This window comes from Rosa chinensis, chromosome 7, assembly GCF_002994745.2.
Source record: "Rosa chinensis cultivar Old Blush chromosome 7, RchiOBHm-V2, whole genome shotgun sequence".
Taxonomy (NCBI): Eukaryota; Viridiplantae; Streptophyta; class Magnoliopsida; order Rosales; family Rosaceae; genus Rosa; species Rosa chinensis.
The window spans coordinates 9,412,182-9,525,486 of record NC_037094.1 but is presented as its reverse complement, the minus strand read 5'-3'; the positions used below and the strand labels follow the sequence as shown (position 1 = coordinate 9,525,486).

The 113,305-nt window shown below is 38.6% G+C and overlaps 18 protein-coding genes across 24 annotated transcripts; 9 read left to right on the top strand and 9 right to left on the bottom strand.

The window, feature by feature from the left end:
* Positions 1–1,394: 1,394 nt before the first annotated feature.
* Positions 1,395–4,971, bottom strand: LOC112177356 (protein ROOT INITIATION DEFECTIVE 3). The gene is made up of 8 exons (XM_024315651.2): positions 4,744–4,971; positions 3,651–3,764; positions 3,310–3,443; positions 3,064–3,208; positions 2,776–2,981; positions 2,312–2,433; positions 1,765–1,985; positions 1,395–1,640 (listed from the first exon to the last, which is right to left on the bottom strand). Exons 1-8 carry the CDS (start codon positions 4,969–4,971, stop codon positions 1,395–1,397), a joined length of 1,416 nt encoding a protein of 471 aa, XP_024171419.1.
* A 2,261-nt stretch (positions 4,972–7,232) lies between these two features.
* On the top strand, positions 7,233–10,415 carry LOC112175496 (cycloeucalenol cycloisomerase). The gene is made up of 8 exons (XM_024313171.2): positions 7,233–7,384; positions 7,452–7,597; positions 7,768–7,851; positions 8,399–8,440; positions 8,927–9,037; positions 9,108–9,299; positions 9,800–9,897; positions 10,013–10,415. Exons 1-8 carry the CDS (start codon positions 7,378–7,380, stop codon positions 10,203–10,205), a joined length of 873 nt encoding a protein of 290 aa, XP_024168939.1. The 5' UTR covers positions 7,233–7,377; the 3' UTR covers positions 10,206–10,415.
* An 844-nt stretch (positions 10,416–11,259) lies between these two features.
* On the top strand, positions 11,260–14,358 carry LOC112175495 (protein DGS1, mitochondrial). Its single transcript, XM_024313170.2, has 2 exons — positions 11,260–11,699; positions 12,241–14,358. The coding sequence occupies exons 1-2, from the start codon at positions 11,358–11,360 to the stop codon at positions 13,687–13,689; spliced, it is 1,791 nt and encodes a 596-aa protein (XP_024168938.1). The 5' UTR covers positions 11,260–11,357; the 3' UTR covers positions 13,690–14,358.
* A 147-nt stretch (positions 14,359–14,505) lies between these two features.
* On the top strand, positions 14,506–22,066 carry LOC112175494 (ribonuclease J). Of its 3 annotated transcripts, none has more exons than XM_024313169.2 (17): positions 14,506–15,127; positions 15,499–15,721; positions 16,080–16,189; positions 16,398–16,454; positions 16,747–16,938; positions 17,035–17,112; positions 17,357–17,539; positions 17,636–17,716; positions 18,126–18,191; positions 18,296–18,388; positions 18,862–18,987; positions 19,187–19,300; positions 19,868–19,963; positions 20,045–20,142; positions 20,228–20,682; positions 21,060–21,481; positions 21,561–22,066. In XM_024313169.2, the coding sequence occupies exons 3-17, from the start codon at positions 16,169–16,171 to the stop codon at positions 21,654–21,656; spliced, it is 2,178 nt and encodes a 725-aa protein (XP_024168937.1). In that variant the 5' UTR covers positions 14,506–15,127; positions 15,499–15,721; positions 16,080–16,168; the 3' UTR covers positions 21,657–22,066. The 3 variants fall into 3 exon arrangements, with proteins under 3 accessions (XP_024168937.1, XP_024168935.1, XP_040368152.1); XM_024313167.2 differs by having other exon boundaries at positions 16,080–16,203; XM_040512218.1 differs by lacking the exon at positions 21,561–22,066 and having other exon boundaries at positions 16,080–16,203; positions 20,228–20,758; positions 21,060–21,200.
* Positions 22,067–25,801: 3,735 nt separating this feature from the next.
* Positions 25,802–26,514, top strand: LOC112178747 (putative calcium-binding protein CML19). Its single transcript, XM_024316956.2, has one exon. The coding sequence runs from the start codon at positions 25,914–25,916 to the stop codon at positions 26,334–26,336; it is 423 nt and encodes a 140-aa protein (XP_024172724.1). The 5' UTR covers positions 25,802–25,913; the 3' UTR covers positions 26,337–26,514.
* A 2,535-nt stretch (positions 26,515–29,049) lies between these two features.
* Positions 29,050–34,017, bottom strand: LOC112179345 (conserved oligomeric Golgi complex subunit 2). Its single transcript, XM_024317742.2, has 12 exons — positions 33,410–34,017; positions 32,915–33,109; positions 32,091–32,427; positions 31,529–31,690; positions 31,271–31,370; positions 30,971–31,186; positions 30,776–30,884; positions 30,306–30,506; positions 30,020–30,124; positions 29,737–29,862; positions 29,505–29,639; positions 29,050–29,316 (listed from the first exon to the last, which is right to left on the bottom strand). Exons 1-12 carry the CDS (start codon positions 33,866–33,868, stop codon positions 29,203–29,205), a joined length of 2,259 nt encoding a protein of 752 aa, XP_024173510.1. The 5' UTR covers positions 33,869–34,017; the 3' UTR covers positions 29,050–29,202.
* Positions 34,018–35,094: 1,077 nt separating this feature from the next.
* Positions 35,095–44,880, bottom strand: LOC112176625. Of its 2 annotated transcripts, XM_024314654.2 has the most exons (28): positions 44,641–44,880; positions 44,296–44,497; positions 44,035–44,171; positions 43,779–43,895; positions 43,474–43,620; positions 42,945–43,316; positions 42,685–42,842; positions 42,341–42,462; positions 42,151–42,242; positions 41,676–41,931; positions 41,446–41,506; positions 40,518–40,663; positions 40,357–40,427; positions 40,087–40,260; positions 39,228–39,299; positions 38,965–39,066; positions 38,778–38,867; positions 38,171–38,246; positions 37,986–38,079; positions 37,809–37,878; positions 37,473–37,652; positions 37,018–37,140; positions 36,848–36,931; positions 36,571–36,755; positions 36,291–36,429; positions 36,143–36,202; positions 35,867–35,971; positions 35,095–35,772 (listed from the first exon to the last, which is right to left on the bottom strand). In XM_024314654.2, exons 1-28 carry the CDS (start codon positions 44,737–44,739, stop codon positions 35,659–35,661), a joined length of 3,648 nt encoding a protein of 1,215 aa, XP_024170422.1. In that variant the 5' UTR covers positions 44,740–44,880; the 3' UTR covers positions 35,095–35,658. The 2 variants fall into 2 exon arrangements, with proteins under 2 accessions (XP_024170422.1, XP_024170419.1); XM_024314651.2 differs by having other exon boundaries at positions 42,685–43,316.
* A 3,465-nt stretch (positions 44,881–48,345) lies between these two features.
* LOC112177355 (elongation factor 1-delta 1) lies at positions 48,346–49,978 on the top strand (the record flags this gene model as incomplete). Its single annotated transcript, XM_024315650.2, is given in 7 exon segments — positions 48,346–48,371; positions 48,517–48,633; positions 48,782–48,851; positions 49,009–49,129; positions 49,242–49,355; positions 49,548–49,709; positions 49,861–49,978. Coding segments are annotated over 7 exon segments (612 nt in total), but the record flags the coding sequence as incomplete, so codon positions are not given.
* A 3,825-nt stretch (positions 49,979–53,803) lies between these two features.
* LOC112175139 (60S ribosomal protein L17-2) lies at positions 53,804–55,747 on the bottom strand. Its single transcript, XM_024312805.2, has 7 exons — positions 55,661–55,747; positions 55,447–55,483; positions 55,289–55,329; positions 54,537–54,767; positions 54,347–54,449; positions 54,193–54,260; positions 53,804–54,077 (listed from the first exon to the last, which is right to left on the bottom strand). The coding sequence occupies exons 1-7, from the start codon at positions 55,661–55,663 to the stop codon at positions 54,021–54,023; spliced, it is 540 nt and encodes a 179-aa protein (XP_024168573.1). The 5' UTR covers positions 55,664–55,747; the 3' UTR covers positions 53,804–54,020.
* Positions 55,748–55,908: 161 nt separating this feature from the next.
* Positions 55,909–58,922, top strand: LOC112177218 (SWI/SNF complex component SNF12 homolog). Its single transcript, XM_024315484.2, has 3 exons — positions 55,909–56,060; positions 56,320–58,113; positions 58,627–58,922. Exons 2-3 carry the CDS (start codon positions 56,561–56,563, stop codon positions 58,694–58,696), a joined length of 1,623 nt encoding a protein of 540 aa, XP_024171252.1. The 5' UTR covers positions 55,909–56,060; positions 56,320–56,560; the 3' UTR covers positions 58,697–58,922.
* Positions 58,923–60,848: 1,926 nt separating this feature from the next.
* Positions 60,849–63,066, bottom strand: LOC112178560 (cytochrome P450 94B3). Its single transcript, XM_024316712.2, has 2 exons — positions 62,116–63,066; positions 60,849–61,863 (listed from the first exon to the last, which is right to left on the bottom strand). The coding sequence occupies exons 1-2, from the start codon at positions 62,909–62,911 to the stop codon at positions 61,064–61,066; spliced, it is 1,596 nt and encodes a 531-aa protein (XP_024172480.1). The 5' UTR covers positions 62,912–63,066; the 3' UTR covers positions 60,849–61,063.
* A 6,630-nt stretch (positions 63,067–69,696) lies between these two features.
* LOC112175572 lies at positions 69,697–72,685 on the bottom strand. The gene is made up of 6 exons (XM_024313256.2): positions 72,461–72,685; positions 71,511–71,556; positions 71,155–71,287; positions 70,821–70,882; positions 70,254–70,357; positions 69,697–70,067 (listed from the first exon to the last, which is right to left on the bottom strand). Exons 1-6 carry the CDS (start codon positions 72,578–72,580, stop codon positions 70,029–70,031), a joined length of 504 nt encoding a protein of 167 aa, XP_024169024.1. The 5' UTR covers positions 72,581–72,685; the 3' UTR covers positions 69,697–70,028.
* A 1,221-nt stretch (positions 72,686–73,906) lies between these two features.
* Positions 73,907–76,334, top strand: LOC112178930 (SNF1-related protein kinase regulatory subunit gamma-1). The gene is made up of 6 exons (XM_024317208.2): positions 73,907–74,172; positions 74,483–74,655; positions 74,802–74,996; positions 75,076–75,351; positions 75,507–75,670; positions 75,760–76,334. The coding sequence occupies exons 1-6, from the start codon at positions 73,992–73,994 to the stop codon at positions 76,055–76,057; spliced, it is 1,287 nt and encodes a 428-aa protein (XP_024172976.1). The 5' UTR covers positions 73,907–73,991; the 3' UTR covers positions 76,058–76,334.
* Positions 76,335–78,978: 2,644 nt separating this feature from the next.
* LOC112178929 (exocyst complex component EXO70B1) lies at positions 78,979–89,634 on the bottom strand. Of its 4 annotated transcripts, none has more exons than XM_024317203.2 (2): positions 79,960–82,213; positions 78,979–79,295 (listed from the first exon to the last, which is right to left on the bottom strand). In XM_024317203.2, exon 1 carries the CDS (start codon positions 81,939–81,941, stop codon positions 79,983–79,985), a length of 1,959 nt encoding a protein of 652 aa, XP_024172971.1. In that variant the 5' UTR covers positions 81,942–82,213; the 3' UTR covers positions 78,979–79,295; positions 79,960–79,982. The 4 variants fall into 4 exon arrangements, with proteins under 4 accessions (XP_024172971.1, XP_024172972.1, XP_024172973.1 ...); XM_024317204.2 differs by having other exon boundaries at positions 78,979–79,231; XM_024317205.2 differs by having other exon boundaries at positions 78,979–79,226.
* LOC112178931 lies at positions 86,415–88,770 on the bottom strand. Its single transcript, XM_024317209.2, has 6 exons — positions 88,504–88,770; positions 88,217–88,387; positions 88,011–88,100; positions 87,784–87,903; positions 87,597–87,670; positions 86,415–86,636 (listed from the first exon to the last, which is right to left on the bottom strand). Exons 1-5 carry the CDS (start codon positions 88,675–88,677, stop codon positions 87,623–87,625), a joined length of 603 nt encoding a protein of 200 aa, XP_024172977.1. The 5' UTR covers positions 88,678–88,770; the 3' UTR covers positions 86,415–86,636; positions 87,597–87,622.
* A 7,234-nt stretch (positions 89,635–96,868) lies between the features above and the next one.
* Positions 96,869–99,180, top strand: LOC112180844 (snurportin-1). The gene is made up of 7 exons (XM_024319406.2): positions 96,869–97,237; positions 97,318–97,501; positions 97,608–97,858; positions 97,964–98,078; positions 98,203–98,295; positions 98,550–98,693; positions 98,803–99,180. Exons 1-7 carry the CDS (start codon positions 96,921–96,923, stop codon positions 98,914–98,916), a joined length of 1,218 nt encoding a protein of 405 aa, XP_024175174.1. The 5' UTR covers positions 96,869–96,920; the 3' UTR covers positions 98,917–99,180.
* Positions 99,181–99,302: 122 nt separating this feature from the next.
* Positions 99,303–103,571, bottom strand: LOC112180843 (probable inactive purple acid phosphatase 27). The gene is made up of 12 exons (XM_024319405.2): positions 103,095–103,571; positions 102,636–102,727; positions 102,432–102,501; positions 102,211–102,333; positions 101,981–102,073; positions 101,563–101,692; positions 101,333–101,414; positions 101,094–101,226; positions 100,656–100,861; positions 100,428–100,553; positions 99,924–100,233; positions 99,303–99,802 (listed from the first exon to the last, which is right to left on the bottom strand). Exons 1-12 carry the CDS (start codon positions 103,272–103,274, stop codon positions 99,497–99,499), a joined length of 1,851 nt encoding a protein of 616 aa, XP_024175173.1. The 5' UTR covers positions 103,275–103,571; the 3' UTR covers positions 99,303–99,496.
* A 1,128-nt stretch (positions 103,572–104,699) lies between these two features.
* Positions 104,700–106,134, top strand: LOC121050596. Its single transcript, XM_040511316.1, has 3 exons — positions 104,700–104,709; positions 104,976–105,455; positions 105,942–106,134. The coding sequence occupies exons 2-3, from the start codon at positions 104,977–104,979 to the stop codon at positions 106,132–106,134; spliced, it is 672 nt and encodes a 223-aa protein (XP_040367250.1). The 5' UTR covers positions 104,700–104,709; position 104,976.
* Positions 106,135–113,305: the final 7,171 nt, after the last annotated feature.

The window sequence follows — 113,305 nt, the reverse complement described above, 5'->3', positions numbered from 1 at the left end:
GATTCGAGTGTTTCTGGTAGGGTTGGCCATCTTGGGGTGAAAGATCAAGCCGAGGGGTAGATTGGGCTTGGGGTTTTAGGAGAAGAGGAGGAGGTGGGGTCAAATTGTGAAGAACAATTTGAAGACGCAAGTGAGTTCTCACTTCTCAGACCCAATCCAAGTCTTCTATTGGCAAAAGAGAGCAGGTTGGTTTAAGTGAGAAGAAGAAGAATGGGAGTTGCAGAGGGTTGTGAAGAAGAAGAAGAAGAAGAAGAGAGAGAGCCATCTCTCTGGTCATGCTTCCTTTTTTTTTTTTCTTTTTTTTTCAATTAGTTAGTAGTGAAAGACTATTTTATCCTTGAAAAAATGTGACACGTGTTTGCCATGTCATTAATTTGACGGAGCCGTTACGAAAATTGAACGGAGTTATCACGTCGATATCAAAATAAGACTTTAGGTATCACAGTAATCACATTGGTATGGTTGAGAGTTTGGGTATCAAATTGGCTTTGACACTAGAATTTGGGCACTGACACTGAATTTTTCTCAAAATCAAAAGATGGAGAAGGGATTGGTGGTTTCTTGTAAACCAATATGTACGTACTACGTAGAGCTTAGGATTTTGAAAACCAGAAGCTTAAGAGAGTGATGGAGCCATAGAGGAACCCAAAACCATAAGCTTTCTATCTTTCTAGGTTTTCTTCCTGCAAATTTTCAGTTTTTCAGGTTTCTCAGAGATTCAGAGAAGCAATAATAATACCATTCTATAAAAAAAGGGAAGCAATAATACTAAGACGGCTATCAAAGAGATATTGTGGTGCTAGACTACTACTGCTAAGGCCGAAGACTTGGCTTCTCTACTAGAATATAACATGCTATAATGTGCTTGGATTTTACTCACAGCCGTCAGATATAGTTTTAAGGGCAAGATGATGCCACATCAAGAAGCATCAAGAAGTCACTTTAAGTTCATTGCAGTTTTTTTTCCAGCAAATTATAATTCTAGAAGAGAAGCCAAATCCGAAACAAAGACAGCCCACAACTAATTATATGTAAAAAAAAGAAATAGAAAAGGTAAAATGACTATGATAACCCGATATCACACGGTGCAAGTTTCTGGGTTGCATTGCAGAATATTTTCACTAATACAACTAGTGCTTTGTGATGATATTAAAGCATATTGTGGAATCTGTAGTCTCATGAGTAACCACTTTGGTAAATCTATATCGTATTTTGCTATAGTAAAAGCAGATATATATATTGATACAGAATTAAAGAAATAATTTTATTACTGTGATTGCAAGGATAGGTAAGGTAGCCAAGCAATAACCCTGCTAAGCTAGTCCTCCCAAGCTCTATAGACGAAAAGAGAAGAAACATAGTAACATATATGCATGACTACATGAGGTATATTATTAGGGTTGCTTCTCCTCCTCCTGTAATGGAGGACTTTCGAGCATGAGGGTCTTTCTCTTTTTTGTTGAAGGTGAATCCATTTCAGTAGACCCGGACAATAAAAAGCTGCTCTGCATCAAATCTAACAACCGCGACTGCAGGTGCCTATTCATGTCCATGACATGGTTTGCCATTCTTGTTGCCCACGTCCGCTCCTCTAAACTTTGTTCCAATTTCATTTCCATTGACGCAGGAGTGTATTCTTTCTGCCCATATTGCACAACACTAAAATTAAAATGCATCTTGATTACTGATTTAGTGCTTATGCATATACCGCTAGATGCCTAGATTAGTGCATTACTACCGAAACATCTAGGATTTGAGAGAGACCTCCATGTCATATATATGTTGGTCAGTGGTTTGAAAATTGATCGAGGTCTGGTTCTCTTTCAGGAATTGGCATGGCGAAGCAAGAGCGATACTCATGTCTCCCCTGGATGAGTTGGCAGGCTGAGGATACTTCTCGAGTAAGGAAACACCAGACCCTCTCCGTTGGTTTGACCCAGGAAGCAGTGAGGACCGTGGGATCACTGCCAGATTAGTTACAGCCCCTGATAATAGATGAGAACAACAATCCTGATCATACAAAAACTTTGTGATTCTATAATAAACGATGTGAATTGACATAATAGGTTTACTAATTAGTAGCTTAGCCTCTCAATAGTAGTTTAAAATACACAAGCCACTTTTGGCTGATATTTTCACAGCTAATGCTGGATATTATGCAACATCCTGAATCTATCTTATATCATGTTTTGAAAGCTAAAAGTTTTTATAACGTAACTATGTCAGTAAAATGCCCAATATAAATACTCTAACCTTCTAAAAGAAACAGGATTCAAAACAAAAGACAGCAGAAGATATAGGGTAACTTTACCTTTCTGATGGTCGAATCTACGAATGATTGCCCAAGTGGTGACATCCCAGATGCAGATGGTGCAATCCTCAGATGCAGATATCAGACCCGATTGGCAGAAGGTCAATGCAGTAATAGATACACTGGATCAATTGTGAATTGTGGTCTTTTAATTAGCATATTATTTAATATATGAAAATGAGAAAAATGACAAGTCTTATTGAAGATTTAACACTGCACTATTGAAAGAAATATGCATATATATCTACACCATGCAATTACCAGAAGGTAATAGCTTTGTTAAGTAATATCTGAACAACATGATCAAATTTATGTAACTTTCAAAGTTGAGTTAGTATGAAACTGCTTGTTAATAAGATATTGTCACCAAAACCGAACGTGATATATATACGAACGGTTTATGTGGACAAAAGGATAATTTTCATGTCCAATGATTTAGAGAAACTATAAACACCATACATTACTTGTGTCCTTTTAGCACAACTGCTTGATCTTCAACAGCGAACAAAGGGTCCTCATCCACCAGTCCAATTTCGAGTTGGTTCACGAAAATTCTTCCATCTACACTACCAGAGAAAAAGAGCTGCTCTGTTGGGTTAAGAATAAGTGCAGTTATCGATATTGGATAAACTTGAGTTTGCAGAAGCTTTCCCAAGCCTAAATCCCAAACCTAGAATACCGAATAGTCAGTAACAAGATATATCAATGAGAGACACTATGATTCAAGCACAAGCTAAGATGAGTTTGGTAACCTTGCATGAGCCATCAAGTGAGCTTGATACTAGGACCAATCTTGAGCTCCCTGATGTCGTTGACAGGCCAGTTATAGAGGATTTGTGATCCATTGAATAACTTAGTAACGAGGGAAAGCTTTGGTAATCTTCCACATCTAGCAAACTTTGATCAAGCGTATCATAATTAGCAACGTTTTGCATTTTATCATCTAAAGAAAATATTGCTGCTAAAGTACTAGGCAAAGTACAAACTTTAGTTATTACCTAATCAAAGACCAAACACAGATCATGCCATCGTCTCCGCCAGAAATGAGAAGAGAACCATCATCAAAAAACAGCATGCAGTTCAAAGAATTACAATGTGCACGCCAAGTTTTGAGCAATTTTCCACTATTGACCTACATATCACATCAATTCATTAAGGGTCTAAAATTAAGAAATGTTTGAATCCTACATGCCATTAAGTCTTCTCATTTTCATGTATGTGTTTCCGAGTTCCATCTTACCTAGGCAGTTATACGGAGGAATTGAAGATTTTAAAGACTTTCTTGAGTTTATTAGAAAAAAGCAGGGGAGTTGGTAAGAATGATTAACACAGTACAAACCTCCCAAAGATAAGCATTTCCGGATGGAGCACCACCGGCAAGATATACACCATCCTTTGTGCATGCAAGTGATACAATGGCCTCCAACGGGTAGCTCCAAAGAGGCTGCTGAGGCTGGAAAATATCGAATATACAACAAACCATATATGTTAAGGAAAGAGAGACCTGAATCATAAGCATCACTGAACTGTAAGTCTGTAACATCAGAGGTCCATCAAATAGGAAGTTATAATTTATTTTGGCTGTATTGTGAAGATGAACTTAAAGTGAAGATGACTAGCCATGGGAAAATGACAAAGGATGACCGAATCTCCCGGTGTAAAGATGCATTTTATTTTTTTACGAAGACCATGACATGATTACCATTTTAAGAACCTAAAGTATGTAATGATCTCTCCCCAGAGGTGAAATCTAGGGCCAATCATCATTATGAAGCTCACGCATAACAGACATTTAATACAGATCGTAATGACTTCTTTAATTAGAACAGCCTGCTAGTAAGAAAATAAAAGTAGCCAGAAACAGTAATTGAAAACAAATTGGTTTCAATAGTGAACAGTTGTACACCAGAACTAAGCCATATAGTTCACAATTAGAAACTTGGAACTTTTGACCTCTATGTGATTCTGTATGGTATCAGGCACCAAGTACCTAAGGATCACAAGGGAATTCATGAAGAGAAGTCCATTTGCGACTATCAAAATGATAAAAAAAATGTAATGAAATTTATATTAACCGCATTCAATATAAGTTGAAGACACATATGTAGGCAATTTACCATATTTTGACTTGTGATTGATCTAAAGAAGATAAGTACGAACTCAAAACAAGTACATGCGAAAGTATCATTGGCTATGTCCTTATTAAATTCGATTCATTTCAACATGAATTGAAATCAATAGATGGCATTGATAATAGATTGAATAAAAGAACCCCTATCTCGAGTTTAATTTTGATTAATACTATTACTATATCAAGAGATTCATTACTACTGTCGCGCTACACAATTACGCCTATCAAGGTGACTAGCTAGAAGAATGATCAAAATGGATTCATATGGCCGGAAGAAAAGAAAGATCCGGTTGGTAGTAACCTTGTTTAAGGCCCACATGGAGATGGCCCCACCGCCAACAGAGCCAGGCCTGTGAATCTGAGATGCAACAATGAACTGGTTCCTCAGGCACAGAAGTGCACGAGGAGGAGAAGCACAGGAGGGTATGTGAAGGAGACGATCCCCTGTGCCTATGTCCCATACTGTTATCCCTGTTCCCATGCTCTTGTCACTGCACACAACCACTGCCTCGCCTCCATTACCGCCCATCTCTCTCTCTCTCTCTGTAAAGAGGTAAAGACTAGAGAGTGAACTGTGGAGAGTTATATACATTAGCACATTGCATGCTGGGGAGGCCAAAAATGGCTACTTTTTCTGGGCTGAGCGACACGTGGTGGGTGGAAACGTGAAAGGGACAAAGGTAGTTGGAGATTCTCGACGGTTATAGGTTATAGCATCTGGGGTTCCATTGTTAATCAATGCAGGTGGTCTACATGCAAATAAATGATCTGTTGACTCTGACCAATTGGGAGAAGACTCAATAGTCTACGTGGGTCCAAGAATCAAATTAGTTAAATTTTTTTTTAACTTTGTCAGGTCATAACCAAACGAAGCAATACACTGATCAGAATAATCAAATATTGAAAAACCGTCAGATATCATGAAAACCACTTATTTTGGCAACGAGGCATTATGAGATCACGACTTATAAGATTAGAAGGGCAACCAACCTTATCAGCTAGGCATTTACTACTTGATGTAGTCCTTTTGTTGCGAGACATGAATTTGTTTTTCTTATCAGCTACTCATATATGGTTTGATTGTTAATGAAATTTGACTGCATCTTTCAATTTACGTTCAAGAATTAAATAATAATTGTAGTTCGTTATTTAGATAAATATGGCATCGACCAAAACTGAAACGTTAATAATGATAATGTATTAGCGACATTAAATTTTAATTTGACTGACTATATATAAAACTTCTCACCTTATTTATAATCCTTTTTGAAAAAAGTAAAATTCACAAAACTCTTAGTATAAGAAACTAAGTTCTGGCAACAATATTATTACCAAGGCATTAACAATGCAACCAGAACATAGAGAGTTAATGCGTCAAAAAAAATTTATGGCACATTTATTTACTTGAAATTAAAATGAAAATTGAGGGAATGGTTTCAAGGTAAAAGTATTCATGCGTTTACTAACACACAAATAAATCAGAATGTGTGACATTCACACATCCTTGTTAGGAATTGATTCCTAAATACCCATAAATTTGATTACGAATGGGGTAGATGGATTTAGGAATCAAAGCCTCTGGAATCAAAATTGATTCCTTTCTTCTCCAATTTCAGTTGTTTTTGATTCATGATTTTTTTTTCCATTTCAAGTAAGTAAACGTGTTATTAAAGTTATAAAAATAAATGAACACTACTCTACAGGTGATTAAATTAACTTAAATAAATTCCACTAACCTGAATAATATGATTAATTAAAAGTATAGAAGGTCATTTAAAATACAGTCATAAAGTTATTATGAACTTATCTATAACTAAACACACAAACAATCAAGGATTATTTGGCATCAATTATCTTGCAACAAAATAATTCGCTCTGGTTAACTAGGAGCTGAGAATACTGAAAACCTAGAGGCTTCGTGTAGCAAGGCGGCGGCGACCTTCAGATCTCTGTTTGCTTTGGGTGACTCTGGTGTCGATCTTTAAGCTGCGAAGCTTGGATTGCAATCCAGTGGTGTGATCAGTTTCGACTTGTGATCAAAGTTGTCGGGTTTGGCACCAGAGCCGCATCTGTGGCAGTTTTGTTAGTCGTTGACATACGGTGTGTAGCGGTCAGCATGCGACGACATCGACTCGGGTTTCTGAAGCGCTTGTAGGTGCTTTGCTGGAGGTGAGGCAAGTTCAAGTTGGGGTCTCCCCTTCCCTCGTTTGCAAGTGCTTACCAGGTCAGATCCAAAGGCGGCTTTCTTTCCAGTTGTCTTGATGGGGGAACGTTGTGGACGGCCGCCGGAGCAGTGATGGGCGGAGGCTCCTCTCTGAAGGATCAGAATCGTTCGATCTGGGTATGGGAGATGAAAGGTTTAGGTAGTGGGCTTTTGGGCCTCTAAAGATCTGGGTTGCAAATGCAGTATGGTGAATTGGGCCTAGTTGGTTAAGTTCCCCTTTTCTTTATCACTTGGGTTGGGCTTGATTTTAGGCTTTTGGGAGGTGGCATGTCATGCTCTTTACCCTATACTTGTTCGGTTGATTGTTGAGTAATTTCATACGCAATACGATTACATTAACTTGGCAATTGGCATATACTTATGAAATAAGGCACTGAAATCATTTTCGTTTTTTTTTTTTATCAAGAAATTAATTTCCCAAAAATACAATTAAGCAACAAATAGAGTAATGGTTCAGAACTTCAGATCACCAAAAAAAATAAAAATAAATAATAATAATAATAATAATAATAATAATGGCAGGTACGGTAATTATTGAACAACAGAGAACCATTGGTGGAAGCGCAAAGCCGCCAGCTAATTTGCAGTTTTTCACCACTGTCAAGTCTGCTCAGAACAGAACCAGTTCAATCATAAAAGGAAGCTCAGTCAGTCAGAGTGTAAGGCTGTCAACCCATCCCTCTGACCTACCGATCCGATTCCAATTCCAAAATGGGTGGTAAGTTCACTTCTGTTTCAATTATCCGAATTCTAAATCGGGTTTCTGATGCACCCGTCTCTCCCAGGTAAAAAGGAATCTTCTTCTTCTTCTCCGAGTTTATGGCTGGCTTCCAATCCAAGCAAGCGATGGGGGGAGCTCTTCTTTCTCTTCTACACTCCTTTCTGGCTCACTCTCTGCCTCGGAATCGTCGTCCCCTACAAGCTCTACGAGGTTCCATTTTGAATTCCTCTAGTTTTTGTTTACTCTGGAAAATTTAAGCTGAGAGATTGAGAATAGAACTCATTTTATTATATAATTTATGATTATGCGGAAAATGCTTTACGATTATTATGTGTAGAGTGAAGTTTAGATGACCAAGTATTGTTTGTTGTGATTGGCAGAGGTTTACGGAATGGGAGTATTTGCTAATTGGATTGGTCTCGGCTGTTCCTTCGTTTTTGTTACCCATGTTATTCGTTGGAAAGGTAAATGCTTTTTACTGAGTTCAGTTCAAATTTCTCTGTATATTGGTGTGTGTTCCTACCCATTGTAATGGAAATTAATATTAACATCTCGATTCAAGCTAATAGTACTCAGTTGACACCCTTGCTGTGAAAGTTGGTCTGATTTCATTGATTCAGATAACAAGTTCAATCTAATTCAGCCTTTGATTCAAAACGGCATTCCCAAATGAAACCATTGTTAACTAACTCCAAATGAAAGCTCTCAGTCCCAAATTAAATAGGGGTAAATGGACGATTCCACTCCCCTATTAACTTTTAGAGGATTTTCTGGCCTCAAATTGTGTTGTCAAAATCTTTTCACCGGGGCTCACAACATTTCCTTGTCAATGTTTATAAAAGTTCATTTCTTTCTTGAAGATAAAGACATATTACAAGAGTAATCTTTACTCATAAAAGAACCGCTATATGGTAGCAGTTGGAAAGTCCAATAGCAGGGGAGAATTTTGGTTGCATTACCCAGAAGTTATTTATCTTCTCAACCATTTCTTTTATTTGTTTAATTATGCAGGCAGATAGAAGCTTGTGTTGGAAGGATCGGTATTGGGTCAAGGCAAGTGCTTTCCTGGGGTGAACTTCTTTATATGTCATAATTAGGAGAAGGCCATCAAACAGTGAAACTCTTGGTTTGTCTGTTTCTTGATAATTAGTGATCTGGTTTAACAATTGAAATTCTGTACCTTGTGTGGTCTGTAAAGTGGACCTGTAATTTACTTGGTTCTAAATTCTGCATTTTTCTGTTTCTTGGTACGTCATTTGTACTTTGCACTGCATTTACTCATCTACGATGCTCATATAGATATTAGATGGTAATCATCTTCACAGAAACAGCTTACGCTTATCAAGTTGCCAAACATGTTATAAAATGGACCTTTCTTTGGCTTAAACTGTTAGTAACCCGTGTTCTTGTTATTTGAATGTTCTTATCTCTTCACAATCTCACTCACTAGTCAATCCACTAGCACTTTATTTAATTTAATTTTCTTATTTTTACTGATGAGTTTTTGCTTGGACTGACAGAATTTAACTTTTGAAACAGGCCAGTGTGTGGACAATACTTTTTAGCTATGTTGGGAATTACTTTTGGACCCACTATTTCTTCACGGTTTTGGGAGCTTCGTATACTTTCCCGTCATGGAAAATGAACAATGTAAGAAAGAAAACATGAATCACTCTGTAATAGACTAGTTATCTTTTCTCACCTCTTTGTTTGAATGCAGGTACCACATACTACCTTCCTTCTTACACATGTTTGCTTCCTATTTTATCATGTCGGATCAAACATGACGCTTCGCAGACTACGCCATTCTATTGCTGACATGCCAAAACAAGTTCAATTGCTTTTTGAGGCTGCATGGATATTGGCTTTTGCTTATTTCATAGCATACCTGGAGACTGTAGCTATTTCCAACGTATGTGTAACATTCATCAACACTTTTTATCACTTGCCTAATTTTCAGTGGTGGTTTATCAGTTATCAATATATTAGGTTTAGGATATTCTTGTGGCTTCAGGGTTCTCTAGTCTTGCTTATGCCTCAGCATTCTATTTGATCTTGGGTTACCTATTACTGTCAAGAATCTTAATCAACTTGAAATGATACTCATGTCAGCTTCGTCAAGCTGAATTATACAGTAGTAAAGTCTCTTAGTTAACCTTAACCCTTACAATTATATCTGGAGTGAGCCGATTCTTGTTGTTTATCTAGAACTAAAGGAACAGCTCAGTAACTGTACTTATATTTTGATATATAACTTCCTAATTTCCTATAGTATAATGGAACTAGGAAATAGTTTGTACACACTGTTGCTTTGAAATGTCCAGTTTATAATAAGAATTCAACCATAAAAGCTTGTCCACAGCTATGTGAGCTGATGCTGTTACAATGACGTTTTGCTTTGAACATGTGCAGTTCCCTTATTATGAATTTGTCGACCGGGCGATTATGTACAAAGTTGGGTGCTTGTTTTATGCCATCTACTTCATTGTTAGCTTTCCCATGTTTCTTAGGTAAGAAATAGACAGCTTTTTAGACATATGCAAAGTAATACATAAGATAATTTCATGAAGACCAATTCAATGCTTTACCTCCAGTTTACTGATGTTGGTTTATCCATATACACAGGATTGACGAGAAACCTGGTGATGCATGGGACTTGCCAAGAGCCGCCATTGATGCTCTGGGTGCTGCAATGCTGGTGACGATAATACTAGATCTATGGCGCATATTTCTGGGACCTATTGTTTCGATTCCAGAAACTAAACAGTGCATTCAACCCGGACTACCATGGTTCCCTGGACATGACAACATGACTTGACAACAGCGCATCTAGGGACCTAGATCTAGTTAGTTCCCACTTCCCAGCCCAGCAGGATAATGAGCTTCCGAGTTTATACTAGTTGTTTGCCTGGCTTGGTCTGTATGATTATTGTAATTTTCACCTTCGGGACTTGAAAAGAATTGCATTAGCCTACAGTGTTAGATCCCGAGATTAATCTCTATTAAGCTCTGAAAGCTACTTTGCTTAGCTCTCTCTCAGTTTACTACAGAACCTAGTTTCCATTGTGAATGTGCAGGAAATAAAAAAGCAAGAACTTGTAATGCACCCAACAACATTATGCTCGGTCGCTCGGAAAAAAAAAAAAATCAACAATGAAATGCCAAAGCCTCAAAGAAAGGTCAGCACTGTGAAGAATGTCCCTAAAACTATACATTTTTGTTCATAACGTTACGTTAGAAGAATCGAAGTCCTGACCTAACCCCCCCCCCCTCTTACAATTAGAGCATCTCCAACAGTAGAAATTGTTTCTTAGTTAAATTTAGCTAAAATTGTGAAATATAGGTATTGATTTAGCAATGTTGCTTTAGCAATGATAGCTATTTGTAAATAATAACTATATTTTACCAAATCGTAAACTGACATGTGGACAAAAGAAGAGAGAGAAATATAAGTTTTGCTTTAGCTATGTAGGATACTCTAGCTAAATATAGCTAAACATTTTAGCTATAGTTAAATTTAACTTACCTATAGCTAGTCTGTTGGAGCTGAATTTTGCATTAGAAATAGTTATATATAGCTAAAAATTGAGTTTAGCTACTCTGTTGGAGATGCCCTTAGATAATACTTGGCTACCGACTAACATTACGTTGGAAGAGTGCTAATCATAGTCAATAACAAGAGAACACGTGTTCAATAACCAGCTACGAGTATTATTCTCGTTGCTTAAACACGTATTCTCTTGATACTGGTTATGATTAGCCAAGTATTATCCTTATGGGTCGGGCTTTCGTCCTGTTTGAATTTGCCCACCGAATCGAGGAGAGTGGCCCAATCCAAGAAGAACCCATTTTCTTGGGAAAGAAGTCCGGAATCTCGGTTTTATTGAAGAACAAGTTAACCATGGTCTCTTCTTCCTTCTTCCTTCTTCTCAATCAAATCTAGTCACTGAGAAACTAAGCTTTGCCTGCTATGGAGGTCAGTCCAGCTTCACCGACGGAGGTAAACGAAACCAAAGACCTCAAAACCCTAATCTCCTTCTACTCCCACTACCTCTGGAACCGACTCCTCGATCTCCTCCCCTCTTCCGATTACAATTTTCTCCGCAGAATCCGAGTCCGAGCCGCCGCATCACGGCGGCGACACCGCGCATGTCTTCCGCTCCCTTTTCCGGCTAATATACTCGACTCTTGCCAGCCGGCGACGACGGAGGCGTCTAGAGTTCTCGATGTTCTACATGAGATTCTGAAGCACACCTTCTCCAATTTGCACCATGTCCAGAAGAACCTGCAGTTTTGGGAGTCTAGGGCTGAGGTCAGCAATTTCTTGTTTTGGCTTCTGCTTAATAAGCATTCAATTTTGGAAAGTAGTTTCATATCTCATTGTTACAATCTCAGTGTTAAGATTGAAATCCATCACATTGCGTATTAAACACAAAAATAGTTAAAATTAAAACTGAAATTAATCTTCTCTTCGTAGATTTATGTATGTTTAGGTAGAAAACTATCAGATACTAGCGGAACTCTAGTGAAATTTTGTGAAGTTGAGAAGAAGATTAGAGATATACCTACATGTATTAGAAAGATATAAGATACTAGCTGGATATTCGGGATATATGAGGAAGAGGAAGCAAGTTGAGGGAGAGCCGAAACTAGTAAACAGGACGGCTTGTTTGGGAAGGCCATCAGAGGAAGAGGAAGTTAAGAGTCTCCATTTTTTTGATTTAACCAAAGTAACTTATCATAGTTTATGATATAGCTGGCATTATTCTCTGTGTACATAACTACATATTGATAATATGATACGCGCATACAGACACTGACAAAGACACATGTTTGACATTTGTGAATTTCAGGGATCAAAAGCTCAAAAAGTTAAGTTTATGGTGCTTCAGAGAGGTCCGCAGGCTTTTGTTGATGGTACAATCCAACTGATATGTGGATATGATGGTGAGGGTTCTTCCATACAGAATATGTGCCGCTCTGCATCGGCTTACATGTCTGAGAGGATAGCAGTATTAAGTAGCTTAAGATCTTCTCTTGCCACATTTTTGGCCCAGTTTTACATGGAAATTGAAAGATTCGGAGAAGAGTTGGTGAAAGATCCAGGGAGTTCATTGCCCTCCTTATTAGAGAGAATTAATGACTTGTTCTTCGAATTAGAGGCGTCTATCGGCCATCTCCATGCAATGCGCCCGAGTGATTCTTCTGTTGAAGGAAGCTATTCATTTCCCCTAGTATTTGAGAAATTGCCCGAGATAAATCAAGACAGATCCCAGTGGACAGACTGTGAAATTAGGGATTCAATCAATTTGATTTCTCAAAATTTGGAGAAACTGGAATCTCACTTAACTTTTATAGTTGACAAACATCGGAAACCAAGGAGGGTAACTCGATATTGGATCCCCTATACTTGTGGTGCGGTTGGCCTCTCAGTTTGTTCTGTGTGGCTCATAAGACATAGTCGTCTGTCAGGAAGTCATGACATAGATAATTGGGTTAGAGAAGCTAAGGATTCAACCGTCAGCTTCTTGCGTGATCATGTTGAGCAACCGCTGCTGTCTATTAGAGATGAACTTTTTAAGACATTCAGGCAAAGGCACAAAGGAATGATGGAGCTTGAAGAAGTGCAATTAACCTCCAATTCTCTGCACAGAATGTTGTTGGCTTTCAGTGAGCAGACAAAAGGGCAAAATTTCCCAGAGAATGCATCTGATCAGGAAATGCTTGAAATAGTTATGGCTAGGTATGAAAAGGAACTTGAACATCCTATTCATAACCTTGTAAATGGCGAGCTGGCTCGTGCCTTGCTGATCCAGGTTCAGAAGCTAAAACTCGATACTGAAACCGCCATGCTTGAATTGAACCAGATTCTGAGGGCAAATGAGATAAACTTTGCAATCCTAGCTGCTTTACCAGCATTCTTTCTCTCCCTCATTCTGCTAATGCTAGTGCGTGCATGGTTCAAACGGGATAAAAGAGCAGAAGGAAGGGGACGAGTTGCTCGGCTCCAGAGGAGGTTACTTGTTGTGGAAGTTGAGAAGAGGATTATGCAGTATCAAAGTTTTATCGATCAAGGGATGGAGAAAGAAGCACTAGACATGTTCGGATTGTTGTTGTATAGTCTGGATCGCCTATACCATGCTGTCAAGGGGCATGCAAAAGCAACTGGGGAATGGCAGTGGTTGTGTCAGGATATAGTTGACCTGGCAAAGCCCAGCCTTCAAACTGCATTTAAACTCAGAGTGACCTCGCGGTTGGAACGGGTTTATGACTGTTTACTTCCTGCATTGCAGCGCCAGTAGGAATGTCGCATGTTTTCCTTTGTTTCACTTTTTTCCATTCGCATCTTAAATCTTGATCAAAATAGGAGTAACAATCAATTTCCATCATTTCTCTTTTTTTAACTGCTGTGACGTTAAAGTTCTGTTTCACTGGTGGAAGTATTATGTCGCAACCAATGTAAAGATTATCCTGCGCTTGATCGGTAGGAAAGAATTAAACAGAAGTTACACATACCAGGAGACCCCGACATTCACTGCAGTTACTGATACTGTCCATGTATCAAAAACGGGTAGTTCTTCACTTGTATGGAGAACTACTATTTTTGTTAGCAGTGTGCCAATGTGGAGCCGTGCCACATGACTCTGAAATCCCAAGCAACATGCTTCTGATCAGATACCCAATGCCAGAGATGGAAGAGGCCGGAGTGTGAGCCATTAAACTCCTGAGGATCTATTATTCAGTTTTGAGGGTGTAGAAAGGGGGGATTGATCAACTGGTGCTTAGACTCTTGCCGTTGTTGCATTTGGCCAGTGGCTCGGGAAGAGTAAGTTGTGCCCCTTGTGCCGATACGCGATGACAACTATGGAAGAGGAGGATGGGGCGATGGCTGTGTTGGCCAAAGCTACTTCCAACCAGAAATATAGTCTCTCTGTTTGTCCAACTGAATATGCATGAAATATTCCCTCGTACGCTGCAGTTTCCATTAGTCATTCTGGGAGGTATTCTGGGACCAATATTCACTTAAATGTGGCGTACACAACTCTTTCCGGATATGAAAAAAGTGTACACCACAATCACAAATCTGCTTTTGGAAACTAATGAAAAGTCTTGAAACTAAGCCAAACTAATATTGGATTGCATGACAGAATACGTCTTTGCTGCAAGAAAAAGAAACTTTGCTGTCTTGATCATGATACATATATGTTTTTTTTTTACCAATACAATAGATGAGATTTGTATCTTCTTATTTTTACCACAGTGAGGTGAAAATAGTGTTAAAGCGTGGGAAGGAAATGTCCCTTTGAGCATAGGCTGGTCCGCACGTGCCAGGGTTTATCACTTCACTATGGCATTGTCTCGTTCCCAAAAATGATAAGAAAGATATTTCTCTCTTGTTAGTGAAGTGAAGTGAAAGCTTTACAAAAACAAAACAAAAAATCTCTCCCTCTTCTCCACAACTCCCTCCACTTCTCTTCTCAACTCTCTCTCTCTCCATTTTCCCAGTGTCTTTCAAGGGTTTCGTTTCGCCGTTTCGACTACCCGAAACCTCGAAACTGATGCATTTAGGGGTTTTGGGGGGTTTATCTTTCTACCACTCCATATACTCACCTCCCTTGCCCACTCAAATGGCCGCCGTCGGAGCTCTCTCGCCGTTCCCCTACAGCCTCCTCTGGCGGCCCAAGTCTTCAAACCGCACCGTTTCGTGCTCCGTCGGCTCTTCTACTGCTCCTCCTACAGGTAAAAAAAAGCTTCCTTCTTTACACTGTCAAAGTCTTGGTTTTGTGTAAATTGAAATGAAGAACGGGGAAGAATACGAAATTAAGTAAATAGTTTTTAGTGTATGAGTTCGAAAATTTTTATTCACTTTTTTGAAGTGGATAAATAGAGCTGCTTGGAATTGAGAATAAGCTTAGTTTGACATAAAGGTTTTCTCTTGAAAATGATATCTTACCTTTGAATTAAGGTGCTCGAAGCATATGAAAATGTTATATGTTGGAGACTGTTGCGCATATCCAGTAAGAAATCGAATGGAAGTTTGTGGTGGATAGATGTCTGTGTTTATTGAATATTGAAATATTTGAGATGGTATTGATGGTTGCTTCATTTAGGCACGCGCGGGTCTAATTATAAAAGATCAGGAAGAGTGGAGGGGCCTCGGAAAAGTATGGAAGACTCTGTTCAGAGAAAGATGGAGCAGTTTTATGAAGGGAGAGATGGTCCACCACTGCGTGTTTTGCCAATCGGTGGACTGGGAGAAATTGGGATGAATTGCATGCTGGTTGGGAATTATGATCGATATATACTGATTGATGCCGGTATCATGTTTCCAGAGTATGTTTCTTGGCCTAGTTTGTTATTCTTTGTACTTGTGAAAGATGTATCTTTGTGATAATTAGATCTACTCTTCCATTTGGAAGAGTTTCTTTTCTTAGGAAGTTTCTTTCGTATCACAGGTTTACTGGTATGGATCTAGTTTATTTTAGTAGATTTGTCAGATTTTGTAATCGTAGTCTGCAGGGGTGGATAAAAACCTCACCATACATTCAAAAACTGCTGAAAATGAACTTCTGAAATTAGAGTAGATTTCTAGTTGTATTTGGTTCTATTCTTCTGGAAGTGATCCTTATCTTGTTTTTTTTTCCTTCTGTTTATGCCCTGACCCTTGATTATATGTGATATGTGATTTCAGCTTTGATGAACTTGGAGTCCAAAAGATAATACCTGATACCACATTTATCAGAAAATGGAAACACAAAATTGAAGCAATTGTCATTACACATGGCCATGAAGATCACATTGGTGCGTTGCCTTGGGTAAAGTTTCCTTCTGATTCTTTGAAATTCCATTTAGCTCAGTAAAACCTGGAAGTCCAGAAAAAGCTAAACAAAGATCTTTGAAGCGTAAATTATGTCCTATTTATAGTTAAATGGAACTAAAACTTGTTTCGGATATTATTGTCCTGGGTTTCATCATCTTTGTAGTTGATACATCTTTTTGCTCTAAACAGGTGATCCCAGCTTTGGATCCCAGTACACCAATATTTGCATCATCCTTCACCATGGAGGTACTTGAGTAACTTTAATTTTTGTGGTTTTCAGGAGCTTCCTTTCGTATTCCACCCATTCTTTTTCAATATGTAATAATGAATAGCACTCAGTAATGTTGACCTCTCATAGAATGTCAATACTTGCCTAGCAGCTATCAATCTTTATTCTTCCACTCATTTTTCCGTACCTTGTACTGTCAATCTGTATGAGTCTTTTCTCATGAAGATGCCTATCCTCTTGAGTTCACAGATTCGAAAACACTTTGTGGTTACCATGGTGTTCAAAATTTTAACGTTGTTACTTTTACAGCTTATTAGGAAACGTCTGAAGGAAAATGGGATTTTTGTTCCATCCAGACTCAAGATGTTCAGAACAAAGAGGAAATTTATGGCCGGGCCATTTGAAATTGAGCCTATCCGAGTGACGCATTCTATTCCCGACTGTTGTGGATTAGTTCTTCGCTGTGCTGATGGTACAATTCTTCATACCGGGGACTGGAAGGTAACATTTCCTTATACAAGCTTCTTCTTCTTTTTTTTTTTTTTTTTTTTTTCCATATATAGATTCTCAAGCCGAATAACAAATTATGCTAAACAGATTGACGAGTCACCACTGGACGGTCAAGGTTTTGATCGTGAAGGTTTGGAAGAACTTTCAAAAGAAGGAGTAACATTGGTATGCCCCTGGGTCTAGAAATCAAAATTGGGTCTCCATCATATCTTCTTTAAAAATCAACTATATAAGAGTCTAAAATCCATATTGATAGTAAAGTTTGCTGAGGCATATTTTGTATATCCTGAGGATATTTTCTCACCATAATGGAAGTTACTGCATGAATTGTCCATGTATACTGGATAATTCAGTAAACTATTTCATGGAGGAAAGAATATAGTCGTCAATTGATCAACATTGTTTTCAGATGATGAGTGACTCTACAAATGTTCTCTCACCTGGAAGGACAACAAGTGAATCTTCTGTGGCAGATGCACTGATGAGGCATATTTCAGCAGCTCAAGGGAGGGTTATTACCACCCAGTTTGCATCAAACATACATCGACTTGGAAGTGTGAAAGCTGCTGCTGATGCTACTGGTAGAAAGTTGGTAGGTTCTTCTGAAAGTATCCAACATAATGTATTATACTTCTCTTCTTTTATATATGTTGATGTGTCTGAGTAATCGTTATACTGTATTTGTTAGGTATTTGTTGGTATGTCCTTAAGGACATATCTTGATGCAGCTTGGAGGGATGGGAAGGCACCAATTGATCCATCAACCCTGGTAATTATGCACCAAGGTTCTGTTTTTCGTGTTGTCTAGTTCTCTTGGCTGATCCCAAATCTTCTTTTCCTTTTTCCTTCATCTCTGTCTTATCTGTTTGGTATGCAATCTTCTATTTACTTAGTATCGTATGAAAATTCAATTAACAATTAAGAGCTTCAGCTTCTGTTGATTGAGAAAAACTGATTAGCTAAGCAATGTTGTGTTGTTAGACAATTTAGCTCAGCTCTTTACATCCAGCCTTACTCAATGTAAACAGGTTGGTATGTGGAAAATTAAAAATTCCCCTCACAAGTTAACTCTATTCCGGACCATAGCCTCTGTTACTCTTTTACTTTGTAAGCATGAAGTTTGCTTCTATCTACCTGAACCTGTAATTAATTTATTTATTTATTTTACTTCAAATTAGGTGAAAGTGGAAGATATTGATTCCTATGCTCCAAAGGATTTGCTAATCGTCACAACTGGCTCTCAAGTAAGTTTATCTACATTGCTACCACGGACTACTTCATTCCATAAAGTGAAAGCTGTTGCTTCATTTTTTATGCTTGCAAATGACTATATATGCTGTTGTGTCAGGCAGAACCACGTGCAGCTCTAAATCTTGCATCATTTGGAAGTAGTCATTCTGTCAAACTGACCAAGGAAGATATAATTTTATATTCTGCTAAGGTAATAAACTCTATATTATAAGCATTGGTTTCAAATTAAATTTTCGTACAATATTACAATGCACATATTTATGAGTTTTTTTTTTGTTTATTGGTTTATACGCTTTAAAATTCTGTACAGTTGTGGTTAATCACCCTGACATTAGTCTATTTAACAATTAAAAGATGAAAGATAGAAAGAAAGAACATGAATCTTCAAACTTACCTATCTTCAATGCCAACATGGGTCTATAGAAAAAGATGAAACTGCCAAAATTGGAAGTTGCACCAAGGACATGAGCTTCTTTCTTTTGTGCATCTTTCCAATTGTTTCTGTTGTGTATTCTTTACCAACTAGCTTGTGGTCTTATGTATCTCTGAACAGACTGTTTCTTCCAGTTTCCGAGTCTGAAATTATACTTCGACTAACTGTGTTTCTACAAGCTGGGATTTATATATCTGTTAAAGCTATTTTGACCTTGGTGTACCTTTTAGGTTATTCCTGGTAATGAATCTCGGGTAATGAAAATGTTAAACCGCATATCAGATATGGGATCAACGATAGTGATGGGTAAGAACGAGGGGCTGCACACTTCTGGTCATGGGTACCGTGGAGAACTGGTAAGTTTGAAGTTTGAACCATCTCAGAATTTTAAATTCTGAAGTTCTAATTTCTCACAAGTTTTGAATTAAGTTCCTATCTTCTTAAGTGAGTTTGATAATATTGACATTACTGTATCTTACTTATAAAATAACTATTGATATATATATATATATATATATATAGGTTGCCAACTTAACGTATAACTTTCTTTTATAGGAGGAAGTGCTTAGAATTGTGAAGCCACAGCACTTTCTGCCCATACATGGAGAACTCTTGTTTCTCAAAGAGCATGAATTGCTTGGGAGATCAACTGGCATCCATCACACCACTGTGAGTCGACGTGTTCCTTGTTATAATATATTGACATTCAGGATAATTAGATAATATTTCATTGTTTATATCTGATAGAACAGTTTTAGTTATGTTTGTTTGTTCACTCTTCTTTGTCCTTAAAATGAATAATCTGCATTTCCCAAGTAGCATTCAAATGGATGTATTGTTAATTCAAATTTCCATACTGTAGACTTTTGTTTTGAAGATTCTGGAACTTGAATTTTAAATTTTCTACTTTTACCAAATGACAATGAAATTTTTTTCTCCTCAGTCAGCCTTGTACAACTGTTAGAGGAACTTTTTGCATAAAAGAACAAAAGGCAACTTAAATGGACCTGCTCTGTATTGGACGTCATTAAGCAAACTTTCACTTAGTAATTGTTTTACAACTCTAGGAACGGTATTTTTTTTGTATGATGCCAATTCAGATTTTATCTTGTCATTGTTGCCTTGTGTGTAAGATAGTTCTATAATAGTATGCGTGATGGTGGGTAGGATTTATTTTGTCATGATATGAAACAATTCAAGCAAGTAAGATAATAATAACGAAACTTTATGCATCAGGTAATAAAGAATGGGGAAATGCTTGGGGTTTCTCATTTGAGAAACAGAAGGGTACTTTCAAATGGTTTCACCTTGCTTGGAAAGGAGAATTTGCAGGTTGGTAATGCTTAAATTTTGTTGTTTGTTTATTAAGAGGTTAGTCGAGCGAGTTTTGATAAACTCTTTCTTATCTTACAGTTGAAATATAGTGATGGTGATAAAGCATTTGGTACATCAAGCGACCTTTGTGTTGATGAGAGACTAAAAATTGCCTTAGATGGCATAATAGTGATCAGGTAGAGCTCATAGATTCTTCGTTGACACGTATATTTCCCATCCTATAATAGCGTCCTGATGCTCCCTTTTTCTTTTTCTCTAAAGCATGGAAATTTTACGGCCCCAAAATGTAAATGGTCTGGCTGAAAGTAGCATAAAAGGAAAGATAAGAATTACCACCCGATGTTTGTGGCTTGACAAAGGAAAGCTATATGATGCGCTCTATAAAGCTGCCCATGCTGCACTGTCAAGCTGCCCTATTAATTGTCCTTTACCTCACATGGAAAGAACAGTGTCTGAGGTATTGAGGAAATTGGTAAGAAAATACAGTGGTAAAAGGCCAGAAGTTATTGCTATTGCCATGGAGAATCCCACAGCAGTTCTTGCCGATGAGGTCAGTACAAGACTATCTGGAAAGTCCCATGTTGGTTACGAGAGGTCAGCTTTACGAAAAGTAATTGATGGAAATTCAAATAAGAGTCGACCAACTAGGACAGAAGCAAATGCAGCCAAGGACAATACACATCTGCAGAGCACCACTTCAGAGCAAGATTTTGAAGGTCCCCCCTCCTCTCTCTCTCTCTCTCTCTCTCGCACGCGCACACAGTGTGATATGCGTGCATTTAGTAATTATAGGTAGACACTGGTCATTAAATATTATTCTTAGTGAACTTTAGGATGTCAATATTTTAAATGATCTCTCTTTTGTATTAAAAAAAATTGGGTAAAAAAAAATGATTTTTGTTTTAAAGTGAATTTGATCTTTATTTTCCGTGGATTATGTTAGGCTTTCCATGTGATATATGCTGGGGTGCATAATATCACGCGACTGTTACCAACATGTCAATCTCATATATCTGAATTCTTTACTGAACTTGTAATTCTTAGCATTGATGTCCAGTATTTTTATTTTAATCTTTTATCTCATTACGTGCAGATGATGGTGGTGAAGTCAAAGCACCACTACCTGTGGAAGTTTCCACAGTCAATCCCGAAAAGCTTTCTTCTGATACAAAGGAGCCAGATGATTTCTGGAATGCAATGGTCAAGTTATCAGCTGGTGACAAATTAGCAGAAGATAAAGATGGTTTGGTTCTGCAAGAGGAACATGTAAAGAAAGATGACTCTGAAAGCACTGAGACACCAAATCCTTCAAAGCCGGTGAAACGGAACAAATGGAAGCCCGAGGAGGTTAAAAAGTTTATTGAAATGCGTGGGAAACAGCATAGCAGATTTCAAGTTGTGAAGGGGAGAATGGCGCTATGGGAAGAAATATCTAGAAACTTGTTGGCTGAGGGGATCAATCGAAGCCCCGGGCAATGCAAATCTTTGTGGTCATCTTTGGTTCAGAAATACGAGGTTTGTTTATCTCCACCCTCTGTACTAGTTTGTTCTGGTTTATCATTGGGCTAATCAATGAAGTCTGCTTTGAAAACAGGAAAGCAAGAGTGGAAAGAGAAGCCGAAAGAGTTGGCCATATTATGAGGAAATGGATGGAGCTTTGTCTGATTCAGAGGCAATGGCAACCAAGTGATTGGGGGAGACACCATGAGCAAGGGTCCTCGGAAACGATATTTTCTCTCGTAAGCCCTGGAGCTTTAACCAAATGGCAACTCATCCACAACTTTGAATGGTTCCTCAAATATCTATGAATGCGGGGACAGTTTCCAGATCAAAGTAGTGAGAAAGCTGGAAATGGGTTATTTAGTATTGTGCCCACACAGCCTTGATGTGTATCAGTTCAATGAGATAGATGAGCATGGAGAGTAGGGGACGGGATGGGGAGATCCTTGTTTCTACAATTTTTGTCCTACATTGTTCCATTTAACATTATTCTTTCTACTGTAGAAAATAGTCCGGTGACATTATTCTTACTGTGCGCTCACATTACACCTGGTCGGGCCTCATATTATATTTATTTTTTCACCTTGTGCCAACAAATCAGTCTGTGCCACATATTACTTTTTTTTTCCCCATCTTATAGTCTTATACCGCTAAATAATTTTTTGGTAAAGTTCATGCTTCATCGGTTCATCCTATTTTTGTTTTTCACTTATAGAGTATGATTTTTAATTGATAGAATACCGGAAACTAAAATGAATTTTATTAGTTTTATTTTTTTTTACTTTGAGAAATTATAAAAGAAATTGGCACCGTGATTTTTAAGTTTCGTAAGCATAAAAAGTGTTTAAAAATCATTATTTGATAGCGGAAAAATTTTGGTCAGTAAATATGAACAGGTCATTTTAAGTAAAATCATAAGTGCCATTAGTCCACAATTTAAGGTAAAAATCATGATATTTAGGTGGTTTTATTATATTTTGAGAATTTTGGAGCTAGTTTCCACAGAGTTGGGGCATAAAAAGTTAAATTTTAGTCAAAGTAGCTAAAAAGTCATTTTAGCTAACCACTCAGAAATACGTCTGTATCAGTGCTTTCTATTTTAGCTAGTTTTAAATTTATATTATTTTTAAAATGAAGATTAAATAGTTTAAATGTATTTATAAATTACATAAAATAATTTTAAAAAGAATGTTTTAAATTATAGAGAACCTCATCTCGCTTTCTATATTTATGAACGAGATAGCTAAAAGTTATAATGGTGTGGCTGCTAAGATAAATAAAAAGCTAAACATGCTTTTCAAAATTTGGCCCCTTAGCTAATAGGGAGTCTGCTAAAAATGCTCTTAGCTTATTATTTTTTAAGAATCTTATTTTTCTTTTTCACTTCTAGAATAAATTACCAATATTTGTATCTAATATTATACAAAACTAATTAGGGCCTAGGTTTTGGTCAATACCGCGACTTTTATTCCTTCTCTCTCTCTCGCTCTGCTAGGGTTAGGGTTTTGAGTATTTCCAAGTTATGCGGCGTCCTCCTTTCATGGCTACAGCGATCGCATATATGACTGCCAGACTTACGACCAAGTTGTCACTCAAGGAAGGTGAAGAACCCGTGGATTTGGGGAATCTTAGGGTTCCGGGAAAGGAGTTTTTGGCTCGCAATTTCTATTTGGTTGGGAGGCTTAACACTTGCAGGGCTGTGGTGTTGGATTAGTTCCGGAGTGCTGTGAGATCGATGTGGAGGTTGTCGGGGACCGTGGAAGTCCAGCCAAGGGGTGAACGATTTCTGTTTACTTTCACCCATGAAAAGGATGTGGCTCGTGTGAAGAAGGGAGGACCATGGGGTTTTCAACGAGCCATGATTCTCCTGAATGATTATGACGGTTTCTCAGAGATTTCTTCGGTGAAGTTGGACTATGTTTGGATCTGGATTACGTTGGAAGGAATACCTCCGGGCATATTGACTGAACCTACTGTCCGGTTGGTTGGTGGGACAATTGGTGAGGTTCTGGAGATGGATCGCATGGCGTTGCATAGGGGAGATGCACGAGTCCGGATTGTTCTTTCTATCTTTGATCTGGTGCGTCTTGACCGTAGGGTTCGGGTTTCCCTTGTTGATGTTTTAACCCTAAGATGCAGGTATGAAAGGTTCATAGGACGTTGTCACTCTTGTGCTATGTTGAATCATGGTGGCCAGCGTTACCCTAGGGTGGATGACGTGGAGGTTGATTCTGTGGTGGAGACGGGTTCGCAATGGGCATTAGGGTTGATCGTTCCAGCCCTTGTCTTTAGGGAAAACGCTCAACCTTCTATTTCTTCTCCATTGCTCTCTACCTTCAAGGTTCCCAACATGTTGAAGAAGAAATCTGTTCAGATCCGAGAACTTCCAGAGTTGGTGCCTTCCGGGACTGAGGGTACCTCTGCTCCAACACAGGTGGTAGGGATGCGTCGTTCTAGGGATGATGACGTTCCTGAGGACGGTAAGTGGGCCAAACATAGTTTGGCTCTAGTTCAGGTCAGCCTGTAGCCGGAACAACTTGGCCTCGAGCTCTCTGCTACAGGTTTGGTAGGTGCGAAGATGCCTCAAGTGGTTTACAAGAAGAAGGGTCGACCTCGTGGCTTGAGAAACAAGGTCAAAGCGGCACCGGCGGAGTCTACTTGTGTCGACTCTGAGTCCATGAAGGCGGGGTCCTTTGACGGCGGAGCAAATGGAGTGCATGGAATGAAGGTTGGGCCGGCCTCTTTGGAGCCCGTCTCCCAGTCCGGGTAGGAGATGATTCCCTATGTTATCTAGGGTGGGATATGTCTTTTTTGATGGCAGCGACGTATACCAGAAGGGTCTTAGGCGTCAAAGCAATCAAGGAAGTGTTTCAAGCTCGGCGACGTAGGGTTTCATAGTTTTTTTCTTCATAGGTTTTGCTTTGGCTGGCAGTTTTCTCTTTTGAACTTTAGTTTTTTGGGATTTCCTTTTGGTTTTAGTACTCTATTGAGCTTGCATTGTAATATGAGGGGTGTTTGTACCCTTCATGCTTGACCGAATGAGGTCGTCATGATTTCGATCAATGGATTAGTTTTCCGTTACCCTAAAATAATAATAATAATAATAATAATAAGGGCCTAAGTAAAAGTGAAAAAACCAAAGCCTTAAGATGACGCCAATAGCTAAATGATATTTGTAACATGGAACATCAATAAATTAGATGGACTATTGTTCTTTTAATTTGTTTTGCACAATATCTATTCTTAAATCTAGATCCAAGGACTGACTCAAGCCAGGTGGAACACTATTATTGCCATAAGAGGTGGCCTGGAGATTGCAAAATGTAACCTCCTAGAAGAACGTACACCGTTCTAGAAACCGTCGCAATTTTTTTTTTCTTTCTTTCTTTGAATGCCATAATGCAAATGTATAGATTAATCACATATACATCGCTGACCAGTTATGGTCAGCTTTGGCTGACCATATCCACTCACTGGATGCATGACATGTGTCCTTCTAAGCCAATGAAGTCTTCCTCACGCGCTCGATCTTGGTGCGGTGCCAGTCGCGATGTTGAGCCGCGAGACGTCGAACCCGTTGTGGCGCTGTGCTTCAAAATCCGTTCTCCCGGGTGAAACAGGGAATAGTACTCTGAAGGAGGATTTGCCTTTGCCGGAGACTGGCCGTTTCCTGAGACAAGTATGGAGGGATCTCGATCCGTGGCATAGGCTTTGATTGAGAGGGTGGGGAAGGCGGTGGTGGTGACTGGAAACCGACGATGGGGAGTGGAGAAGGGGTTGAGGAGGAGGAATGAGGTTGAGGATGGTCAAGTTGGTCGCCGATAGAGACTGGAGAAGAGGGAGACGGAGTACACGAAGAGAAAGGAGGAGAACAGAAAGAGAGGCAAAAGGGAAAAAAAGAAACGTGTTGGTGACACGCAGAGGTTGGTTAGGAAGGGGTGACGTAGCCGTGTGCTTAGGGTGTATTAACTATGAACAATATAAATCAAAATAAGGGATAGTTATATTACTGGCTCAGAACTTCAGAAGTCAGAATTAGGAATATATTGACTGTCAGACACTAAACACTTATTCTACGGACGTCTAGACAACTTGGCCTCTTCTTCGTTTTGGTGCCCTCTTTTAACTATTTTTCCTCGTGACGTTGACAGCAGGAAATGACCCAATTAAGAGCCACGCAATTCCTGACGACCTTTCTTTTTAAATTTTTCCTCCCTTTCTTGAATTCTTCTCTTTAATTTACGTGTGCTGGAAAACTCACAGCAGCTTCTACCTCTTGCCATGGAACATGCACAAAAGTCGGTTCCAATTGTGTATATAAGCTCTACATGTTTCATGGCTATTCCAATATCGTTTCATTGCAAATTCACTTGAATCGGGTTTTTGTTACTTGTTCATATCCAGTATATACTGCTACTCTTCGTGCAGTTGTATTTTCGTTGCGTAAATGCAGAGTAACAGAGGATTCGAGCGTGTGTTCAGCTACTTTGATGAAGATGGAGACGGGAAGATCTCACCCTCGGAGCTGAGAAACAGGCTAGGGTTGATGGGAGGAGAGATGCTGCAAAACGAAGCGGAGGTTGCGGTGGGGTTTTTGGACTCCGACGGGGATGGCTTGCTGGGTTTGGATGATCTTGTTGGGTTGATGGAAGGTGGAGAAGAGGAAGAGAAAATGAAGGGTTTAAGGGAGGCCTTTGAAGTGTATGATGAGGAGGGATGCGGGTTTATAACACCTAAGAGCTTGAAGAGAATGCTTAATAGATTGGGTGAGTCCAAGTCCATTGAGGAATGCAAGGTGATGATTAATCAATTTGATTTGAATGGGGATGGCCTCATCAGCTTTGAAGAGTTCACAGTAATGATGCGATGAAATAGAGATTCACAGTGGTTTGTCTGTAGTGTGTGTATATATTTAGTCCATTCATTCATTCTTATTCTTTCTGGGTTTTGATAGTAGAGATTCTAAATGAGCTGCGCTCGTGATATTGTAATAGTTCTGTTTCTTTATTATTCATATAAATCTCCACATATATACTGGAATTTATTTATTTATTTCTTTTTTAAGAGGAATTGATATTATTATATATCAAAGTCATAAATCAGATCAGAGTGTAACGTACACTTATATAAAAAATCAGACTAGAAAACCAAAAAACATATCTAAGTAATACTAAACTCATTAAAGTCTATAAGACGCTCTCATGAAGCAAGCCTAACTAAGCAATACAACCCCGTTTCCTAAGGAAAATCATTCATCTAGTCTAATTTGTCGGGACGCAAATGTGGTACAAATGATAATTAGAAACATCTTAAAAAAGCTCATAGAGATTACCCATGCCTAAAAAAATTTGCATCCAAATGTCTAATAGCAAAAAAACTAAAATATAGCAGCTAACAACCTTGGCAATAGGCTGGTCTTCTTGCTTTTCTTTGAAATCTGCTGGCTTGAATCAAGCCCAGACATAACAGTCCAAGCTAAATAAACTGAAGCCCAATCTTCCTGCTTAGCCATCGCCGCCGCGGGTAGCATGTCCTTTGGCGGCTAGCCTTTCCACCACACCATCTTTCCTCTAACAGCGAACCACCAAAACCAAATTAATCTGGTTGAGAGCAAACCAAACCCCGACGTGCTCGTTCTGCACTCGCTGTAGTCGATCTGCACTACCGCTGACGCTGTACTTGGATCTTTGAAACGCCTGCAAAGCAAGCCAGACATTGCAACTCTACACCTCCGATCAGTTGCCCAGCGCTCCAAGTTAGGGAGATTGAAGCCGTCCTCAACCCACTACCAAACACCACTTAATCTCTCCGAGATCCGACCACCTGGAACCCTAGAAAAAAAACACCACGATTTCGACACCCATGGTAAGAAGCCTCACCTGCTAGAACAGACAGAGATCAGAGGAAACCAAGGAAGGTTCCGCTGTCGTCGTCACTCTTCTGCTCTCCTCGAGCCTAGGGTTTTTCTAGCCAATACCTTGAGTCTTTTTATGTTTTTACTGAAATTTAATTTTTTGAAAATGTAGAATTACACAAATGATCACTGAATTCTAACCCATTCAAAAATTTAGTCACTCACTTTTCAAAAACATCACTTTATGATATTGTCTTTCACTTTAATTGTTTCGTTAAAAAAGTTGTAAATATTCACTATTTGACGGATATTTTGGACAAGATGGTAAAACAAATAAATTTTATTTTTCTCTGTATTTCTTTATCTCTCTTGACCAACACCCATATTCATTTTTTTTTAAGATGCTCACAATCTTGATTGAATTTCGAACTTGACCATGCTCGATAAAAAATAGAAATAAATAAATAAAAAAGGATAATAGTTGGCTAACTATACCTGGTTAGCCATAGATTACACGTGTCCTAAGTAAAGTGAAAATTGGGAACTGAGCAAAGGCAATGAAGAGCAGAAGAATTATCTTCTTTCTTGAATCATAACTCCACAACTCTGCAAAAAGGACTCTCTTCATAGTCTTCACCTTGAAGACTGGCACCCAATCCACCTCGAATAAATCTTGAACCAGCACCGTAAAACTGATTTCCAAACGAATTAGGTTAGAGATTTGCAGACGGTCTCGGCACACCAGGCTGGGCTCCCCCTTTATTGTATTTGTACGTTTGTTAATTTAGGAGACTAGAACTCCGGCGAAGAGATCTGAAATCCAGAAAGCAAGGCATCAGTTCATTTGCAGAGGTGAGGAGTTATAATTCAAGAGCAAGCACCACTATCTCATTTTCCTGCTCTTCATTGCTTTGGCTCAATTCCCAGTTTTTACTTAACTTAGGACACGTGTCGTCTCGTTAGTGGAGGTGGTCAACCTTACCTAGTTAGAGAACTCCAACAATTTTTCCATATTTTGATTTTTCTCTATTTTAGAAAAAAAATTAGCCTTTTACTTCAACAAATTCCTTATAACTATCCTTATTTTAGAGATAGTGAGGAAAAAGAAAACTAAATTCTTTAAAGTTAGAGCAATCTCTAAAATTTAAGGAAGAATTATGGAAATTATTATAAAATAGGGAATCTGTTGGAATTGGGGAAGAAAAATAGGCTAAAACTTTGACTTTTACTTTCCTATGATACATAAATTATAAGGAAACTGTTAGAGTAACTCTTAACCAAGTATTATTCTAAAAAAAATAATAAGTAGTTGAGTAATTTTAATTTATAAATAATTAGACTAAAATACCATCATGTTTAATAGTATTTGACAATAATGATTAAAGTGAATTAAAAAAAATTAAATTTGAGTGAATAAAATAATTTTTTATTTAGCAGTCAATGACTACAGTGTCAAATTTGAGTGAATAAATTATCCAATGACCATTCGTTTAACAAACATACATATACAACAAAGGGGGAGCCCAGCATTGTGTGCAAAAGACCTTATGCAAATCCCTAACCTAATCCGTTTGGAAACTAGTTTTATGATGCTGGTTCAAGACTTATTCGAGGCGGATTGGGTGCCAGTCTTCAAGCTGAAGATTATGAAGAGAGTCCAATGACCAAAGTGTCAAACGAATTATAATCCAATGACCATTCGTTTAACTCTCTCTTTTGGAAATGCCGATTCTAACAAGTATTAATGTATGATATTCGATTAATGTTTAATAACCAAACGTTACAATAAATCAATAATACATAAAGATGCATTTCTCAACTACTTTGAGACTAAAAAGTAAAGTACATCTACAAATGGCTCAAGGCCAAACACCCAAAAACTCTAAAAATTAATCACACTTCGCCTGTCTGCAGGAGCAACACATTCCCACAATGAGCGGTACGATTTGATATTGGCAGCATCTACACCGAGGACTGCCAGGTTACGGCCGTACTCCTGAAAATTAGTTGTAGAAGGCCATCATAATTAGTTAACTAATTACCGGAGATCGGCCAATTCAGCAGCCTATAAATATATGTAGTAATGTTGTCTTGCAAGACGCTTTTACGTGTTGCGTCACAAAAGAAAACAATACCACACACACACAACACATACCCGTAAGGCCAATGTGGATTGTGTCTTACCTGAATGTCTAGGAATAATTGCATGCAAATCTTGTCAGTGTCGGACACATTGTGATCCAAGACATCTGCGTTTGCTCCACCTCTTCTTTGTGCACCTTGCCTTATTCTCTGGAGTGAAGTCTCTGTTCTCCTAGCCTGCTCAAGATGGAGAGGAGTTAAGAGGTAAACAAACACAGATCAATCTTGATTAAATATCTTAAAAGTTCATCTCAGCATCATCAGGAGCACTAACCACACTGACGAGATCAGCAGCCAACTCATAATAACGACCAGTAATCTCAGTCGCAGCACTAAGCACAAGTTCATTCTTAGCATCTTCTTTCAGGTACCTTGAAGCTCGCTCCCCATCCAAAAAGACCTAGTAGTGGTCAGTGATTCAGCATTAGTTTTATAAGAGTTAAACCTCAGCATGCACAAGTAAAGCTACCAGTCGCAGATGGCAGGGGAGAAAAGAAAAAAATTGCTGTTTTGAGTACACAATGACAATTTAGCCATAGCCATTTCAGGCTGCATACCTTCAGGGGACGTAATACTCCCGACACATACGGTGAGTGTCTGACAGGAAGAGGTTTATTAGTCATCCTGTACGTTGCTGTTATTCCCTTTAGCTGCCTCAAGTCCTAATTTTTCATAAAGATAGCATGTGAATAAATGAGTTCACATGACAGAAAATAATTAGAAGAATTTAATAATGACCCAGAAATATATCTCATTTTTTTAAGGTATAATTATCCCAGGGGACCTATCTTACTGCATTAAATGATTACCCAGAATAAATCTTTAATCAATACAAAAGCTTACCTCAACCGACTTCTCAACCAGAGTCTCCACAATAGTGTTGATAATGGCAGGTACTAATGCATCCAATGCTTTTCCTCCGTGTAAAATGCTCTGTTTTACATGATCAAGTATATCGGCAGAACATGATGAAAGAAGCTCAAGTACATGTTCGAGAAAGTCACCACAAACCCTTGTGTGAAGACAATTGATGTCATGAATAATCTGCAAACCAAACAACTTATATCAGCCTGTGGGTTAAGAGTAATCAAGTCAGTTTTATCATTTTTTTTTTTCGTATGGCAAGATCCAGCTACATTCATAGCATCTGTAAAGTCTTTGTATGTTTATGCTAGGCAATGAAGACTCTTTTATTGCCATATTTGCTAGTCATGAATCGCTGCATTGAAAACATGATGAAACCAAGGATAAAATGATGGAAAATATTACAGGACAAGACAAGAAGTACACTAAAATAAAAATCTGAGGCGTACATAAATAAATTCATCTGGTACAGTTGAAATAGCCCATTCACAGCCAGGATTGGAGCCGGTATTACCCCTCTTCCGAGCAGCTAGTCCAGATGACAACCAACTTGAGTATCTATATTGCATTTATAACATGTAGTCAGTAGCAATAATAGATTGGAATGAACTAAAACACAGTATTGAGCTCCACTTGAGACTGACCTTGAAAGAAGCTGCAAGGATAAGCGAAGAAACTTGTCAGAATAAGAAAGAACAACAACGTCTTCTCTCCAACAGGATTCCAAGCACTCTAACAGAGTAGCACTTTGTTTTAATGTCAAGTCTGGAGAATCTCCTTGACCAGAAGGTATATTATGAACAGGGACAAGACTAGTCGCCGCAAGTACAGAATCTAGAGCACCCGCAATCTCCTGAAACCTGAGGTAATATAGTAAGTAACGTAAAATGCGCAATAAATCTTTAACTTATTCAATGAGAAAGGTGACCACTTCTGCTGAATACCTCAAAGAGAAATAAACCCCAAGGTTCCATTGCTTCATGAACTCAATATAAACGGCTTCTGCTCGAAATTTACTAACAGCTGCTCTGGACGGAAAGTAGCCTTGCATAACAGTACAATGTTATAACTACAGTGAACAACACTTGGACTTGTAGAAAAGTAACAATAGTTCTATACCATCACCAAGTAACATCAAGAGTGAATAACCAATTCCGAGCTTTCAAACTTAATGAAGATAAGTGAGGAATATTTAATCCTACCTTCTAGATGAGCCAAGAACTCGAGGCTTGATTTATAATTTTTCAAAAATTCCGTTGGTCGTCCAGGTGAAAAAGCACCAGGTTTCCCCTTTTGGATTGCTGAAAGAACCTCTTTGAGAATTGAGTTTGCCAAGAAGTCGAACACGTGCAAACCAGAATTTTCTGGAGGAAAAAAAATAAATATAAAAAAGCCAGTTCAATGACTTGGATAAGATAAGAGGTATGCCTCGCAAATGCAAGTGCATATCACATATCATACTACAGTACGACCTAGAGTGCATTCGAGAAGGAAGATATCGAGTAAAGATACAGAATGAAACAATGATGTTGAAGCAACTAGAATATAAAGGAATGAGTTCAGACAAATGACACTAAAATGCTCATAAAGTGAAGAAAATATGCTATGATTTAGTCAAATAATGACTGAAAAAGGGGATCAGCAGATCGGAATGATCAAAATAAAACCTAGGCATGACTGTTTCTTTAGAACTCAAAATACAACATATATAGCTCTATTCACTTGATGGGAGTGAGATAAAAGACATAAGGTGGATGAAAATACCTTCAAAAGAAATTTCCAACAAAAATTTGCAGTCTTTCTGAATGCATTGCTTAATTTGCTGATAGTCATTCTCAAGTTCATCTCCAGATGGCTTTCCATCCGCCCATGATGCCCCATGTGGAATAACTTTTTGTATTAATGGAGCCACAATGGTTGTTTGGAAAAGTTCTTCTGCACTCCTAGTATTATCAACGGCAGCATATGCCCTTAAGCAATTGTAAATTGCATTTGCATCTCGATGTTCCAGTCCATCTACAAAACAATGTCCCAGGCTGGCATCTAATAATAGGCTAGCACCCTGGATCCTCTTCTCCATGTTTTCAATGAAAGGCAGGTTCTGTACTGGCATAATATAGAAAAAGTAGATGAGCACAAAATATTCTCACATTCACTATATAAACATTGAGTTTTGTAACTAAACATGAACAGAATCCTTGCTAAGGACCAACCAAAGATCAATGGGGCTGAGAGGGAAGCAACTGAAAGAATATATAACATAATTGGCAATCATTTTGCACTCATTGCCTAATAAAACTATTTAGAAACTGTGGCCGCAATTTCCTTGCATTCTCTATTCCTTGCAGTTTTCCCCAAGCGCTCATTCATATGGGACAAGATCTCAATTTCACCATTTTAAACTTCTTAGAAAGCCACAAAAATCAGAAGTACTATCCTACATAACTTACTCATGACTAAAAAGGACCACTGAACCTATGAATGTGAATCAAATGTATGCTGATATATAATCGGAAGCCAAATTTAAAAATATCAAAACAAATGTTAAAAAACAGTTGCAAGAATGAGAAAGGGAAGGCAAAAGCAACCTGTGCATGAGCAATATAGAACTTGAGGCGATTCATCTCACTGGCAATTCTCTCCAAAAGCATGCTTTGAGTATCTCTGAGATTTGTCCCATTCTCGGTAGTCCCGTTGCTGATAAAATTCTTCTCTGCTAAATTTACATCTCCGTTTGACCAATCGGCAGGCACACTAGGCAACTCCTTTATTAGTTTTTCAACCTGAACCATCAAAAGTAAAATGAAATTCAGTACTACAATCACTTTAGATCAACACAATGTAGTATCCAATCTAGGCTATAACTCCATTTTCTTCTCTTCTCTTCTTCGAAACTAATTGGAATCCAGACAAGGTCATGGACGAAGATTTCATATCCAAAGAGGAAATCAGACAAATATGAGTGCCTCCACCTTAGTACTTCCTCTGTGATGGTGCCTGCACTTTTGCTCTCTCTAATTGCAAATTGTCATAGTAAATCTCACAAATCAGGCTCGGAATTCCGAAAAGCGGCGAGGCATTACCTTGGAGACGACGTGAAACGTATCGAGCAGAAGCTCCAAGATCTCCCTAGCCTCGGCGGCCTCGGATCTCTGCTTCAATCCATTGGTCAGCGCCACAAGCGAGCCCTGCACGGAGCCTCTGAACTGGTCGATCTTCTCCCTGAGCTCCAGGAGCGGGGCCCGCATGCGCACGACGGCGGAGTCGACGTCGACGAGCTTGGTGCTGAGGTTGACGAAGTCGGCGTAGTCGCGGTTGATGAGGTCGATGAGGTCGTGGTTGAGGGAGGCGAGATAGGACTGGAGCTCGGATCGGAGGGTGTCGAAGGGGACGAAGGTTCGGAGGTCGGAGATGTAGGCCTCGGAGTCGAAGTCCGGGGAGAGGAAGAGCGCGGGCTTGAACCAGAGGGGGTGGGAGTCGAGGGGGTCGGAGAAGAAGTCGGTGTTGGATCTGTGCGGTGCTGATGGAATTGGATCCGCCATTGGATCACTTTCCGTTTCGTTTTCAATGCGTTTCGTATGAGTTTCGGTTCTTCTTTCTTTGTTGTTCGGATAGAGAGAGAGAAAGAGTCTCTCTCTTTTACCGGAGCGGGTAGGAACGTACGGGATCTAGAGTTGCACCCAGTGTATCTGTTTTATTATTTATATGGAGCCATTATCATAATATAATAACGATTTCTGACTTCATCTACAGCTTTAGTGATACTCAACCTCTTTTTTTTTTTTTTTTTTTTGGAGATATATAATTTAGAGATTTCGGTATTTAGTCCAAGAGCATGATAAAGGTTCCCCAAAGTAATATCTTATTTAATGAATATATAGTTTTCTGCCTTTTTAAAAGCGGGATCAAAAAGACCCAAACAAAAGCGAAAGAACAACTAAGTGTGAGAGCACATGCCAGATCTTCTGACTCTAGTCACAGCAGCAATATCTTATTTAATGAATATATAGTTTTCTGTCTTTAAAAAGATGTAAAAATAATTTTGTCGTAGTTTTGAATTTTGACAGTTCGAGACATGTTTAAAAGTTATTATTATATGATGGAAAATTTTCGTAAGAAAATAAAAACATGCGATTTTAATAAATATCAAATAGTCCTTAGTCAATAGTAATCAATCTTGGGAACTTTTATTTTTTTTTAGTTGTGAAATCCGGTTAACCCAAGTTGAGATATGAAGTGTAATAATAATTTTTATATTTTTTTTACTATGAAAATAAATAAATAAGTTTATATCACTAAGTGGCATAAAAAGAAAAATAAAACTTAAAGTTACATTAAAAAATTAGAGCCTTACAATGAAACTAATGACTAAGATAATGTCATAATTTCCTAAAAAATAAAATGTCCTTAAAGACGCATCAATACATCAAGTGCAGTGTATAACTCCCGAGTTAAATAAGCATTTACCATATGTTAGGTTTCTAGAGGGGAGCGGATGGATATTCACTATAGTTATAACTTACAAGTAATGCGTGTAAGGTCTATGGTAATCTTCAAACTTTTAGAAGATGTATCTAGGAAGAATATAATTTCCACCAGCTCTAATTCTGTAATTATGTGAATCCAACAAACAAGATTATCTACTTAGTAGTCCTAAACCCTGCTAAAATTACAACTTCCGAACTCTAAGTCAGTTTGTGGACTCAACCAGCAAAAGTTGGATAAACTCAATATTGAGAAAACATTAATCCATCAACAGCATTCAAAGTAAATTTGAAAACAACACCAGATGTATTGGTGGAAACTTTATTGCAACATAGATTGCAAAACCAATGGCAACAGACCAGAGTCCACTAAGAAGATTAATGGCAACTAATATTTATACATATGCTAAGAAAAAATTAGGTCAGAGTAATCGTTACCAATTGCTTATTGTTCAATTTCGACAAACCCAATAAAAAAATGACTATATGCACAAGGCCGTTGTTCCAACTTCATCTTTGTTCCTCTATGATCTCTTACAGTAAACTTAGATTCAACAGACATGTTTTTATGCGGTCGGAGAGAGGATGGGGAACGAAACGCAAGCAGTGAAGCCATGCTACTTACTTGGAAGGCTTTACTTTCCTTGTACCCGCCACCATCAAACTAAGGGAAAAAGACAGCTTGACAAACTAACATTCATTTTACAGGCAAAATGGTTCCCCAGAAAGCCCTCAGATGGAGGGCAAATTTTCTCGCACATGGGGCTCTTCGCTCTGGGAGAACTGGAGAATTTAGGAAAGAAATATTCATAAAAGATTGAAAAAACCCTTTTGTACACCGGAAATCTTCACATGAAGTAACTAAGGGCCTTCTTTCTTCTAGAACCCCCTTCTCCATATAGTTCATTCCATTGTAAGAGCTCTGTCATGTTGACAGACTCCGATGATACACTGGCACATACCTAATTCCAAATAGCAGGTTCAAAAATCAAAACAAGGCAATGACAACGAGAGTGAGAGTGAGAGAGCAAACTAATGATGTTCATATGCATTTACCTGTTCATGAGCATATTTAAAATCATCCATGTTCACAGGCCGAACATCGCCACTGCTACTCAATGCTGGAATAGGTTTACCTTCTGCTATAGCTGCAGCACGATCCTGGCACCAGTGTACAATGTCAAATCAAAGCTTCTATTCAGAACTAAACTGATTAACAAACATGTGATATCTAAGTTTGGGTAGCCCATCCCAAACTTTGGAAACACATCAACAATTTAAGACAACAGTTCAGTTTGCTTTCAAATGTCTAATGAAAAAAGAAACACATACCTTCTTTTCCTTTTCCAAAATCTCTTTAATTGGACGGTGTGCAGCAGCCACGCATAGATTCTACAATATAATAGTAATTGTTAATATATACAGCCACTAAAACAATAGTTAATAAAGTAAAAAAGAAAAATGATGTCACATATATTACTTTAAGGTCACTTCCAGAATATCCATCTGACATGCTCGCAATTGCCTCGAAATCAACATCGGGAGATAAGTCCTCTTTTGCCAATATGACTCTTAATATCTTTGCCCTATTGGGAGCATCTGGCAAATTTACCATCAACCTGCAGAAGAAAACTAATCATAAACCAAGTGGTGTCTTGTAGTAAAAGGAACAAAAAGTGTGGGATGATGTGAAAAAAATATGGTGAGAAAAGTTATGTAGATACATGAAACTATTGGTCCCAACTTGACTTGATGTTTACCTTCGGGGCAGCCTTCGAATGACAGCTTCATCAAGGTCAAAAGGCCTATTTGTGGCTGCAAGTACCAGAACTCGTTCTGCTTCTTTTGTTCGTAGCCCATCCCAATTTACCATAAATTCATTTTTCATCTTGCGCATTGCCTCATGCTCCCCTGGATTTTCCCGCCGGCCCAACATGCTGTCAACCTATAAGAAGCTCCAATAATGAGAGGATACCATTTGAGTAATGTCCCAATATAAATTGTTGAAGGGAAATTAGGGGTGGGTTAAGTACTTACTTCATCAACAAATACGACACTAGGGGCAATTTTACTAGCTAGAGAGAAAACAGCTTTCACATACTTCTCACCCTCACCAAACCACTGCAGTGAAGAAGGTGACATGATTTAAAAGTTGTTACATGAAATCACTTCAAGAGATAGTCAACCAAAAATTTAAAATTCCCAACCTTAGATGTGATGCTCGACATGGATATGTTGATGAAGTTTGCACCAGCTTCTGTAGCCACAGCCTTTGCCAGCATTGTCTTGCCTGTCCCCGGGGGACCAAATAAAAGGATCCCTTTGCAAGGCTGGAGGCAGAGAACATATAAACAACTCTAATCAGATACACTCAACAGCAGCTGATTAAAATAATAACACTGAGCTTGGTAGTTAAAATTAGAACTCTCAAGTAAAATAGTAACTCCCTGCAAACTGTAACTCGGTGGCAATTGCAGCAATAAAAATTCGTCAACCTAGTGACAATTGCACCCATGTATCTAAAAACAAAGGTCTAAATCCTAAACCATACTAAACTCTACCCTAATGAACCCAGGATGCAAGAAAGGACAACAATAATACAGCTACAACACTCTAAACATATATAATGCTTATTTTTTGCAATATAAACAAAGCTTTAGACCTTGGTTAATTGCCCTTTGCAGAAAAGCTCCGGCCTTTGTAAAGGCAGCATCACCAATTCTTTCAATGTATCCTTCACATTTTCAAGAGCGCCAATATCATCAAATGTAACTCCAATGTCAGTAGGTGGGATAACATCAGCCAAAAGCCTTTTCTCAAATTCATTTTCCGTGACAACATCCTGATTTCATCCCAAAAGAAGAAAAGACAAATCACTATGAAGAACTAAAATAATGAAGACTTACTTAAAGTCTTGCAAAAAAAAAATTGAAAAAGAACGATATGTGTAAAAGTTGTTGGAAACGCAAAACCAGTTGCATGCAGGATAGCCAATCACCTTAAGTGACTTCTTCAAGCTCTTATTTTCATTCTGGATAGACTGTAAGATTCCAAGTCCGTACTTGATGCTGCCAGAATTGCAACACGGCATTACAACTGTGTAATATCCATCCAATAACTGATATTTCAGCTAGCAATTATTCAGGAAGATGGCAAGAAATGACCGGTCAATTACCTCTCAGCAGACAAAACAACTCTAGTTTCTGGATCAGCTTCAGGATTCTCCATTAAATGATGGCTTAATGCCCATCCTACTACCTTCTCTGAACCTGCAACACATGAGATAATACATAAACTATCAAAGATAGCAAAAACAAGACAAAACCAAATGATGCTTGATACATCAGAAGTGCAACATACTTTCATTTGTAAGTGTTTGGTCCTTGATGCTTAGCGTATCAAGTCCTTCACATTCCATCCCACACCGACCCAGAACCTAGAAATGAATAACACACCTTGATTATCATCTTTAAAGTTCGGCAGCTGTAACCATAAACTTCTATATAAATAAGAGAACTCAAGAGGCCTGAATTATGACTATTTAAATTGTATTTCTGAACTCAACTGTCAAAACCTTTTTTTTTTTGGGACAAAGGCTATCAGTTGTTCTATTCAAGTCAACTTTTATATAACCCTCATTAACACAAATATTAAAAAAAAAAATGAAGTGTTTGACAGTTGATTTGTATAGCCTGCAAGGAATATGTAAGGTAGTTCTGGGATGAAGTAAATCCAGGGGCCCATAGGGTTACCATTAGTTATTCTAGCCCAAACACCTTCCAGACCATACACAGCAGTAATGCCCCAGAATGCACACAAGACAAGGTTTCAAATATTAGCAGAAGAATTATTCGAGCCAACAAGAATTTGGCCAACTCCCCGAAAAACCGAACTACATTGTAATGTGCACAGCAATCCCCACATATATGATACAGGAAAAGGTGTTGTCAAACCGAAAGAAACTCACAGTGCGCAAGTGGTTCAAATTTCCCTTCATTTTGAGGGTTTCGGCATCACGATCCAATTGCTGTTTCCATGAGACAAGAAGTCCCTCATCCTGCAATGGTTAATGAACTTTCATAACATATTAAGAAAATAACCAGTGAATGGAAGGAAAAAGAAAATTCTGTCCATAGAGAATCCACTACACAAACCTGTGGCATATGAATGGTTACTTTATTAGGAAAAAGTTTCGTCAGAAGTTTTGTTGCCTTGGGGACTTCCTTCCCTCTTTCATGCAGTCTTCCAAAACTATCCTGCAATCAAGAACAATCCACACTCAACATAGCAAAACAGCACCATCCCATAATTTAAAGATAAACTGAGCTCAAGTGCTCAACTAAGCCCTTACAGAATTTTTTTTAAAAAAAACACATAAATAAAAGCACAACATTTGCAAGAAATGCATAAGCATTACCGGAAAAGCCAAATCAAGAAGAGCAGTTTGATTGCTACCGAACTTTGTGAAAAGTAGACCACCAGGATGCGACTGGAAAGAATGGGAGAGAACATTCAAGATTATCATAAACATTTGAACAAAATCTGCTTTGAAGATGAAATTAAAAGAAACACAAAAGTGCTTAAGCTGTAGCTCATCCTACTTGAATATAAACAGTCTACTATATACAGATCCATGCCCCTCCCTCTCTCTAGAAATTTAACTAGTACCAGTTTTTACCACCTATCCCATGTTTGGTTGCACCTAATGTAATATTACTATTTCCTTACAATGTTATAGGTTGCATTTCTATAAATCTAATATTGGCTCAAAATATTACGCATCACCAAGACAACAGTAATACAGCATCTCGAGCAGAAAGAAATGCTGGAAAGCATACTCTCAAACCACATATAATCAATGCACTAAAAAGAATTGGTATTGATGGCATCATACATAACAAAGTTTTGACAACGGTGCTAACGAGTATGTAGACTTCTAATACAAAGATGACAAACCATATTGCATAGTCCTGATCTGTAGAAACCAAACATACTGAATTGTGATCATCTAGTTGGGTATGCATGATTCCTTCTACAAAGATGATAAACCACATTGTTTCCACATGTATAACCTCATTGCGTATATTTACTACACTCACATAACATAATTGTCAATATCAAATTTCATTTTCAGGTTCTACTTCTTTTTTTATTTCAAGTTGAGTATGCTTAGAAGATGACATAGCAATTCAACATACATGCTGTCAACATATGAGATGAAAGAAGAAGCAGCTTCTTCAATAGGTCACCAAATGCGGAAACTAAACAAATATTACCTTCTCCTTGCGATTGTCAGTATGAGTATGAGAGCCAATTACAACCACGTTATCAGGCAGCTTATCAAGTCTGCCTCTGAATGTGGAATATGAATCTGAATTTCCTACAAGGGACTTCTCCGCATCTTTCATGAACAAAATGAAAGGAGAACCTCTGCTCTCACTATGTACAGCCTTTAATAGATCATATATAGTAAATTTATGAGAAGCTGATAAAATATTGTTATAAGAAAACAAAAAAGTGATGGTTATGATGGAAAATAATGCTACCTCAAACAAGGTATTGATCAGTAATTTATCCAGATCATCCGCACCTGTGTTTTCTGAACGAAGATCGGAGGCTACAGAGAGGAAAAATGGAAAATTATGAAAGGTGAAAGGATTAAATATATTATTACAAATTGAAGGCTACACAACCATGCGCATCATACCATTGCAGAAGAATCCATTTCCTTTACAAAGACCCCCAAGATCAACACCATCAAATACTTGTTTATCAAACCTCACACCAATTTTTGACAAAGGATTGTCCTCAAAAACCAACGCAACCTCTCCTCGGGCTCCAGGTACTGGGCCCCTGCAAAAGTAACATAACATTTCTAAGAGATTGCATAGATTAAGTAGGTGGTTGCCATTTGAACTATAGGAGCAACCAAAGTTTACAGTTTATTAACAAGATTATCCTCAATCCTAGTTGATTATGACATTCAATATCAAGGGATTTTATACTGAGGCAGAAACTATAAATCACTTGTACTTAACAAATAACCATATTATATTCTGATAATAACATTAATAAATAATAACATTAATTAATATCCCAAAACCGTTCCTAAATGATACAAGGAAAAACAAAAACACAAAGTTCATTTTACTAAATCATATTGGAAACTTATGAAATGTACATCCTACAGTCTGAAACAACAAAAAGATGCAACAATTAGGGCCTATTTGGCAGTGGTTTTTGTATCAAGTTATTTTGCTTGGGTACCGGTTTTGCTAGAAACGCTTTTCTTTCAAGCACTGTGTAAACCTTTTTAAACTAAAGGTGCTTAGGAAACAACACTACAATGCACTAAAAGTGCTTCTACAACCCAATAAATACTAAAACTAATTTCTGCCAAAAGCGCTCTTGAGTACCTGAAAGCTCTTTCAGCACTTCTAAAAGCACTGGCACAGAGGCCCTTAAACAACTGGCAGCATAAAAAATCTACCGAAATTTCATGAACAGTTCTAAATAACATATTAGTATATTACAGCAGCCAGTGCAGTAGAATTTCTAAAAAGATATATCAAGTTCAAAGCAGTCATTTTGAAAAAGGAGAAATATAGAACCGCAAGATTTTACAAGAACTGTACCGTGAAGATGTTGTAGGATATAAGTTGCCCGAAGATAAACCAATAAACTTTACTCTGTCACCTGTGTGTTGCATTTGTAAGAAAATCATGCTAAGAATATACTTCTAAACAAATTTTTATGAAAAAAGAAGAAGAAGAAGAAGAAGAAGAAGAAGAAGAAGAAATGCAGAAACTTGTAGATTGGCAAGGGGCAGAGAGCAGCAGGAAAAAAAAATCCCAAATTGGCAAACCTATTTTAAACACGTAATTCTTAGATGTCCCTGAGGATGTAGCGATGGAGTCAATCTCCGTCTTAGGTTGGGATTCCAGGCCATATGAAGGTCCATTTGAAGAGCTTGGCGCCAACCTTGGTGCCTCTAGCTCAGAAACTGATGGATCAATGCTCTTAGACAAGTCTGTGGAAACAGGACTTGGTTTGGCCAAGGTGCTTATTTTATCTCCATTAGATCCATCCTTGGGCAACTCGGCTTCCTTTGATGACAAACCCTATTAAAATTTTTTAAAATTCTCCCTAATTAGCTCTTGCAAAAACAATGAACAACAAAAGTAAAAAAGAACATAGATAACAATAAATAAAACCATTAAAAATTAACTACAATTACGACTCTGTGGACATAACCAAGAATAATTTCCCCAAAAAAAAAAAGCAGGAAGTAAAGTAGAAGGAAGAACTTAAGCCAGTGCAGGAACTTGTTATTTACTTACACCCAAAAGTGATTGGCTATCAAATATGAGCAACTTAGCCCCGAAATATTGAGCAAGTGCCTTTGCCAACATCTCCTGGTATATCTCAGACCCTAGAAAGGCATTCAGAAACCAACACTATAAATTTTGAAGCAAAAAGCCAAAACATTACATGTAATATTTATAATCACAAATAGCATTATATACACACCTGCAGGACCAGAGAGCAATATTCGAGGATTCACAGTGGTAAGCTCTGTAGTATACTTTGCATGTTCTTTATGTTTCAAGTGTATAAATGAAGCTGCAATCAGCACATTCTTCGTATTCTCACTGCAATTTAAAAATAAATAAGCCACTAGTGCATTTTTGAAATTAACAATATAAATCAACATTCAACAGTATGTGATAGGCATAATCACATTCATAATCACGAGGTTCTCTAACAAGATACATATAGACCTGAAGCATTTATAGCAAATGAGAAGATCTGTCAATTTACTTAGCCAGAACACATGCACCAACATGATGGTAAACAGATCATATAGTGAATACCTCAAATAGTACGGGAAATCATCAAATGAAACATCCATGCTATTGCCTTCAAGAATTGCTGCATGAATGCCTTCTTTAAAAACAGCACACCGCACAGACATGCCTGACGTTGATGCTGGCTGCGAATCCCTCGTCCACTCATTTTTTTCTTCCAATACCTGTTTACAGATACCTTTGCTCAATTTCAGTTTATAACTAGGTGTTCGTGCTAACATCCTCAATAAAGGCCCTAGCAAATCATTCATCCCAGAGAATTTTACATTGTCTGCCTCTACACCCGAATCTGGGTTGCAGTCCGGAGTAAGACTCTTGTTGATTCCTCCGATCTCTTCTGTTTTGTCAGTTGTTCTGTTTGGGGTCAAGCTGCCTTCGAGTTCTTCAAGCTCAACTTCTGTACCTTCTCGAATAACAGACTGAGCTGGTACTTCAGCCCCTGGATGGACTTTATTGGTGGTCTGAGCCGCAGACTTCCATCGTGATAGTTCTGGTCTCATGCTAAGAGAAGCCAGTATGGAAGCCCCATCCACATCTGAAGGATCTCCGGCTCTCCTGTCAAGGTGCAGATATTTTCCAACACCACTTTGAACCTCTGCACCCTTGACCGCACCCTCCGCCACAAGTAGTTGAAAAATCTATGTCAACCAAAGTTAAGGAAACTAACCATGTGGGTACAAACTCTTACAGGCCCATACAGTTCCATGGACAAGTGAAAGTCATCCAAAGAGTACTATCAAACAATTCAGATTATAATTCAAATCAATAGAGAAGGAAATAACCCATAAAGGATACATAAGCATGGTTCCCCAGAGAACCAAATACCACTTCATCACCTGAGTTGAGCACGCAGCTGTTGCCTTTCTTCACATGCGCCCCATTTACTTGCAGTGATCCCTTGTTTCCCATACTTTCTATAATGGTTACAGCACCGCTCTCCCGCTGATCACGTGCAGAAACAATGAGTACACACATTTTAGAGGAAAATAGAAAAGAAAGACACCAAAGTGGGTTTTCATTCAAAAGTAATAAGAGCAAACGTCTCATTAGTTTTGCAGATTACCAACAAAAAGTAAGAAATGGAACTCTCAAAACAATACCTGTTCGCGTTTGATCTTGCACAGACACGCACTAATGGTATTATCCTTCAGAGGGAAATTGCTGCTTCTACTCGAACCAATTGTAAAAATCGATGTGGTGATAGCAATGTTTAGATTCTGCAGTTGAACAAAGAGCTTAGATGCACCTCAAAAGCCCAAGCTAAAGCGTCTAATTCACTACTTCAGTCCACAAATCACACAGAAGTCTCCGATTCAACCTCTGATATATAATTCATAAACACAACCAAAAAATTACTTGTCCAGACTGTGACAGAAGCTTGCACCAAGGTGTTGTCAACTCGAAACTCCCCGAATTCAGGCTCTGCTTCTGATATGAACTCCATGCCAAAAAGGAACTCCTCGCCTTATCCAGCACAGCAGCCGGCGAAGACCCTGCAAAAAAAAAAAAAAACAACATTTCCGAAACTTTCAATCAATCAATCAAAACATCCCCGAATTCAAATACAATACCAACAAAAATACACATCATCATCAGTGTCTCCAACAATCTATCTACCTTCAGCACCTTCAGCCACAGGCGGCGGGGTCACCGCCACGGCTTGTGCAGAAGCTTCAGTCTTTACAGAAGTCGCGCCGTCTCCGGCCGTCTGAGCCTCGCCGGCGGCGCTGCATTCTCCGGGATCAGCCGCCGCCGTGGCCGGCGTACAAACCTCCTTCGAATTCTCCGTTTTCTCCGAACCAACGCCATTGTTATCCACCTGTAAACAACACAGAAACCCAAATCAAAACCCTAAATCTCACAATTCAGACCACCCCAAAAACCCAATCTTTGACCCTCCCCACAATCCAAACCCAACAAAAGAACCGATTTTTACTATTCAAACAAAAATAAAGACAGAACCTTCTGCCGCTTCGGCGACTGAGGCTTGTTGTCGTCGGAAGACGACGATCTTTTACTGTTATTGCCGGAGAGAGATCCACTTCTCCTCGTTGAAACCATGCTCTCTCTCTCTCTTCTGTTTTTCCCCCTTTGCTTTTTTTGTTTTTTGTTTTTATTTTTTTTGTTTGCTGAGAGCAACAACAAAAAAATGTGAGAAAGAGAAAGACAGACTCTCCCTGAGACTTAGTTATTTTTAATTTTTATGGGGGGGGGGGGTGGGCTTTGATTTTGTGTTTTATTTATAGTTTGTGTTGTTCCTAAACGAGATTAAAATAATGCTGTTTCCTTTTTCTTTCTGGTGTTCGGTTGGTGCATGGAAGATTGATGTCCCCAAATTGGCTTTTATAGAGGAGATCGATAACGGCGTAGGCTAACCTGGCGCAGGTTAGTGGGGCGACGACTGACGGAGACCAGGAGGTGTACGTTAGCGAGGTTTGATGGGATGTAACTAAACTGCACTGCGGGGTGGGGTTGGTGTTATGTACTTGGTGGAGTTTTGTTGTTCATAGTTGTGGACTGACAAGCCTCATGTAGCGGTAGGAACTAGGAAGCTCTTACCGGCTTGTTATGTTTGGTTTGGGTACTTTTATTTCCATAGGACATGCAATAATGCATTTCTCAAAACATGCGCAGATTTGTTTCGTGATAGAGAAGGCAAAGCTAGCCACGATTTCTAGGCGCGTTACTAGTAATTGCGTCAATCAATGGTTGAAAATTATAATGCGTTTTTGCACGAGTCTCGTATATAAAATATTTTTTTGGGTCCTTCACCAAAAGCCTCAAAATGAGCCAAAGTTATCCCACTTACCCCAACAACAAATTTTTATTCTCACTAACCCAATTTAAAGCAAAATGACCATTCTGACCTCAACTTAATAAATAAATTACATCATTAATCCACTCTCTCCACTCTCTCTCTCTCTAGCTAACACAGGCACGCAGCTCTCTGAGACTCTCTCTCTCTCTCCTCTTCGCCGGAGAAAGTTTCCCGGCCACATGGCCGGTAATTCTCGAATTCTAAGGCAGATCCTTCATTACTGCCACCTCGAGCCTCATGTCCTCCGCACGGAGGTGTTACGTCGGCGAAGGTGCAGATCCAATCGAGGCAGCGCCATCGATTGTGCAAGGTAGCCCGGCGGTAATTGTGAGGTTCACAATCGAGCTTAGTGAGAAGCCCAATCTCCGGCGCAACCTTTCCGGACAGAAGGAGATTGTAACCCCAGTAAAATGGTTGAAATGCTTACCTGAAGTTGAAGATGGCACCCACCATTGCCGATTCGCTGCTCCTTGAGTCCTTGGTATTATTTCCCTTCAAATTATACAATTTCGTATCAAAAACTCTAGTCCAAAAAGCAAAATGGGTCTGTATGTGTGATAAAGAGTCATTGAGAAATGGAGGAGGAGAGAATTAAGCACCTTTGACTGACTGGGTCAGTGGGTTTTTGGAAGCCATTTTTGATTTTGTTTTTGTTGCTTACGAAATAGGGAGGCTTTAGAAACTTGTTTTTTTGTGAAGCTTTTGCTATAGAGGGCCAGAGGCAGTCTTTGAGGTTTCTATTGCTATTAAAATGTCAAATTTAATGCATTTTGTTGCTTCTGTTCGTGACTTTTCATTTTTTTCTGGATTTGATCATCTTCATCATTAGGTGTGCAGCAGTGCATTATAATTAATACAAAAGAGGTCGCCATGGTAACCACATGAATCAAATACATGTCAAAAACTTGGTCACTTTGAGTCATCTAGTGACACAGACCTTGCCATAATATTATTTTCCTCCTTTCTTGTCCATCCAATAGCCCACGAACAGACATAATTTGATATGAGTTGCAGATATTACATGACTATCCTTTGGATTAAATATTGTAGATTTGATTAATATTCATATTTGTTACATAGGACAAAAAAGAAATCGAGTATTAATATCTATATTTGGGGGCAATAGACGTCTATTGGGGGGCAATAAACGTTTTGAGTTAATGTAATCTTTTCATTTTTTTTACTTAATTACAGTTTTATTTGTCTAATCTTAGGAATATTAGTTCTCATTTCGGCGACCCAAAGTTCTATTGGGGAGTAATAGACATCTATTGGTGGGCAATAGACGTCTATTAGGGGGCAATACATGGCTGATAGACTTCTATTGGGGGGCAATAGACGTCTATTGGGGGGCAATAAACGTCTATTGAGGGGCAATAGATGTCTATTACCTCTCTATTGGAGGGTAATAGATGTCTATTGGGGCAGTAAATCTTTCCGGTGGGCGGCGGCCGGTGACTGGAATCCGGCAACCGGTGACCGGATTCTGGCAAAAGTTGGCCGGAATCCGACGACCGGTGACCGGATTCCGGCGAAGTCTCCAATGGTTTCTCTCTCTTCCATTTTTTTTTCTCTCTCTCTAAGTAACAAGGGGTGAGGGTAAAATGGTATTAAAAAAAATTAAAAACAAAAAAAAAATCTTAATGGGGTATTAGGGAAGACCTCCTTAGAGTGTTTTGGGCAATAGAGAATTAAAAAAACTTAATGGGGTAAGTAGGAAAAGAATCTCTAGAAATGGGGTAAATGGACAAAAACCCTATTTTTTTTATACAAACTGACACGCCCGCATACATCCATTATTTAATTCAGAAAATCTGCTTAGAAAAACACGTCACTTTCATATTAGTAAATAATATAAAAGAGATTTTTTTTTCTCTTTTCTCTCTCTATTGAATAAGATATGCTTATTTTATGCAATTTGGTACGTTCAGATACACCAATTATATAATTCAAAAAATTTGTTTAAGAAAACACGTCACTTTTCATATTCGAATTTATAACACTCTCACATAGTAAATGGGAAATGTCACCACATTATCAACTTCATTTTTTAAGTTAAATGTTAAGCTGATATTGCCAACTCGCATTAAGTTTAGCAGACCGAATTCGAATCCCTCCTCTACTTGAATTAAAAGTAAAAAAAATGAAGTCACTAAGCCTTATCGAGATTGTAAGAGCATTATAAAAGAATTCAAATTTATTTTTTGCAACCTTCGTTCTCTTATATAAGCTCAAAACTAAAATAGAGTACACCAACAATCAGATTATGAGAACACTCAGGCCCAACCTAGGACTACGTCCATCTCCACCCACAGCCCCGGTCACTGGCACTGTCACTCCCTATAAACCCGGGAAAAGAGTGCCGCACTGCTTATCTCCAAACTTTCACTCTCCATCATCTTCTCTCGTCGGTAAGCTCAAATCCGGTGCTCGTAGACTTATTTCATTCCTGTCTCTATATTTTTAGCCAACGATTCATGGAACCTCTACTGCATTTTGTTTTTCATTGATACCGTGTCGATTTTTCACTCCAAAGTCGATGTTTTCAGAGCTAAAGTCAGTTGCTTTGGTTCGGAACCATAAAGGGGTTAAAGAATTATCTGAAATAGGCCTAATGTAGTTAATCTGCTTATAATAGAACCCTTGACAGTAATTGTTTTATAAGTACACGAGTCATGAATCTACAATGAGTTTTGGTTTTCATTGATGTCGTGTCGTTTTTATCTTCAACGTCGATGTTGTTGGATAAAGTTAGTTGCTTTGATTGTGGACCATAATGGATTAGAGAATTATTCTAAAGAAGGCAGACAATTTGCTGCTAATGGAATCCTTGACTGTTAATTTGTTCCTTACTTTCTCGGAGTTACATCACTGGGTAAACTTTTTTTGTCAGTTGGTCATAGTATTAGTCTTTTAGATGACCTCTTTGCACTTTCTTGTGGAGGGTTTTAGTTTGAGGAAACTAGAAGGATTTCAGGGGATGTTTATAGACTTGAATTTGCAACATTGTTGCTTTTCACGTATCAGGCTTCAAAGGATGATATCACTGTGCTTGCAGCTCTTGCAAAACCCCCATCCTCGGAATATGTGAATGTGCTGCGATGGTACAAACATATTGAGGCACTTCTGAGGATTTCGTAAGTTCTTAATTTGTTTTAGTGTTCGGTTTGTGGTACTTGTCTTTGTCAGTCTTCGAGGTGCACCATGGAATGGAGTGTATTTATGTATGTATTTCTTGTTAATACATTCTCATGTATGTGAGTTTCTTCTTAACTGGTGTTGTAGTGGTGTTTCCGGAGAAGGTTGTGGTGTCACCATCAAGGGAGATGCTCCTGTCATAGCAGCTGAAACAAAGGCAAAGTCTAGCCTCCCCCTTTTTTGACTGCTTATTTGGACGTCTGATTTTAGTCTTGCTTGCCACTACATTCTTTGATAAAATATCACATATTCAGTCTGGACATATTGTCACACGTAATTGTTATAACTGTGTTAAACTATGATACTATTTCTAGGCCTCAGCTGCTGAAGAAGATGATGATGATGTGGATCTTTTTGGTGAAGAAACCGAAGAGGAGAAGAAGGCTGCTCAAGAACGTGCAGCCTGCGTCAAGGCATCTGCAAAAAAGAAAGAGTGTGAGTTTCCGCTCTTGTTATTGCTTTTAACCTGTAATTTTGTATATCTGCTACCCCATTCACAAATCTTTTTGAATTTAAAAACTCTATTCTTGTGCGTGCCCATCTTCAGCCGGCAAGTCGTCAGTTCTGATGGATGTCAAACCATGGGATGATGAAACCGACATGCAAAAACTTTTGGAAGCAGTAAAAAATGTTCAGATGGAAGGTTTGCATTGGGGAGCATGTGAGTTTTTTGCTCGTTTTCCTAGAGCTATCTCATTCAGCTAAATAGCTCTCTCAACATATCCACATTCGCACAGCAATGTGCATCATAAGCATTATGTGGAAGGTTATTGTTCTATATTGCAAGTTTCAGCTTCTGCTTCACACTAAACTCATTCATATTGATTTAGTTATTCTCTTATTGATGGTGCAGCCAAACTTGTACCTGTTGGGTACGGGATATAGAAGTTGCAGATAATGCTAACAATTGTTGATGACCTGGTCTCTGTGGACACTCTCATTGAGGAACATCTCACAGTTGAACCAATTAATGAGTATGTCCAAAGCTGCGATATTGTAGCCTTCAACAAAATATGTACGTATAGTTTCCCTGTACTTTTGCAATGATCATTTGAATTCAAATCATCATTTTACACATCATTTTGCATCTCCTGTATTTGCTTCATTATTGTTGAAGGTAGATACCCTGAATTTTGATTTATGCTTTCCCTTGTCTCTCATTGCAGGATTTGAAGTTGAAGTAGCAACGGTTGCTAGGAAAATTCATCATATTAATTCCTATTATGTTTCTTGGAATTGGATAGATACTTCTGGCATCTTTTGAAGTTTATTTTGTTTACATTGCAATTTGATGGTTCCGCAAAATGATTTAACATGGTTTTAAGATGTAAATCTTGCGATTAGAGGGTGAGGGGAATGGTTATTGTTGACCTTTCTAGAGTATGAGTCAAAGTTTATTAGAACTTCTCAACTCAAAGAGAATAGGCATCTATATGTGTCACCAGTATGAACTATGAAGTATGGAAACCTAAATTTGGGTGGAAGAATGGAGAATCTCTCTTCCTTCATCAAAATTGTATTCTACTTTCAGATTACAATGCATCTAAACGAGTTTCACATTTTACTTTCAGACTAGAATGCATCAAAATTGTATTCTACAGCATCAAATGAAGGCAGTGCTCGGAAAACTCTAATGATTTACATCAGCAGACTGTTGTCATCCATAACAAGCTTTTGCTATTGTATAACTATAATCGTTCAAATCAACTTCTCATAATCTACACAGAACACAAACTCAAGAGAGCTAACCGAAGATTACAGACCAAAAAAATTGGGTGCTAAACAAATCATGATAAGTTCTATATCTACTTTTGAGTACAAGATATGCTGATAATTTCTTCTTCTTCTCTTTTTGGTTACAAAGGAGGCCAAGAAGGCCTAAACAGGAGAAAAAGAAAGAAAACTAGCCCAGAGGGCTATCCCTAACTCTCCTAGCTCTGGAAAAATTACAAAGATCGTCTAGAAAAGCATTAGAAGCATGATGAGGAGGACTAGAGAACAGAACAATGCCGGGATCATGGTTCAAGCTGCCCTTAGCAAGAGCATCTGCAGTGTAGTTGCATTCTCTGAAAATGTGTTTAACACTCACATCATCAAACATACTATGGAAATGTTGACAGCTTTTTATAAAAGCCCCCAAAGGATTAGAATCAGAGCAACCTTCAAGGATGAGTTTAATGAGAATGGCTGAATCAGATTCAACTTCAATTCTTCTGATGTTGAGATTATTGGCAAGTTTAAGCCCAAAAAGCATACCTCTAGCTTCAGCATTGATAATTTGACCAGTTCCAAGATTAATACTAAAACTAGAAATCCAAACACCATTATGATCTCTGATTAAACCACCAGCTCCAATAAGCCCAGATTGGTTAGACCTTGTTCCATCAACATTCAACTTCATAACACCATTAGGGGGCTTCAACCAAGATAACATATTAATACTAAAGTCACACCCAGAAGCATTTCCAAATAGCAGAAGCTTTTGGGCAATCCCTAAATAGATGCAGAAGAGTCTCACAAACTAGAGGGCAAGCATAACATTTAGCATTATTAGTAAATCTTCTTCTAGCTCTCTGGACATTAGTCAAGATTTTACCGTGAGAAATAGTCCATAAAAAGATTTTCAGCTTAGGAGGAATCTGCATACCCCAAATAAAACTCCACTGAAACTGATTTTGCTCCATGGGCTCAAGTAGGCTGCAATAAGCACTTATTGCTGATAATTTCACCCTAAACAAATCATGATAAGTTAATTCCGTCTATATCAACTTTGCTTCCACAATCTGCACACCAGCATAGCAGTTAAACTGGGACAGCTCTATTCTTCGCTGTTTTCCTACTAAGCATATGCTTAGTATGCAGATAAGAATTTATAGTAACAAAAGGCCAAATTAAGTAGAGCATACCTCTGCATTACTCTCAGGCCTCAGCAATCAGCATTCTCAAGCAAGTCCAGAATGAATTTGCCAGATTTAACAGGCCACCGTCCCTGTCCATTTCCACATACCTTTTGACCAAACACTTGATTAAGCTATAATTAGTTACGGTTGGTATGGTTGTCTCCCTCTCTCGAATACTTCACCTCCAAAACCCAGTACAAAATTTTGTAACAACTTGAAAACAGAACACAAATTGGAGAATCAATGGGCTAAGATATTGTTTTGTACTGAGAATGTCAGCTTCTCCATTCTAAACTTTGTCTTGCAAGGATCGTTGCTTGGGTTATATTGTATTCAAATCATCATCTCACGTCCTGCTTTTTCTCGTCTTTCATTGCAGAATTTGAAATGTGGTGTGAGAGGTTGCATTTCATACTTGCTTTTCACTTTCATTCCTCTATTATTTCTTTGGAATATGATTAGTGTTTGCTATGATGCAGTTACATTACACATTATAAAATCCTTTACAGGACAAGAAGAAGGGGACATAATATAATGACAATAAGTTTATCTCTGTACATCTATTTTTGATGAAATTGCTAACACGCTGATAATTTCACACTTGCCTTTGCTTCAATAATTTACATACCAGCATAGCGGTTAATATACCACCCGCAGATGCTGTGAGCAGCATAGGCCAATGCAGATGCCACCATGATGGTTTCGATGGCTTAGCTGCCTGTTCCACAACCGGCATCGCCTGTTCAAGAACCAGAATCGCATGTTCCACCACCGGCATCGCCTGTTCAACAACCCGCGTCGCCTGCTCCACAACTGGCATTGAGTGTCGACACAAGGGACACAACTGACTCTGCGCCAGCCATTGGAAAATGCAATCTTCGTGATAAAGATGTGAGCAGGACAAGCGAATAATCATCAGCTGACCACGATCAATCCCTTCTTCTACACCTTCAAAGTGATCAAGGCTCTCCTTACAAATGACACATTGTTGCTGTCTAACAATATCTTCCAAACAATCAATTCTCACTTTCTCGAAACTCTCTAACTGATAGGCCAGGTTGATCGTCTGATGAAATAAGGCGAGTAAAGCAAGCAATAGGCCACTCAGGGTTGTCAGCCAGTTCATCCTCCATAAATATTTTGTCAATGATAGTTGGTTGCTCAAATTCTGGGACCTTCAATTTGGTAAGAATTTCAGCCATCTTCTCTGTATAATATTGCCTTACGGATAAAAGCAGGAAGTCAGGGACTGAGACAATAACTTGATGGTCTGCTAGAGTACATATATCATGATAGGCAATGTCTGTAAGGGCATCACCAGAGCCGGTTCCAGTCAGCATGGCGTGCGATATTCTGATCACACGCTTGTTGCTTGGGACTACAAAGTCAAGGGATACATCTTTTCTTTGAAACACACTGCTAAGAAACAATTTCTCCTCGGTGGACATGCTTGAAAAACTGGTATTAATAGGAAGCATCAGTAACTTGTAGTAGTTGCAAGCATCAAAGGAGTTCATAAATAAAGGACAATGGCCAGTTCTATTTTAGATTTACCCAATATAATTCACATACTTATACATGATTGATGATTGTAGTCTTTGTTCTAAATCTATGATCAAGCGGCAGTACGTCTAATTTAAAGAATTCAACCACAAGGTTTCGATAATTACACCTTAAGATCCTAGCTAGAGAATAGTTGTTTTTCCTAATACTGGTAGTAGTTTTAATCGAACGGAAAGCAAAAGCAGGCTCAGGAGACATAACAAATACTTACAAAACAGAGGCACAAGATCGGAGAGAGCAGCCGGCGACGTCTGCGTCTGGGTTTATTAGAGTTTCTTGAACTTCCTCTGGGATCTATATTAACTCGGGCCTCCTCCGGACCCAGATTTGTAATTTGAGTCGTTGCTCTTAGACCCGGTTCAATTGTCCGTTTTTTATTTCAATCTTTTTTACCACTCTCTTTGCCGTACCGGCCTACCTTATAAAATGCTGTTTTGCTTGATATCTCTGTTCTTCTCTTTATTTCTAAAGGTCGTAAATCATAATAATTTGCAAAAATTTGGCGTTCTCTCATGAATTGTGTTAATCAGGGTCGGGAACAACCACAGAAATGTAGTGATAAATTGTTCCTTGATGGTCATGAAAATCTGATTACATCCAACAAAGATTATCAACGCAATGAAAGAAGTATGATAAGCAGTAAACGGAGGACATAACAGAAATTTTGGCAATTTGTTTCTGACCAATCCAATATCATAAGCAAATTGTAAACCACAAGTCTAATTCAAATCAATGCCTGAAGAAGTCTAAATGAGCTTCACATTTCAATCGAGCTCATGCGGGGTTACTCAATAAAACAAAACAGAGCACATTTTAGGAAAAAGGATACCAAATAACGACAAAAAGATGGGACTTGAAGCATCTTAAACTGCGACAGCTCTAGTCTTCGCTGTTTTCCTACTAGTCAGCTGAGTTTCGGCCTGCATAACCACATAGTATATCAGATGCAATGACCGTTGAATACGAATCACTTCCAAACCTAACTTGTTAGTTGTAACCAAGAAATTTTCCTTGCTAATTACGTTAAATTATCACCTCTTTCTTGACAGCCTCCTCCTTTTCTGACAAAATTAACTCAATATGGCATGGTGATGACATGTAAGCTGCCAAATGAATTCAAAAGTTAAGTCTGATTAAGTAGAAAAACTTTATTAGCTGTATGGCACTTGGGAAGTCAGAAAACACTTACCATTAATTCTTCCATGAGCACGGTATGTGCGACGCCTCTGCTTCCTGGCCTGGTTCACCTGGATATGAGATATGAAGAGCGAATCCACATCTAAACCTTTCACCTAGAGGATAAGTTGCAAAAGCACATATGTGAGCATATACATATGAGAATTTGAAGTAACTAAAGATAACATCGAAGTAGAGCATACCTCTGCATTGCTCTCGGCATTCTTAAGCAAGTCCAGAATGAATTTGGCAGATTTAACAGGCCACCGTCCCTGTCCATTTGAATGGCGATTCTTGGCCTGAGCAGTTCGTCCTACTCCACGACAAAAGCGAGTGAATGGAATGGCCTGCTTATGGACCAAAACATCCTCCAGATACCTTTTGGCCTTGACCAAAGGCATCTTGCGAATTGCATGGGCAGTCTCCCTTGTGTTCTGGAGGGGAAAAAACAAACATTAAAATGACAGTTTTTTTCCTCGTTTATTCTGGGGTCTAATACAACATTGGAGTGATATTTGATAGAAATTTAGCAGATAAATACACACAGAAAGATACTTGTAACTTTATAAAATGCTTGATCCATCTTAACACTATTACAAATCATATGTATTAGATTTGAGTCAGAGGAAAAAGAAAACAAAATTGTACATTGTTATTCGAAATCCATTCCAAATGTATCGCATCTACTCATATCACAGACTATCCAAACGTGTAGTGAAATAGAATTCATCATTTAAAATCAATTCACAAAACTGCAGCCTAAGAACTTCCTAACGCTCACGACTATCCACGACAAGAATAATCCGAAAACTAGAGCTAAAAGCACCAGCAACCTAACAATCTAGACAATGGCATCAAAGTGCAAGCAAGTCACAACCAAAAAGCGCAATTTCATCACCATAACAATAAACACTAAATACGAGTCAACTTATTTACAATATCAAATTCTGGGTACCTTAAAATGAACGCGGAGATCGCTGCCTCTGGATTTGCAGGCTGATTCATCATTGCAAAACAATAAAAACCATTAGATTTTCAAAAACACTCAAAAACTCAAACTAATACTAATAAGCCTACGAAACAAACACATTGGTTAAACTACAAATGACTTACACTTGGTATTGTTGTCCGGCTCTTGCGAATACTTCACCTGCAAAAACCCAGTAACCCAATCTCATAAGAATTTGAACCCACCAACACAAAAACCACAGATTCAATGACCCATACATTTTGATTTCGGACTATAAAACATGCTTCATTTTCATTGCTTCTGAAACCCAGAAAAACCAAAACGAAATGCAAAACCTTGAAGATGAAAAAAAATTACCATGGCTGCTGCTGCTTCAGCTTCTTCTAGGATCTCTCCCTTCCTAGCTGCCGAGGAGGCTAAAAAGCTAGGGTTTTCTGATATATAGTAAACCCCTAATTGGGCCACAGGGTTTAGGAACTAACTCCCCCTTTGGGCTTAAAGGCTGGATGAGTCCACACTAATTTTTGGGCCGGGGATCCGAAAGTTTGGATCCAATTACTACCGTAAAAGTCATCCGCTACATTTTCGCCACGTGCAGGTCATAATTCGCTGCCTCACGTTTTAAAAAAGGGTAATTACGTAACTTCCGCAAGTTCCGAGAGCCGCAGAGAGAATAGAGAGAAACCGGTTTCGCTCCATTATTGCCGATCTGAAAAAGCAGAGCAAAAAAGAAGAAGAAGGAGCTTTGTAGTAACAAGTAAGAACTTTGAGCTTTGTTTGGTTAAAATTTTCGAGTGTATATATATATTTTTTTTTCTTTAGTTCTCTTAATATATTCGTAACTAGAATTATGTTAAATTGGATGGGATTTATATGAACAGAGCATATGTATGGTTTTGAATTGAGTAGCTTTAGTTTTCACTGTCTAATGCATATTTTGGATTCAAAGTTTGATGCTTTTTTGAATTAGGATTCTGGGTTTTGCTTCTAAATTTAGGGTTTATATTCTTCTACAGATAAAGAAACCACTGCTTCTTGATTTTGTTGCTGTGAAATTGGATGTCTTGAGAGTGCCAGCTGAATTAGGATGCTTGATAGTTGAAAATATTGGAGGAATTTTGATCTTGAGTGAGGAAGGTTGTGAGAAAGAGGGTCAAGATTAAGTCTTTTTAAGGTATATGGAAGTTGGTTTTCGGTTTAAGAGGTTTCGATTAGGGGCTGTGGTGGTGTAGTTTGGTGTTGAAGATAAGCAATTCGATGAATAATAATAATAATAATAATCAGGCCAAGAATGTGGCAGTGCCGCCCCATTTTGGCAATCCCGGGGCTGTGCCGCAATCTATTCCCATTAACCACCAGCCGCATCTTCTCTCTCAAACACAACCTCAAGCACAAGGTGCATCGCATTTTCCTGGGCACTTTCAGTTGTCTGAGCCCCAAGCGCAGGCACTTGCACAGGCACAGTATGTGAATGCTCACGCACAAGCTCAAAATCAAGCCGCCCATGCCCAATTTCAGTTGCAAGCTCAAGCTCAGTCTCTTGCCCAATTACATAATGCCAGTCCGGGTGTTTCGTCACCCTCCATAGCAACGCCAAGCACAGGAACTGCTAAGCGGGCTAACCAGAAGCCACCTTCTCGGCCTCAAGGTTCATCTCAGGCCAATACAGGTCCACTGTTTAAAAACATGGAGCTTACTCCAGCTGCTCGTAGAAAGAAGCGAAAGCTACCTGATAAACAGATACCAGATAAAGTGGCTGCACTTCTGCCAGAGTCTGGTCTATATACTCAGTTGCTTGAATTTGAGGCTCGTGTTGATGCTGCTTTGGCAAGAAAGAAGGTTGAAATCCAGGAATCACTTAAATGTCCTCCCCGTGTTCAGAAGATGCTTCGAGTTTATGTATTCAACACCTTTGAGAACCAGACACCAACAAATCCTGAGAAGAAGGATGCACATTCCCCTACTTGGTCTCTTAAGATAATTGGGAGGCTATTGGAAGATGGGAGGGATCCTGTGGTGGCTGGAATGCCACAGAAGTCAAGGGTTAAATTTTCATCCCTCTTCAAGAAAATTACCATATACTTGGACCAAAGCCTCTATCCAGACAACCCTGTGATTTTGTGGGAAAGTGCTCGTTCACCTGCTCTTCATGATGGCTTTGAGGTGAAGAGAAAAGGGGATAAGGAGTTTAGCGCAGTAATACGATTAGAGATGAATTATGTGCCCGAGAAATTTAAACTTTCACCAGCTCTGACTGAAGTTCTGGGAATTGAAACGGAGACTCGGGCAAGAGTTATTGCTGCTATTTGGCATTATGTGAAAGCCCGGAAGTTGCAGAACCCTAACGACCCTACCTTCTTCATGTGTGATCCCCCTCTGCAGAAAGTTTTTGGAGAAGAGAAGATGAAGTTTTCTATGGTTTCACAAAAAATATCAATGCACTTATCTCCTCCGCAGCCTATACATATAGAGCACAAAATGAAACTTTCAGGAAACTGTCCAGCTGGAACTACTTGCTATGATATACTGGTTGATGTACCTACGCCGTTAGAGAAGGAAATGTCGGCATTCTTGGCAAGCACTGAGCGGAACAAAGAAATTGATGCTTGTGATGAATTGATCTGTGCTTCTATAAAAAAAATCCATGAACATCGTCGGCGGCGGGCTTTCTTTCTTGGTTTCAGTCAGTCTCCAGCAGAGTTTATTAATACTCTGATTGCTTCCCAGAGCAAGGACCTAAAGCTTGTTGCTGGAGATGCTAGTCGTAATGCGGAAAAGGAGCGCCGCTCAGATTTCTATAATCAACCCTGGTAAGCTACTGCTGTGTATTGTGTACTTCTTCTTTTTTTGGGTATGTGCGCTTAGCATGATTAAACTGCTCAAGGTTACTTCAAGAAACTATTGAAAGCCTGCCAATGAAACAGTATGATTAGAGAGATTAAGGAGAGAATATAAAACCTTTTTAGCACTTACAGGATTCCTTTGTAACCTGTATGAGTAGAAATCCCCAAGTTACCTAGCTGTTGGGTTGGTGATACAATCCTTACTCATTAGTCTAATACTGCTATCTTCTTGTGTGAAGTAGAAATTCTCCATGGGAATCTGGTGAAGTGTTCTAAAAGTTTAGCTGCCCATTAGGTCTTGAAAATGTTGAAGTAGGAATCTGTTGAAATGTCAATTTCAGTGGCGTTTAAGGCATTTTCCTGATCATCTCTGAATTGGCACTTTTAGATGGTCAAGTTACACACACACACACATATAAAGTTGGGACATTGCCATATATTTCTCTCACATAATCTTCATTCTGGTGTTTCTCTTTTTAGGGTTGAGGATGCTGTTATTCGTTACCTGAACCGCAAGTCTGCTGGAAGTGATGCTCCCGGAAGCACTTGATTTAGGAGTTTATTGTCTTTGAAGACGTGGTAGCCATGTATTTCTAGTTATTTTTCTCTCAAGCTTGTTGTGTTGCTTGGTTACCCCAATCTTTCCTTCTTGTTGGGGACTGTAACATAACAAAAATGGTTGAGTATCTTTCATTCTTTCTGATAGAAATTCTCTTGAATGTATTGTGTTCTTGATGAGATGTCAGAAGAAAATATATGTATTTGTTTAGGCAAAATAAAAGCATCATCCTGTTCTCTGGTTTTCGCATGGCGCCGAAGACTACCCATCTAGATCTGGAAAACACATAATCTGGATATATTGGCACCAAAATCGGTTCAGGATGCTTTTATTTGTGCTAATGATCATCTTCTGGATTTCGATTTGTGGAACTTATACAAGCACGTAACAAAAAGAGACTCTCTTGCATTTAGATGAATGACACCGACTTTGCTTGGAAGTTTCATCCCGGCTTTTAATTTGATGTTGGATGTAAGTTTGAACTTTAACGTTGCTTGTCCCACCATTGTATTGATGTTACAGGCCAAATAATGCAGATACCAGACCTGTCGGCCTCGATCCGCCATGTACATTTCAAACGAAGGCCGTAGCGAACCTACGTTTTTTTCATTTTTGTTACATTGGCGGAGAATCTACCTTTCATGAACACTATTCTGTGTGTATAGTACAAGTTTTGAATTATTGATGCCAGATCGTTACGCCTTTCGTGCGGATCGGATGTGGAGTACTTCATACTGCAAATTTTGTATCAATCATTTTACAGAAAGACTAAAGTTCTGAAGAACATTTAACAGAAATCAGGTTACTAGATCAAGGCGGGAGGGGAAGAGTTGTAATGATTGTTCAAGACTACAGGACTACTCGAGAATCATTTGAACATTGGGAGGAGGGTTAGGGTCCCTTCAAGGCCATCGGATCTTAGAACTGATAACCATCTTTCGGCTAAGTTAGTGTTTTTAGAGGAAACAATAATTCTCATGTTGAGCTGTCTATTTATTTGATACTAATTAGCCCAAACAATTTTAAAGAGCTAATAGAAATCAACTGTCCAATCATGGTACGTACGTACAGACAAAGAAGTTTTTATGATCGATCGACAACTGCACGAGTCCTTCACCAGCTTATGTTGTCATATTTATCGTACACTCAGAACAAGATATATATATTGGACCAAACTCACCTGCAAATGTTTCATGCAGGAAAATTGACTTGGTATCTAACTATCTATGTCTAAATCTCTAAAGCTAAGCTTTGCAATAATGTTGAGGTAAATATTCCACATGGGTTTTGCGTTCATCTTCTTCTCTCTGCTCTTCATGTCTAAACATGTACCAGCTTTGTACGTAGCTGCTTTCTTTATCAAATTTAAGGGTGGTTTTGATTAGGCTTTTGGTGGTCAAAACCATCTGGGACTGTGTTCGTCCAAATATAAAGGAAAGCTCGATTGTAGTATAGCTATATATGTACATGCCCTCGTGCACGTATGGTCCTCAAATCAATTTGGTTGTTAGATTTCATGCTTGATCACCTCTTGATTGGCTGCGTGCATGGAGCTCAAGCTAGTTTGTAGTTCACATGCATGAGGTTAAGACAGAAATATATCTATTGTTATATGCAACGGTGATTATAACAATAATTAATCACGTGACATGAGAAATGTACAATGTAAATAAAGACATGAAATAATGATTTAAAACGTGAGAAACATGTTCTATATATAAGATATTTTGGTGCATGTGGCCCAAATTGAATGATGATTGTCATTTCCTCAATCACCATATTTAGTACTGTGTTTCCTCATCTAACCTCAATTCTTTAGTATATGTTATAATTTTGTTTTAAAATTTTCGCTTATAAGCGGACATCTAGATACATACTACGACACGAATTGAAATAGTACTAAGATGTATATATGTATATATTTATATGACAATTGATGGAATTGATGGATTATAGTTCATGAATTGTTGCCTGACATTATTTCTTTTTTCTTTTTTCTTTTTTCTTTTGCTTTTGGTTTTGGTTTTTGTATTTCACTCCTCGCTCAGAGCTTACAGCTTAGAGTTTATCTCGGATTTGAACAACAACTCTACCACTGAAATAGTCCACCTTAGCTGCAGCTTTTGTATGAACAAGATTCAAATTTAAGAGAAAGTAATACAAATTACAACTTTATATATTGACCTTAAAGCAATTCTTGTACATATCAAACGGGGGAACCCGATAAAAAATAGTTTAATGGAAACAACTGAAATAAAAATTGACACATTCTTGAGTAGCGCAATACCATTTCAAAAAAAAGAATTAACATAATTGGAAAGCTTCAATGTATTGTGTACCATGCATTAGTATTAAGTTCTAACTTCTCTTTTGAACCAAGACCTTCAACCCACCAGCCATGTGAGCCGTCAACAGAGGAACGAAAACCGGTCGGTCCAGATCATAAACCGGTCTGATCTCAAACCGCCTCAACACCGAAGCCATTACATACTTCATCTGAATAAAAGCCATCTCCTTCCCAAGACAAACTCTAGGACCGGCCTGAAAAACAGGAAATTTGTAAGGACTCACAAATTTCATCACCCTTTCGTTATCATCCCCATCACAACCCGGTTCATCACAAAACCACCGGTCCGGTTTAAACTCAAACCGGTCCTTCCCCCACAGCTCCTCCATCCTCCCCATCCCATAAGGAAAATAGGTAACTCTATCCCCTTCCCCAACCCAAGTCCCGTCCGGCAAAACAGTCCCGACCTCGGCATGCTTCGAGTCCCACGGGACCGGCGGGTACAGCCGCATTGACTCGCACAAGCAAGCCCTCAAGAACTTCATTTCTTGCAAGTCTTCAAAACCTAATGCTGCAGCTGCAGTACCGGCAGTCCTCGTAGTAGTACTCTCAGGACTACTTGTACCATTGTTTAGTACGTCTGCGACTTCATTCACTATCTTCTGCTTTATGCTCGGATGCTTGCTGAGCAACCAAAACAGCCAAGTCATGGCGGACGACGTCGTGTCCCGTCCGGCCAGTATGAAGCTTATCACCATGTCTCTGACCACTTCCTCGCCGTGTCCAGCCAATAACAAACGTGACAACAAGTCACTCTCGCAGCTTTTTCCCTCATTATTTTCAAGAATTTTCCTTTTGTTATTTATTATCTCTGCAATAACAGAACATGAAGGTATTAAGCATCTCGATGCTAATAGAGGCATCAAAAGTCTGAAAATACACAAATATCAACCTAAATGTAGAAAAAACTGCATATACTACAGAAAAACTATATGAACACTTATGATTGAAACGTAGTGAAAGAGAAAAAAAAAACACACACACACACACAACCAACTACATATTGTATCTAATTTTTTAGTTCTTGTTTACTAAGAAAAAAAAAATGTAGATATTTTCATACCTTGTACAGAATCATGTACGACTTTGACAGCTTCTTTGAGCTTGTTTTCAGACCCAACACCCAAAGCGCGCTTCAACTTCCAAATCAAGTACACCGGCGCCGACGCGCGCCGGGCACTTATCTCCGCCGCGCAGTCGAAGGCTTTGACAAGAGCCGGCACGGGCCGGCCCAAATCCAAGCAAAACGGGTCGGTACCCAACGAGACCTTACAAACCGTGTCAAAAGCAAACCTCCTCAACACGTCTTGCATGTCCAAAACCCTTTGACTATCCGCAGCTTCTTCTAGAAGAGGAACCAGTCGCTGCTCCACTTCATCCTCTAGAGATTTCACGACGAACTCCCTCAGCGACTTTGTGCTAAACTCGTGGCTGGCCAGCTTACGCTGCGTTGACCAGAGCTCGCCGTCAACGTTGAATATGCCGCAGCCGAGAAAGTCGCCGAGGAACTCCGTGAGCGGCTCGCCCTTGGGGAAGTTTGAGAAGTTGGTCTTGAGAATGTACTCCACGTTGGCGGGGTTCGCCGTCACAATGATGCGGCGGCGCATCCCTAGGCGGCGCAAGACGATGGTTTGTGACGGCGAGCTGGACAACATGTCGGTGTACCAGTCCAAGAGGCGGTGCTGGTTTTTGTAGAAGGAGATTAGGCAACCGATTATGGGGTAGGAAGGAGGACCGTAAGAGGAGAACAGCGAAGGCTTTTTTGATGATTTGATGCTATAGGATTGTTGGATGATGGAGAACAAGAAGCAGAGGAGGAGCAGAGTTAGAGACCAGAGTATGAGGAGAGTGATGAACATGATTGATGACCCTATCAATTATGTTTGATATTTGATGAAGCAAAGCTAGGTAGGAGTAGAGTAGGTATGAAAGATGATAAGGGTGGAGAGGGGGTATAAATATGTGTTTGAGAGAGGCAGGGAGAGAGCGACCACATGTTGAAATTGATCCCTCACCTTTCGAAAGCAAAATGACATTTTATCACGTGATTCTTGAGAAGGAAGTAGTGTACGTAATAGATGAATATACATGAGTGATGAGTATCTAATGTGTGGGAATGTGGGATAGACATGAGAGTATAGAAGTATCTTCAACAGTCCACAATATGGAGTTGGTAATTTTCTAAATGTGGGATTTAGTTAACGTTATTAGCAAAATATATTGTGTAATTGTAAAGGCTAAACAAATCCATATATGTCGACATCGACCTAGAAAAATAAGAAGGAAAAAAAAACAATAGCATTTATAATATAAATAAGTTTACTGATTGCATTTAGTCCTATCAAATATATTCTACCTAATGTATTGAAGATATCTCCGGTGAGCATGGTGAAAACCCTACGTTTGTCGACGTGCCTAGTACGTGTGTGTATAACTATACAAGTCATGCACGTGTGTAGGTTAAATTCTACCACATGTAAGAGAGCATATATATTCCGAACATAGAAACGCACATGTATGTTGGACTTCAAATTCATATATACATATGGGTGATATGGCCTATGGGTTTCATTCGTCAACCACCAAAGTGATCAACAAGAAACCTATATTAGTATACACCAACAATATCGTCACCGTCATCATTCTATTTCACTCTTTGATGTTTCGCTTGTTGAAAATTTGAAACAATTAATATTATTTAATGTTTGGCATGGCTCAGTTCCAGAACCCTAATTTCTAACCCTTAATATCAATAAGATGGAAGTCTCCTTAGTATACTAGTCAATCTAGCCTTGCGTACTTTTAGCATGTCCGTTATTTTCCAACACTCAAATACGCACATGAATCACATTGCTGCCGTCGTTGCAAAGCAATTCGTTTTGAAGGTGGGGACTTCGAATTGGATTCTTCTGTTTTGGCAGAGAAGTGAGAAATTGCATGTATAACCGATTAACCGTAGAGTTTGACCTAATTAAATTAAGTATTTAACGATTAATGGACGACATATTAATCAATGCAGATAAATTCAAACACAGATTGGAAATTTTCGATCCAGTGGGGGCGTAGTATACTTTTTCCATTGAATTCAAACCAGAGATATATAACTGACCAATGTTTTTTAAACATGGTTTTTGTTTCATTCTGTGCCGGAATATAAAAAAACCCACATGGGAAATAACAAGCACGTTTTTGTTTCCCCAACTCGAACCACTAACTAGTGCGCACACTAGCTTGGAGAGAATCAAACACCATTCAATGATTATATACCAGACCCACCTTATCTCTCCCATTTTGAAATTTGCTTTACAATATTTTAGCATTAAAGTGATACTTATGAGACTAAATGCTCATTTGGTTCGTGAAAAGAAAAAAATTCATTTGTCTTTTCTATGATAAGAGAAATGAAATTTGTGAAAAACTTTTCATTCCTATATTTGGTAAACATAAAAAAAGTTATCTAAAAAGTTGTTAAAAAATTTGTAATTACTACAATAAAATAATGTGTTAAAAGTAATAAATGCAAGGAAATAATGAGAGAAAATGATTCATTTGAAGTATGGAATGAACTATTTCTCCCCCCCTATTTTCTAGGGCTGCACATGGATTGGATTGAATCGGTTTTCGGTTTTGACCTCATATCATCTGTATGCTAAAGTGAGCGGTTTATGTATTTTGAACAACCGACCATCAGAAAAATAAGCATAGTCCAATCCGATCCAATCCAATTAAAGATGGTTTGGTTCGGTCGGTTAGGTGCTTTAACCCTAATGATTATTTATAAATAAAAAAAAATAAAAAATAAAAATCATAGTAAAATTCAATCTCAATAATAAAAATTATGTTAAATAAACAATAACTAAATTTAAAATTCAATAATTAAAATCCAAAACCAATATTCAATCAAAAATCAAAATTTAGAATAGATTCAAAGTGATTCACTTATTTGATGGCTTAGCCATTAGTAATAGCTTAATTTGCTAGTATTGAAGGTTAGAGAATGAGAGATTGAGAGATGTGATGTGAGAGAATCAAAATGATTGTAGCGATTACATATTAGAGTTGATGAAGTGGTGTTAATTTAGTGGTTAGAGCACCTCGAGGTCATGGATTCGAGTCACTATGGGGGTAGGAGTGAAATTTTTTGATCATCTTCTTAAATTTTTATTTTTTATTTTTTAAAGATTACATATTAGAGAATAAAGTTGTAATTAGAGATCTAAAACTTACACAAATAGACTGGACAAATGAATATATATTTATTAAATATATAAATTTAATTTTTTTACTATTATATTTCTAACATGCTGGTCGGTTCGGGTCTTGTGGTTTAAGCACAAGAGAAACCAAACTAACCCATTTCATAAATAGTTTGGTTCAGTAGTGAACCGGCTTTCAATTTTTAAAGTTAAAAACCTTAACCAAATCATATTTATCGGTCGGTTTTGGCTGGTTTGTACCATGTTTTGCACACCCTTAATATTCATTTGATTCAGAAAAGTATTTTCTTTTCTTTTGCATCCCAAACACAAGAAAAGAATAACTGTCATTTCCTTTTCCGATAATTACTTTTTGCGAACCAAATAAGACATAATGTTCTAAAACTCGTTAAGCGATAGATGGAGGTGGAGAGGGGACCTAGCGCCTAGGAGATAGCTAGCTACATTCAAGAAAGATAAATAATACATACAATCGACCTTCTCAATTATTTTAGGTCATTGTTAGTTAAGTTTTGGAGCCCTAGCTACAGGTCCTGTATGTTCTTGTAATTTGATAAACGATTTGATTGTAAGGTCGTTCTCGATTTCTCATTTCACACCGACGTACAAAGAAATTGAAAAAGCATCAACCGACACCAAGCTAAAGAATAGTAGCTTTAGAATTATAGATACTGATATTTTTCTGGAATATATATATACCTAAAGCTTGATTTGTAAAATGTGGTGATAAAAGGTCACCCTCATGCGCAGCAGATTCAGCTAATTCAATTAGTCAGTTAGTAGGTAAAAACAAAGACAAGTCTCGATTGAAAATTCAAAGTACATGATTAATTTCCATAAATGTTCCAATCAATCAATTGTTGTGTAAAGTTAATTTTGGATGAAGTATGCCCTAACAAAGGAACATTAATTGTCTTGGTGGAAGATTATTCAAAGAGATTGAATTGAGCTTCAAACTTGAACCAGACCGGCACAAAACCTAAACCCTAAAATATACCAACCGATAGAAGCATATTTCTACTCACAAATATGATAAATTGAACTGGATTTTGAGGTACCTGTCTTGAGTGCAAAATGGTTAAAAATCAGTTTTTTTTTTTTTTTTAAGAGGTCTGGTGCGGCTGCTATCAAGTCTTAATTAATGAAACTGTTGAATATAAAGGCGAGACATAAAGCCTGAACCCCAAATTGCAATCATCATCAGGAGAACATCCTGAAATAATACTAGAATTCTCCATAAAATCTATGTATCCTAGCTAGTATCAATTAGCAAAGAGTGCACGAATGCCTACTCAATTTGGTTTAACAAAGCGGTGACATACTGGAAAGATAACTCTATCACGAAAAAGCATCATTACAAATAACACAGCTTTCCCACTATGTTGCCGCACATAGGTAAATCCGGCGACACTTCGTTTCATCCTGTCACTATGAGGTTGCGACCATCTAATCAAACAAATAGTTCGCCGCCTCACTAGGCCAAACAAAAGTAGTAGGGATAAAGCTCACATCGCCCTAACCAAGAGACAAGAGTAGTAGGGACTTAGTTTTACGAAAATTAAATAAACATAAAAGTAAAAATGGAACAAGGGTCAAAGCCTAGGCCCCACCTTCACCAAGCCCAGCGCAACCTTCACAGGTCAACTCCAAAATCAGTTTTGGTTAATGTTTGTGACCGAGGGGGTCTAATTAACGTAAAAGAGAGTGAGGGAGAGAGAGAGAGACACGAGAAGTATAGTAGTTCGTCCCCCACCTTAGCGGGAGATTACGTCCACTTGAATATTGTATTATGTGTGTTTGGGCCGCAAGGCCCAAGTTGATTACATGAGTGGAGTATGTAATTGGATGTTATGTAAGTGGGAAGGAGTCTCCTTTTATAAGGGTGGGAGGCTCCTTCCTTTACATGTTTTCCAATGTAGGACAAGAAACCTCTATTCTAGTGTAGAAAGCTTAGCATGGAGGGTGGATTCCCGGTAAGCTCTTGGCGGCTTCCGACTACCACGAGATAGCTTGGGTGTCGAGGTATGAGATGTATATCGTGATCGGGTCCTACCATGACTTGTGGACCCATTAAGAGGGTGTTACTTATACTTGTTGATGTAGCAAATCCTTCATATTGTTGGAGGTATGTACAGTCTTCTTAATATGGGTCAAAATCATCTATTTTGATTCATATAAAATCTCTACTGTATATACATAGCAATTACCGGCCGTAATCTGCACTCATACTTAACCATGTCACCTTGGCGGTGTAACTTCAATAGAGTAATCTCCGGAAACACAGCAAGACAACCTTCACCGGCAAACCAGCTCCAGGCCGAAATATGTCTTAACGTGCCGACACGCGCCACCCAAAGTTGTCTATGCAGAAAGAACCAAAACTCAGCAAACTGAAGGACATGCATCAGTCCCACATCGAAAACAAGAGTGAGGTAACTCACTATTTCACCTATAAAATGTCCACTTCTTTCTCGTCATTGATTACACATTCAATAGCTATTTACCGCTATATTTGTCAATACAAGTACATCGTTTAACTTTAGCATCGGAGGAGCGAAGACCGCCAACCGCGGTCTCCCCTCTTGACGCCGTTGTATTTCATTTGACAGATTAGCAGGATTTCGTGAACCACACATATATTGGAATATTGGACCATTGTCCACGTTATCGGAAGCACGGTATTCTGAGTATTAACATCTACTATTTTTGAAAGCATGCGATATTTTGATTTTTTCAATCGTTATACCACATCAAATGATTGAAAGTTTCAAATCTATCACATACTTCAAATTTTATAATATTCGCTTTACAAATTGATCGCATGCATCAAACGTGGGGAAGCTGTTTTTATTATAGATGCAAAAAACATGTAGTGAGCTCCAAAACATTATGCATCATAATTAAGGGCTATTCATGGAGCACCAGAAACAGACTTTCGAAAGCTAAAGAGTCGACAGCCAAGCAAACACTGTAAAATTGGAAGGTCTAGCTAGGACACATCAGTCTTCGTAAACACGAGGCATGATAAATGTTAGAATGGTTTAAAAGAATTTGGGCATTTTCTACAGGGCTACGTGGCCGAGAATGGAAGCGAGACAGCTTGCTCAGTTTGTTTGGTGGAAAACTTCGTTTAGATAGCATTGGCCCAGGAAGCTTGTTCGATCCTTTTGGTTGGTTAAGAAGATGCCCTCATGCCGAATTGCCGACATCTTTGTCATCCTCAGGCGGCCTCACATCTCACATCTCACATCTCATTAAACATTATATAAATGTGACCAATTATTGGAGCTACCATCCAATCCATGAGTACGGCGCCGTCCTAGTTCCCATCAAGGACATGCCTCCACCTTGGGATAAACAAAGACTAATCCAAACGTTCTAAAGACTTTCTAAAAAATATAGGTTAGGTCGAAAACCACATTACCGTACAATTGTACAACCAACATCATTTAATTTTCAGAGAAATACTCGATTCTAAGATTTATACTAAAAATCTAAATTTAGATTTTAACGTATAAAGTTTTTAATTATATATTAACATACAAGCAAACATTAAAGATATAGAATAATTGAACAGAAGAGTGAGATGTTTTTCAATTTTTTACCTTTTTTCTTCTAAAGTTTATAAAAACCCCTACCATGCTAGGCAACATGTCATGATCTAACTATCTCTGTCTTTGAATCTAAAATTGTAGCATATGCGGTGATAAAAGTTCCTGATGTATAAGCACCAAAGCATGGTAGGATGTTCAAAAGTTTGAGCATGCAATAAAAGTGACGTTGATAGACTTGGAAATGCTAGAAAACTAATTGTGTTTAGCTGCTTTCAATATTTATAAGAGGATCTTTGGTCGGACCACCTTGGATTTTCTGAAAATGATGATACAATTCTTTTTTGGATTACTAATTGTATCATCACTTGATTATGATACAATTCTCATCAAGGAGGTCATTGCATAAAGCTCGAGTACAAACCTAACAAAATTTTGTCTTTTTTTATTTTTACATAAAAAGAAATGCTTATGTCTGCACCCAGTAAACTAATCCGCACACCGCCACACCCTCCTCAAAATTTTGGATTTTACCAAAAAAAAAAAAAATAATTGAAATTCACACTCCTCATTTTACAATCCACACTTCATGTTTCTTTTTTTGATAACTTAAAAGAATTATTTTATTTTTTTTATCTTGAAATGACCATTTTAACCCTCAAGGGTTAGACTTAACGTTCCAGTTGGACGTAATAGGAGAAATTGGACACGGCTTATTGAAATTAGAAAATTTGGGAGGATAAAAATTTAAAATTGAAAGTAGAGGAGGTGAAATGATAACAACCCCAAATCTCAGAGGGGTAAACTGAAATTAATCCTAACTTAAATTATCTTTTATAAGAATTTCAACAAAAAAAGAAAATGTGGATTGTAAAATGGGGTGTGAATTTCACTAAAAAAAAAAACAAAAAATTCATCCTACAACAGTACCAAACCCAAGAATAATATTGATCTTCATCTACTGCATTAAGGTCTAACAATACTGGTGCTCAAAAACGAAGTTGAAAGGGCAGGAAGTCGAGCCACAATCTCCCAAGGTAACTTCCATTTTCCATCACTGCCATTTTCAGTTATCCATATTCCATAATTCCAGCTTACATCATTCCTAAGTTACATAAATCCGAACTGTAATTACTTTTCATCACCTAGAGTACACACACACATACAGAGCAGACTTGTTACCCCACCATCTGAACTATTGACTATGCTCAACCACTTGAACTCCTCAGCCGTGCAATCAATTCCTCCTGCACATGTAATTCAATTGATGAATAACGTCCGAAGATGATTCAATCCAGTAACAAGAAGTCCAATAACAATAAGATTAAAACTTTACGAATTCTAAACTGCCAGTGGTCCAGTGGTCCATACACCATAATTAATTCATAGAGTATTTATTTGCAACTTCAGAATAGATTTATCTTAATACTTGCCTTCTTTCCCTTTACGGAAAGACCTTTAGCCTTCAAAAGGGCACGGAGCCTCTCTACAGTTAATCCCTGGAAGTCCCTACTAGATGCTTGATTGCTTGATTCCTCTGTAAATTTAATCAAATACAAACTCAAATTAAAACAATCACATTATTGAGTTTGTGGAAACTCGTAGGATATGTCCGACAAGTAATAAGATTGTGAGACAAATGCAGTGCAGTCCAAACTCTAGAAGAACTGCATTAGCACAAAATTGGCTGCTCTACAATAAGCATTGCTGATTATTTACCACCTAAAATCATGACAACATTCAATTGTTCATTTGAAGAACGTTCCACCATTTCACAACAATAAACTTGCTATAAATTCATCATCAGGACTTTTCAACATGAGCTAGAACGATTAAGGTTAAACCATTATCCACAGACCTCAAAGAACCACCACTAAACCACTTCTGAGTGATGATGCAAAAAAACCTTTTATCTTATATATCTACCAAACAGAGGTTAGAAGCAATACGACGAGTGATGAACAGATATTTAATGCAATAATAAAACTATAGAAACCTACCTTGACGAGGTTGCATAGAGGCTTTCTTAGCTGGCGCCCGGTCCAAAACTCTTTCAGCAACCCTAAATGATAAAAAGTAACAGACAAATGAAACTGCAAACTATCTTCATTGCCAGGTCTAATAGAAAATGTATACGATCACAAATGCACCCATTAGCAAGTGAGCAACAAAGAATGCCAAAAAGAAGACACCGAATGGTAAACTACTTTTGATTTGCTAGAAAACAGTTTATGAACTTGATCTTATCAAATAAAAATTAAATTGAATCACAAAGACATTTTTCTTATCAAGGAATTCCCAACATGATCCATCCCCAAAGGATACTGGTCATACCTCTTTCTTGAGCCCTCAGCTGCACCTGCACCTTTCACATCCTTTGAACTGGAATCTCCCTTCTCCTTCTGTTTCTTAAGCTTAAGTGATCTAATCAATATGTTTTGTTGGTTTGTTTTTATATGTTCATCCTCTGTAAACAAGAACAAGCTTTCAAGTCAGAACATGTAACAACTTTCAACTCGGCAATCAAATTATCTTAGCCAGGGTTTACAAGCATCTAATTGAAAGTTGATGGGACACACAGTGAAGCAAAAAAGTAGCAACATAAGGATCTCAAAAAAGCGAGGATATACACCAAATAAACAAACAGGCACCACAATAAAACTTTGACAAACTTAAAAGCAAGTGCATACCTGGGAGTGATGTCTCGTACTCACAGACACAAACTCGCATCCTACCCTGGAAGAGGATTTCATTCATGTAAGCAAGAATTTAATGAGACAGTAACCATAAGAAAATGCAAAAGATATAAGATCATCTGTGACATAGTTGCCCACATACTCCTGAAATTTGCAACAGAACAAGCTTCATCACTATTCAAAACAAAATAGGAAATGCATTGCAGAAAATTCATGGTTGACTTCCAATAACTTTAGATAATGAAGATTAATGACCTCTTAACTTTAGCATTCCTTAGGAGACTATTACCAGAATTTGATCAATTACGTAAATGGTTGTTATTGGTATAGCTTGAAGTCACTTGTGCAATAAAGCATCATATGAAGCTAAAAGTGTCACCTAAAGACTACAATGCTATCCATTCAACTGCAAAGTTGGAACCGACACATCTTAATGTACAGGGTAGCAAAAGCCAATAGTCACATTCATATTGTATCACTCCATGCTCAATTAGTAGCACCATCACATTTGCATTTACGAAATTTAAAGTTCAGTACTTGCAACTAGTGTAAAACATGTGAGATAGCAAATCTGTCGAAATCAAAAGAACATTAATCAACACATTTCTGTAAACCTAAAAACTTAAATTTCTCAACGCATCAAACTAAAACCCAATTAGTCAAATGTAACAGGGTAAAATTACCCCGAGATCAATCGAATCGGCTACAAAGAACTGCAATTTGCACAATCCACTCTAAACCCAAACCAACTTTAGCAAACAAAAACAATATCAAAGTCTCCACATTTGGAATTTTCCAACTGTAAAACCCTAGAAACTAAAACCCAAATGCTTACATGCTTGGACTAAACCCTAATATAAAAAAAAAATTGAAATTCAACACTGTGCTGTAATAAATTGAAATTAATAGAGAATTGGAGGGAGGGAAGGAGAAGCGATCATCACCGGATTCAAAGAGAGAACGGGGGCGGAGAAGAGGCCGCGGGAGGGGAGGTTTTGGAGGGAAATGGAAGCGCCGGAAGCCGCTTGATTGGAATCGGACGGCTGAGAAGAGAAGCCCTCCATGGCGGTTGAAGAAGAACCCTAGGCTGAAGATTCGAGGAGTCAAGAGGGTTTGTGTGTGAGAGTGAGACTTGGGCGGGTATGTGCCTCCGTATTACGCCTCCCTATATATACGGGGGATATCTGGGATTGTAATAAATTTTGGCGCTCTCTTTTAGTTTTTGTAATAACATTTTATTTAGTATTCTCTATTTCTTATTTTTCACAAATTCCTATAAGATGAATTCATTAATGATTAAGAGACTCATAAAGATTAGGGGTTTAATAGGGCCTTGGTAAGATTCTGATCAGGGGTTTAATGGACTCATAAACTAAAGCTTGTTATCAGTTATTTAGTTCTAATTTTGAATACATGAGCAGTGGCAGACCCGGGGAGTAATCCCTACATGAACCAAGTGAAGGCCAAAAACATTAAGATCTAGGGAAGTCGAAACTAGTACTTGATAATAAAAAAACTTCAATGAGGGCAACAACTCCCTTTAAGATATATGCAGGTCCGCCGGTGCATATGAGTAACTTAAGTTTGCAGGCGAAACGTTTATATTCATCAATATGTTTGATGATAACTATAAAGTTTACTGTCACAAAACAAAATTTTGTTAAAATGTTGACTTACTTCCGTATCGTTATTCTTCTATTCATATTAGGTTTAGAATTAAAAATTTGAAACGTGTAACTTAGGCATTTTAAAGCACACCTTAAAGTTACACAAATATTTACGTATCAACGAGTTTTAAATTTTATCATAGAAAATGATATGTAAATTTCATGACTAAACTTATACCATAATTCATAGAAAAATGTTTGTTGGATCATGGCCAAGAACCTCTAGTGGGACTTAGGAAACGAGTCAGCTTCAAACACTATCTCGACCCGGCCCGTAATTATAGCCCACCGTTTCTTTCCTCTTTTAGTAACTTCACCGGCCCACTGATTACCACTCATAACGGTCAACGTCCCAAACTCCGTCGCATCGCACGAGCTCCAGCCCAATAAACAACAACCACGTGTCCTCCCATGGCGTCCACGTCACCACTCAAATCCTCAAACTAAGATGCGCAAACCACTCCCCGGCGCACATTAGAGTCGCCCACCAGTGTGGCCAGCATTAAAACCCGGATAACAAAACCTGCCTTAAAGTAATCAAAACTTTCCCGGATAAGCATAACCGAACAGTGTACCACATCGCAGCCCTCCACGTGTCCAGACCAACCCCCTCCCGCTAAAAACTGTACGGCCCAGATTCTTCACGTATGATAAGGACAGTGATGTGTACTACATTATAGTGTATGTCTTTGTCGTGGTTGGCCTTAAATAATGTTGAGTGTGTGATCCGAAGTCTGTCTGTTTCTGAGTAGCAGAGAGAGGGAGGGAGAGAAGAAAGATCAAGTCTTTGAATAGGAGAGAGAGAGAGATGGGTGTGCCGGCGGCGAATAGGGACGGCGAGAGTCCGAGGAGTCCAGAGGCGAAGCTGGGGATGCATGTAGAGGATCTGTGGGACATACAAGAGCCGCAGCTATCTCCCACCGAAAAGCTCAATGCTTGCTTTGAGAGTGTTCCGGTTTCTGACTTCCCTACTGCTCCTTCTAATCAAGGTACGTTAATATTCTGTCATCTTATGTTATTTGATTTTGTTCGAATTGATAATCAGATAGAGTTTGGAGCTTGCATGTGTATGAATTTGAGGTATATATACACGTACGTATATGTATACATGGTGGTGCTCAGATGATTAGTTTGCGAGGATTTGATGATGAATTGGGAGGGGATGGTAGTTTTGATGATTTGTGATTATACTCTGGATTGGGATTGAAGATCGTTTTATTTGTTATATGATGAATCGATCAGATCATTTATTGCTGTTGTCTTCATTGTGTGTGGTTATTGACTTATTGTTGGTTTCAGTGATTGAGATAAAGTCAGACACCAGTTTAGCTCAAGCAGTCAAAATCCTGGCCGAACATAAAATTCTGAGTGCACCGGTGGTGGATGTCGATGCGCCTGAGGACGCTAGCTGGATCGACAGATACATTGGCGTTGTCGAGTTTGCAGGGATTGTTGTGTGGATTCTACATCAGGTTAGCATCCTAAGTTCCTATCAATCAATTGTTTTTAAGCTTAAAATGAAGTGGTTTCTTTTGAAGATTGCACATTTTAACAATGTTGGTACATTGCTTTAGCTTTTGAGAAATTGAAAACATGATGTTTATGTTGATATTGACAGTCAGAACCGCCATCTCCAAGGAGTCCAGGTACTCCTACTAGTCCATCTAGTGCAACTGCAATTGCGGCGGCGGCTAATGGATTGAAAGGTCTTGATCTTGCGGGACTATTAGAAAACGGCTCTGACTTTGCTGCTGCAACTTCAGGAAATTTTTTTGAGGCTTTGACTTCTTCCGAGTTTTACAAGAACACACAGGTGACTATTTGCCCATGTTGGACAACATAAGCTAGTATTACTTCATGCCTTTGATATGTATTAACATTTGTACACGCAGGTTCGAGATATCTCAGGGTCATTCCGATGGGCACCATTTCTGGCCTTGCAGAAGGACAACACCTTTTTGACCATGCTCTTGCTGCTTTCAAAGTACAAAATGAAGAGCGTGCCTGTAGTTGATTTAGGTGAAGGAAAGATTGATAACATCATCACGCAAGCTGCTGTCATTCATATGTTAGCAGAATGTGCTGGTCTTCAGTGGTTTGAAAGCTGGGGAACCAAGAAACTATCGGAACTTGGTCTCCCCCTAATGACCGCTGATCGCATTGTGAAGGTGCATGCTCCTCGAAACTTGAAGTTCTTGTAATTTAGACACCTGTTTCGTGCCTTAAATGAACGATTATAATTTCCGTTTTATGCACAATGAGTTCTTGAGCAGGTTTACATGTTTGTCAATTTGTTTTAAAATGCTCAACGTTTTATTTACAGGTGTACGAGGATGAACCAGTGCTCCAAGCATTTAAGCTGATGAGGAGAAAGAAGGTTGGTGGGGTACCTGTGATTGAAAGTGGCGGTAGCAAGGCAGTCGGTAATATAAGCTTAAGAGATGTCCAGTTCTTGCTCACTGCACCAGAAATCTACCATGATTACAGGTTTGTAGTGAAAATTGTTCCAGAAGTCTTCATAACAAATTTTCAGGTGCAATGCAATAATTGATCATTGATTTGACATACTTGTACAGATCCATCACGGCGAGAAACTTCCTGACAGCTGTTAGAAGCCATCTACAGAAGCAACATGAAGTCTACCCATTGCTAAGTACTATGATAACTTGCAAAAGGGACGACACAATTAAAGATTTGATTCTGAAGCTGGACTCTGAGAAGATCCACCGGGTGTATACGGTAGATGATAATGGGAATCTGGAAGGAGTCATTACGTTGAGAGACATCATCTCGAGGCTAGTCCATGAACCCCGTGGCTACTTCGGTGACTTCTTCGATGGTGTTTTGCCCCTACCCCAAAGCACCAGGGTTTAAAATGAGGTATTAAGAAGAAAGAATTCTGATCTTTTTCTGAATGATTGACCACTTTTGGTTTTGACTTTTGTAATGAGCTCTTCCCCTGTGTCCTATCACTGCCTGTTTTGTTGAAGAGGAAATCGTCTGTAAATAATATCCCTCAGTTTGACAGAGTTTTAATCGCTGTAAGTTTGTTATATCCATAAGCACCAGGCGAGCTTTTTGCAGTAACCATGTAATAAATATAGAACCTTCCCTTTCAGCTTAAAATGATAAAATCTGCTCTCTGAATCTATTGGCTGTTCGGAATTTACACTTGCATATAGATTATTTGAAGCAAGAAAAACGTACGAACTTTTCTGGGTTTCCTTCATGTAGTATTCAAAAGGATTTCACAGTTGAGAAGTAATTCCAAAACCAACTTGGTGCAAAGTTGCAAGTTTAGTATTTGTTCAAGGAAGAGAAATATTTGGAACCGTCTCAGGTTAGCTGTGAAGTTTTGGGTTTTACTAGAAAGTTGCCTGGCCAAGGTTCCCAACCCTACAAATCTCTACAGTTTATATTCTTTCGAAATTCGGTTAAATGAAGGCCAGGAGAAAGGAGTATTCAGACTGGAAAAACATCCCGAGTAAAAACACCCTAAAATTTTGTGTTGCCAACCTAATTTTTCAATCTAACCATTCAAAGTATCGTCCAGTAATTTGATAAGGTTACGAATCACGAGTACAAATGTAGAATGAAACAGAAAGTTGTTAGCCATTCTTATATAGTTACATGTATAACCAGGTACGTGGTGCAGACTGCTAAAATTTGTGTGGTTTGAGGTCCGAGATAATTCGTTTTGCTGACATTAGGATATATAGGATGCAAGTATATAACAAGATAAACCGAAATGCTGTTACAAGAGGCATTACGATCAAAAGTAAAGCCAAAACAGTTGGAGAGACAAGCACATGCATAAGCAAACAGCAATACCCTACTACGCGAAGAGCACCAAATTTAGACATAGCACGTTTTATGGTCACACTTGCTTCATAGCAAATGGGGTTTTCAGTGCTCCAATCAGTTGGGGAATGGGACGACAGTGTTTTGTTTTGGTAAGGTTTCTTTTCTCCGGCCATGTCTCCTGTCTGGTAGGGTTCAGTTAGAAGGTTCTTTCTTTCTCATCATTGAATCCGATCCGATCCAATGGATTTGTGTGTACGTGGACTCTAAATCCGTTCATGTTTACCGTTAAATTTAGATGAGGTGTTGCTAAAAGCGCTTTCAAACCATCAAAAACGCTTTTAACAACCTTCCAGTGAATAAAATAAGTGTCATGCATGCCTCCAACTTGAGAGAGACATGGGTGTTAGAAACTTCTCTACGGCTTTCCTGCTTATATGCTAGAAAACCAAAGAGGTTAGATTCATTTGTGATCATCATTCACGACATAATGCTTGATCATCAAATTGGCAATCTTCTGTAAATAATTAATGTCCCTCAGTTTGACACAGTTTTAACTTCTGTAAATTTGTTGTATCCATAAGCTCCGTGCGAGCTTCTTTGCAGTAAGCCAGTAACAATGTAGTAAATATTACTCCTCTTTCATTTTTTACTGTGCTATCTGAATCTGCTTGGTAGTTGATATATACTTTACCCAGACAAGTTTCCTCATTCGAAGCAAGAAAAACGTATAACTTTTTCTGCCTTTTCTTGCATTCAAAACATTATGCAGTTATGAAGTATTCCAAATCCAAAGTTGTCATTTGCCAAGTTTAGTATTTGTTCGAAGATTAAAGGGGAATATGTGGAAAGGCCGAAAGGGCTTAGGTTAACTGTGGAATTTTCAGGCTTTATTTCTTGTCGCGCTGGCCGAGCTAGGGTCCTAACTACACAAACGTATACAATATTATTCTTTCTATATTTCAGTACATGAAGACCGAAGAAGAAAGGAATATTCAGACCAAAAGCTAGCCTTGAGTAGACTGTAGAGCACCATACTAATTCAATTTATCAGTTGTATATTGCCAAGTTAGTCTATGAAGAAAACTGTTTAAATATCGTTTATTTGTTCGATACAGTATAAAACGCTGGTCTCAAGTACAATGAGGCGGGAGTGCGGGACGGCAAAAAGAAAGAGAAAAATGCCAGCAATTCTTAGATCAATGTATAACAATCGATCCATGGAGCAAATTGCCAAAATTTATGTGTTTGGAGGTCCGACTTGATTGGTTTTGCCGACCTTGCAAGTTTACTAGAGAAACTGAAACACTGTTACGAGCTGTCTACAATTAAGGATGAAGCCAAGCATTTAAGAAAATAAGCACTTGCATAAGCAAACAGCAATAACAGACCTAGAGCACCAAATTTAGACATGGCACGTTTCATGTCACACTTGCCCTGCAGCAAATGTGACTTTCAGTGCTCCAATCAGTTGGGAATGGCCAATAGTGTTTTGTTCTGGTAAGGCTTCTTTTTCTTCGGCCATGTCGGTTCTGTGGTAGGGATTCAGTTAGAAGGCTCTTTCTTTCTCATCATCAAATCCAATCCAATCCGACCAAAACAAATAAATGGGTAGATATGGATTTGGATGGATTGTAATCTGTTCTTGTTTTCCCCTTAATTTGGTTAAAAAACGTTCAAACTTATGGGGGTCAATGGAGCGTAGATCATGTGTTGCTAAGTTCTTGTTTGGAATTGCTTCTAGAACCATCAAATGCTAAACGCACTTTCTAACAATCAAATACGCTTTTGGCAACCTTCCGAAAGAAGTTGGGCGATGCATGACTAGAGTAATTTTCATGCTTCCAACTTGAGAGAGATGTGGGTGGACGAATAAACCGAGACTTCTGCAGGGTTTTCTTGATTATATGCTTTAAATAGAAAATCAAGGAGGTTCTGATTTATATGATCATCCACTACATAATGCTCCAACAATACAATGAATCACAGTAAAAAGCCACAAATATGAAAATTCTGATTTTTGTCTCTTTTTGATGAATCATGACCACATTATATGATCATCCCCTACATACTGCTCCAACAATAAGCCACAAATATGAAAATTCTGATTTTTGTCTATTTTTTATGAATCCTGACTACATTAATCTTGAATCGCAAAATACCCTTTACAGGTGAAGTCAGTGACCTCTCAATATTGCCCCTGACCTTCACATCTTACAGCCTCCTCATTTCGCCAAGACCACTGTTCTATATGAAATTGCACGATGTCTTATACCATCTTCCACTGCATTTCAAAATCCTCCAACTCGTCCTAGATTAAAAAATAGTCGGTCATAACTGTCTGAACAAAGATTTAACTACTGCATAATGCTCAGATGCTCAATTACAAGGTATAAGACAGAATGCCAAGTAGTTTATTTTTTCACTTTGCAAACACCGTCTAGTACTTATTCATGGCATTTATAAAGATACAAGGGCCCCAATGCCTATCTTTATCATTTTGTTTAGAAGAAGTAGGTTCTAAATCTAGCCACAATATCCACTTGACTTAATCAACTGCAAACAATGCTAGCGAGATGATCTTCATTCAGATTTGGAAGGAGAAAAAGAAAAGAAAAAAAACGTATGCTTCTGAATCTGTTTCTATATCAAATTTAATAATTTACAGTAACGGTTTTAGTTCTTCTTCTGAACTCTGAAGGCAGATGACAAACGGAAAGTCTGCCGGCGAATCATGGCAAGGAAAATACATGAACCATGAAAGAACTGATGCATAGAAAAAGCTAAAAGCTACATAAATATACAAAAATTATTACAGTAGATAGATTTGGACAATAGCTTTCACAAAACCTGTGTTTATAACATTAAAACCAGTAAAATAAATAGGTATCATCAAGCTACAATTTTTTTTTTGTTAACAATTTAGAATGCTGTCGCAACTTCCAACTAGTCCTTGATCAAAGCAGAGGACTAACCTGTTACAAAGGGAGAATGCATCCTATGTACTTTTTCTTCTAAGATGGTGCAGAACACAAGGTGTCCCTTCGAACAAATCCAACACATAGCTCTCCAAATCATCTGCGGTGTACTTTATATATTTCCCGGCATGCCTTCCACTCTCTAGCTGATTCCCGAACCTCCCCATAAAGGACCGGTAAGCAGGAATCACCTTCTCTGATATAGATATCCGAAGCTCTTCGCGAAGCTGAGCATCGGGGACCTTCCAAGCTGTCTGGGTTCTATACAGGTCTTCAAAGTTGGCATTGAAATTCTTAAACCTCTCCTTCAAAGCCATCTTTGAAGCATTGCTTGTGCTGCCGCCAATTCCTTCATCTTTCAAACATGACAGGGCCTTGCTCCAAGCAGCTCTAAGATAACCAGTGGCATACTGGCGCACCTGGCCACGGCGTTTGCGAACCCAATTGTCTCCCAAGAGCTTTCTAAGCTCAGAATCTTTCACTTTCTGCACTATGTATTGAATGTTATTCATCATAAACACACATTGGAGTGCTCCATCCTCATAAACCTTAGATTTCTCCCCTAGATTGGACTCCAAATTATTTATCAACAGCAAAAGCCTACGTCCTATTGGAGACATACTTTCTATCCCCAAATCATCATTAGGCAAACTCTGTAACTCATCATCTCCGGTATCTAAAAGCAAATTCAGAGTTTCACTATAATCAACCAGCAATCTCACATAGTTCATGACATACCGCGAAATGGGATGAATCTCTCCACTCAGCATTGGTTTCTTACTGGCCTCACCCTGAACGGCATTCTCAAACTCAGCAAAGGTCCCTCTAGCCGCATCACCGAGTCCATCCAACACTCCCTTTGCCTCAGCAAGCACAAATTCATCACCCACCATCTGCTCCAAGTCCGGATACACATCTGCCAGCACATCATACATGTCCAGAATCCGAAACAGCTTCTCCGGCGACCTTTTCCCAATGGCAACAGCCTCTCCGAAATTCAACAGCTGCATAATGCACCCCTTGGTGGTCTCATTGAAACATATCTCCCTAGTCTCATCCGTTCCCTCGAAAATCTGATCGGAGAGTCTCCTCTCCCCGAATAATAAAACCCGAACCCCGATTTTCACAGCGTGTATCCACTTCTTCATTTTCTCGTCCAGCAATTTCCACTCGATTTTCTGAACCTCCTCAATGCTCAGCTTCTCAACTCCGAGAATCACCAGACACTCATCCAAAGCGTCTCGCCGGACACTACTGTACACCTGAACACACTCCTTCTCATAGCCGGAGCGAATCATACGGTAAGCGATCTCCTTCAATTCGACGACGGCATCCGGATGTATCAAATCAACGCACACGTCATCGCCTAAGCTGCCGCCACGCTCGTGGAACCTGCCGGCGTCGCGGTCCACCTCGCCGAAGCTCTCGAACTCCTCGGCGAAATCACCGTCGTGCGACGCGAACGACAGCGAGACCCGCCGGATCGAGCCGTAGAGGCGCTCGGAGTCGAGCGGGACGGTGTTCCGGATCAGAATGTGGCGGAACTCGTCCTCCAGCCTCGACATCGCGATTTGGATCGCGTTCTCGGCCCGGTCCGAAATCTCATGATCCGACCCGACCGACAACCCCTCCATGAGGCCGAGGATCTCGTCCACGGCCAACAAATACTCCGCCGACTCGTTCGGCGACTCCTCCCAAGGCACGGCGCTCCTCATCGCGTCGTGATTCGCCTCCCACCGGAAAATCACCTTCTCCGCGGCGTCGAATCGGTCGTCGTCCGCCTTCGATTCGTCGCTGATCATACTCGTCAAATTCGAGAGCCGGTTATCAAAGCTGGAGAAGATCAACAGCATATCCTCCCTCACCTCCTTCGGAGTGTTCCCCAGGCTCTTCACGATATGCTGCGCCGCCGCCAGCACCCGATCCTCGCCTCCACCACCGCCCGCGGCGGCCGGTATGCTCGTCGTCGTCGTCGTCATGAAAGGGCTCCTCCTAGGGTTTGGGAGGCAGGGAAAATAGAGATCAGAGAAGTAGAGAAAACAGAGTAGAATCAGGATTTGGAAGAAGCGGAATTGAGAGTTGCAGAGGCCATTAGGGCTTTTGCTCTTCTCCTTCTCTCTCTATCAGAGTCTGAGGGAACTGAAATGGAAGGAAGGGGAAATGACCGAAATGACCAAAAAAAACAGTCTGTTTGCTTTGGCCGGCAGCTTGGGGTTGGAGTTGGACAAGAAGGAAAGAAAGAATGATAGAGTGAGTTACGGGAACCCGAACTCCTTATCGTGCTTTTGAACTTAGAAGTCTGCGGGTGTGATCTGGTGCGGAGCTGTGCACTGATGTCACGTCCTTGACTGGTTTTGATTGCGTCCGATTGAATTTTTGAAATGACGTGGCGTGAATTTTGGTATTTTTATTGCGTTCACATTTTGACAGTGAATGTTTCTGTTGTTGGCTTGGATTGGACCAAAAGGAGAAGGGAAGATTTTTGCTATAAAAGAATAACTTTTGTTTTCTGTTTTTTCTCATTTATACATGTTTTCTCATTTTATATATGTCACCGCCACTATGAGGAAAAAGGTATAGATAGGGTCTTTTCTTTAGTCATGGGAAATAAGTAATGGAGTTAATTTAGTTGTCACGCGTTTTATGTACCCGGTCACACTTGTATATGACTTTAAGTTTGTAACAAAAGAAACTTAACAATATTACTTATGTGAGAATAAATTCTTAAAATAATATAGACTAACTTACTTATAATGGAGAAATTTATGAATCGAAGATGATTCTAGAGGGATTGATTCATAAACCCAACTAACCCTTTGGGTTCTAAACTCCGGATTGTTAAGAAACAAGTTTCTTTCGTGAAGCTAACAGTGTTGCAAATAGACTTGCACACCTAACTAGGTCATCCGCTTTGGATGTGTTATGGGTTGATGAAGCTCCTAATATTATTTAGGATGTTCTTTTAGAGGATAGGGCTGGCATTTTCAGCAGAGACAAACCAACCAACCAAGTCCGAGCCCAACCGGAAAAGTTGGTAGCCGACTATATCAGTAACCGAACTTTTGGTACGGTAGTACCAAACCGAGAGAGAGATATTGGTATGGTATTGGTATTGATTTTTAGATTTATACAGTATACAGTACTGAAGCATATATTGTATATATTATTTATTTATTTAAATATATTTTATATCTATCGATTTGAACCATTGATTATTAATAGTTTTATTTCATATTAAATTATAACCGTTTGATTTTAAACTTTCCAAACCCTAAAGGGGGTAGAATTCACAATTCAGATCGAGCCCTCTCTCTCATAATCAAACCCTATCCGCCTCTCGACCTCTCCTTCAGTCCTTTGAAGTTCCAAGTTCGAAATATCCAAGAATCGAACCTAGAGATTTCATATCAATTCATTCGATTCATGTCTTAGTGTCCTACGGCCAGTGAGTTTTCCCTTTGGTTAATTTTTGTTTCAATTTTAGCTAGAAGCGCGTGGATTCATTCGATTCATGTTCTAAATTGAGTAATCTCTAAGACTCTAATGCTTTTGCTGTTTTGCATTTTGCTACCGTTAATCTCAAGTGGAATCAGTCTCTGTTTCCGTTAATATCAAGTGGTATCTGTGAGTTCTGAACTTGTGATTTGTTGCTCTTTCTTTACAATATGTTCTGGGTTTTCATGGTTTCCATTATGTGCTTGGAGGAACAGGAGGACTGAGGACTAAGTTTGAGTGTTTGACTGTTTGAGACTTTGAGGGAGATGAAGGCAAAGTGACTGCACAATTGAAGGTATAATTCGTATTATGCATAATTGATAATTCTCTGTAGATTTGATTTGCAGCAATTGTGGTAGGTTTGATTTATGAGTAATAGACTAATAGATACATCTCATCTTGAGAATAAAGATAAATTTGAAACTGCTTCATTGACTGAATTTGCACAACTGCTAGCATTTTAAATCTTTTTACTGCAGAACTGCCAATATTTTTATTCCTTTCAAATAAACTGAATTTGCAAAAAGTTAGAAATTGTGAGTCTTTGAGGGAGGACAGCAAGCAAATTGAAAGTGAACGTGAGCTCTCTTATTCATTGACTGTTATATACAGAAACTGCCTAAAATGCTTCATTGACTGAATTTGCACAACTGCCAACATTTTTATTCTTTTCAGTTTTCATTGAATTACTGCCAACATATTTATTCTTTTCAACTAAAATGAATTTGCAGAAAGTTATAAACTGTGAGTCTTTGAGGGAGGACAACAAGCAAATATGAAAGTGAAGATGAGATGAACTTTGAGTCCTTCAACAGTTTGTTTTCAACTATTGTCCACTTAGTTATTGTAACATTTGTGTGAAGTGTGAACTATGAGTTATTGAATTAGAATTTGTATGAACTATGAAGTGATGATGAGATGAAACTGAAGTTGATGTATTGCTTTATTTGCTTATGGTTGAACTGAAGTGATGATGAGATGAAGTGTTGAACTTTTCTTATTTTTCATTTGCAGATTTGCTTATGGTTGGGCCTTTAAATTCATATGGTTATTGCAGTTTTTCATTTGCTGGACAGGTTTAGCCGTTTGGGCTTTTAAAATTTTAGTTGAGCCAGAGCTGAAATCTGGCCCAATCTTAAACTCGGTTGGAGGCCCAACCAACCGGCTATCTCAGTATACCGACTTTTTTAGCCAGTAATGGTAGCCCATTTTGTGTACCAACAATGTCTAGTACGGTAGATGGTATTGGGCTTGAAGGTTCGGTATCGAACTGAACCCAACCCTACTAGAGGATGGATGTAATTTCTCACGAGATTTAGGCTCTATGTCCCCCTCGTTGTACTATCTTACTACAAATAATAATAATATAGATGGGAGATACACTACTTCAACCTAATGGGTGACCTGACCCTGTCTTAAAAAAAAAAAAATTCTTATTTGTCTGACAACAAAAAAATTCTGATTTTAAAGTAGTACAGGCTCTTATTCTAATTTCTTTTTGTGTTAGTAAACGCATGGAAAAACATGTTTTGAAATTGATATCATTATTCTAATATTTTAAATAATTAAACGTGTCATATAGCTTACCAAAAAATCAAACTTTTGAAGAAATTCGTATTGGTACTTGTGAAACTATATTTCAAAACGTTAAAATTACCGTAAAAGTGACGAATGAGAAGGGTTTTCTTCTTCTGCAGAGCTTGAAAACCGTTCACGACATAGAATTCCATGCTTTTGTTGTTGAATCTTGAATCTTGAATGAGTCGGAAGGTTATACATTGGACTATCAGATAATACCACAGAATATGACTTCTGTGATTGTCAACTTCAACTCCTTTAGTTGACCCAATGGAAAATAAAAATACACAACCTTGTGTAGGGCATGGTTTGGAGCTATCTGCCGCACCTAACACGTTAAGTTACAAATTCTTAAATCCAGAATCCAAATCCAAATCCAAATCCCAATCCAAATCCAAATCCAAATCCATGGTGAAGTCTTTCGGAGTCATTCAAGTTGTTAGAGAAGGTTCAGTTAGGTGTGATTGGTTTAGCACATGCATAGAACACAGGGACATGAATTAGATTATGAACCATGTGTATTAGTCCTAATTTCAAATTCGATTTGCGCATCACGTTAGTTATAATCAAAGAAAAAGAATTAACCAATGAACTACCCCAAAAGATCTAAAGAAATCAGCACCTACAAGCTTGAGGTAGGACTTTCTAGCTTAATTGTCTCGATCCATCCATTAATTATGAGATAATATTATTAGTATTGTCATACCAATAAATTGGTCTCCATCTATCATAATTTTATAGTTTTAAGGACTCAGGTTCAATTGGTGCAGCCATGATTCCAGTTTCACACGGAACAGTGAGAGTGAAATTTGGAAAACAGAAGCATGAAGTCAAGGCTAAAAGTTTACACTATCAACTCTTCTAGAAGTGACAATTTGCTAAACTTTAGGCTAATATGAAAGCGAATAAAATGAAAAGAAAAATTAACAGAACTGCAGCAGCCACAACGCCTAGTGCAGATTGTGATCGAAGAATCAAAGAAAACGATGGCCAACATCCCAAAATGAATAAATTAAAACCTACTCATGGAAACTGAAGTTTAAGTCAAAGCGAAAGAGATGCATATGCTCACCAATAAGAACAAAAATTTAACAATGATTCTCTAGTTTCATATAAAAGAGAAAGGTCTCCTATCTGGGTAAGGTCACCTTAGAGTTAAGCTCCACCAAAAGGGAATTGCATCCGACAAAGCCTAACAAAAAATTTGCTCACCCGAATGGCATGGCATTCGAAAGTTCAATCAAACTAGTCAATTTTGACAACCTTTTAGATGACAGAGATTCCAATACATCAAACTTTAGCCAACCGCAAGAATTGATTCCGGGACCAACTCTCTCTCTCTCTCTCTGTTAACTGTAAGTTGCAACAACACATGGATATATTAACAATATTTGTGTCGAAAAGTGATGAATCATATAAGCACTGAAGATATCATTTAGTACAACCGGACCAATTACTGCTACTGCATCAATTTTTCTTCATGGAAGGCATCTTCAGCCCTTCAATCAGAAATATTCCATGCAAGCTGGGACACGCAACAAATTTGCCACTTACTGCTGCCGCATCAATTTTTCTTCATGAAAGGAGCCATAGAGGTCAGTCTGCATCACATAATCCAGAGTTACAAGCTGTTATAAGAATACACAAAGAAAAACACCACTTAGTCTAAGGTGGTGCTTCCCTAAAAGCTTTATCCAGTACTGTTTTTCAAGATAACAAATATGGCAGCAATGACTGCATGATATTAACAGCTAGAAGGAAACCTAATGAGCCTAATCTGACATGCATTTGTGGTTCACTACAGTGTTCCGTGTTCTGTTATATGCTTTCACAGAATCCTTCCACAAGGTGTAAAGTTAAAAAGTCTACAAACTTCAAATTAAAGCATCTTATTAATGGTTTGAGGAAGAAAAAACAAGTGGCGAAAACTCCCTTTCTTCTCACTTCATTTAGTGACCTCTCATCTTGCCAACACTATTTCCACAACCATGATAACTTTTTTCAATTGCTTTACGCTTTTCACCACTGCCTCAAAGCACCATATGGTGCCTAAACCCACTTATTTCTGTCCTACTTCCCCAATTTTATTTTGATACTGTAGCTCTATAAAGTTAGTTCTGGCACATATATGATTGAGGCATTTCCAGATCAGAACAATAAACAAATCAGGCGTTTTCTGAAACTGAATGTAAATAAATTTATCCTTTTTTGTGTTTACAGCACTCTGAGATTTGCTATCGCAGTCAACATGGTCTTAACCAACAAAAACAAAAACCAGATGAAGGAACTTCTCTCCTTGTGCACTCAGGAGATTGCTACATCTTTAACTTTTAGAAGTAAAAACCACATGCCGGTCTTGCTTCATTTTGGAGAGGAACTCTTAAATTTTTTAATGTTTTAAAATCCATGATCCCTCTCTGAAGTTTGGGGTAAGTAAAAGCATCCAAGGTCAGGACAATAAATTGGACTCGAAATATACTACACAAAGAGACAAATTCATACTTAATCTGGCCAGAGTCATCAAAAATGTATACACGAGAAATATTTGGACCAAGCCATACCATTCTATCCGCTGCTCATGGGTTATCTACAATGCATTAGCATCTTGAGATAAATGATCATTTGATGCTTCACCCTGAGAAGGAAACAAAATCCAGACTCATATTACCTAAAAGCAAAGGAAACTTGATTGCATCTTGTACCACATAAGATGAAATGGAAAGGGAAACTGAAAAAATAAGGTTTTACCACGTTAGAAAACTGATCTCTAATGCAGTACATGGAATTCAGCATGGTTTCTAGAGTATCATTAGCCAATTCAAACTTCACTTCTGTTTCTTTAACATGAGACTGAGAATCATTTAGGAGCTGCACAAAGAGAAAGTACAATTACTAGCCAAATAAACTTGACACCTCCACCACTTTGAGAATCCTATGCACTACACATTTCCACATATTACAAACCATATCAGTACCTTCAAGTTGATAACAGCAACAGGCTCAGCAAACTCTGCCTCCTGATTCGCCATGTCCCATGTCATCGTCTTCAACCGCGGCAAAGCACCCTACTTTTTTTTTTTTATCAACATTTCCAAACAAAAATATTACAGTCTAGACACTCCAACACATTAAATCACTTAGCTTAGATACACAAATGTAGGGCAACCAAAATGTGTATTACCTGGTCCTTGAGTGCATCTTCCCGCCATTCTCTTTGAAACTTCTGCAGCAAAAGCGTCAACAGCCTCTGTAATTCCGGCAACACCTCATCGGGAAACAGCTTCTGAATCTCATCCCTCGTCACATTTTCGTACACGCATCTCCGAATCAAAATCCGAAGACACACCAAAAGCTGGAACAAGTAAGAACCCAAAATTCAGCAGCATATTCCCAAATTTCAAACACCGTTAAATTCACAAAAGATTCAAACTTTTGAACACAGTGAGAGTCGGATGAGAGAAGCTGTACCGGGTCGAGGTCCGATTCGTTTTGAAGCTGGAGCATATCTTGGATTATGTCCCGATCGGCCCGGTCCAGACCGGTCTTTCGGGTCCTCCAAAGGGTTTGAAGAATGTACTCCACCGAGTCCTTGGAATTTGACCGGACCAGTAGCGGTAAATGACCCCATAAAGTCTGTTCCATGCTCCAAAACCCCACCGCCTCTTTGGCGGGTGACTGATTTAGGGGTTTAGGGATTTGCCTCCCATTTGAAACTACGTTGAATCAAGTCGTTTCAATTGAATCAAATTGCAATTTGGCCCCTGTAAGCTTCCTAAGTAACGGACTAACCGCTAACGGTTGAAATTAGGCACCATAACCCAATGTTAATCTCCAATGAAGTAAATAAATAAATAATAATAATAATAACCAGTTGAAATACTCTACAGTTTCACTTGAAAACCCTTGTGTTGATCATTATGGCTGGAAGATTCAAAGGCAAAGGGATTTCTGATCACTAGAAAATTAATACGATCACTGAGCTTAAATTGCTTCACATGTTTATTACTAGCTTAAGGAAACTAAGGCTTTCATAATTTTCATCAAGCATAGTGGATTTTGCTTCAATTAATTGTGTTGATCATGAACTATTCGAATTTATTGTAGCTTTCAAATAGTACTCAATACTATATTCAGGGTATCATGATGAAGTGGACATCGGGTTTTTGGGAAGCTCTATACTTTACAGACTAATATTTGCATAAGAGGAAATGCATGGCTATGAAAAAATTATTGGAAGAGAGATGAAGTTTCCTTTGTGGTTTGATCCCACCCAAGATTTTCATCACTATGCTACATTATGGAGTCCTAAGGAAATTATGTAAGTTTATTTATGTATTTAGGGAAAAAAAAATACAAACAGTACTTCAATTATGGCCCATTCTAAATTTGCATACCCAACTTTCCGAAACTATCACAATGGTACCCAAAATAGCTAGCCCGACCCAATATACGTACCCGCTGTCGATGACGGGGTTAACCCGTATGCCACGTGGCATATTTGATGGGTATTTGTGTCATTTACTTACCCAGCCCCATTCTTTAGTCCATTTTCTTTCTCCCTCTCTCTCTTTGCCTCTTTCGTCTCTCTCTCTCTCTCTCTCTCTCTCTCTCGTCCCCATTCAAATCCAGCAACCCAGAAACAATCAACAATGGTGGAGCAAACATGCCATCAACAATGGTGGAGTCCACCCATTAACGATGGTGAAATAGTGAATTAATAGCAAAAATCATTTTCTGACACCCAAGAGAAGTAGCAATCAGCAATGGTGGAGTCTAGGCTCCAACGAAGCCGATTGACAGACCTCGACAACCTCTTTTCTGTTTTCCTCTATTTTTCTCACAATCACTTTCTTCACACTTAATCAGATTTTGTGTTCTGCTCCTGTTTTCGCCGTTGCGTGTAAAAGAAGGAATTGCAAGAAGAAATATGGGGAAGGTAGTGTTTATTAGCTCTGAGATTGTTTGAATTGGGGCTGATCGTTTTTGGGTCGGTTGATTTTAGGGGAGAAATGAAGTGGGTTGTGGGAAATTTTGGGTTTTGATTAGCTTAAAAGGTGGAAGCTTGGGTGGTGCCGATTTTGGCCTCAATTGCGAACACCAGAAGATCCTGAAGCTATAGATTCAAGTGAGAAAAACCATTAAAGATGAGAAGATTGCTTCGATGCTCAAGGCACAAGACCAGAAGAAGACTGAAGACGCAATCGAGTAGGTTATCCAATGGCTAAACGACGCTGCTCCTGACATGGGTATGGCCGTATGTGTGGTGGCATGGAGGAAGGTGTTCCTCCAACTGATGGCAGTGGTGCTCAAGGTTTGAGAGCTGAGCATAGGGACCCAAAAGAGAGAGGATAGGTCTGGTGAAATCACCAGAAGAAGAAAAATTGAGAGAGGAAAGAAAAAAATATTAAAAAAAGTCTAAGTGAATGAAGTGACCAAAATATCCCTTAAGAAATGCCACCTGGCATGCCGCTTAACGCCATCATGGACGGCAGGTACGAATATTGGGCCGGGTTGGGAATTCCAGGTACCATTGTCATAGTTTCGAAAAGTTGGGTATGAAAATTTAGAATGGGCCATAATTGGAGTACTGTTTGTATTTTTTTCCCATGTATTTATTTATTTTGTGATCATAGTTTAAGCTTTATTTGTTAATTTCAGAAGACCAAAATGATCGGTCTATCAAGGACATAACACATTTTGTCTAGTGCCCTGCAAATCATGAAGTTCCCTTTTCCCTGCTTAAAAGTGTTTATCTCCTCTAGCAAGAGTCATCGATGATAATAACTTAGCTGGTAATCATAGACTTTGCGTTTCGATCATTTTCAGAAGCTTTTCATCTTTTCAATCCTTAGATAGCTCTCATGCATCCTTTTTTTCCTTATTGATGATTCTTCAATATATGGGGAGTAAAAACATAATGGGAATCACACATAGTCATCAATTCAGTATTTCACCATTCTTTCTCTCTTCTTTTAGGCTGGGAATCACCAACCTAGTTGTCATTGTTATGACTTATAAGTTTATGAACAAGTTGTACTTTTGTCGTAGACACCTTTTTATCTTTTTGCTTTCATGAAAATATGACTATGGAGCATGGTGAATTTCACTTATCATAGAAATATGGATTAATTTCAGTTTACTGTGGTTTGGGGGTAACATCATGTCAGTCCCTGCTCTTTCAATTTGATCAGCAACACCCCTATGCTTTCAATTTCAATCAGCCGTGTCCAAATTTTATTGTTCCGTCCAAATTTTACTTTGTCAATCCAGTCAAAGTTAACGTTCAAATTAGACGGAACAGTAAAATTTGGGCACGGCTGATTGAAATTGAAAGCACAGAGATGTTGCTGATCAAATTGAAAGAGCAGAGACTAACATGATGTTACCCCCAACCACAGGGTACTAAACTGAAATTAATCCATATTGATAATTGATAGGGCATGATGAATCTCACTTAACGTAAAAATAATTTAGCTGAATGCTATATCAAACCCTCAAATTGATAATTGATAGGGTACGTGAAAAAGCTTACATCCCGAAAATCCTTTCAGTTGTATGATTCAAACTTGTTTTCTGCACCTTTGCTCTTTTTAGATTTAACATTCGCACCAAATTTTCAAATGTCCTTTATGTTCTATCATTAATGAAAATTTTGGTGGTGTTATGAGATTTTACTAAATTTTTACTGAATTTGTTGTTTCTTAGATGACATGTGGAGCCAAAATATTGTTCTCTTACTTGACTTATATGGTATGGAACAAGATCTGTTATGCAGAAAGTATTAGAGGGAGCTCAAATGGAATTGACGCTTCTAAAGTTTCGTCGGAGCTAAAATCAAATGAACAAGTTGTGGATGAAAGTCTGCTGAAAGATAGCAAGATGAATGTGACTGAGGTATAGATAGATGGTTCAATGCAGAAGTCAGGAATGGAATCGGAGGTGTCTGTACTAAAGTTAGCTTCAGATGTCATTATGATTTTAAATCTAATAAAGAGATCTCAGCTCAGGATAACAATAAGTTTTTTTTTTTTAATCAAATAGGGGATCATGCGATATTAGCTCCTCAAAAGCAGACGATGTAAGGAGCAAGTCCCACCCTTAATCCTGAAGGAGAAGGGTCTGCCACACTCTAGGAACCCACCACCGTCCCCTATTCTTACTTGATTAATAAAAAAGAAAAAATACAAAGAGGGGGGGGGGGGGGGACATAAACCTTATCCCGGAATACAAGGGAAACAAATAAAGCATATATAACTCCAATCAATCATTACGCTGATAATGAAAGTTCATATCATCCCTAAGCAAGAAAGCAGATAGAGTAGATGGTGCGGTTACTTGCCAAACTAATGCAGTGGATGCCAAACCCATGTTTGTTAACCTATCAGCAACAATATTCCCTTCGCGGGTAAGTTAAACTAGAGTTTATTAGTTATTGTAACCAAGATCCTTATGCTTATTTTTAACTTCAATTTGTTTCCTTTTTCTTGAACTTCTTTGAATCTCATTGTGGTTACTTAATGCAAAACCTCATTGTGAAGGAACACAAGATCTGGTAGTTGTCAAAGGTTCTGATCGTATTATTGCTGTTCAATCTACGTTTCCACAAGAAGTAAACAAACTCCCAAGTGTTGTGAAACCAGTTAAGCCTATTTCATTGATTCTAAGTTCAACTCCTATTAAGAGCTGAGGCACTGTAATAGAGCCTTAAGAAGCTCATAAGGCTAAGGCATTGGTGCTTACAATAGAAGATTTGATTTTGAATTAGGTTCCAGCACGAAAGAAGATTATGATGAGGATGAGAGATCTGAAGATCAGTCAGTAGATGACGCTTCATCTGAGCTTCAGGATAACTTGAATGACATCAGGAAGCAAATGAGGAGGAAGACTATTGCCCCTTGAGAATGAGACATTGTTTTGTGTCTATGTAGCATGCCTAGAATTGACATTTTGAAATTTGTCAATAGGCACGTCCGGTTAGAACACCAACTTTTGTAATATGTATAAACTTCATAACATCTTTAGTTGACGTTTTAATATGCATGATTGTTACTATATTACGTATAAATTTAGGTAAATTAGTGGATCTAATACCTAGTTTTACTAAACAAGAAGATTCAACAACAACAATATAAATGTCAGAAAGTCAGCTTGCGACGAAGATTTTCATTCGACCAAGATAACACCACACCGTTTATTGAACTGAAAATTTGAAAGTGAGCTTGCTTGATTTTCATTTCATGATCGATCGCTTGGATGATGGATGATTTTGAAAAGGGGGGTCTTGATTTGCAAATCAAATGCTGACACAAATCACTCGAAACTATTATGAGAATGGTAACAATCTTGTAGAGGAAATATTTAACTTAAAAAATGTTTACGGAAACTTGGAGTGTAATTCGACATTTTTAATTTTAAAATTGTTTTTCTTCATATGACTGCCATTTTTTAATTAATTTTTATTGAAATTGGTTAAAATCTCATCCTATATCATTAGTCCGACTTAAACCCAATCTCAACTGAGGGGTGAAGCCAAAAGAGGAAACTAGGGAGAAATATGTAATTTCCTTGCTTCACACACCTCTCAATGCAAAATTGCCTTCCCTTGTATTAAAAAATAAAAAATTGCCTTCTCTTATTACTCTACATCTTTTCTGTTCTTCTCCCCAATTCGTTCATTCATTTTCAATACTAGCGTGAATGGGTTCATTTTCTCATTTATCAATGGGTTTCCATAAAACCACCAGATACACAATCATCCAATCCCAGGATGGGGTTTAGTAAGCCCTTTAAGAGCTTTGTTATCCAAACGTGCCCAAATTAAAAACTGCAGTTCCTTTAAAACCATTCACCAAAATCAAATCGAAGTTGCCCGAACCGGACCTCTCTCTCCCTCACTCCTCTTCCCAATCGTCTCGTACATTTTTGGTTTGGGTCGTCGCTTTTAGAGAAGCAATGGAGGACAATGCAAATGAAATGAAGGTATATAATCTTAACGCCATTTCTATGTGGATTGGATTGTTGATTTAGGGGTTTAGGGTTCAGGAGTTTTCAATTTACAGTATTCAATTTTCAAGATTTATTGGCAGATCTTGTCGCTGGAGGGATAGACGCTGTCTTGAATTTTCCTCCATTCCAGCAACAATTGGGGTATCTATTACTTTTTTTTTCCTTACATTTTTTTATATTTTGATTCTGCGTAAAGTTGCTGTAGTGTATGATTGTGTTCTATACAGATCTTTCCAAACTTCTAAGACTGTTGTAGACATTCCACCTCCGGCCATAATAGCAGTTCTCTTTTCGGACAAGTCCACTCCTATTTCCATACTAGATCAGTTCCCGGATCTTGTGGATTTCCAGGGAAGTACGATGGTGGAACTATGTTTCTTGAAGTGCATTGATGACTTCAAGTATGGCTTGAAAAATCAAACCGCGAAAGCTAAAGAATTGAGCATTAAATGGTTGAAGGATTTGATTAAGAAAACACTGAAGGTATTCTGTTTCTTCTAAAAGATGTGTTAGGTTCTTTAGTATAAGGTCTTTTCCAAAGGTGGTATTTGTAAAATCCCAAACTTTTTCTTCACTTTATGAATTTAGGATGTGATAGTATTACTGTATCCTCTACCGTTTGCTTCACTTTCCGTTCTTTGATATTCATATGGTGTCGCTTCATCTAGGATAGTTTCTGTTCTTTAATTTTATCATTCTTGAATTGAAGTTTTGAAATGGATGTTGCTACTAATAGTTTTGTTGTGTACTTAATGTGTCTTGATTTAAGCATGTGGTGTCTCTTTTTATAAACTGTTGTTTGGTTATCTTTGCAGGGGTTGGTTGAAGACATGCATATTTTTTGTGCTGAGTTTTTCAAGAGTCACTGTCATGTGATGCTTCTTTGCTGCCTTGCGGGTGCAGTTCTAATCCGTTTTTACCGAATGGTGAGTTTGAAAATCCGTTTTTTACCTCATTGAGCCTACATTAAGTTTTTTCTTTCATCACCCTAAAATCACTAACCCTTAATTTTAGTATAGTTACATCCTTACCATTTGTTCTAAAGACTTAGTGAAGCTAATTTTGAGACTTTGCAAAGGCAGAAGGCGTCAAATTGAGAAGAGGTGAAAGCCCAAGTGTGGGGGTAGACTTGTCCATGAAAAATATGTATGTACATGCCGTGAAAAAAAAAAGATTGTTGAAAAAAAAAATGATGTATACGGCTAAAAAGAAAAAGAAAAAATATTTATGTTTATGGATTTTAGTCCCTTATACTTTGTTGATTTGAAATTTGTTTTGAAGTGAAGGTCCATCATTGATGAATTTGATATTTGTCCAATTCACGCTTGTTCAAGAGTAGGTTAGAATAAAGCATGGACCCAACATGATGACATTAGGCCTTTTATGAAGCCTCAATGGATGTAAGATGTCGTTCATCTATTTACATCATCAAGTGCTCTACTCTGTTTTTAGGATACTTTGTTATTTCTTTATCCCTTCGTTTCTTTTAAACCTTAAGCCTTGGTCCCATTACAACCCTTTTATAAGACTTTTCTAATCCTTAAGATTGGATAACCTTTTATCTGTGGAGATGAGTTTATAATTGTTGAACTTATGGCTTGAGTTCATTTGTGCATGTGATTGATATCTTTCATGAGATATTTTGAAAAAAAAAAAAAAATTATATATATATATGTGTGTGTGTGTGCGCTTTTCTTTTCTTATATGTGAGCTTTTTGCTTAATATATATATATATATATATATATATATATATATCATCTCTCACATATACTTGAGTGAATAAGAAATTTTTAAGCACTAGCCTTGAATTATGAGAGAAGAAAGAGTGTATATCCATTTTGAGTTGAATCATTACTTGTATATGCATGCTAAGCTCCAACCACTCACCATTGTTGCTCCCAAGTCGTACATGTTTATATGTTGTATATATCTTTTATTTAACTCTAAAAAAATATGTGACAAAGTCTTAGTGGAGTGCTATTCTTGGTGACATGTAAGACAGTAAATATGAGATTTTTTAGACAATATGTTGAAGGGCATTAGAGTCAAATTGTTGTACATGTTTTTGAGTCTTTATATTTTCGTTGGAGTCTTGTGTTGTGTTTTCGTTTTAGGTTTTCTACACTTAGTTATTTTTGTGTGTTTTGATTTGTTTAGTTAGTTTTTGTTTTCTTTGTTTTGATATTGCTAAGGGTGGGCGAATTTGATGAGAACAATATTTGCTATGTTTTTGATGTTATTCTCTTACATTTTACTTAGCTATTCTTTTAACATTATCATTTCTGACTTAGTTTTTGTTTTTAGGTACTTTTGAGTCTAAAAAGGTAGGCAAGGAGGAAATAGCTCGGAAAAAATGATGAGAAATGGCAAAAATGCAGAGTACTTATTGGACTAGGGGTCCTGGTGATACTAGGATACCTAAGTGGGTTAGGAGAGGATAAAGAATAATCATGAAGCTTCTAGATGATGTCATGGACGACATGTGCAAGACATGTGGCGGCAAAGTAATCAAGATTGGACAAGGAATCCTAATTGGAGGCAAGACACGCATCAAAGTCAAATCCGATTCAAATTAGGAAATTTGTCTGTGCAGGTCAGTCAATTTCGACAGAGTTCTGAGAGCAGCTCAGAACGAATATCAAATGTTTTGAATGTTTGTTCCTAAATCAACTAGGAGAAGACTCTTCCCACCGGAATTAGGTGTGTTCAGTTTTTTAGGAGAAGGAATTTTAGTTAAAACGTCATCGAGTACCGTCGTTTCGTTCAAAACAATTGCATCTAAGCCCCTGAACTTTTCATTATTTGTATTTCCGCCCTCCGCGGCCTCTTTTTGAATCTATTACAACTCAAATCCCAACTGACGACGATCGACACAACAATGGCACCCTCCGATCTCCGCCGTCCGTACAAACGGCCGCAGCTCTCAGACCAGCAGAGGCGGAGAGAGCTTTCGCTGAAGCGCCAAGAGCAGAGCCGCGACGCCGAGCTCCAAGCGCGGCGCTTAGCCTCCACGCTCCTCTCCCTCCCGCCGGAACAACAACCCTCGGATCCCGAACCCGAGCCCAGTTCCTCCACTGACTACGACCTCCGCGACGCGTCGAAGCTGAAAGGCCCGGCGGCGCGGAAGTGGTTCGCGAAGCAGCTCATGCTCCCGGAGTGGATGATCGACGTCCCTCATCGCCTCCCCCATGACTGGTCAGTTTGAATTTTCCTATCTTAAAATTTCGAACTACTTTTTATGAATCGGTTTTGAATTTTCGTCTCTCTGAATTTAGGTATGTGCTTCCGAGGCCAGCAGGGAGGCGATGCTTCGTGGTCTCATCCGACGGAACGACGATCAGTAGGCAACGAAACGGCACCGTTCTGCACCGTTTCCCGTCGGCGCTGCCCCACGGGTCCCGGAACCGAGACGGGTCGGGTCCTCCGTCGTATTCCATACTCGACTGTATATTTCACGAGGTAAAAATTAGCTTTGATCATTGTGCCTGGTTACTACTACTTGTTGCTATTGCTTTGCACACCAAGTGTTTGTTGAAATGTCTAGCTGGTTTGTTGATGAATGCAGATGGACCAGACTTACTACGTGATTGACATGGTGTGCTGGAAGAATTACTCTTATTATAACTGCAGTACTGAATTTAGGTTTACTTGGTTGAAAGAGAAACTGGCTGAGACCAAAGCTTGTGATCCTCCATCGTATTATCATAAGTATAGGTTCAGCCTGGTTCCGTGGTCTCGCTGCGATCTGGCTGGTCTACACAATGCCTATGCCGGAGAGGTGCCTTTCATAAAGGATGGTATACTGTTTTATAACAAGTAAGCTGAAATTGATACTAGCTGAAAGTTTGTGTGTTTCAGATTTTATACTATTGGTGGCTTACATTCTTTGTGTCTAATATGTAAAATTGTTGTTGTCTTTAGGCATGCACATTATCAACCGGGAAATACACCACTGGCGTTGGTGTGGAAGGATGAGCATTGCAGTCAGTATGTTATTGATACAGATAGCAAGGGACAGGTCCCAAGCCATCAGCAGGTAATTGTCAGTGTGTGAATGCGCTAAGAAGACTTGGTTTATATTTGGTCTATTTGTTGGTTGGACACTTGTTTTGCATTGTGGTTGGCTGACTCTATTTCACGCTTGTGTTTCGTATGATTAGGTAGTTTTGGAGCTGCAAGATGATGGGAAAGTGACTACATCGGATGATCCTCCAGTTGTGTTTAGTTGCTTAAATTTGGATTTTATACAACAGGTATTGCTTATTGTTAACAAATTCTGTATATTCTAAGATATCATTCTTTTCCAATACTAAATTTCATGTATTTCTGCACCTAGTAAGTGCTTGTGAGCCAAATCAGCTTACTAGCTTACTTGCTGGCACTACCGAGTGTTCTCAACCCTCTAAAGACTAAAGTGTCAGTTTGGAGCCTGGACATTTTGAAGATTTTCTTTCCTCATTCCTTGTCTTCTCTCTGACCTTTATATTGACTTTTATTTTATTTTCAGTCAGGATTGCAGAGTGGATGTCTTCTTCGTTTTGCTATTGGTGATGGAGGATTGACCATTGTGGATGGGAAGCTTGAGAGGGCTGATTTACACTACGTTGGCACGTCCAACCGAGCACGCGCATTTGCAGATACTTACTCCAAGGTTTGTAGATATGTACACACTTCACAATTGTTGGTGCAATTCATTCTTTCTTAATCTTAAATGTTACTCTTTTTGATACTGACAATCTCTTTGGACTATAACCATGCAGATTATGTTTCAGAGTATGGCTCGAGGATCTCCCCTGAGAATTGATGATCTTGTTGCATCAATTAGCTCATCAGATGATGAAGCAGATACACTTGACGTTGAGATGGCTGTTTGATAATCAGTTGGGCAGACATATTACTGTCTGCTGGCATCACACCTTGTTGTTAAATGCTCGTGAAGCCCTCTAGAACTGGCATACATACAAAGTCTGAGAGTTGTGGTTTGATACAGGGACAAGTCGTCTGGTGCAAGCTCAATCTATGGAATCCGATGCTTAATTTATGTATACTCGGACAATTTAACAAATTATTGTAACGTTTGCCTCTACTTCTATATATTTATGTTACTTCTATGAAGATTTCAACCTTTTATCTCATCATCCCCATCACCTTGTTAAGCAAGACACATTAGTCTGGTTGTTTGGGTGGTTATCCTGGACAGCATGTATGAAGTTCAATTTTCAACAGAAGGGAAATGACCACTGTAAAGTAAGCAATAATATATCCCAATTAGAATGAAGCATGATCCATATCTTATTCTGAACCGATGGATAAATAATACCCCAATTGGTAATTACATCTCGTCAATAGTGAGCATGGAGTAGACAAATATGCATGATATATCCTGTTGAAATTTATATATGCAGCTGCCTTCTACAAACAGAAAGAATCTGAATATAGGGTAGGGTACTAATTCTAAAATGCTGCTGTCGTTGGTTCGCAACTGTCGTGAACACAAGCCAATACATCTGTGTAGTCCCTTGATATGGTGAAGGAATCGTAAACCTTCCCGTCGCTGCTTTTCTTGTACTCAAAGAGGAGGGATGTGTGATTGAATGCAGTCAATTTTACAAATCCCCAGTCATGATCTCTGTAGAGACTCCAACCTGGTTGTTGTTGGCTGAAGTCAGATAAGTGGCTTCCGGCTCCTCCAACAACAACATGGATTGTTCCATTAAATTTCCCAGAGTAGTGAGATCTTTCTGAAGATACGCATTGGTTCTACAACACCACAACACAGTGGGAAAAAGAAAATCACTCCATTAGACATGAAATTCACCTCTGAATCATAGTCTAGGAATTGAAAGTTGAAACTGAGATTTTCAAGCTAAAAAATTCGTACCTCATAGATGGGGCATGTCCTTTCATAGTTATGGACATGGCCATAAAATGCGATGTCTACCTTGTACTTCTGCCAAAGTTTCTGCAAGCTTTCCCTTCCCATAGGCTCTTCAAATGCGCCCCCTTGACTATACCATTTGTCAGATGTATAACCAAGGACACGATGACCTGCAAAGATCAACCAAGGTTGCTTTTGTCTATCCACGGATGCAAGGCAATTCTCAATGAACTTGTACTGCTCTGTTCCCTCCCTCCAGTCATGTTCTGTGTCAGCTATACAGAAGTGAAACAATCCATAATCTGTAGAGTACCTGTACGTGTATCAAAAAAGCTTACAAAAATCCCGCGGAACACAATCTTAACAACAGAAGACATTATCTACAGAAAACAGCAGAGAAAACAGAGATCCAAGTAATTTGTTTGATCAGGTTATTATCCTATATCCAACAAAAATAATGAAACCCAAATCAGCAGACAAATACTAAAATGCGCTTGTGAAAATTACCAATATTTAGCTCGGTTGTGAGCTGGAACGTAAAACATGGTCTCACCAAGCACACCACATTCTCCACCTGAATCCATTCCGTTGTAATAGGACCCCGAATCAGGCCAATCACGTTCATGATTACCACTGAAGCCACAAAGTAAATATTTTACCAACTGAGATTATAAAGCAGTACTTCATATGTAATTTGCAACTCGAAAGAAACATGTAATGGACATTTACACAAACCTGCCAACCATATATGGAACAGTTGATGCAATGGGCTCCACCTGTGCTGTGAATTGGTCCCATTGTGAAATATAGCCATTTGCATATGATAGATCTCCTATATGAAAAACTATGTCAATGTTGTTCAAGTCACTGATGACTTGATCTGTAGTGTTCAGAGCACCAGGTTGATAATCACTGTACTCATTTGAACCATCACGCTCTGCCTGAAAGATATGAGGAGAAACATGAATATCACACACAAAACTCAACGTACTCGAATATTGTTGCAGTGAAAGGATAGAAAGCCTAAAACCCCTAACAAGTGATTGTAAAACAACCTCACAGAAAGGAGATATATGAAACTAGTAAAGGACAAGGTTCAAAATCTTTTTCTCCTCCGTAGAACCAATATATACAGTACGTGTTCCTATGCTTTGTTGGGTGTCATCTATTTACCTTTCCCATGTCACCAAATATTACAACGCGCTGCAAGGAATCTTGTCCAGGATATGGAGATGATTTGAATGAGTAGACCTTGCTCCAAATATACTGACCATCCAAGTAACGATGACCCATCCTATAGGTGTACCTGAAAATCCACCATATTAACAGTAAGGACAGATAATTAATACTTTAACTACACTTTTAAAGAAGATACCAGATACCAAAAAAGAGAAAAGTTCTTCTCTACATACAATGTGTTTGGCCACAAGTTGTTCAGGAAACTTGTGTGTATGAAACCTGGATCGCGCCACCCAACTGTCCTTGCAGGTGAACCTAAAGGTGAGAAGATAAAAACCTCAGCATGCAACATGGCTTAGCTACCCATCAATGTGCCATCACATTGTTATCATTTCAACATCAAAATAGGAAGTCACAGTTAATGCAATGTGATGAGATCCTAAATATATAAAATGAATCATACCACACAAGCTGTTCTGATCAAATGTCAATGTTGCAGCTGCAGATCGCTTTCGAATATCTCCCTTCATACCCCACTCAACAAATGGAACAGCTTCGCCTACGCCGTAGCCACTAGTCCAAGTTACTGTCATCTACGAAAATATCAAAATATTTAGTGAAAGCAAAATGATGTCCTTAGATGATATGCAACATGAACAAGAGGAAACAAAAAGATATGAAGTCTCAAGGCTCATGAAAACTGACTATCACAGAAACTAGTAAGAAACATGAATAATCACATCAATTGTAATGCAAGGATGCTTATCAATAAAATAACAGTAAACAAGCTAATATCTAGAGTTTAAAAGAAGATCCATGCCCAGTAATCAAATGACCATAAGATGAAACAGAGGGAACGATCAATTCAAGATAAAACTCACTTCATTCCAAGACTTCCCTTGAGCCAGACGTGGATAAACAGGCGCTTTAGGATTGGCAAATGTCAAGAAATTTGAAATTGCCACCAATTTTGGCTGCCATGTTCAAGTATTGAGTGAGTAAATATAACATTAATCTTAAAAGTCAACTAACTGAAAATATAACCAGAGGTGGTATGCTTTAACTATGAGATAGAAGTGATAAGCACCAAGCAGAAGAAAGAATCTCGTACATTTGACAATCCGCCTGAAAATAATGCAAAAGAGAAATCTGCTCGCTGATTTATAAGCTGAAACTTCAAAGTTGCATTGCCGGTCTTTGTATAACCTGGATTGTCTTGTTTTGCATATTTGTACTGAAATACAGGTGATGCAAAACAAAGGTTAGACAAGTTCCAATCAATTCTTTTAATCTGTTAATTTAATCTCATCAGTCCAAACTACAACTACACACCTTTATAGGAGCAGTGCATATATATGGAGTTTGTTCTCTTTGACCATCTACTGGTGGGCACTGTGATGCACTGTTATATTAAACATGATTACCTCACTTTTCAGTAAACAAACCAATATTTTCCTACACTAAATTTATCAGTAATCAAAGTTCTTGGTCCTCAACTATTATTGAATATAATATTTCTAAAAGCATGAACTTTACTTGAGTCTTCCAGGAGAAAAAACTCCAACCCAGTCATTATCAGAAGCATCAGGGTACTTGAGATCCACAGTCACCCAATCTGTATCCTCACCCTGTGGGATCGTATCAATCAGAACACAAATCATCAAACTCTTTAACAATATGATTAATGCACACAAGCGAAATGAATTCAAACTGCAAAAAAATCATGCATTTTAAATAGTCAGACCCACTCAACCACACCATTCAAAGATTAAAGAGTGATCACCTGTAAAAAAGAGTTGACTATCAGTGTACATACAATAGTCAAATACATGCAAGATTAGATAAGTAATATCAACATACCCACATTTACCATTTACATTCACTTCCATTGTTTTAGTCACATGATGAATTCCAATCACACACAGAAACCCAATTCACTATTTCATAAAATAGACTGTAAACTTATGAAAGCAAATGATAGCAAAATTGTTTTACCTGTATGCCAAGAACAGAAGGGTAGGCTCTAATGGAGGCCGACTCATGAATGGCGAGAGTGGTTTTCCGAATGTTAATCTTGGCGAGTGGCTGGTCTCCATAGATTTGAGCACAATCTGAGCCCAAATGGGTGGAGCCCAAAATCACCAGAATTGTGAAAAGTCGAAATATTTGCTCCATAGGTGTCTTGAACACAATGAATGGAGTTAACCAGAACTCCTGGGTATTAGTATCATTCAATGAGGAACTGATCCCAAAATTGATGTCAGTTATATTCAGAGAATATATATATATATATGAAGCTTTGATGTTTGGCACACCACGATAAACTTGAATCTGGAATTTCAATGCGTGCTAAAGATTAGTTAGATGAGAATCAGGGAGAGAAACCAGCATGAATTTGAAGACCCTCTCCCTGATTTTCAAGAGAAAGTTTGAAGGGAAGGGATCGAGAACTTGTGTCTGTATGTGCATGTGTTCTTGCTACGTTTATGATTTCTTTTTCCACGTGGGCATATATTGTAGCCATGTTTTTGAAAACGAGTAAAATATGGTTTTTGTTGTAGTATATCTGATTCACATGTATAAACATGAGTCATAGTATAAATGTCTATATCATGTATACAAATAGGTACTTGAGTGTATAATATAGGTATTGTGACTTGTGTGACAAGCTTTATGCCAAAGGGCAACAAGCATGGCAATTTATCATCATCACAGCCACCATGTGGAGCTGCAGCTGTAAATGTAGAGGTTATCAAGTTGAGTTACTCTTTGAGCATTCACACTTGTAAAATACTCCTATAAATACCTCTTTGTGTGAGATGAATAAACACACTTGAATCTCTATTCTCACAGAAACATTACTCTCTCTCTCTGTTTATCATTTCATACTTGTCCTCAAACACGTTATCAGCACGAAATTGCTCTAGAATTAGAATCGAAATTGAAAAGAGGAGAGGTAGTTCATAATCCGATCGAAGTCATTTTTTCAAACTTGCAAAAAACCTCCAAACCCTAGCTCATATCAAAGCCCTTGATTCAAGAAGCTCAGAACCGGTTTCAGAACCCCCAGAACCGGCCGGAAACAGCCTGAACCGGCCACCGGAAAAATCGAACCGCTGCTGAACCGCTGTCGAAGTGCTGCCGAGACCTGCCGAAAGCCCCTGCCGAAGCCCTGCGCAGCAGCTGCCGAGCACCTGCCGAAGCCCTGCGCAGCAGCTGCCGAGCACCTGCCGAAGCCCTGCGCAGCAGCTGCCGAGCACCTGCCGAAGCCCTGCGCAGCAGCTGCCGAGCACCTGCCGAAGCCCTGCGCAGCAGCTGCCGAGCCACCTGCCGAGCACCTGCCTAGGCCCTGCGCAGCAGCTGCCGAGCCACCTGCAGGCCATCTGTCGAGCAGCTGCGCAGCAGCTGCCGAGCTCCTGCCGAGCAGCTGTCGACACATCTGTCGACAACTTTTCCGGCAACTTTCCGACGACTTTTCCGGCAACTTTTCCGGCGACTTTCGGACAACTTTTCCGACAACTTTTCGGACAACTTTCCGGCGACTTTTCCGGCAACTTTCCGACAACTTTTCCGGCAACTTTTGGACAACTTCCGGCAATATTATTCCAAGGTATTATTTACTAAAAGTTCCCGCTTTTGAGTTTTTACTCTATTCTTCTTCTCTTTATTTTTCTCGGGAACTTACAATCAAAAGCGGAATTCGAAGAAATTCACGCTAAACGAACTAAGAGCGTTCGTAATTATGAACTAAGAGTGTTCATAATATTTGGACTAAGAGTGTCCACAAAACATCATTGTTTTGATCTAAAGATTATTGATTTTAGATTTCGTGGAAGTTTTGAACTCCAAAACTAATATATCTTCTCTTATCTTCAGGATGTCGAATGAACCTAGACTCGACTTTCAAATGCTTGACTCAACGGGTTCGGAATACTATAGTTGGGTAACCGACGTTGAGAACCACCTCACTTCAAAGGGGATATTGCCCATAATTCAAGCTCCTGATCCAGGCCTTGTGTTCCAAAGAACACCTACAAAGCATGCACAAGCTATTATCTTGATGCGGCGCCATATGGATAAAGCTCTCAGACTAGAGTATATGTCAATGAAAGATGCTCGAGAGTTATGGGTAGCGCTAGAAGAGCGTTTTGGTAATATCCAAGATACCCTCCTCCCTGACTTGAAGGTTCAGTGGAATAATATACGCTTCTCCGACTTTAAGTCTGTTGCAGAATATAATTCGGAAGCTCTTCGACTCAAAGCCATGTTGAAGTTCTGTGGAAAGCCTCTCACAGAAGATGAGCTACTTGAGAAGACTCTATCCACCATTCCCGTCTCAGCAATTGTTATATCAAAGCAATTTCGCACAGAAGTCAATGCTGGACGAATTACAAGGTTTAATGAGCTTATTAATATTTTGTCGGTATCTGAAAAGCACGACAACATCCTTGTAAAGAATTATAATTCTAGGCCCATTGGAACCAAGAGCGTCCGTGAGGAAAATTATAATGCACCCAAAAAGGGGCACAAGCAACAATACCCTAAAAATAGGGGACAAGAAAGGCGTACGGGCCCATATAACCACCCCAATAAAGAGAGAAACCGCAACTTTAAAGCGGATACTCGTGGTGGCAACTTCACACGTGGTGGTAACTCCACACGTGGCAACTTCACATGTGGTGGTAACTCCACACGTGGGAGAGGTGAATATAATAACAATATGGGCCGTGGAGGTCGCATCATAAGACATGGTAGTAGCAGTAACCCTCCTAGGGAATATCCACAACATGGACAAACTGCACCTCCAATGAAAGGAGGCAACCATAATGACGTGTGTCATAGATGCGGATCAATCGAGCATTGGTTCAAACAATGCCATGCAAGTACTAAACTAGCTGCAAGCTACAAAGAGTATAGGCAAAACAGGGAGCAAGAATCCAACCTTGCCGAAAATGAAGATAGTGAAGATGTCAATCTCACAATAGAGGACTTCAAAGCTGAACAAATGCACGAGGATGCAGCAGACTTTGATTAGAATAGTCCTTTTCTATTTTCCAAGGGCAAATGTGCCTTAATCAATAACAATTGTATTGACTTTTTCTCATGTGGCGTACCCAATGAAATATGATGTCTAGGAAAGTAATTGAGATCATGGTATTTAAGCGAGCCTCGCTCCACCAACATCTCTCTACTTCCCTGGTCATATTTCAATGGAATTACCAAACGGAATGAGCAATTACAATTTGTATAAAGTTTGATTGTATTTTGGAATAGACTTTGGAAACCTTGATGTAATCATTGGTTATTTTCCTTATCAATAAAGTATCGCATTCAATGTCATGGACATGTGTTAATATTCCGAACTTTATTCTTTTCAGTATGTTTTCCGGAGAAATGGAATGCCTTCTTGATAGTGGCACCACACATACTATATTACGACACAGGCAATTATTTTTATGGATGAAGCCTAGTCGATCTTCAATAACTACGATGGCAGGATCATCACAATTGATTCATGGTCGAGGACCAGCTCAGTTTTTGTTGCCAAATGGCACGAATATTAATATCATCGAAGCTCTATATGCTCCTAGGGCTGGAAGAACCCTATTGAGTTTTAAAGATATAAGAGCCAATGATCTTCATGTGGAAACACATTGTGAGAATGGACAAGAGTTCCTTTGCATTACCTCTAATAACTACGGAAATACACGAGTATTAGAGAGACTTATGTGTCGCTCTAGTGGATTATATGCAACCACTATCAGAGTAATTGAATCCAACCATGTCATGAATGAAAATTTATGGGATTCCGACACATATAGACTATGGCACGACCGCTTAGGTCACCCAGGTCGTGATATGATGCTCCGTATATTAAAAACTTCACACGGACATCCATTCTTCAAAACGAAAAGAAGTACGAACCAAAGATTGGTCGAAAGAACTACTTCATATCTTTCGTTTTGCAAGGCTTGCTCTTTAGCAAAGGTAGGATCAAGACCATCCTATGCAAAGGACTCTAAAGAAAATATACCATTCTTGCAAAGAATACAAGGTGATATTTGTGGACCTATTCAACCAACTTGCGGACCATTTAGATATTTTATGGTGTTGGTTGATGCATCGACACGCTGGTCACATGTCATGCTATTATCCACGAGAAATGCTGCATTTGCTAAACTCCTAGCACAGATCATTAAATTAAGGGCTCACCACCCTGATCATCCTATTAAGTCAATTCGTCTTGACAATGATGGAGAGTTTACATCAAAAACTTTTGATGATTATTGCATGTCCATTGGGATCGAGGTTGAACACCCTGTACCTCATGTACACACCCAAAATGGTCTCGCAGAAGCTGCCATTAAAAGACTTCAAATGGTTGCTCGAGCATTGGTTATGCGCACCAATCTCCCTATTTCTGCTTGGGGATATGCAATATTGCACGCAGCTGTGCTTATTCGTCTGAGGCCCACTGCCACCCAACCATTTTCTGCTTCCCAGATGGTCACTGGGTATGAGCCCGATGTCTCACACTTACGAATATTCGGGTGTGCAGTCTATGTGCCAATTGCGCCGCCACAGCGCACCAAAATGGGTCCTCAAAGACGATTAGGTCTTTATACTGGATATGACTCTCCCACCATTATCCGCTATATAGAACCCTTGACAGGCGATCTATTTACCGCTAGATTTGCGGATTGTCACTTTGATGAGACAGTCTTCCCATCATTAGGGGAGACATGAACAGTAATGTTCAACAGAAAAGACAGGAATTGTCGTGGTTTGTCCCCACTCTGTCTCATCTTGATCCTCGAACAGCACAATCTGAAATAGAAGTGCGGAGGATTCTCGATCTTCAGAACGTAGCAGAATCAATGCCTGATGCGTTTTCTGATATCGCTAAAGTGACAAGATCACATATACCTGCTGCAAATGTGCCTGCAAGGATTGATGTCCCTAACACTAGAGGACATGATGCCATCTCAAGAGTACATAAGAATGGCGCCAACGTCCCCTATATGGGTGACGTAGTGGCTAGACCCATGGCTCCAGCCAGGAAGCGCGGGAGGCCCATTGGTTCGATGGATTCTCGCCCAAGAAAGAAAGCGAGTTTGGCACAAAATAATCCATTAATCATCGATACAATTAATCCATCTCATGAAAATATTCCGGATTATGGTTATGTCAAAGAGACTGATAGGAGCATTTTAATGTGGTATTTTAATAGTTAATTCCTCACATTTTGCTTAGTTAATTCCTTAACGAATCGATTTTTAACTGAATTTCTATTTTCTTAGGTACATTGGAGTAAATGATGGTGAAATGAGCATTATGTCCACACTTACCTACAAATGGTGGAGATAAAATTGAAGTAAATGAGTAGGAAATCCATCATCATCATCACCCAAAAATATTCCATCTTTTAGGGTGTAATCATCATGTTTTCTCCATCATTTCTCACACTAATCCACCATCATCATCACCCAAAAACATTCCATGTTTTAGGGTGTAATCATCATGTTTTCTCCATCATTTCTCACACTAATCCACCATCATCATCACCCAAAAACATTCCATGTTTTAGGGTGTAATCATCATGTTTTCTCCATCATTACTCACACTAACATACTCCACTTTCATTATTTTTCTTCCACTCATCATTTCACTCTTCTTTTTCTTCCCTATATAAACACCTTCTCCTCTCATTCCAAAACACATTCCTTCATCCATTTCATCTCCTTGTCTCACCATTTCCTTTCCATTTTCCCAAACATTCCTTCATCCATTCCATCTTCTTGTCTCACCATTTCCTTTCCATTTTCATTTTCCATTCTCTAGTTTTAAGTTTCTGCATTTTTAAGCAAAGAGAAGAAGAGAAGAAGAAGCCATAAAGCCTCCTAGCCGTCATCATCCACCTTGTGCCGTGATAGTGAAGTCTTGCTTTAAAGATTCAAGATCAATGTCTCAAGCTCTTCATCATCCACTCCCTTCATGGTGTAATTCTATCTTTTTCCTTGTAATTTCTTTTGGTTTTCTTTGTTTAGATTTGTAGAACTATGAATTCTAGTTAACAAATAATGTTAAGGGCAAAGTTTAAAGCCCGTTTATATGTTTTGAGATAAAGTTGTGATTTCTATATGTCGATTTTTATGTTGCTTATGTGGGTTTGTTTAATTAAATTTGCATGATAGAAAACTTTTGTATTTTAATCTTATGTGGTTGCAAACACTTAGGGTTTTGATATGAATGGTGCTAGGTTTAAGAACATGAAATCGACTTTTCGTTTTGTGTAAACTTGAATCAAAGTAGTAAAGGTTTTGTGCAAAGACCGAATTTAATTAAAGAGAATTGCAATTAGGTGGACTTTTCCATACTAAGTTGTACACTTGAGTTGATAGCCTTTCACTATGTGTAATGCGTTGAACATGTCATGATTGACTAGCTTTCTAGGGCTTGATTGCATGTTTGATAGGATTAATCTAGGTGCTTTCGCTTAGGTTAATTAGCATTGAAAAGTAAAATATGAGAATTCATTTGCTTTCGAATGTTTCACATGATCAACTCCTCTCTCATGACATTTAAAATCAACTATATGAATTGTAATTGGATTTCTTGCATATGGATGTGGTTTTGATCCACCCTTGTATATATGTTTTTACATTTTCTTTATTTTATTTATCTTAATTTTCAATTCTATAAATCTTAAACCCCCCTTTATTTGTGTTTACTTGTATATATTTATTCTTTATTTTATTTTTGTAAATAATACTTTATTATTTTAATTCTTTATTTGTTTATACAATTGTATATATTTATATTCTTTATTTTATTTTTGTAAATAATACTTTATTATTTTAATTCTTTATTTGTTTATACAATTGTATATATTTATATTCTTTATTTTATTTTTGTAAATAATACTTTTCTTTATTTGTTTCACAATTACAAGTGTACCCTCAATCCCCGGAATAGAACGATCCCTACTTACTTATATTACTAACGACATTTCAGGGTTAAATTGCGCGCTTGCTTTGAGCGCATCAATTTTTGGCGCCGTTGCCGGGGATTGAAAAATCACTTGTTAAATTGTGTCATTTATTGTATATATTTGTTGTATATAAATTGTTTAAAACTTAGTTTAAATATTATTTATATTATTGAACACGAATTTTAATTGTAGGTTGTAAATTGAGAGGAATAGGTGAAGTCTCTTTTGTTAATATTGGCCTAAACCCCTTATTGGTACCTAGCTCAGGTCCCTTAAGGTTGAGGGCGGCCTTTATTAACACTTGTTGAACTGTCTTCACACTTATGAACTTTTTCATCTTAGTAAGTATAGCCTATGTGGAATGGTGTCTAGGAAGGGGACAACGTTCATGACGGGTTTTTGAATCCAGAAGTGCTTACAAATGGGCCTAAACCACTATGTGGGAGTAGCTCATGCCAAAATGGATTTTTCCTCTCGTGTTCGTCCTCCCCCACCTGGCCATTTCAGTAAGGTTGCCCAAACGATTTGAAAGGGAGTTTGTGTCTAGGCGACTATACTTGGGCCGCACGTCCACTTGATTTACCGCTTGGAATTTGATTCGATATCAATAATGTTTATAATAAAAGAAATACTTGTGAATACTCTATACGTGTAAATTATTTTGTTGTTTCATACTTTAAACTTGTAAAAATACTTTTCACGTTTTATACTCACTTGAGTACTTAACTTGTGTCTTATATACAATATACTTGTTAATTATACTTGTAGTTTGTAATTAATATTTATACTTGTTTTTATTTTGTATTTCTTTGTTAATTATAGTTACTAACTTTATTTAATGTAGGTACCGTCTGGCTGCAAGACGTAAAATACAAGCGCTACTTGGGAGGCAACCCAATTCAGAATATAATCAGATTTGCTTTCTCTTTCCCTATTTCTTTTTATTTTTCATTTTTCTCTATTGTTTTTATTTTAGGATTTGTTTTCGTAAATGTCTTCTATCTATGCTTACTTATTTCATTGCACGCTTTTAATTGATTACATTGAAGATAATGCAATATTTAAGTGTGGGGGAAGAGATTTATATTTTTGTCTTTCATTTTGAGTCCAATATATATTTATATTTGTCTTTTATTTTTGAGTCCTTTATATAAAAAATAAATAAATAAATAAATTAAAAAAAAAAAATTGCATTCATTCTGTCTTATTAAATTCAGCTATTTAAAAAAAAAAAAAAAAAAAAAAAAAAACTTTATACACTATACTAAGCTATGTCTGCATTTCCGTAGGAGTTGAGGCTGAGCTCAAGGGAAATGCGAGAGTCACCGCCATAGCCGCTACCTCCCTCGGAAGTAGTCTTCATGTTGCCAAAGATGTCCTCACCATGCATGGGGAATAGTGGAAGGGTTTCAATCTCCTGGTGATCTCCTCCTCGTTGTTCCATGAAAGATTGTCCTCCTGTTGTGCCAAAGGAGGCAGTACTGGTATTAGTGTTGAAGGGTGAGGAGGAATATGGGTCAACACCATAGCCGACACGTGACCCAAAGTTTAGATCAATGGATCTACCATCATCAGTAGAACTAGTGGATCCAAAATTGAGATCGAGAGATCCACCAACCGGAACGTTCCGAAATTCCTTCAACTTCTGCCTCTCACGAGCCTTGAGGTTCTGGAACCAAAAGAAGACGTTCTTGTCCTCGATCTGCCCATACTGTTTCAGATGAAGGCAGATCTCTTGAATCTGCTCTGGAGTTGGGTACTTAAAACCCTTATCATAGTAAAGGCCCTTGAGGATTCTTAGTTGAGGCGGTGTGGGAGCCCACCGGTTACTACTCCCGGCTGCTTGGATGCTTCCTCCCTCCTCGGTTGGTTGCTGGGCTTGTAATTCCATTTGTTGCTGGGTTTGTAACTCCATTAGTTGCAGAGTTCGTGGTTCCATGTTGATGAAGAAATGATTTGGGTTTTGAAAGAAAGGCTGAAGGGTTGAGAGAGAAAGGCTGGAACTCGGAAGAATTTTCTTTTGGAGTGAACAGTCGCTCAGAATGCACCTATTTATAGAACGAGTGAGCAGATCTCCACCGTTGGATCGACGATCTCTGAGATTAAATCTACGCGTTGGATTAAAGTCACCCGAAAACACGGAAAAGCTGTTGACGCGTGGAGGACACGAGGAGCTGTGACAGACAAGCTATAGCCGAAAACATGCCATAAATCCAGGAAAAGAAAGGACACGTGGGGGAACCAAACAAATCTCGAGGAGCTGTGACAGACAAGCTACAGCCGAAAGCAGGTCTAATTGCCATTAATCCAGGAAAAGAAAGGAATATTTACGCGTGGGGGAGTTTTTCATGTGCATACGTGTTTCTTGGGCCGTGAACTGTCATAACTCTTCTCCTTCCCGGAGAAGCTTTGTTAAAACCGTGTGTCTGTTGAGATTTCTACCCTATTTTGTGCTTTACATATACATCCTTTTTTGTCTCCTCCAGATTTTACTAAGGTTTGTCTAAGCGTGCAGTTTCAAATTCCTTCTACTTCCTCATGGCTCGAACCAAGGTTACTCCTCGCAGGGGCGTCAATCAACGTCGTATTCTCTCTTTGGAGGAAGAAGGTCGTCAAGCGGCCACTAGAGCTGGGCTTACTCGTCCATGGGACCATCGTCCTATCCGTGAGCGTACCCGCAGTCCCCCTCCTCTACCTCGTCGCTCTCCCAGACTGCATCCCGGAGAGTCTTCTTCCTCACCAGCTGCTCGTGCTCCTCGGCCTATGGCCACCCTGGAAAGCTTGTCGGATTTGATTGATGATTTGCGTTCCTCTCTCCGCGATGGTATTATGGTGACAGATTGGAGAGTCAATTGCATGATCGATTACATCTCTGAGATGAACTGCTCTTTGATCCGCTGTCACACTGCAATAAACAAGCTTGCTCAGGAAGTCAATAACTTACAGAGTTATCCTCCTGGGTTTCCTCGCAAGGACACTACTGCATCACACCATGAGAACCCTACTCAGGAAGCTGAAACCAGCAAGAGGGCTGCCACTCGCCCGCATACCGCTCCTCCAAAGGAGTAAATGGAGGTACAAGTCTAGGCTGAAAGACTTTAAACATTAAGCGCTGCATGGGAGGCAACCCATTTCAACTGTAGCTGTGGAGGAGCCATCAAACGCAGATTTGCTTTCTTGAACTCTTCCTTCTATTTTATTTTCATGAATTTTA

Coding starts and splice junctions, on each gene's coding strand:
- LOC112177356 (XM_024315651.2), bottom strand. CDS start 4,971: ATGGGCGGTAATGGAGGCGAGGCAGTGGTTGTGTGCAGTGACAAGAGC. Junction 3,765..4,743: donor CCATGTGGGCCTTAAACAAG/GTTACTACCAAC, acceptor GATATTTTCCAG/CCTCAGCAGCCTCTTTGGAG. Junction 3,209..3,309: donor TGTGTTTGGTCTTTGATTAG/GTAATAACTAAA, acceptor GCTTGATCAAAG/TTTGCTAGATGTGGAAGATT.
- LOC112175496 (XM_024313171.2), top strand. Junction 7,852..8,398: donor CCATGTTATTCGTTGGAAAG/GTAAATGCTTTT, acceptor TTAATTATGCAG/GCAGATAGAAGCTTGTGTTG. Junction 8,441..8,926: donor AGGATCGGTATTGGGTCAAG/GCAAGTGCTTTC, acceptor CTTTTGAAACAG/GCCAGTGTGTGGACAATACT.
- LOC112175495 (XM_024313170.2), top strand. CDS start 11,358: ATGGAGGTCAGTCCAGCTTCACCGACGGAGGTAAACGAAACCAAAGAC. Junction 11,700..12,240: donor TTTGGGAGTCTAGGGCTGAG/GTCAGCAATTTC, acceptor TGTGAATTTCAG/GGATCAAAAGCTCAAAAAGT.
- LOC112175494 (XM_024313167.2), top strand. CDS start 14,947: ATGCATTTAGGGGTTTTGGGGGGTTTATCTTTCTACCACTCCATATAC. Junction 18,192..18,295: donor TCGTCACAACTGGCTCTCAA/GTAAGTTTATCT, acceptor CTGTTGTGTCAG/GCAGAACCACGTGCAGCTCT. Junction 18,988..19,186: donor ATGGGTACCGTGGAGAACTG/GTAAGTTTGAAG, acceptor TTTCTTTTATAG/GAGGAAGTGCTTAGAATTGT.
- LOC112178747 (XM_024316956.2), top strand. CDS start 25,914: ATGCAGAGTAACAGAGGATTCGAGCGTGTGTTCAGCTACTTTGATGAA.
- LOC112179345 (XM_024317742.2), bottom strand. CDS start 33,868: ATGGCGGATCCAATTCCATCAGCACCGCACAGATCCAACACCGACTTC. Junction 30,885..30,970: donor TCCTTGCAGCTTCTTTCAAG/GTCAGTCTCAAG, acceptor AATGCAATATAG/ATACTCAAGTTGGTTGTCAT. Junction 30,125..30,305: donor TGGTTGAGAAGTCGGTTGAG/GTAAGCTTTTGT, acceptor ATGAAAAATTAG/GACTTGAGGCAGCTAAAGGG.
- LOC112176625 (XM_024314651.2), bottom strand. CDS start 44,739: ATGGTTTCAACGAGGAGAAGTGGATCTCTCTCCGGCAATAACAGTAAA. Junction 44,498..44,640: donor AGTCGCCGAAGCGGCAGAAG/GTTCTGTCTTTA, acceptor TGTTGTTTACAG/GTGGATAACAATGGCGTTGG. Junction 36,203..36,290: donor ATTCTGGAAGTGACCTTAAA/GTAATATATGTG, acceptor ATTATATTGTAG/AATCTATGCGTGGCTGCTGC.
- LOC112175139 (XM_024312805.2), bottom strand. Junction 54,768..55,288: donor ATCTCCGCGTTCATTTTAAG/GTACCCAGAATT, acceptor TTTCCCCTCCAG/AACACAAGGGAGACTGCCCA. Junction 54,261..54,346: donor TGCTCATGGAAGAATTAATG/GTAAGTGTTTTC, acceptor TTCATTTGGCAG/CTTACATGTCATCACCATGC.
- LOC112177218 (XM_024315484.2), top strand. CDS start 56,561: ATGAATAATAATAATAATAATAATCAGGCCAAGAATGTGGCAGTGCCG. Junction 58,114..58,626: donor GATTTCTATAATCAACCCTG/GTAAGCTACTGC, acceptor TTCTCTTTTTAG/GGTTGAGGATGCTGTTATTC.
- LOC112178560 (XM_024316712.2), bottom strand. CDS start 62,911: ATGTTCATCACTCTCCTCATACTCTGGTCTCTAACTCTGCTCCTCCTC. Junction 61,864..62,115: donor CGTACATGATTCTGTACAAG/GTATGAAAATAT, acceptor CTGTTATTGCAG/AGATAATAAATAACAAAAGG.
- LOC112175572 (XM_024313256.2), bottom strand. CDS start 72,580: ATGGAGGGCTTCTCTTCTCAGCCGTCCGATTCCAATCAAGCGGCTTCC. Junction 71,557..72,460: donor CCGTTCTCTCTTTGAATCCG/GTGATGATCGCT, acceptor ATCCTCTTCCAG/GGTAGGATGCGAGTTTGTGT. Junction 70,358..70,820: donor CTCTATGCAACCTCGTCAAG/GTAGGTTTCTAT, acceptor TTAAATTTACAG/AGGAATCAAGCAATCAAGCA.
- LOC112178930 (XM_024317208.2), top strand. CDS start 73,992: ATGGGTGTGCCGGCGGCGAATAGGGACGGCGAGAGTCCGAGGAGTCCA. Junction 74,656..74,801: donor TTGTGTGGATTCTACATCAG/GTTAGCATCCTA, acceptor TGATATTGACAG/TCAGAACCGCCATCTCCAAG. Junction 75,352..75,506: donor CCGCTGATCGCATTGTGAAG/GTGCATGCTCCT, acceptor TTTTATTTACAG/GTGTACGAGGATGAACCAGT.
- LOC112178929 (XM_024317206.2), bottom strand. CDS start 81,941: ATGACGACGACGACGACGAGCATACCGGCCGCCGCGGGCGGTGGTGGA.
- LOC112178931 (XM_024317209.2), bottom strand. CDS start 88,677: ATGGAACAGACTTTATGGGGTCATTTACCGCTACTGGTCCGGTCAAAT. Junction 88,388..88,503: donor ACGAATCGGACCTCGACCCG/GTACAGCTTCTC, acceptor TACTTGTTCCAG/CTTTTGGTGTGTCTTCGGAT. Junction 87,671..87,783: donor GAGATCAGTTTTCTAACGTG/GTAAAACCTTAT, acceptor TTTCCTTCTCAG/GGTGAAGCATCAAATGATCA.
- LOC112180844 (XM_024319406.2), top strand. CDS start 96,921: ATGGCACCCTCCGATCTCCGCCGTCCGTACAAACGGCCGCAGCTCTCA. Junction 97,502..97,607: donor TCGACTGTATATTTCACGAG/GTAAAAATTAGC, acceptor TGATGAATGCAG/ATGGACCAGACTTACTACGT. Junction 97,859..97,963: donor GGTATACTGTTTTATAACAA/GTAAGCTGAAAT, acceptor TGTTGTCTTTAG/GCATGCACATTATCAACCGG.
- LOC112180843 (XM_024319405.2), bottom strand. CDS start 103,274: ATGGAGCAAATATTTCGACTTTTCACAATTCTGGTGATTTTGGGCTCC. Junction 100,554..100,655: donor GTTCCATATATGGTTGGCAG/GTTTGTGTAAAT, acceptor TTGTGGCTTCAG/TGGTAATCATGAACGTGATT. Junction 100,234..100,427: donor CACAACCGAGCTAAATATTG/GTAATTTTCACA, acceptor ATACACGTACAG/GTACTCTACAGATTATGGAT.
- LOC121050596 (XM_040511316.1), top strand. CDS start 104,977: ATGTCGAATGAACCTAGACTCGACTTTCAAATGCTTGACTCAACGGGT. Junction 105,456..105,941: donor TCAGCAATTGTTATATCAAA/GCAATTTCGCAC, acceptor CGTGTGTCATAG/ATGCGGATCAATCGAGCATT.